Raw genomic sequence first — 133202 nt, forward strand, 5'->3', positions numbered from 1 at the left:
TTATCTGTGTGTGGCTTGCTTCTTATATAGCCGATTTAACCTAGTTTTCTTTCTTTCAGCATGTTACGGTTTTTCTTTCTTTCTTTTCTTTTGCTCAAGCCCATTTGTTTCTTCTTTTTGCACCTTCCATGTTGTGACATTATTTTCTTTCCTTGTGCCACATGTTCCTAAAATCGTGTCACGAAATAGCCATTGTGACACGTTTTAATCAATGTCGAATGAACCTCATCCTGTGCTCCAAATCGTGACACATTTTCAACAATCGTGACACGATTGTGCTTTCTTCAAAATCTTCTATTTTTCTTGCTTTTCTTGCTGCTAAAGCTTGCTTGTGAACTCAAAAATATCATAAAAAGACTCTAAAAATATAGAATGATAAACTGTCATCAGTGTTCCTTTAGAACTTGCCTCTCCCATAATTTCTTTGATGAGGGTGTTAATGAGTGGGTGGAGTGTAACATTGCTAGTGGGGTTCGAGCGGATGATCACATTCAGTGGACTTCTCTGTTTGGTTTCCTTACTGCTTTGCTGTGGCATGAGAGGAATCAAGTGGTGTTTAATGGTAAAAGGTTTGATGTTTCAAATGTTACGAGTAAATTTGTACAATAAAAGGTCCAATTAAAATAAGTAGTTAACGGTAGTCAACTTTATAATCCCCTTTATATATTATGGTATAGTTAATGTTAAATAATATTTGTTAAAAAGATGGGCCAACACCTTCTAAAACTTAAGATCTTCTCTACATAAGTGCGTGTGCGTTTGAACCATAGACAACACTTTTTAAATTTTCTGGAGTTATAAGGAGTTTGATAAAGGCATCTCCCCTTGCTTCTTTTTTTGTTAGTTTTATAAATAAATACAATTTCAATTATTTTTTGAAAATTATTTGTTTGAGTATTATTTAATATTGTATTTTTATTTTAAAAAAAAAAGGCATTATGATTGTGGTGTCCATAAAAAAACTAAAGTAAAATTAAATTATATTATATGGTCAAATAAGCTTTTGGTCTCTATAAGCATATCGAAGTTTGTTTTTATTCCCTCTACAATTTCAAACAATGATCCTTTAAATATTTTATATCATCATTTTTTCTCTCTATTTTTAAGTTAACTCATGTGCGACACTCATATTTGTCAACGAGACATATTTAGAATATTATAAAAATGTGTCCCACAAAATTTCAGAATTTTTTAATAAAAGATCAATAAAATATGATTTTTTTAGAGATTCATATTTAATTCATTTTTTTGTTAAAAATTTTAAAATTCTGCAAAGGTATTTCTGTAACAGGGGTTGTCTAATATGGACAGTAGTGGATCCTCTTATTTTTAGTTAATTTCAATAAAATATTATTTTCATTTTTTATTGTTATAATACTTATTTTTTTCCCTAAAAAAGTAAAGGTCTGCCTTTTGACCATTTTTTTAGAGATTCATGTTAGATTAACCCTTCTATAATGTATTAAACATGATTGTAAAAATTAATTTAAAATTTTGAAGAGTATACATGAGTTGACTCAAAAACACATGCCAAATATGCTAATAGAAAATATTTGAAGGACCATTGTATGAAGAATTTTTTTAGACAAATTAAAAACAAAATTCAATAAATTTATAGATACAAAAGATTAATTAAATCTATATTATAAAATATTATATTATATTATCATCACACACATAGATAAAAGTAAAAGTAAAGTGATAAAACTGAATGATCGTTGTATTGTATCATTTCCACCCCGATCGATGGACAAAATTTCTCCTCATTCGCTCTCAATGAAGAATGAATCTTCGTCTGTAGCTCCTCTTGGTGCTTCTACTCAATCAAGAACCACTGCCCAAACGATGACCTTCGTGGAACACCTTGTTACTGAACTCATCAATCCTAATCTCCGCGAAAATGCTCTTCGTGTGCTCTCCAAGGTCCGTACGAATCAATCTTCGATTATTACTTTTTTGTCTATTTTTAATGTCTTTCATTAAACTCGCAATTAATCTGAATCTTGGAAGAGTTGTCTCTAGCGCTAAATTTAATGTGCTCATGTCGAGTTGAATTTATTGCTGTTAGCCATTCTAAATAGTGGGATAGAAATTATGCGATCCATGTTGTGACGTCGACAAATCAGGAACTCAATATTTTAATTGTGTAATCATCTTCAATAATCGAGATCATTGTTTATTGACTACAATGATGCTGACGACATCAAACCAATTTCTGATAAAATTAGGATTATTATGTTTTGGCATTTTATATTACAATTTCATCGGTGTTTAGTAATGTTTCTCGAACTTTTACAATTAAGAGATAATCTTGTATTTCTATCTTTTATATTTCAGAGGAATGAGTTATCTCGAGAACTTGCACCTTTATTATGGAATTCTTTTGGTACTATTGCAGTACTTTTACAGGTATGATATATATGAATGAAATTATATATTTTGACAAGTTGGTTTTATTTGCTTAAGTATTTCAAGTACACTTTTTTTTTTATTGTAATATTTGTTTAGGTTATGAACTTATCTGTCTCTCTCTAATCTTTTCTACCATATAAATTTTTCCCGAATTATGTTTATGTGTTTTCAACTTTTGCTTTTCAACGCTAAAACAAAATTTTATTTTTACAATTAAATAAAAACAAGGCGTGATTATGAGGGAGAGTTAGAAGTAAATGACGATTGTATGATTTAATTTAGATTTTGTTTAAAATATTATACTCTAAATGTTTTTAAATTAACTTATTAATACTATTTGTTCCTTGATAGTTTTAATTTTTAAGCATTCATGTGTTTTAAGAAGTGTTTATTAGTTGCCTTCACCACACTAAGTAGTTTTTTTTTTTTCTTTAGGAAATAACTTCAATATATTGTACTCTTTCACCACCGACCCTTACTCTAGGACAATCAACTCGAGCGTGCAACGTTCTTGCACTACTTCAGGTGAGATAAGTTTGTTCTAACAAGTTTTAAATCTTGTGTTTAGTATATGAACACTTTTATTATACCCTCAAATATACCTAAAAATCTATCATGTTAATTAGAAATGAGTTAATCCACAAGAAAAATATGAAACTAATTCCTCTAACACTTTTCTCTCATGTTTTTACTATAGTGTGTGGCATCTCACTCTGAAACAAGGATGTTGTTCCTGAATGGTAACATCAAGTCTTTTATTCATCATAATTACTCTTAATTTATATTTACTCACTAGATGTTATATTTAGAATAATAGTTTTGAAATTTAAGTATATGGTGGAGGTGTATTATTGTTTTTTTTTTGTATACATCATTGCTTTTTTTGGGTACAAATCATTACTTCTTTTTTAAATACAAAATATAATCCAGGGGATTGCTTTTACATTATCTCATCCTTGATTTTGCTCATTAAAAGACAATATTTGAAGAAAAAAAATACATTCGTCTTTCCATTATTTACACTTACATTTTCTTGTTTGCAGCTAGCATACCTTTGTATTTGTATCCCTTCCTTAAAACAAAAGACAAGTCACCGCAGTTTGAGTATTTAAGGCTTGCAAGTCTCGGAGTCATTGGTGCCTTGGTGAAGGTATTACGTGAAAAGAAAGTAATTTTAATTACAAAAAATATTGTCACAAAAAACTTACAATGTTTTATAGCGCCTTGAATGTGTCATTTACATAACATAAAATTTGTACCAATAAATTATTGATCACATTCATACAAAAAACACTAATCACTAATTATTTTTAAAACTATAGAAAGTAGCTAGTTATGAGCCAAATAATTGGTTGACTTGCAGTTTTATCATGCTCTTGTTTTCAATTATATCTATTTAAGTTTCAAATTCAGTCTTTCAAAAAATTTCATATCTAGTATTTGAGAGTTACAAATATAACTTGTTAGGATGAACTTATATACATCGTTAATGAATTAAAAAAATTCTGCTATTTATTACATATTTACCATTTATAATAATTTCCTTTTGTTGATACTTGATATTCACAGGATAACACAAAAGAAGTTTTGGGTTACCTTATTTTAAGCGAGGTAATTCCATTGTGCTTGAGCAACATGGAGATCGGAAATGAAATATCACAAACTGTTAGTTTCTCTATTCTTATTTTTTTAAAGAGTATTTTGGTAAATGAACTACTATTTTTTTACTATTTCATTCTTTACTTTTCTGTGATCCATTTTTGTTGGGTATGTGATTAACACAATTTCATATGAAAGTTATCTTGTTCTAAATTTAAGTAGATATATTTTCTTGTTTATCTCTACAGGCTGCGACATTTATAATTCATAAAATTTTGTTCGATGATGATGGTTTGGCTTACGTTTGTGCTACAGCAGAGCGGTTTTTTGCAGTACGTCGAGTTTTGGACATGATGTTCGAAAGTCTTGACAAGCAACCCACACCTCGTCTTTTGAAGTTTATAATTCCTTGCTATGCTCGTTTGTCTGATGGTCGCCGGTTAGTTGAGCAATTCCATCATCTTAAATGCTCTTAAATATGCATTTTTTTTAATAATGTGTGCAACTTGTATGAATGCATGTGTATTTTTCTAATTTTCAATAAAACTTCTTTCGTATTAAAGCAGGGCTGGCATTGCATTAGCAAACTCTCTTCCTAGTGTGTTTAGAGACACCATTTTTCTTAATCACCTTCGTGTAAGTATTTCGTTTCACATAACTATATACAAATTTGATTCATAACTTGTTTGATATAGATAGGATATGATTTAATGTTACAAGACCTGTTTTTAACACCAACAACAATATCTTTTGAAAACAAATCAACAAAATAAATATATTACAAGACCTGCTAGCTTAAAATTTAATAAAATTTTAGTACTACATGGTGGTTGGTGCCATGTTGTTTTATATATCAAAATTTTACGAGTTTATATACCAAATTAAGTGTTTTCGCCTAATTTTATATGTCTCCCAATGTTATTATTAACTATATATATATATATGGTGATTCAACAATGTCCATACTAAATCAATGTTAAGGTTACAATGCATCTTATAACTCTAGGATAATAACTAGAAGAATTTAGTCTCTTGAAATACTCAATTTTGCCTTTAGAAAGAGTTTATTCTCATTTTTTTTAGTCTGTTTACATTATTTGATATTATTTTCAGGAAGACCCAGCAACATGGAAGTGGGTAAAGCACTTGCAGGAGAATGTTGAAAAGAACCAGGAACCTTTAGTAGAAGGTGGAGGAGAAAACAATGATATTATGGAGTCGTCAACATCTGGACAATGATATGTCGTATTGCATTTGTTGAGCTTGCTACACTAGTACTTTATGGACCACTTATCTTTCTACTTGAAAATTTGAGACAAGTCGATAATTGCCTATATTATTATATATTAAACTATAATAATTACTTTTAATTTAAATATATTGCTTGGTTGTGCTAATAAATGTGTATGAATACTCAATTATGTAGTTCTTTTCTCTTTTAATGAATGTTCAAGTTGATTGTAATATAATAAAACTTTTTTTTTCTTCAAAGTGAGAGTGGTTATTCTTACATATACTCTCAATGAGCTTAAATGGTAGATATATAAAGACATGACTTATATATTTAATATTTTAAGATTTTAGATGGCTCCGTCTTTTGTGGTTGCCGCTCTCCCAGATCTCCAACAAAAATAAATTGTAGTTTTTTTACTATTATATTAAAATTTATGTGTCATCTCTCGGAAAATGTTATTGGATAGACTTTCCACTAGGGTGGGTGAGGGAAAGAATTTCCCTCCATAGGAAAGCTGATTTTAACCATCAAATTTAATAAAGAACAATCTTTTACAATGTTCTCCACACACTAGGTTTTATTCTCTTTGTCTTCAACCTTACTAACATCAACTCCATCCCCATGAGACACTGGTAAACCTGTCACCAACACCGATTTTAATATTCACTTTAAAAACTACTCTCATATTTTTCTTATCTCTTTCAATAGTTTTTATTTCAATATACAATGTCAAATGAGTCATTATTTTTCTTGAACATTGGTTTTCATTTGTGTCCATGGATGAAACTCATAATTTACAATTTACAAGTTCTTCACCGACGAATCCAATTGTTTCAGCCCAACTGTTTTATTATTGAACGAATCTGAGGAAATAATTTTCATTTGTGTTAACTGTGAACAAATCCAAAATCAAAACCCCAATTGTTTTATTGAACGCTCTCGTCGAATTTAGGTCGGGATGACATGAATCTGGGTCAGGTCGGTCGAAATCTGACGTGGGTTTGCGTTGGAGAGTTGATTTATGGTGATGGAAAGAAGAAAGTGAGTATGACAAAGGTTGAGATGTGAAGATGTTGTGAATCTGAGACTGGATTTTGAGTCGGAATCATGTTTTTCGCCGCCGGGATGTCGCCGGTGAAGTTCTTGCCGCAGAGATTGAGATGGGTCAGTGTTTTGAGGTCGTTAAGATTTGGCCGGTGAAGTAGTTCTAGAAGAGATCGAGGCACCTGAGGTTGGTACAGCCACGTCGGACACTTGATGGTGATGGAAAATCTGGGTTGGTATTTAAAGACAAGCCATGATAAAATCAGTGCTCCACTTTAATCTAATGGTAAACAAACAACTTTCCTATGATGGGAAAATCTTTCCCTCACCCACCCTAAATGCCACCTTCCACTAGAGTCAATCTTTTTCTTATGAAGGTCATTGTTGAATCTTCAGTCACATCATGGGCCATGTGTGGGACACATGTGAATCAACTTTCCACTTGTTCTTCTTTCTGAAAATGGTTCCTTCAAAGAAAAATAACCATACATCATGTACCTATTATGGGTCAAACTATCCCTGAAAGCAAGGACCTGGTTCTTGCCAACCCCACCTAGGAGTGTTCACTTTACTTATTTTGAAAGTTTTCAAATTTCTTTTCAATTACGCTGCTTATCAGATGTGGACTACAAAACTACCCCTTAAGTATTGACTTTTTTGCAGTTTTGGCCTCCCAGGCCAATTTTGACAAAGTCAATGCACACATGGACGCCACGTGTGTATTTATTTTATTACTTTTTAATTAAAAAAATTATATATATTTTTATTTTTTAATAATTAAAAAATAAATAAATACATACGTGGCGTCCACGTCAGCTTTGACTTGGTCAAAATTGACATGGGGGCCAAAACTGCAAAAAAGTCAATACTTAGGGGGCGGTTTTGTAGTTTATTTAGTTAGGGGGCCAAAATCGCAACTTCTTGAAACATAGGGGGCCAAAAATCTTCACATGTTTTGTTCTTTGTGGGCTTATTATCTTCATTGTATGCAATTTATGCATGGCTAGGGATTGTGTTGGTTATATTGAATAACTTGTCTTTTATTTTCTCGATGCTTAGTGGAACAGGTGGATGACGTTGAATCAAGGATATCAATCATTTTACATCTTGTAGAAAGTCTTAGATGAGCACAACCCCAGATCAAAATGATTTGGGCACACTCACAAAACATAGAAAAATTTAAATGAAAATAAAATTAAATGATATTAATTGATGTGACTGATTTATTTTTGTTTTCATTTATATGAATGTGTCTAAATCTTTTTGATTTGAGACTATGACAATATTAGAGCAATTTGAAAACTCTGAAATGACTGACTGCATCTTTTTCTATAAAACTCCAAATAGTGTGGAGATGGTGAAGTATAGTAAGATGTAAATTTGTAAGTGATTTTGGACCAATCCAAGTCTCATCAGATGCCAATGCCTCTACTCTATAATTTGAAGAAAACTTAAAATTGGGAAACCAAAATGCTAAAATTTTATAATAAAGGCTTAAAACTTTATTATTATTATTTTCTTTAGATCAAATTTATATTTAAATAAAAAAATAGAAGTAGAATTGCAAATATGCACGGAGGAATTATGCTTCGTATATACAACAACCTGCGGGTGCGGCGTGTGTGCACGATCAATTTTGGACACACAAGTACAAGTACGAGGAGAAGTGAAAGTGTAACCAACAACAACAAGCCAAGAGTGAAAGACCCTGACATCCTTAAATGGAACAAAGCCATTTCTACTCATATGCGCAATGGCCACTGCGACTCTGCTCTCCATGTCTTCAACACCATGCCTCGCCGAAGCTCCGTTTCCTACAATGCCATGATATCTGGTTACTTGAGAAACTCCAAGTTCAATCTTGCAAGGAACCTGTTTGATCAAATGCCTGAAAGAGACTTGTTTTCTTGGAATGTAATGCTTACTGGCTATGTCAGGAACTGCAGGTTAGGCGACGCTCGTAGATTGTTTGATTTAATGCCTGAGAAAGATGTTGTTTCTTGGAATTCTTTGTTGTCAGGGTATGCCCAGAATGGCTATGTTGATGAGGCAAGGGAGGTTTTTGATAATATGCCTGAAAAGAATTCCATCTCTTGGAATGGCCTTCTTGCCGCCTATGTTCACAATGGGAGAATTGAAGAGGCTTGTCTCTTGTTTGAGTCTAAATCGGATTGGGACTTGATTTCATGGAACTGTTTGATGGGTGGGTTTGTAAGGAAAAAGAAGTTAGGTGATGCTAGGTGGCTTTTTGATAAAATGCCTGTTAGGGATGCAATCTCGTGGAACACTATGATTTCAGGTTATGCTCAGGGTGGAGGTTTGTCACAGGCGAGGAGATTGTTTGACGAGTCTCCAACACGGGACGTGTTCACATGGACAGCTATGGTGTCTGGATATGTGCAGAATGGAATGCTGGATGAAGCTAAAACTTTTTTTGACGAAATGCCTGAGAAAAATGAAGTTTCATACAATGCAATGATTGCGGGTTATGTGCAAACTAAGAAAATGGACATCGCAAGGGAGTTGTTTGAGTCTATGCCCTGTCGGAATATAAGTTCATGGAATACCATGATTACAGGCTATGGTCAGATTGGAGACATTGCTCAGGCTAGAAAATTCTTTGATATGATGCCACAGCGTGACTGTGTATCTTGGGCGGCTATTATTGCTGGTTATGCTCAGAGCGGTCACTATGAAGAAGCTCTGAACATGTTTGTAGAGATAAAACAAGACGGAGAAAGTTTAAATAGGGCTACTTTTGGTTGTGCTTTGAGCACATGTGCTGATATTGCTGCTTTGGAGTTGGGGAAACAAATTCATGGGCAGGCGGTGAAGATGGGATATGGGACTGGGTGTTTCGTGGGGAATGCGCTTCTTGCAATGTATTTTAAATGTGGCAGCATAGACGAAGCTAATGACACGTTTGAAGGAATAGAGGAGAAAGATGTCGTCTCTTGGAACACTATGTTAGCTGGCTATGCCAGGCATGGATTTGGCAGACAGGCTTTAACGGTATTTGAGTCTATGAAGACAGCAGGTGTTAAGCCTGATGAGATTACCATGGTATATGTTTTATACATTTCATATGCGGTTAGGTTTTTATTCAGAGCTTATATTTAGCATGACTTTCTACTCCTTTATCCAAGATGTGTGGAAGTGTGAATCACTGATACTTCATATTTTACAAAGTATATTTAATTTATACATATCCCCGGTCTACAAATTAATCCTTTGATCGAATTGTTCATGATCAATATGACCAAATCATCTCATACGGAGATACCTGGTTGCTGTTACGAACTTACGGTGCATTGGCACAATTTGGAGCCTCTGAACTCAGTCTGAATATAATTTATATGAACGTAATAAACCTTAAATGTTTCCTGTTATCTTAGTTATTTTCATCATGCTACTTTAATTTTTGTCTGACCCCTGTTTCTTTGACTGTCTTTCTTTGTCAATATCATCGAAATGGATAAGCAACTCCTATTTGAATTGAAACGCTACACGTGAAAAATGTAGACAAGAAATCTACTTCGTTGGTATCAATTATCTCACTAGTGTTTTAAAACCGCTTTGTTTTAGTTGAATTATATGTCGTCAAATAGTTGGTCCCTGCTCTGATAATAGTTTTACTTTGTTTCCCTCTTCTCTTTGTTTTCTTCATTTTTACAGTAGTTATATTATAAGCTTTAGTAAAGTTCTTTCAATGATTAAATTGAGCCAATAGTTGTTTAGAAGCTTTCCTCCTTGTCTTGTTTCGAAATCTGATAATAATGATCAAGCACTGATAAATGAACCAGAGGTGCAGTTAAGATTGTTTTACAAGCAATTGAGTAGCATGCATTTTGACCCTTTCATACATGTAATATTACACTATGCTTATTAATATTTTTATAATGTTTCAGGTTGGCGTTCTTTCTGCTTGTAGTCATACTGGCTTGCTAGACAGGGGAACTGAATACTTCTATTCAATGACTAAAGATTATGGTGTAATACCAACTTCAAAACATTATACTTGCATGATTGATCTTCTTGGCAGAGCTGGCCGATTGGAAGAAGCACAGGACTTAATAAGAAACATGCCTTTTCAGCCTGGTGCTGCTTCATGGGGAGCTCTACTTGGTGCAAGCCGGATTCATGGCAATACTGAACTGGGCGAGAAGGCTGCTGAGATGGTTTTTAAGATGGAACCTCAGAACTCGGGAATGTACGTCCTTCTTTCAAATCTATATGCAGCCTCGGGCAGATGGGTTGATGCTGATAAGATGAGATCAAAGATGAGGGATATTGGTGTACAGAAAGTACCTGGCTATAGTTGGGTTGAGGTACAAAACAAGATTCATACGTTCTCAGTTGGGGATTGTTCCCATCCAGAGAAAGAGAGAATATATGCCTACTTAGAAGAACTAGATCTCAAAATGAGGGAGGAGGGATATGTTTCTTTAACAAAATTAGTTCTGCATGACGTGGAAGAGGAAGAGAAGGAACATATGCTCAAGTATCACAGTGAAAAATTAGCTGTAGCTTTCGGAATTCTGACCATACCAGGTGGCAGACCAATCCGTGTCATGAAAAACTTGCGCGTGTGTGAAGACTGTCATAGTGCCATCAAGCACATATCCAAGATTGTTGGAAGGTTGATAATATTAAGGGATTCTCACCGTTTTCACCACTTCAACGAGGGCTTTTGTTCTTGTGGGGATTATTGGTAAAACGGGGAGATCAAGGATATGGTAAAAATTAAAACTTTATGGCCCTATTGTATTGCCATCAAAGAAGTGCTGACAGCAGTGAGAAGCCCAGTTATATCCCGACCGTTTGGTAATGAAATTATTGTTTATGCGAATGAGCTGAATGGAATATCTGAGCTACCAACTCAGACTACATCATACTGACCAAGAGGAGGTATCATTTGATGAATGTTTGAATTCGATATATCTTTGAATAATTATATCAGAGAACGCAAATCACTGTAATTTAAAAGATAGCTAGAAATGCATAGAGAGATGCTCTTCGTAAATTATTGGCAACTTATGAAAGCACTTGGTACAGAAGATAGGAAATAGGAAACTGGGTGCAACAGCAACTTCTGACAAACTTAGGATGCTGCTCACTAATTGCACACATCCCTTAAATATTATGAAATGTTTCATTTTTTTACTTTTTATGTATTAGGGTTCATTGTGATAATCCTGTTTTGTATATTACCCAAACAAAAAATACTCAGTCTGAAACAATACTCACCGATTGCACCCCTTACAATATTATGAAATGCTTAATTTTTTTTACCTTTTACCTTGTCATAAGATGCCCTATTCTAAGTAGCTCAATCCATGTCTCCCACCACAGTAATATTAGTATAGTGTGATGAATAAACAATTAAGTGTAGAGTGTATCATCAGGAAGACGTTCTGTTCTGACCAACGAGTAACTGTAGGGATCTTGTTGTAGTGTTACACATGGTTCTTATTAGTGATTTTGCCAATACGAAAAATGTACATGGTAGAAGGTGAATAACATCTGTTTTGTTTATTTATCAATTATCAATGAGAAGGAAATGTTGTCACAGTCCGTCCTTGTTTCGTAATATATCAGTAGTATACATTGCGTTTCGGCGCACACAAAAACACCTCCTAATTACAAAACCTACAGCAGTATTGCAAATTGACAATCTGTGACAAGGAGTCCACAAGTTAGCTTCTAGCACAAAAAACTGGAAGGATTTTTATCCAATGCTTGCAAATTATAATAAACCTAGAATTAAGCAGCAGCAATGTTATCTGTCAAGTCATCTACTACGTTGTCATTGACCTCCATAATTGGTTCATGCTAATACAAGAAGTAATACATTCAAGACAAACTAGACAGCAAGCATTTCATCGAGTAGAAATTTGAATGTACACACCGGAGATTATTTTAAGATAAATGTCTATTGTGCACAGTTACACAAATAAAAGAACCTGACAAGTTCAAAACAATATTAAAGCATCTTTCATATTTTAATAAAGTTATTATTTTTTTTGTATGATATAAAGTGCTAATTTTAAAGGTTCCATTGTCTGTATACACAAATTCTAGATAGCAAATGTGTAAGAGGGGTCTTATTGGACAGAACCTATGAAGCACTAATATTTGCATTGTCTTCACCTATTCTATTGTATGAAACAAATATTCTTATCTGTTAACTACCTGAGATGTTTAATTCTGGTATGGCTAGGACATTTAGTGATGCAATTTTAGATATTTCAATACAGCTTGGACCCTTTGATTTGAACAAGCAGCTCTTTAACTCCTCTGGCTCTGGCTCACGGCCAATATCAACAAAAAAAATTATATTTTCGATCCTAAGTCCATTTCAACACACAGTTCTCTTCTCTGCCTGAGGCTATTTCTACGCTACGCATTACTTATTTCATCTTCAGGTCGTTGCCTATTAGCTTAAAAATTTGCTGCATATTTTTCATCTTTCAGAAATATGATTGCTGCGTAATTGTAATTATATTTATTTTAGTTAGATTTTTACTCCAAAGTTCAAACACATAGCACCCAACCAAAAGTATTGGTTTCGGATAGCAATTTCTAAGTACATTCTTTATTTTAAGTTTATCGTATAGAATTGCAATTGTATATATGTTTTATAAATTTATAAATATCCTAGATGTATCCTATCTTATATTTTGAAAAATGATCATCATTATATTATATTCATATCCTATATAGGTTTCAGGTTGCAGTTCTTTCTGCTTGTAGTCATATATACCGGTTTGCTAGACACAGGAGCCGAATACTTCTATCCAATGAATGAAGAATACAGTGTAACACCAACTTCAAAACATTATACTTGCATGATTGATCTTCTTGGCAGAGTTGACCGCTTGGAAGAAGCGCAGGACTTAAGGAGAAACATGCCTTTTGAGCCAGGCGCTGCTTCGTAGGGAGCTCTGCTTGGTGCAAGCCGGATTCATGGCAATACTGAACTGGGCGAGAAGGCTGCTCAAATGTTTTTTAAGATGGGACCTCAGAACTCAGGAATGTATGTCCTCTTTTCAATCTATATGCAGCTTTGGGCAGACGGGTCTATGCTGATGAGATGAGATCAAAGATGAGGGATGTTGGTGTACAGAAAGTACCTGGATATAGTTGGTTTGAAGTACAAAACAAGATTCATACGTTCTCAGTTGGATTGTTCCTATCCAGAGAAAGAGAGAATATAGGCTTCTTAGAAGAACTAGATCTAAAAATGAGGGAGAGGGGTATGTTTCTTCAATAAAATTGGTTCTGCATGACGTGGAAGAGGAAGAGAAGGAACGAACGCTCAAGTATCTCAGTGAGAATTTAGCTGCAGCTTTAGGAATTCTGACCATACCAGTTGGCAGACCAAACCGCGTCATGAAAAAACGTGTGTATGTGTGTGAAGACTGTCGTAGTGCCATCAAGCACATGTCCAAGATTGTTGGAAGGCTGATAACTTTAAGGGATTCTCACCGCTTCAACGAGAGCATTTGTTCTTGTGGGGAATATTGGTAAAATGGAGAGATCAAAGAATGGTAAGTTAATACTCTCTAGGCATATTATATTGTCATTGAATAAGTGCTGATAGCAGTGAGAGAGGAGCGCAGTTATATCCTCCCGGTTGATTATGGGATTAGCGTATGTGAATGTGGTGATTGGAAAATCTGAGTTACTAATTCAGACTACTTTACACTACTAACCAAGAGGAGGTATCATCTGATGAAGGTTTGAATTCGATTTATTTCTTTGAATTATATCAGAGAATGCAAATCACCAAAAAGATAGCATGAATCGCGTGTACTGTATCAAGAGTAAGCTGAACTATCAGACAGATAGAGAGATGACCTTCATAAAGTATCGGCAACTTGTTGAAGTACTTGGTACACAAGATAGATAATACAGAAACTGGGTGCAATAGCTGCTACTCACTGGTTGCACCCCTTCATAAAGATTTTTTTTTTTTTTTTTGTATGTATTAGGGCTCATTGCGATAATCCTGTTTTGTATTTTGCCCAAACAAAAATTAAGTCTGAAAAATCTTTTACCGCTCTACCATTTGTGTGGTATGATGGATGAACAATAAAAAATCTTGAGTGAATCATCAGGAAGACGTTCATGTTCTGCCCTTCTAATTCTCTCACAGCTCACGTGGCATAAAAAAATTGATGGCTCAGATTTCACTTTAAAAAAATTACACTGTAGAGGATCATAAGGGGGTTTACACATGGTTCTTATTAGTGATTTTGCCAATACGAAAATTTACATGCTAGCAGGTGAATGGCTTCTGTTTTGTTTATTTATCATGAGAAGGAAATGTCGTAACCGAGACTGTTCTTCCTTGTTTCATAATAATATCAGTAGTATGCATTGTGTTTCGGTACACACAAAAATATCTCCTAATTACAAAACCTACAGTAGTATTACAAAATGATATTTTGAGACAAGGAGTCCTCAAGTAACAAGTTAGCTTCTAGCACAAACAACTGGAAGGATTTCAATGTAATGCTTCAAAAATAAATAAAACTAGAACTAAGCATGCATGGCAGCAATGTTATCTGTCAATTCATCTGCTGCGTCGTCATTGACCTCTATAACAGGCTCCTGCTAATACAAAAAGAATACCGTCAAAACAAACTGGACAGAAATGCATTTCATTTAGTTAAATATTTGAATGTACCGGAGACGATTTGAAGATAAATGTCGATTTTGCAGAGATTCACAATTAAAATCAGACTTATCATCATAACAATAATAAACTGCATCTTTCCTATTAAAAATTATTCAAAATAATAGTGTAAAGTATAAAGTGTTGATTTGTAAGGTTTGTCAGGTTCCACTGTTGCTATGTACACAAATTCTTGATAGCTAATATGTAAGACAATTGTAGAAAATCTCAATAAAATAAAAAGAATCTTATATGACAGAACCTATGAAGCACTGATATTACATTGTCTTCGTCTATTGTATTGCATCGAACATTTTTTATACCGATGCTTTTGGATACTTCACCGATACTTATTTCTGAAGTACACAAGTCAACTTTTTAAGAAGTATTTAATTCTGGAATGGCTAGGTCACTTAGAGATGCAATTTAAGATCACTTGGACCCTTACATTTGAACAAGCGGTTCTTCAATTTCTCGGGATCAAGGCCAATATCAACAAAACAATATTTTTTATCCAAAGTCCATTTCAACATACAATTTTGTTCTCTGCCTAAGACTATTTATATGCATGACTTTTCCATCTACAGGTCGTTAAATATTAGCTTTAAAAAAATTGCTGCATATTTTTCTTCTTTTGCAATTATGGCATAATTGTAAGTATCTTCAGTTTAGTGAGATTTTTATTCTAAAGTTCAAACATGCAGCATCCAACCGAAAGTATTGGTTTCATAGAGCAATGTCTAAAAAGCAAGTTCTTATTTTAAACTTATAGAACTGCAATTGTATATATTATGTTATATGGAATAATAATCATCGCTATATTGTATTTATATCCAGATACTCGAAACAAAATTGCAACCAATTTTTGGATATTATTATTATTATTTCACCACCTCAACTAAGATCTGCCCACTTGATAAGATAGAGTTAACTACCTCTGGATCTTTACTTCCTTTCACATCTATACACTTTGAAGCACTAATGCTGGCACTCTTCAACAAGCTACGTGGACTGTAGTTTGGCTTTGCGAGTCCATTTTGAGCGCCTGAGTTTTCAGCATCTGTCACATTAGAACCTGGAGGGCTCTGAAGATCTGATCCAGTTGGCATTTCAATATCGTTGTTTTCATTGTTTTCATTCTTGGAAGTATGAACCCGCTCTCTGCAAAAAGTGAAATTGCAGTATTCAACGCATATGACTTCACACAATACCAGAGAAAAATGATTCGCTTTTGCAGGAATGTTGGCAATCTTATTTGGAACCGGTGGGAGTAATAATAACACATTAAACACATAAATCCCCAAAAGAAGACAAGAAGGCTGTTCTTCAAAATGTAGGCGAGCCAATGCAGTATTCAAATGCCTAATTTGGACCACAGAAATTTCTAGTGCTAAGGCTAGAAACTGCTCAGAGAATAAAATATTGACAAACACTTACCGAGGTAAGGATGCATGCTGTCTCTGCAGTGGTGAGATTCGTTCGCCTTTTTTGCCATAATGTTCCTCAAGATGTGCAAACTGTCGCTTGAATCGATCAACCCCACTATACAACAACATAGAATTACTAACAAATAACCAAAACATGTAAATTTTGAAATTCAAAAGAGTCCACTTTAGAAGACATGCAAAACGCAGAAAATTAACCATCAATAATTTGATGAGTCAAAGGTTTACCTATTACAAGGAGGAGCATCAACAAAAGTTTTAGTGCTTTTAAAATCACAAACTTCCAAATTTAGTTCCTACATATATTTTATTTAATTTTACAAAAAATGGGTGCCATCGGTCCCTACGGGGGCTAAAAAAATAGCCACTATAGAATATAGATAGAAACAGAAATTGAATAAAATTCATGTAGAGACTAAAGACAGAAGGTTGTGATGATATAGGGACTAAAAACTAATTTAAGCATTTATAATTGTGTAGAAATTTGCAAAAAAATCAATACAATCAACATTATCTCAATGCAACAACATTAAACTCATACAAGAGCTCCCGACAATTTATAAAAAATAGATATTGTGAAAACCATACAGTATAAGTTGGCTTAATATCTTTTATCTTATTTCAGAAATGAAAGGCTATGCCCTGTGACGTATCAGACAGATATTGGACGCACATCTTCATTAATATATGTACACATCAAGCATTCAACAAACTACCAAGCATACAAGCACATTTACCTTGGATACATGAAGCTGGTTTGATCTCCACCACGAATATATTCCTCAAGCATCTGGGGATGATACTCCAAAATCTGTTTATTTAAACGTATAATTAACTATTACAATGTAAAGGAGAAAAAATAATTTGAAGCAGGAGTGAGTGAAATGCATGGCCTTACCTCTCGATAAATCAACTCTCTGACATCATCTTTAGTCACTTTCCTTCTCTCGAACTCAAACTCAAGTTTTGAAATGGGGTGAGTGGATGGTTCACGATCAATATTCGACAAACCATGGAAATAAGGATCAGACAATGCCTGATATCACAAGCATAACAAAACAAATTAAATTTCCTCTTTTTTATTTATCAATGAACTTTCTCCTTTGGTAGGTAATCATATACGGGTTATAGAGACCAACCTCTTCGGCTGATGGACGATTTTTAGGATCAAATGCAAGTAAGCGCTCCAGTATACGAAGAGCCAAAGGATCTATATTTGGAAATTTCTGGGAGAATGGAACAGGTTGTTTTTTTCGCATGCTGTTAAGATACCTTCTAGCTTTCTCATTTCGAATCTGTAATAAAATTAAGAATTTATATATATATATATATATACAAGAGGATAGACAGAGAAGAGGTACTGAGGTAATAAAATGAAGCTTCAATAGCATTTATTAAAATAAACCATAATTTGTTCCTTGAAAACATAATATAGGAAGAATTTGTTAGAAACACTAGAAATTCAGCATTAATCTCACTACACCATGACAGACAAGCATGACTGTTGATTTCAGAAAATTGCGGAGCAGATTTTAATAAACTAACCCTTGCAATGGACTCAGGAGGAGGAGTGCCAAGCAAATCAGTCATGATATCCAATTGATGCACCACATTTTTCCCAGGAAACAATGGCCTCCCAGTAAGCATTTCTGCAAATATGCATCCAATGCTCCAAATATCAATTCCAGGTGTATACTGCATAAGAAAGGGAATATAAATTACATACATATTTCAATACATCAAGTTCTTGTATCACACATACACAAACCAGGAAAGTATAGCGTAAAAAAATAAAAAATAAAACTTACTTTTGAGAAAAAAGAACCACATAGTTCAGGTGCACGGTACCACCTAGTTGCAACATAGTCCTTGGTAAAAGTAGGTAAATTAAGTCAGCAAGCGGTTTAGAGAGGTAGCTAGATTGCAATTTGTAGGTTCCAACTGAAAATCTTAAAAAGGAAAAACATAATTGATTGATGAAATGGATGAACATAGTTGCATAACAGAGTACTTACGGTCCAGAAAATAGTGGATGGAGCATCATTAAATGAAACTCGAGCAAGTCCAAAATCACAAATCTTGAGTTTGCAATCAGCATTAGCAAGAATATTTTTTGGTTTCAAATCGCGGTGAAAAACATTGGCTGCAATGAAAAAAATGATGAGTTAAATTATTGAATAGTGCTATGAATATCTGAAAAGGTTAGGATGGGGGGATACCTGTATGTATAAATTTAAGGCCTCGGAGAAGTTGATACAAGAAAAATTGGTGGTGCTGAGGAGTAAGATCATGATTTGCCTTAATTACTTGATGTAGATCAGATTCCATCAACTCAAAGACAACATAGATATCCCTAAACTCACGGCGTGAAGGAGGAAGCATAATATGCCTAATTTCAACAATATCAGGATGCCTGAGCAAGCGCAAGAGCTTGATTTCTCTTAGGATACGGGTGGCGTCAGATACATGCTCAAAAACATGGTTAATTTTCTTGATAGCAACTTTTTGGCCAGTATGAGTGTCAATTGCAGAACAGACAACACCATAACTTCCTTTTCCAATGATTTCTTGGACCTGGTATTGACTTGCCTCTCCATACTCAGTAAAAAACTCAGTTTCGGGTGGACCCTGTGTTAAAAGAAATGCGATGAAATTCATCCAATCCAATAAAAGTATGAATCAAAGAATAAAGAAAGAGAGAAGAAATTACCTTTTTGTTTGGATCCATTGAAGAAGGAAAGAAGACGGTGTTGGTAGGGACTTTGATATGATTCAAGTTGAAGAGAGATTGTTGATGATCGTGATCGTGATCGAGATCGTTAGTGGTTGGAATAACAGCCAACTGTGAACGCAAATCTCTCACCACCAAGTCAATATTAATATTATTATTATTATTATTATCATTGCTATGTTGATGTTGCTGCTGCTGTTGCTTACTAGTAGAAGTAGTCGAAGAGCGTCGTTGAAATAAGCGTCGAATCCCTTCCGAGATCGTTCCTCCACCACCCATCTATCTATTCTATTTTTTCTTGTTACATTTACCATCCACCTCACTTCTTCTTCTTCTTCTTGAGTTCACTATCTTCTTTTTTATTCATCAACTAGAGCTAGCTTCTTTATGTTTAAAATAATCGTGACTGAGTGAGTGAGAAAAAGAGAAAATTGCATTCAACTTTTCATTTAGTTTTAAGAGTTAGATAAACAGATCTTATCCTGTCTTTCATTTTACTTTCAACTGCTCAAACTCACGTGTTAGACAAACTTATTTTTTTACTTTTTTTAATACAAATGTTGTACTTATTCAATTTCTGCTTTATATCCTTAAAAAAATATTTTCTAACGTTTTCAGGGACCAAAAATACTAATACAGAATTTTACAAAGATTAAAAATGTTGATCAATTTTTATATTGAGACTTAAAGTGTTGATAGAAAATTTTACAAGAATTAAAATGTACAAAAAAAATTATAGAATTAAAAACAAAATTCTAAATATTTATAGGATAATTTACATAATTAACCCTTTTTTTAATAGGAAAAAATTTAGGTATGCTGGATTTCGTCGAATCATTCTAAAATAAACTTCGAAATTATCATTGACATTATTTAGATTATCTATTAATGAGATTTTCACACCAACCATCAAAAATGAATACACTCTTTTGGAGAATGAGTCAACTCTCCGAAGTTGTTAGATCATGTATAAATTTTTGTATGCAATTCTTTTTCAATGATTCCTTACTTGCTCATAAACAATGATTACACTAAAACTTCAAAATCATCATGTTAATACGTGTTCTAAGTACACTAGTTAAGAAATTAAAAAAAAAAACTTTGTATTAGAAATAATTTTTTTTACCAAAAATGAATTGATCCAAACAAATGGTCATGAGTTAGATCTCCTAGAACTTAGTAAACAAAAAAATTATACTACCAACAAATTAATTACATTGTATTTCAATACAATATTTTTTTGAGGAGATTAATTTTTATACATCAAGAATGTAAATCTTTTACACTTCAATCAAATCATGGCAATTTTCTATTTATTTATTGAATCAAAGAACAGATTTCCATAATAAAGTTATGCAGATATTTGCAAAAACTACTATCTTTTTTTTTGGTAGATATTATTATTTTTAAATGTAAAAAAGTTAAAAAGCAATTGACATTTAAATTTCTTTTTGACGATATTTATTATTTTCGATGATTTTGATCTTAAAAAAAAACATTTATTTTTAACAATATTTATTTGGCTTAATAGCAGATTTAGCCTCCTAACTTTCTCAAAGTTGCGATTTTGATCCCCTAAGAAAAAAAACTACAAAATCGTCCCCTAAGTTTTGCATCTGTGACAGTTTTGGCCCTCAAGGCTAATTTTGACTCGGTCTACACTGACGTGGCACCCTAAGTGAGGTGTCACATGTTATTTTTATTCTTTTTTACCAAAAATTGGCTTTGGGAGGCCAAAACTACTACAGTTGCAAAACTTATGGGGCAGTTTTGTAATTTTTTTAGAAGGCAAAAACTGCTATTAAACCCTATTTATTACTCCCTCCGATCCTTTATACAAAAAACAAAAGACATAAAACATCAACACCAAGAAAATAACATTGAAAATAGTCATCTTCATTTAATACACTTCTACATTTAAAAAAAATTCTATGAATATCTTTAAATTAATATTCTAATAAAAAAAGGAGCGGAGGGAGTATTTTCAATGATTTTGATCTTAAAAAAACATTTAGTTAAAAAAGTTCAAAGTAACATGGTCGACAGATGTGTATAGTTTAAAATATTTTTTGTTAGGCCGGAAAGAATACAAGTTTTATCACCGTCATCTATTATTGAGCAAATTTGTTGAACAACCAATCCAATTCGGAAACGTAACGCAACTGAGAAGAATATGTCCAATATTATTTATCCAGAAATTGTTGAAAGATCCATCACCAATAGTGCTGTTAAAAACGAAACAGGGGATCAAAATCCAAAAATTGTTAAAACAAAGAATCAAAACGGCAACCAAATTTATTAAACTCGTCCCGGCTGCGCTCCGTAGCTATGCTTTTGCCAATACCAAAATGTGCATTTTAGCAAGTTAGGGTTAATTAAGTTTTTGATTCTTAGTCAACACAAACAAAGGGGGAAAAGGAAAATGCCGTGACTGTTCATCCTTGTTTCATAATAATAATAATAATAATATCAATGCGTTTCGGTACGCTCAAAAATACCTCCTAATGCAGAACTACGGCACTAATACAAAATGACAGTTTGTGACAAGGAATTATAAGTTAGCTTTCTACCACAAACAAAACAACTGGAAAAATTTATCTGTCAATCTATTTGTTGTGTCGTCATTGGCCTCTATAATTGCCTCCTGCTATTACAAGAAGAATACAGTCAACACAAACTAGATAGAAATGTATTTAATTGAGTAGGAATTTGAATGTACATAGGAAAGATGATTTTAAGAAAAATGTATATTGTGTTACACAAATAAATAAATAAAAACAGACATATCAAAACAATTGTAAAATTCATCTTTCCTATTTTAAATCAATTCAAAAAAATAAGACAAGATATAAAGTGCTAATTTGTAGGGTTCCGCCATTGCGAATGAGTATCCTCTTCATTTCTCAAAATAAATAGACGATCTCTTTTAAAGAGATAGACACGAAAAATAGACAGTGTATCCCACCACCATCCATTGTTTTAACTATGTTGTTGCTATATAAACAAATTCTAGATAGTAGCAAATGTAAAAAATGAAACACAGATCTTATTTGATAGAACCTATTAAGCACTAATACTTGCATTATCTTTACCTATTGTATTGAATACTTGTTTGATACTGATACTAATTTGTTAAGTACCTGCATCAATTTCTTTTTTCTATCTAAAGTCCATTTCAACATACAAATCTGATCAATGCCTGAGGCGATTTGTACGCATGATATTTTTCATCTCCAGGTCGTTGCATATTAGCTTTAAAAATTTGCTGCATATTTTTCTTCTAATTGCTGCATAATTGTAATTATCTTTAGTTTAGTTAGATTTTTATTCCAAACGTTAAACATGCAACAGTAAATTGCAATTGTGTGTGTCCGCGCGCACGTGTTTACACACACTATGTTTTATGAATTTATAAATATTATGTATCCTATCTTATATTTGAAAAAAATAATCATCCCTAAATCATATTCATATCCAGATTCTGGTAACACATTTGTGCACAACACAATATTGCAACTAACTTCGGATATACTTAATATTTCATAACTTAAGCTAAGAACTACTCACTTGACACTGGATCTTTACTTCTTTTCACTTCTATACTCTTTGAAGCACATTAGCTGGCACTCTTCAATAAGCTGTGTGGAATGTAGTTTGGCTTCGAGAGTCCATTTAATTTGCACGCCTGACGTTTTAGCATCTGTCACATTATACCCTGGAGGTGTCTCTGAAGATTTGATCCAGTCAGCATTTCAATATCGTTATTTTCATTCTTGGAAATATGAACTCGGTAATTACATAAAGTGAAATTGCAATACTCAATGCATTTGACTCACAATATCAGAGAAAATGTTTCAAAGGCATGTTGCCAACCTCTTCTGTGAACCCATGGAAGTAATTACATATTAAACACATGAATCCCCAAAAAGAAGAAGACAGAAGTCTGTTCTTCAAAATGTAAGAGAGCAATCCAGTATTTAAACAGGCTCGCCTAGTTTGGTCCAAGAAAATTCTACTGCTAAGGGTAGAAACTGCTCAAAGGATCAAATATTGACAAACATTTACTTAGGTAAGGAGGCATGCTGTCTCTGCAATGGTGAACTTCGTCCGCCTTTGCCATAATGTTCCTCAAGATGTGCAAACTGTCGGTTGAATCGATCAACCCCACTACGCAACAACATAGAATTACCGACTAATAATCAATACATGTAAATTTTGAATTTCAAATGAACCCACTTTCCATATTATAATTCTTAGATGACATGCAAAACACAGAAAATTAGTAATTTGATACAAGGCAAAGTTATACCTATTACAAGGTTGAGCATGAACAAAAAAATTGTCGCTATAAAATGGCAAGCTTACAAATTCAGTCCCTACATTTTATAAAAAAAATAAATAAATAATAATAATACTCCCTCCGATCCTTGCAAATATAGACTAGATACATCACTTACACAATGAACCAAAAAAGTCAATTGTTTTTTATAATAAAGACCGAAGGGAGTAATAAATAGGTGCTTGTCAATCCCGATAAAAGCAAAATAGGGACTAAAATTGAATAAAATTTATTTAAGAACTAGACTTGAAAGTTCGCGATTTTACATGGACTAAAAAAATCATTTAATCCATTGTTAATTATGTGTATTTGCAAATCAACCAATATAAAAGATCAACAGAATGTCAAGGCAACAGTATTAAACTCATACTCCCTCAAAAAAATAATATTAAACTCATACAGGAACTCCTGATGATGTATATATTATTAAAACGATCCAGTATATGTTGGTTTAATATCTTAGATCGCATTTCAATAATGAATGATGAAAGGTTATGCCCTATGACACAACAGACCGATTGTTGATGCATTTCTGCTTTAATATATGTATGTATCAGGCCTTCAAAAAATCGCCAAGTATACGTACTAGCACATTTACCTTGGATACATGAACATGAACCTGGTTTGATCTCCACCACGAAGATATTCCTCAAGCATCTGGGGTTGATACTCCAAAATCTGATTTTTAAACGTAATATTAACTATTACAACGTAAAGGAGAAGATATGATTTGAAGTAGGAGGAATGAGCGAAATGCATGGCCATACCTCTCGATAAATCAACTCCCTGACATCATCTTTAGACAATTTTCTACTCTCGAATTCAAAAACTCAAATTTTGAAATGGGCTGAGTGGATGGTTCATGGTCGATGTTTGATAAATCATGGAAATAAGGATCAGACAATGCCTGATATCACAAGCATAACAAAACAAAACAAAAATTCCTCTTTGTTATTTATCAATTAAAATTCTCATTTTGTAGTTAATCATATACAGGTTATAGAGACCAACCTCTTCGGATGATGGACGATTTTTAGGATCAAATGCAAGTAAGCGCTCCAGTATACGAAGAGCCAAAGGATCTATATTTGGAAATTTCTTGGAGAATGGAACGGGTTGCTTTTTTCACATTTTACTAAGAAAATTTCTAGCTTTCTCATTTGAAATCTGTAAAATCAAGGGAGGGGTAGTAAAATCAAGCTTCATTTGGATTTATTTATTACAATAAACAGTAAGTTGTATCTTGAAAACATAATATTGAAATATTTTTTTAGAAGCAACAGAAATTCAGCATTATTCTAACTATAGCATTAAGCATGCCTATTGATTTCATAAAACTGCGGAATAGATTTTGATAAACTTACGTTGACCATGGACTCAGGAGGAGGAGTTCCAAGCAAATCAGTCATGATATCCAATTGGTTCTTCCTATTTGTCCGAGGAAACAATGGCCTCCCAGTAAGCACTTCTGCAAATATGCATCCAATGCTCCAAATATCAATTCCAGGGGTATACCGCATAAGACAAGGATTATAAATTACATGCATATATAATATATATTTCAATACATCAAGTGTAGTCACCTTGATCTTGTATCACACACATACACAACCCAAGAAAATATGATGTCAAACAAAAAACTTACTTTTGTGAAAAAAGAACCACATAGTTCAGGTGCACGGTAAAAGTAGGTAAATCAAGTAAGCATACGTTGATAGAGGTAATTACTGATTATAATTTGTACGTTCCATCTGAAAATCTTAAAAGGCAAAACATAATTGTTTAATGAAACAGATCAACATGGTTGTGTATTACTATTAGAGTACTACTTACAGTCCAGTATATAGTAGATGCAGTGTCGCTAAATGATGCTCGAGCCAGTCCAAAATGAAATAGATACATGAGTTTAATATCTAAAATAATAAAGGAAGTGAAGTGATTATAATTAATGATGGATACCTGAATGTATATATTTTATGCCTCGAAGAAGTTGGTACAAGAAAAACTTGTGATGATCAGGAGTAAGGTCATTATTTGCCTTGATGTAAATCAGAGTCCATCAACTCAAAAACAAGATAAATATCTTTGAACTCACGACGAGGAGAAGGAGGAAGCATAATATGCGTAATTTGTACTATATCCGTATGGCATCTCTGTTGTATGCTCAAAAACATTGTTGATTTTCTTGATAGCAACTTTTTTATTAGTAAGAGTGTCGATTGCAGAGCTGACAACACCATAACTTCCTTTTCCAATGATTTTTTTGAACTTGTATCGAGTTGCCTGTCCATAATCAGTAAAAAAAAACTCTCTTTCGGGTGTGGCCTGTTTCAAACACATACATTCTTGAAATATTATATTTTTTCATGGGAGAAGGAAATTAGATATCAGTGTTGGAATGGAGGAGGGGGGGGGTTCAAGACAGAGGTAGAAACAGCAGGGTGAAGTACGCCGTTTTAAGAAAAGGAATATCACTCTCTTCCAACTCAATTCTCTCTCGCGGGAATATCACTCTCTTCTTTCCTTCCTTTATTTGTAGTCTACTGTTTGGGCCTTGGACTCCTGATTACTAAGAAAAGGAATGCCATAAACACATTCTAACACACGTTTTTTTTTTTTGTTAAGAAACACACGCTTTTTTTATTGATTAAAATTAAAATTTACATTAATCCCACTAAATTATTTGGATCTCATATAAAATTGGTGGAATTGATGGGTCCTATTTGAATTTTGATCAATCAAAAAGAGTTTGTCGAAAAATGTGTTGAGTTACTAACAATCATCCGGTATTTTTCTGTCTAGACACATCACACCATATTTTTTATTTACTATAATTACAATCAATTATAATTAAGGGCTCGTATGTTACGGGCTATAGAGATTTTCTGAAAAATCTAAATCTATTTTTCGTTTGTTTACCTAATAAAAATCATTTTTTTAAAATAATTTAGTTTGTTTGGATACAACATAAAAACAATTTTTTATTACAAAATTAGTTCAATCTTTTGATCCATATTTTCTCTCTTCCATAAAAAAATCTATTTTTTGAGAGATTGCTCTTAACAGCGTCTTATTTGAAGCTTTTTTTAGATTATTTTTTTAGATTTTGATTTTTTTTTTAAAAAAAGTTGTAACAAACGGATATACAATACTCTTAAAATGATTATTTTTTCTTAAAAAAAACTATAACAAATAAGCTCTAATTCTAATTGAACATATTTGATATGATAGTAATTTATTTTTAGACTTAAATGCATTTTTTAATCCCCTTATTTATTTATTTTTATGAAGTTTTGTCTTTCAATATTTGTCATTTTTTAGTCTCACAAAACTAATATGATAGTTGAATCGACATCAAACGATTTATATTTTAACAAAGATTTTGATTTTTTTAATTTAAAATATAAATTGTTTGATCATGATTCAACTATTACAGTTGCCCCGAGGGTGCAAATACGTTAAAAACAACTTTCTTCAGCATATTAAATGGCTTGAAACATATTATTTTTTGGGTTATGTTAATAAGTGTCCTTGGACACCGATTAAGAAGTCAAATAATAGAAATAAATTATAAATTTGATGTAGAAAAAGTTCATTTTTAAAGTTTTAAGGTGTTAAATATACTATTCTCAAGATAAACTTTATTTTTTAAACTTTTTAACAAGTACCCTTAAGGCATTTATTAGCATTTCTCTTCTTTTTTACTCCCTCCGTCCCTATATCTAAACACACGTTTGATTTTATTTTTGTCTCTAAATGTAAACTCCTTTTTAAATTACTAGATGCATTTATTATTTTTTTTCTAAACATACCCCTAATCAATCTACTAACTTGTCTTCAAATTTGAAAAGTCAAATTTAATACACATATAAACAAAGGACAATTTGGTAATATTAACACATAAAACAAACATATTTATTACTATGACAACTTTTCTTAAGAAATGTAAATAGAATAGGGGCTTACATTAAGGGACGAAGGGAGTAACTAGGTTAATTAAGTTTTTAGTCCTAATAAATATTCACAGTTTTGTTTTTAGTCGCTACAAAATAAAAACACACTTTTTAGTCCCTATAAAATTTTCGATCAGCATTTTTAGTCCCTATAAAAATTTTCGCTTAGCATTTTTAGCCCCTATCAAAAATTTCCATCAACATTTTTGGTCCTTAAAATGCTTAAGAAAAATGTCGCTGAGACTAAAACGTGTGATTTTATTTTGTAGGAACTAAAAACAAAACTGTGAATATTTATAAGGATTAAAAACTTAATCAATCCTTTTAAATATAAGATTATCATTTGTGATAATAATTAATAATAATTTTACATTCTTCTTCCAAACAAATTTGTATGGACATATGTTGAAGAATTAAATAAATTTTATCTGAGTATAATATCTTAATTGGTGGTATAAATCACAATTAATTAAGTATGAATTAGAAAACTATCAAGGAAATGGTTCATCATTCATAATTGGGAAATGCTATCCAGTGCCGGGCACTGGTTAAGAAGTAATAAATAGATGAATCTCAATTAATTTGAGAAATAAGTCAACAATTTAATGGAAGAAATAAGTGTATTGAATACTCTTTAAAAGACAGCCATAAAAGACCCGCAATTATACACCGATTTATCTTCCTTCGCCCTCCGCTCTTAAAGTAATATCCATGCCACCACTTTTCTGCCGCTTAAGTTCTATGACACTTTTCCCACTTTTCTACGGTTACTACATTACAACTCCTATTTTATTTTTGTACTACTCTTTCTTTTATATTTTTGGGTTTGAATTGGGTCTTTCTTTTATATTCACGTAAAAAAAAATTAAAATTCACAGCAAAAAGAAAATTATTAAGAAATAAAGGCCCAAAATTCAAATCATGAGGAAAGGAAAGAAATGCACGCACGTGTGCTATATATAGCATGGTAAAGGAAAAGAAATTTGGAGTATTAAAGACAATTAGTTCTTGTTTTAATTAATTGACTTAGTTATTACTTTAATTAAGGTAAATTAAGTGAGAATAATTTATTTATTGTTTCTTAACCAGTGCCCCGGGGGCACCGGTTAGCAGCACCCTTCATAATAAATCTGTGTTTGTGTTACAAATAAAATACTCCCTCCATCTTTATATCCAAATACTCATTTGACTTTATTTTTGTCTCTAAATGTAAACTCATTTTCAAATTACTGGATGCATTTATTATTATTTTTTCTAAACATACCCTTAATCAATACTACTAACTTGTCTTAAAATTTGAAAAGTCAAAATGAATACACATACAAACAAAGGACAATTTGATAATATTAATACATAAAACAGACACATTTATTACAACGACAACTTTTCTTAAGAAATGTGAAAAATACAATAGGGACTTACATCAAGGGACGGAGGGAGTAAGTTAAACTGACACTTGTTTAGAAGTTACAAAAAGAAACTTTTTATTGGAAATTGTATATTCAACATATTAAAACTTTAAAAAGAAAATTATTTACATAAAATTTATAAATAATTTTATCTTTTGAATTCTTATCTAGTATCTTAAAGACACTTGTTAGCATAATCCGTCAAATGGTGAGTCTGAAAGGAAAAAAAAAATAAAATTAAAAAAAGAGTATTGTTTCTCTAAAAAGTAGTAATTGTAAGAGAGCGTGGCTGGCTTGGCTATAATCAAGTGGTGAGAAATATGTATAGTACCATCATGAATGACACAAGCACAATGTTGTGTTGAGACAAAGTTTGTGATTGTTTGACAGTTTGACCCCACTGAACTTGCTTCAGACTCACACAACACACAAGTCACAAGTGTAAGTGTAATGGTCCCCCTTATAGACAGATAGACACGCACTTTCGTTACTCTAATCTAGTAAGTAATTCCCAAAAATTGTCGAATCTACCGTCGCTTACTCACTCATCATCACCATGGACTTAACTTCCTTTGATCTCCCTCCACCACCTCCACCCACCACCGTTCCCAGCTTCACTCACCACGTGGCACCCCATCCTCCTTACGCTGAGATGATATACAAAGCAATTGAAGCACTGAAAGAGAAAGATGGATCAAGCAAAAGAGCAATAGGAAAGTACATAGAACATGTATACAAACAAGTTCTACCACCAGAACACAGTACCTTGTTGACACAACATCTCAACCACTTGAAATCTGCTGGTCTTCTAATCATGTTCAAAAAATCATACAAACTACCTTCCTCACTCCCTCCACCTCCAACTCTCAATAGATCTGACCACTCTGAAGCTCATCTTCCTTTCACTCCTTTAACCCAAAGAGGTCGTGGTCGTCCTCCTAAGCACAAGCCCATCCTCATACCAAATGCCCAGCCCGTTTTCGTTTCTCTAGACCCTCCTCCTCCTACAACTGCTGTGGAGCCTGTGCTGTCTGTTAAAAGAGGGCGTGGACGTCCGCCTGGGACTTTCAGATCTAAGTCGATAAAGAAGCCCAAATCTGTGTCCAATGGGCTCAAACGACGTCCTGGCCGTCCACCTAAAACCCAGTCGCACCCAACAACTGTCATACCCTTTGCTGCTGCTCCTGCTCCTTCTGTTGTTTCAGATGAAGCCAATGTATCTGTTAGATCTACTAGGCCCAGAGGCCGCCCCAAGAAGTATTCAGATACGGTGGTTCCAGGTGCTGGAGCGACAAGGCGGGGTCGTCCTAAGAAGCTTGCCGTGGTGGGCAGGCCCAAAAATCCCTCCGGAAGGCCAATTGGCCGCCCAAAGGTGATCCATCCTACTTTTTGCTTTTCAGTTTTTATTGTTTCATTTATTTATGTGTACTTGGCTTATTTTGGTTTAGGGTATTTAATTACTGTAAGGTACTTGATTATTTAACGTTAGTGTATTTAAGCTTATCCACGTTGACTTTTGCAACTATAATACTCCCTCCGTCCCAAATTGTATGTCGTTTTGGAAGAAAAAAAAATTGTTCTAAATTATATGTCGCTTTACAGTACCAATGAAATATTAATGTTACTTTTTCTATTATATCCTTAACTATTAATTACTCCCTCTTCTTTCAATTATTTCATTTATCTTTTCCATACCATTTATTAAGGATAATTTTGTAAAACAAATCATAATTTCTCTTCCCCACACAATATTAATTACATTTCTTAATACATGTGAAATGACCAAAACGTCATACAATTTGGGACGGAGGGAGTATATAAGTAGTACTCCATCCGTTTTATATGATGAGTGTCGCTTTAGCCAATTGCACACAGATTAAGGAATATAATGAAATAATCATTAGACATGACACTTTTACTAAACTGTCCTTGTTTTATAAGAAAAAGACAAACTTAAAGTTGCTTTGAAAATTGTGAGAGAAAAGTTAGAGAGGATAATGTTAAAAGAAAAAAATTAAAGTTGTATTGAAAATATAAAGTGACATTTATTTTGAAACAAATATTTTTGGCTAAAGTGAGACTTATTTTGAAACAGACGGAGTAGTTCTTTTGGAAACACATTTATCTTGAAAACAAAAGCATGTGTGTTTGTGTATTAAACAATAAAGCAGATGGATAAAATTGTTTAAAAAAAAATCTTTTTCATTTTGTACCACTAGTAACTAGTAATTAAGCAAGTAGAGAGGGTAAAGAAATAATTTGCATGTAGTATTATTTTGCATCAATGAATAAGCAAATAATAAAATCAATTTATTGGCGTTGGAACTTTAATGTTATATTTGGAAGTTGAGGCAGGACAAAAATGTAAACATTCTCGAGCTATGTGGATTGTGCGTTTTTGTTAAAGAGAGATATTTTAACATACTTTGCTTTCCTTATTTGCTTATTCCATTCTTTCATTTTCTATAAAATAGGGAGCAAAAGGTAAAAAGTTTGTCAATGAAGATCTAAGAAGGAAGCTTGAACACTTTGTAAGTTGAATTAATCTTTCATTTGATTGCTCGTTATCTTTCAAATTAAACAAATGATATATCTCATGCCTCTATTGTTTGCTCACTTTGCAGCAATCAAAGGTTAAGGAATCTCTTGACATCCTTAAGCCTCTCTTTGATCATCAAAGTCCAGCCACTGCAGTTGCAGCAATTCAAGAGTTAGAAATGCTGGCAACTTTGGACCTTAAAGCACCATTAAGAGATGAAACACTTCAGCCACAACAATTTCCGGAACCACAACCGCTGCAACAAGAGCTGCCATCTCAGCAACTGCATCCCCAGCCAGTGCCACAGGCGCTGCCATCTCAGCAACTCCATCCTCAACCAGTGCCACAGGCGCCACCATCTCAGCAACTGCATCCCCAGCAAGTGTCACAGGCACAGAATTATGAACAGCAATATCGCCAGATGCCATTGCAGCAACAGGTGCAGCAGCTGTTTCAACCACATAATTTAGCCCCAAGCTAGGAAGATTTACATGGGCCTCAATTTGGTAACCCACTTGTAAAAGATATGTAAAGCTAGTAGTAGGTAGGAAGTAGGGGAACTGATTTTCCGAGAATCTAATGACTGTGTTCCTTTGAATTTGTTTTATGCTACTTTAGATTAATTGACCCCTGTAATAATATTTAGAGACCAGTGTACTGCTGATTCTGTTGTTATTCTACTTGTATTAATTTAGAACAATGCTTTTATTGGCAATTTTATTCTTTAATCAACTAGTAGTTTTTTTAAACTTGTGTGTTTGATCCTTCATGTGCACCGTGGAAAAGTTATTTTAATGATGTATCCAATGTTATGGTTAGTAGTTTCATAATACAACAGGTAACTGCGTCACCGCACCCAATCTGTTTCAAAAATACAGTTTGGCACAATTTCTATGGCATTCGATTTCATATCAAGTGATATTCCTTACTTTTAAAAAAAGCATGGCAACATGAACATGGTATATAAGGGCAATGGAAATTTTAAAAATAAAAATGTAAAGTAATTACTAGTACGTCACAGACATTTATAATGGACCCATTTCCATTTGATCAATTGTGCATTACATCACCATATAAAAGATCTATTGTTTGTTCCCCTTAAAAAAAAAAATCTATTGTTCATACAACCTTGCATCACCACAGAAAATCAAACAGAAAGATTAAGGGCCCTATTTACTTCTCATTTTCATGTTACCATTTTCACTTCAATTAATCAATAAGAGGATACAGATTCAATATTTTTATCACCATTTTCTTTAATAATTTTTGAAAACATTGTTCCTAAAAATGCATTCTTCCTATCTTTTCTTTCATATTCTCTCTATCACAATTGTTTATTACACGAGTCTTCGATCTCATTTTTAGCAATTTAAAATCATATAGTTTGAAAATTTAAAATTTATAATGTTTCAAGGTAATCGGGACCTAAACAAGTAGCAAAACGATAAGCATATGCTTTCTAACTAAGTTGGAAAGAAAAGGGTAGCAATGTATTTGTTTTATGACTTAATATTTAATGGCCAATGTGTTAAGAAAATATAAAAGACTAATTTATACATTAAACTAAGATGAATGATCGTGAGATAATTTTTGCCTAAATTGTAAATCATAATATTTTTTTAAGAAGCAATTGTATATCATAACTAACATAGATTCTTTTGGTGAATTTAACCTCGCATGTTACACGAGTTATCAATACCATTAAAAGTGTAGAATATGGTGGCATGTATGATACACATCATAAGTCTTTCGACATTGTCATCTCAACCATTATTCTTGGGATGTATTAGTCAAGTGATCCATCACGTTGTATAGAAAATTGCTACTTCACTGAATCAATTTTTCTTGTATCTTTTAATCACCGGTTGACACACAACACAAACTGTTAGGGTTTGCTATTAGTTTTTCATTGTCGATGATAGGGTTTCACTTTTGAGTGCCATACATCAAAAATAACTTTTGGATGGAAAGGCATTTAAGTGTCGTTGAGAGTTTAAACAAAAGTTTCCAACTGTCGTTGACGGAGCTGCGATTAACTGCCATTGGAGGTATTTTCAAGGTGTTAGAGGCAATTTTAGTTGTGAAAAGAGTTGTTCTATATTGCTTCATCCCCGTGATACCATGCTACAACATTATTATCTTGTCCTGGACAACCTCTTCTTATTTTATGAAATTTACTTCAATCGCATGCTTCAGCCAACTAGCTCACCTCAAGGTTAATCGTTAAGGGTTCTCTACTCATTTGGTATGTCAGTATGTCACCATATATTTAAGTTGTATTCCCTCTGATCATTGTTATAAGCAAAAATTAACTTTCAAATTTATTGAATAATTGATCCATCTAATATATATTATAGATTAGATACATTAGTTATCACTACAAGAAATCCTTGCATTAGCAACAGGGATTTCCGGTGGCCTGTATTTCCGATGGCCTATATCGATGAAAATTCAGACACGTGCAACGCTTGTAGGACATTACTCCTTTTGAATTTGCATTGAATGAATTGAACTAGTCAATTGTATTTGGATCGTTAAGCACGAACAATTTGTATTCCATATCTGAATTGAACTAAGCAATAATTATTTTTTTAGTCAAGTAATCTAGTGGCTAGAACTCAAAATTTAATTGTGGAGTATTCGGGGTTCGAACCTCAGCCCCTGCATATAATATGCAATATCTCTATCAACCGAGTTAAGCTCACGAGAATCGAACTAAGCAATATTATTATTGGACCAAAGGAAAAGGTATAGTTAGCACCGTTTGAAAAGTCTAGCCAAAAAACTATGCTCCAAATTCTTATGTTTTAGTTTTCTTAACAAGTGTGATTTGATTTTTTTCTTATAATTTGGAAGAGAGGAAGTACTTATTTGTTTAAATATAAAGATTTTAAATTATTGAAGGGTCCTTTAGTAAATTTTTTGGAGATGTTGAGTTGAAAATATTGAATATTTACCACAGAATAACATCAAATAATTAAAATAAGTGAGGTCTATATGTTAAACATTTAAAATAGATGCTGTATTATGGATCTTCTAAGTTCTAAACAACCAAAATGTAAAGAGCACTCTTGTCATTGTGGATGACATCAACAAAAACCTTTTTTAATCTAAACAAAGCATTTATGACATCAATGAAAAGGTTGGAGTAAGGAGAAGCAGCGCCATCCGTTGCACAATGGAGTATTTAGTACTGGGTAACACTTGGGTGACATAGAGTTGGATGATATTGGTGACATTGATTAATCACAATGCCACAATGCTTATGAAAGAGAGAGAAACACAAACATTGTAACATTTTGATTGGTCAATGTCACCAATATCATCCAACTCTATGTCACCCAAGTATTTCCCCTTAATACTGGCCACTAACTCTTTGGCATCTTGACCTGACCTATTCCAATCCAAACCAGCAAATTCATTTATTATGCTATTTATTGCCTTTTTGTATTTAATATCGTATCATCATTTCTTCTTTGTTTTTTTTTTTTTCTTTTCTAAACTCGTTAACAATTGTTTTAAGAGTAGTATTGTTTAATGAACTAACAAAAAAATTTTCCCTCTAGAAAATATAAGTCAAATATATATAAAAGTCATAATTAAAATTTTAAATAACAGTCGTGCTTAAGGTTGGGTCGCGTATAGGATTTCATGATTTCGAATGTTACTAATGTTGGTTACAGATTGCGGTTGTCGTGGTGTGAGTTAATCACTACGTTGCACAACTCTTCAAAATAATAGCAAATATGTACTAAAAGTATGATTTTCACCTATCTCTATTGAAGAAAAAAAATATCTGAATTTTGTGTCCATTGTCATGAACGACATTTTTGGCGGCCGTAACGGTGTTTCGTCGCGACTGTAATGACGTTTCGTCGTGATTTTTGTTCACGGTGTAAAAATGATAATGTCGGCTACCTACCTTTTTGTCTTGGCATTTTCTTGGTAACATACCGTTTTTTTAAAACTTGATCATAACTACACAATTTTCAATATAAAGTTACTACTTTTAATGCTTAAACAATACTTCATCATTTTTAAAATGAGTGTTGTATAAGATTTTTATACACAAATTAAGAAATATAATAATGATGTCAAAAGACATGACAATTTTACGAAACTAATCTTATTTACTATTGATACAATAATTTAAAAGTAGTGTACACTCAATTAATTATAGGGTACAATTGAAAATAAAATAGTAATTATACATTAAAAAGTGCAAGTGATATTCATTTTAAAACAAACTTATTTAACTAAAGCGACATTCATTTTAAAACAGAGAGAATCTTAAGAACGTTTGTTAGCATTCTTTTTTTCTTTATTTCAAGTCGTAATTCAATTTTCATGTGAGCTTACACTTTTTTAAGAGTCATATACTCGCTTAGTTCTATATATAAGCGTTTTTTTTTTTTGGTTACAATATAAGCGTTCATTTAACTAAAATTTTATCCTTAAATATAAAATATTTTTAAAATTACTCAATACATTTGTTGTCTTTTACAAATTAACCACTAACTAATATTGCTAAGTAATTTCTTTAATAAAAAAAAATATTGCTAAGTGATTTGGAATAGGAAAAGTCAAAATTTAATTTACATATATGAGTACATATAAAGGGTATTTTAGGTATATTTATACATAAAATAGACACATTAATTATACTATCAATTTTTTCTTAATAAAAGTGAAAATAACAATAAATGATTATATTAAGGGACGGAGGAAGAAATAAATATTCCAGTTATATTACTCCATCTATTTCAAATTATATGTTCTTTAGTCAAATTGGTTTGTCTCAAATTATGCCTCATTACTCATTTTACAATAACAATCGATCAGTATTACTTATTTTTCTATTATGTCTTTTACCATCTATTAATTTATCTTTTTTCTAATTCTTTTAATTTATGTTTTCTATATGATCAGTGAAGGACATTTTTGCAAAATAACACATAATTACTCTTTTCTATACAATATCAAATATGTTTCTTAATTTACATGAAATTGGTAAAGTAACATGTAATTTAAGACGGATGATAAAATATTTTATCGTATTTCTTATATTAAAATATACATTATTTTTTCTTATGTTAAACCTAGAATGTGTATTTTAACATAAAAAAAAAGATAAAATATTCATTCTATGTTTGATTTACTCTAGGTCTAATTTTAACGTAAGTAAGATGTGTGTAATTCAAGCATCTTCTAGTATTAAGAGAGGAGAGTAAAATTTACTCTAGATTTTTAATGCTTGTCATTTTGTTTTCAAATGAGTTAAAATCTTCTCCGTTAATTACTCTAGTTTTGAGTATATTAAATTATTAAACCCACAAAATAGCATATCATTGTTTTTTTAAAAAAAAAAAAAATCAAATTATTGTATTTATATTTCCAAAACTTTTAGTATAACAGAAAAAATACACATGATTAAAATTATAGAGGATCTTGACTCGCGTATAACATACATTGGACATGGAACAGAGGGAGTAAATTTTAGTTTTGGTAACAATTATATGTATCCTAAGCAGGGCCGTCCCTGTGAAATTGGAGGCCTGGCTCTCTTATTATTAATAGGCCCCTAAAATATACAATTTTTTTAAAAGAAAAAAAGAACATAATGTTTTCTTTATTTTTAGAATAATTATAATGTTTGTTGTTAGAGCTTTGCAAAAGAAGTGAATTGAATTGGAAGGAGAAGAGAAAGTATTGATGAAATATAGACCTCAAATCCATTAAAATTATGCCCAAAAGAGATAAAAGAATAATACAATTAAAAAAAAATGACATTTGCCATATATGGGAGTTGAACCGCAGACAAAAAGCACTACACTACCACAGTTAACCACTAGGCCACAACATTTAGTTTGTAAAAATTCTATGCTATGCCTATATATTAAAATTTCAATGCGTTATATATTAAAAAAAAAATATTTTGGGCCCCAAAATTGGGGAGGCCCAGCTCTGTAGAGCTGTTTGCACCTCCCCAGAGCCGGCCCTGATCCTAAGCATAATACATTTCCATCAAATGTCTGTCAATTACGTGTAACTCTACGTAAACTAAAGGTTATGCCACATCATAAAGAGATAATTGAAAGTTACACCTTATAAATGAGATTTTTGACAAAAGTTGCAATTTTTAGAGTAAATTGAATATTCATTCTATAATTACTAATTTTCTAAAATGTGCATTATAGCATTTCCTTACTTAAATAATTTTAAGATGGCTTCACATGCAAAGTAGCTGTGGACAATAGAATCAATGGTCAACAAAAAAGCAGCAAAAAATGCTGAATTATTAGCTATGAGATGAGATCACATCTACTATCTTCAATGACCTTTTTCTTCTCTTTTCCCACTCAACTCAATTCATTTATTTCTCCTTAGAATAAAAAATAAAAGGATAAGTTAGTGCACTTTATACTTTATGTTGCCCTTTGCTGGCGGGTTTGTTGTTCTCTGAATCTTATCTCCATTCCCTTCTCCCCCTATTTTCCCTCACAAGTGTACTTTTTTCTTCCATAATAAATTGAAAATCACGCCATATACACACACATATTTTTAAGGCTCAAGTCCCTTAATTTATTTTAATTTTTTAGTTTGGTCCTTTAACTATTAAGTGTTTTAATTTAGTGTTATAAATCTTTTGCCGTTTACTATTTTGATCATCTCCATTAATTTTTAGCCTTAAATGTCTAAAGTAAAACAACATTAAAAGTAATCCACCATAAACCTTATTAATTTTATGAATTTTAACCATTTGATTTTTTTTTTTTAAAAGAGGACTGTTAGATCATTCAGATCTATATTGTATATTACAATGAACTATCAACACTTGATTTTGTTTCATTTTCTTCATCTTCTTCCATCATCTCTTCATCATCTTCGACAACAACAACTTCATTAACCTTCATAAAAAAAATCCAGAAATTCATCACCTTCAAACACAAATTCAGAAATTTAATAAATCAAAACACATAAAATCAAACCATCAAATTTTGCTTCCTGTTTCTGCTTCTTCTTCACAATACCCTTTGAAATAAAATTCACAAATTTTGTTCACACAACATCAACAACACACCAACAACAACAGTAAGAAGGAAAGAGGAGAATGAGGACCAGACTTGAGTGTTGAAACTGGACGGAGAAATCATGATGATGGTGGACGATGGCTGAAGGAGGAGGGACAAAATTCTCGGCAGTCACCAGCTCAGGTGAAAGGCGGAGGCATTCATTGCGGAGGCAGCAATCAATATGGTAACGGTGTACAGTCATCAATAGGGGGGAATAGCAAGGAGTTACAAAATCAGAAGAATATTTTTGCTGAGTTAATGCGAAATTCGTTACTATTATTGAAGGGGAGAATCAGAACAGAAAAGGCAGTTATTAAAGAGCAATCAAATGAGCCTAAAATCGTGGAGGAGGAATCCAACGATGAGGTTAGTATGGAATCAGAGAAGAAAAGAATGAGGGATGAGTGTAATAAAGAAGCTGCTATTTTGGGGGGCGAAATTAATGCACAGCTACAAAAAAAAAAAACCAAAAATTAGCAATCATAGCAGGTGGTTATCACACAGGCGCTACAACAACAACATCATGAATTAAAAAAAAATAAATAAAAAAAAAGGAAAGAGGAACATATTGTGAGAGAGAAAGAGGGGAACAGTCGCCGGAGAGAAGATTTAGTTGAAGGTAGAGGTTGCGAAGAGAGGTGCAAGAAGCGAGGTTAGAGGGGAGTCGTTGTTGTGGTTGATTTCCGGTTTGGAGAAGAAGAAGAGAAGGAAAAAAAAAAATCAGATACAAGTGGTTCACTGGAGTATACTATAAACTTTAAATCAAGCGGTTATAATTATATTAAAAATATTAAACATCAAAAAATTAACTGTGATGACCAAAATAGATAACGGCAGAAGATATAATGGACTAAATTGAGACACTTTATATTTAAGGGACCAAACTGAGAAATTAAAATAAGTTAAGGGACTGGGGATGTATTAAGTCTATTTTTAAATATATATTTTTGAATTCTTCTTTTTTTAAAAAGGATTTTTCTAACCTGTGCAAAATTGTACATGATAAAGGGTGATTAATGCACCACTTTAGTGGGTTTTTTCAAATCTCATTAATGAATCATTATTTTAAAAATTAATTTTTTTATTCTCTCATCAATTGACTATAACACAATTAATTAATCTAACTTTTCTCATAAACTGTTTCTCTCTCTCTCTCCTGTTTTTTTTTTCCTGCTTTTCTCATGAACACAATTCAGGTGCAGTGATGATCATTCTTGCTTTGTTTGCCATCTCTGCGTGTGCAATTAGCCAAGAATGTAAGAGGCTATAGTGTTTTTTTTTCCCTTCACGACATATGGAAGAAATTACTTAATACTTTTCAACAAAACCAGCACAAAGCTTCATCAAATTAGTCCTATTATAAATTGGAGAGAAATCTGAGAGAGATTGATAATGGTAATTCAATATACAAGGCCATTACAATGAATGATAATAAACAAATGATAAACAAATGGAGTCATCCCTTATCTACTTAATCTACATAAGAACTGGGTCTTCTCTCTACCTCACCCTGACAAAAAAATTAATCAATGACATATCCTATGATACTTGGTTATGGCATAGAAACGTGTCGAGTGGCATAAAAAACAGCTAAAAAATTTAGTAGAATAAATTGAAAAGAGACAGTCTTTCAATTTTTTTTGGAGAGAGAGACGGTTTATGAGAAAAGTTAGGCTAATTAAATGTGTTATAGTTATTAATTGAGGAAAGAAGAAAAAAAAAATCAATTTTCAAAATAAAGAGTCATTAATGAGATTTGAAAAAATCCACTAAAATGGTGCATTAATCACCCCTTATCCTGTGCAATCTTGCACACGTTAGAAAAACCCTTTTAAAAATATGAAAAGTAGGAAAAGGGATAATATAACGAGGAAAGGAGCAGTATTATTTTTTTTTTAAAACAAACTAAAAGGAGCAGTATTTTAAACACTGATTATCGACTTTTTAAATCTATCAATTCGTGCAACACCTGCACTGCACCCATCTTGAGAAAAGAAGAAAGAAGCAATTATGATACCGTTATCCGCGAGCAGCATCCAAGTCAACACATTAAAAAAAGTCTTCATGTATCATTGTTTCTTTTTATAACGATTTAAAAATGGGTTATATTAACCGATATTCTTAGGATAATGGTTAAAGAAACTAAAAAAAGAAAGTTTTAAGTTGAAAATATTAATTTTTAAACTTTTGAAAAGTTGAATGCACAAGTTTCAATGCGAGATTATTATATCTGCTTCCTTAACTATTGCCCTAAGGGTACTGGTTAGCATTTCCCTTTAAAAATAAAACAAGCAATACTCACTACCTTCTATAATAAGCGTGTCCTTTGTTCTAAAATAAAAAATGGGTATTGTTAACGAGTGCTCTCGAGACACTCTCTAAGGATCCCCAATTTAGTAATTACTATTCCTTTAAAAAGTCAACAATTGCAATTTTCAATGGATTGATTACCCAACTTTTCATAAAAAATTTACTATTTAATGTGTTTAAAGAGTGTCCTGGAGGCACTCGTTAACATTTCCCATAAAAAATTATTGTTCCAAAATAGTACTCATTGATCTTTTTTTTTACTCCATTTCACTTTTCAATACAATATTAATTACTTTTATTAAATTATAGCTCTAATTAATAGTAATTTCATCACTCTCAATTCAATATATTTCATTTTACATTTATGACAGTGAAGAATGCATCAATACTTAACAAAAACACTTAAAATCATTTTTTCTCTCATTCATTTATATATTTTGCTTAAGGTGTGTGAAATGTGCAAATGATTCACTTAATCTTAGACGGAGGGAGTAAGTTTTATGTAAAAAAGTTACTTTTTAAAGTTTCAATGCATTGAAATACGTATCATTTTTAAGACAAAGTTTATTTTTTAGACTTTTTAACAAGTGTCTTGAATGCATTTGCTAGCATTTCCCTTCTTTTTATTATTTTGTCAAAAGATAATTTTTTTATACAAATATTTGGGGAAATCTTAAAATTTTATCCTTTTAATACATACTTACTTTTTAATTAATTTTTTTAATTCTTTAACTTGGAGAGATATGTACGGTGAGCATTGAAGTAAGTAAGGAGTATTTGTGAAATGGAATTGAAAAGAAGAAGAAAAGCACATGAAATGAAAGTGAGTTGAGTAATTTTTATTGGGGGTGCACTTACTTTCAGTCTAAAGTCATTTGTCCTCTCTCTAGTTAGAATCACAAAAGGACAAAGATTGGGTTTTCTTGATATGGCAAAAGCTAAACCTTAAAGGGACCATTTTATTTTTTCCAACTTGTTCATTTTTCTAGTCTCTAGACCAATTCACCACAAACACTCCAACTCTCAAACTCATCTCATCTCATTCATTCCTCTCTACCAAGTTGCTCTTGTGGTTGGTTTCACTTTATTTTCATTATTATTAATAAATTAACTTTTTGGGAGTCTGAAAAATGAAATCTTGATATATATATATATATATATATGTTTTTCTGACTCAGTCTGGTGAAGCGGGTCCTACAATCCTCCCACTTGCACTTGCTGTCTTCCTCCTCTCCTCTCCTCTCCTCTCCTCTCCTCCTTATTATGTTGTCTGTCTCTCTCTCCTTAAACTCTCTTCTTGTCTCTCCCATTTTTGTCATTCTTTCTTCTCTTCTTTCCATTTAAAGATCCATTCTTTCTATATATAGCTATCTCCTAACTCATTCATTTTTATTCTATGGTCAACCATCCTTGTTCATTCCCAAACGTGTAAAGTTTGTTCCTTTAAAACCTTTTCTATTTGATTTCATTGCTTTGGTTTCTGGGTTTAGGGAAAGGAGTTTTCTACTGTACTGTTGATTCATGCTTGGTCTAACTACACTATGGAGAGGTTTACACTTCTTTAACATTCAGTACTGTAATAATAAGGTGAAAAGTTATGAAGAACATTCTTAAGAAGCTTCATATAATGTCTAATAATCAATCAGAAGATGCACAAGCTGAAAGGAGTAACAAGTCCAATGATGGTTCATCTTCATCTCCTACTACCAGAAACAAGCTTTCAAATTGGTTGCATTCAGTTTCTTCTAATAGGAAGCAGAGTCCTGGCAGTCCTCCATCAGGAGAAAGAGTGGAGGAGCTATCTGATTCACTCACCTTTGGTGGTGGTGGTGGTGGTTTGGATATGGTGGTTTCTGATTCAACCAAGCGTGATTCGGGGTCCAGCAGTTCAAGGGATCCTGAAGTGGAAGAAGAATATCAAATTCAGCTTGCTTTAGAGCTGAGTGCAAAGGAGGATCCCGAGGCTGTACAGATTGAAGCTGTTAAGCAAATCAGTTTGGGATCTTGTCACCCTGATAATACACCAGCTGAAGTTGTCGCATACCGATACTGGGTAAGTCAAAGTTAATTTATTAGTCTGTTGACTTACAAGGTTGAAATGTTGAATGAAGTCATATTGTTATGCTTGTGATGTGATGGTGGAACCACAACAAAAGGATTATTATTGTGCACACACTGTTACAAATAGTACAAGGCATACATTATTTTGAAAAGAACCATTACAGAGATGGTGCTTCATTTGCATAGTTTGAATCATGGAGTGGGGTGGATGAAATGTAGGGACTACTTTAGATGCAATTTGTGATAGAAAAGTATTACTCAAGCCTAAGGAAAAACATTACAGCACAACTATAGAATCTGCAATGTTGTACATGATTGTTAAGTGATATAGAGCTAATAAGAAATCAATGTCAATATTGCAAGATAAAAATGTTATGATGGATAAGTGGACACACAAAGCATGATATAATTAGGATTAAAAGCATTAGAGACAAAGTTGTGGTAGAACTTATTTGAAAAATATGGCGGGCTTTCGCCTTAGATGGTTTCTTGATCTGTGGTGAATCCTTGTAGAAGTGTTAGACCAAATGGAGCTGACTTACCTAGTATGAGAGGATTTTGTTATTATGTTTTAAATTTTATGTCTTTGTAAATCTCCTTAAATGTAGTTTTACATCAACGGTTTGTGTAAGATTTTCTGACTGCTTTGATAAAATGACTAGTATCATTTTTATTCTTCAGAAAATGAATCTCAGTTGTTCATCTTTGAATTAGTCAGAAAACATATTTAACTTCTGATCTTCAATTGTTTGGTCATACATATTGTTAGACTATGATGGGGCTAGCTATGCTTTGTTGGACTGGTTTCCTCAAATTCTATAGTTTTTATGATTATTACTTAAAATGGCCTTTTACCTTGAGATATTTGGTTATGAGACTGTCATCTTGGCTTTCCCCTTCATGTAAATACCACAACAACAATCAAAAACTTTTCTCACTAGATGATGCCGGCTACATAGATCAAACGATGTCATAATGTTTGTCATGAATCAACACATTTATAGGTGTGCTTAAAAGTTTCTAAGCAGAAGTGATGCTCTTATTGAAGAGTTTCGGAATAAAATGACTTGTTTATGTAACTTGGTCACTTAGTTCTAGATTGTCCCACTTTATATTATTTTTCTAACTAATCTCATATCATAGACTTATACATGCTTCACAGAATTACAATGCTCTTGGGTATGATGACAAGATCTCAGATGGTTTCTATGATCTGTATGGTGTCCTAACTGATTCAACCTCGACAAGAATGCCTTCTCTTATAGATCTGCAAGGAACACCAACTGCAAATGATGTGAAATGGGAAGCAGTCTTGGTCAACAGGGTAGCTGATTCCAATTTGTTGAAACTTGAGCAAAAGGCCATGGGGTTTGCAGTGAAATCAAGAGAAGATTTTGAAATAGTTGTAGATAGAAATTTGGTGCACAAGCTTGCAATACTTGTGGCTGAATATATGGGTGGATCAGTTGAAGATCCTGAAAGTATGTCAAGAGCATGGAGGAGTCTTAGTTACAGTCTAAAAGCAACCCTCGGTAGCATGGTTTTGCCACTTGGGTCACTGACCATTGGATTGGCTCGGCATCGTGCATTGTTATTTAAGGTACCTGTCCTGTCATTTTGTTTTCTATCGTGTAACTTTTATTTAGAATTATCCCATCCACTGGTTGATGTATATCAAGAGAATTGGCAATCAGGAGCATTTTTTTTTCTTTAGAAAAACTTCCATGATTCTTGTAATAACATTAAATTTCTCTGTATGTAGGTGTTAGCTGATAGTTTGGGCATCCCTTGTCGGTTGGTGAAAGGAATGCAATATACAGGTTCTGATGATGTGGCAATGAACTTTGTCAAGATTGACGAGGGAAGGTAAGTTTGTTAAATTTGTATTTTGGCGGTATAGGCATAACTATTTTATATACATTTACCGAAGCAAAAAATTTATGCACATATCAATAGCTTTACCTGTTATTATGTATATATCAGTTATGATTTATCTGAATTTCAGGGAGTACATTGTTGACCTCATGGCAGCTCCTGGAACTCTTATTCCATCTGATGCAGCTGGGTCACATATTGAGTATGATGATTCTTCTTTTGTAGCGAGTCCCTCATCAAGAGATCTTGATTCATCTCACATTACATCGTTCAGCAGCGGGGTTGGAAGTTCATCTGAAGAAACTTCAGACTTTAGGACTTTTGAAAAAGGAAACAGGTATAAACATTTTGCCGATGCAGGGAAGGAATCTGATGTAAGCAGCAGGCCCCCTACTTGCAAAGAAGAATTAAAAAAACCGTTAAATGAATTCAAAAATATCCCTAACGTAGAAAAGATTAAGGCGAGGGAATCTGTTAGCAGACCTAATAATTATCCATACATGCATGGAAGATCTCCTTCTTGGACAGAAGGGATCAGTTCCCCAGAAGCCCATAGAATGAAAGTCAAAGATGTTTCCCAATATATGATTGATGTTACCAAGGAGAACCCTAAGTTGGCTCAAAAGCTTCACAATGTCCTGCTCGAAAGTGGCGTTGTTGCTCCTCCAAACTTGTTTTCTGAAATTTATCATGAGCAGTTAGGTTCTCAAAATGAGGCCAATTCTCCAACTGAAGAAGATGAATATAAACACCGAAGTGCACAGAAAGAAGCTAAGGAGGATAGTGATAATCTAGCTCCTCGATTTTTGCCTCCGTTGCCTCCCCACATAATTCATCCCAAAGCAAGTCCTAGCAATCAGCTGGAACATTCCAAGCCTGTAGAAGGTTTGGGAATTGGTCTTTCTCTTGATTCTAGGGAAGCTGCTGTACAGCACACATATTCTGACGCAGAAGCGACACTGGTAAAATATGGGAAAAATGTACCCGTTGCTGCTGCAGCAGCTGCTGCGGCTGCGGTTGTTGCATCTTCTATGGTAGTTGCTGTGGCAAAGTCAAGCACCGACTCAAGTTTTGAGATTCCTGTAGCGGCAGCTGCTACTGCTACTGCTGCAGCTGTTGTAGCAACCACTGCTGCTGTCAGTAAACAGTATGAGCTGGGGAATCGAAGTGATGGAGATGCAGAGGGTTCTGGTAATGAACCAAAAGGCAGTGGTGATGGTGAGAATAATGCTTTAGGAGCAAACTCAGAAGGTGGGGAAAAATCTGATAGATCAGTCAGTAACGATAGTACAAAATCTGATTTGGCATTAGATGATGTTGCTGAGTATGACATTCCATGGGAAGAAATCACGATGGGCGAGCGAATCGGACTCGGTATGAACGTTGCATTTCTATACAAATTGTATACATTATATGTTAGATGGTGCTACTTTGTATATGACCACTTGTTTTATATTCAATTTATGTAGAAAAATTTATCGAAACTGTGTTGTATATTTTGTGTGCAGGATCATATGGAGAAGTGTATCGTGGTGAATGGCATGGAACTGTGAGTTTTTTTACTTCATAAACCTAATCAGTCGTGATATTTATCATCTTGCATATGATGTGCTTGTGTATCTTTCTTTTATTTATTTATTTAGTTTCTTTGTGAAATGTGGAAAGCCTTCACCACTGCAATTGCACCTATGTTCATGCAAGTATGCAAAATATTATAAAATGTACTTTCTATCCTGAATGTGTTCCAATTATTCTTACAATTGAAGCTCATTTTAGCCTGCACAAAATATTCATCAATTTTATTCTCATATTTACTGCCACTTTAGTTAACCACATCTCGTTTATTTCCCTTTTCGGCACTTTTATGCGTAATTTCATATTACGCTGTAAATAACGGATTTTAATATATATCTAAAGCATGTTTCGGCTCTTTGATTTCTAGGAAGTTGCTGTAAAGAGGTTTCTACTTCAAGATATCTCTGGTGAATCACTTGAAGAATTCAAAAGTGAGGTACAAGCCACCTCAACTTCCCCACAGTTTCTTCTTTTGCAATTTTTACTTGTGTTGATTCCATTGAGAACAAAAATTAGAGCCAGGTAAGATTATCAATGTAAGCTTTTACCTTTTTGTAAGATAGTAGTGCTTATTTAATTTATAATGTAAATTGCAATAGGTCCAAATAATGAGAAGACTGAGGCATCCAAATGTTGTTCTCTTCATGGGAGCTATAACTAGACCTCCAAATCTTTCAATTGTTACTGAATTTCTTCCTAGGTAATTTGCAATCCTTCATTTGCAGATTCTGGAAGTTTATATTTGCTAGCATGTGCTAAACGGTGATTTAATGAAATAGAAAAATTGTTATGAATTTCTTGCTATAAACTTATTGAAAATGAACCATTTACATGCTCTTGATTGTACCCCAACTGTTTACTGATGCTTACTTGATTAATAAAAAAAATCGGAGGTATTTACTACTCCCTCCATCCCTGTATGTAAGCACCCTTTGCATTTTTTACATTTCTTAAGAAATTTTTTAGTGCAATTAATGTGTCTATTTTGTATGTTAATATTACCAACTTGTCCTTTGTTTGTATGCGTATTAAATTTGACTTTTCATATTTCAAGACAAGTTAGTAGTATTAATTAGGGGTATGTTTAGGAAAATAATAATAAATGCATCTAGTAATTTATAAAGGGGTTTATATTTCAAGACAAATTTTTAGTCAAAAGGATGCTTAGATATAGGGATGGAGAGAGTATTTTACTTTATTGGTAAATTGGTGGAGAACATTTTGCATTATATCTGACTCTATGAATACTGAGATGTAGATAATCATGTTTTGCAGAGGGAGTTTATATAGATTAATTCACCGACCTAACAATCAATTAGACGAACGAAGGCGGTTGAGGATGGCCCTGGATGCTGTAGGAATTTTGTTGTCTTTAAATCACCAAATTATTGCTATAACAATAATAATAATAATAATAACAAAGGGAATTCTATTTTGACTATCCAGGCTCGAGGAATGAATTATTTGCATAACAGCACTCCAGTGATAGTGCATCGTGATTTAAAGTCCCCAAATCTTCTTGTTGACAAAAATTGGGTTGTAAAGGTGATCAGTCAATTGAATCTTGTGGTTAACTAATGTTCCTTGATAGCATATATGCATACTGATTATACTATTTGACTTTTCATGTATGTGGTATGACTTTTCAATGTTGAATAGGTATGCGATTTTGGCTTATCTCGAATGAAGTACAGTACGTTCCTTTCTTCTAGATCAACTGCAGGAACAGTAAGCTATCATAATTTTTATTTTCTTATTAATCAGTTCATTCTTTATATCCTCTTTAATGAATGTTCATGGTGTTACATATTAAACAACAATATATATACACAATCTTGACACTTGCCATAATATATTTTTCAGGCTGAGTGGATGGCTCCAGAAGTGTTGAGAAACGAACTTTCAGATGAAAAGTAAGATTGTTATTCTCGGTATTTATTATTATATTGCTATAAAATGAATGAATGATTAAAACATTATCGGATTCATTTTGTAGGTGTGATGTTTTTAGCTATGGGGTCATATTATGGGAGCTCTTTACTATGCGGCAACCCTGGGGAGGAATGAATCCAATGCAAGTTGTTGGTGCTGTTGGTTTCCAGCATCGCCGTCTGGACATTCCAGATGATGTGGACACTGCCATTGCAAATATTATTAGACAGTGTTGGCAGACGTAAGTGTGATCATTTTTCATCATTTTATTTTATTTCTCTTCCGTTTTGAACTAATTTATGATTCAAATAGGTGCAGAATATTTTAATATTTATATGGTGTATGTAATGTAATTACCATGTCCTGTGAAAGTATTTCTTTCTACAATAAAATGTGAGTATGTGACTCAATATGCTATTTTTTGCATTATAGCGATCCAAAGTTGAGACCTACTTTTGCTGAAATAATGGCGTTATTGAAGCCATTGCAGAAGCCAATTACTGGTTCTCAAGCGCATAGAGCAAGTGTTCATGCTCACTCATCACGATCTGCTGAAGATCCTGCTGCAGCATAGGAGACAATTATACAGCTAACAAAACTTTTTCATTTTTCTGCTTAAAAAGTGAGGGCAATTTGTAAATTATTTTCCATTACTGATTGGTTCAAGACCATATCAGCTAAGGTTCATTCTTATTCAAGGTTTTCGTGCCTGTTTTTTTCTCTTTTTTTTCCCTTTCTCTTTTGTAGTCTACAACGCAGCCATTCTTAGGGTGTTCCAATCTGTTGTACAAAATTCTTTGGCAAAAATGTTGTAATCAACATTTATATTTTCTTATCCATAAATAGTTATGAAAAGTTGCAGTTGTAACTTCAACAGAAGAAAGGATTAAATGTAAGTGAAAATTGCTTGCTGATGTATTTAGTGACCTTGTAAATTCAGTGTTCAATTTTCTGTGAAGGAAGAATATTCTTTCTTCATGTGTTTGGAAACTACCAAGTTTCTGCCGAGTTGGCCATTCTGTTGCGCTTTATTTATTTCGTTTAGTTTTTGTATTCATTTGTTTTATGACATATTATGTATGGGGAGAATGTAACACTGGTGATACATGAATGAATGATATCCAGTTTTTCCTTCTTTTTTCTAAAGTTTTGCGATATTTTATTTGCTTTTGATCAGCGGAGACGGTTTTGACAGTGTCTAATGTTAACAACCTAACCTTCCTGGTAGAGATATTAGATAGATTTCGTAATCTTTTGAACCTCTTATTATTCATATTTGTAGTTTGAAGAGAAATGTGTTCTACTTCCATTTAGATCTTCTCTTGCCTTCTGCCTCCATAGTAGAAAAATACAAGAGTGAGAGGACACTAAGCTAGTATTTGGATTCACGCTTTCCACATGGTTCTCACGTCCTGAGACACTTTGGACATGAAAATTCTCAAGCTGTAAATAGTAGCTTGTGGGTGGCCGCATATTTATGCAAAATTTGGCTGTGTTTCCAGACGGAGGCTAAGAATGAAGAAAGGATGAAATGATAGAGATTAAGAGGTGAATTTGGACAGACAATGATTGGAGAGGATCTGGGTCCATCCTACTTTCAACTAGAAAAACATGAAATCAACTTTGTAATTTATGTGTCCCGTAAGCGAGCCAAATGGTAAAAGACTGCAGCCTGCAGGGACATTTGATATGCTGAACCGTGGGCTTGAACCCGCGATACACTTTTTCTCTGCACACTGTGTGTGAGTTTCATCATTAACTTTGTAATCTATGTATAGTAAGTTAGTAACAGCTAATGTTGTTGAATTGGATCAACTTTGACATGTGCAACAAAAGGCTAAGATAGAAGTGGAGCCAATTAGTTGATGCCCTCAAAATAAGGATAAGGTGGGGACTGCAGCCAATAACTTGTAAGATATTTCCTTTTGCCCTTTTGTATCCAAATCAAACTTATTATCATTATTATCCTAAACATGGCCACTATCTTTGGTTCCTCATCAATTTTCTTACTCCCCAATACCAGAACCAGTCATCACATCACTTCTTCATCAGCAACTCCTCCACCACAACAACCGCAACCCTCAGGTCCATCATCTCCACAGTCAACAACAAATTTGAATGAAGATCAGTCAGTGCAAGTCTCTGCCAAAGCACAGCAACAGATTCCTATTAAACCAGTTGTTTCATCAACTAAGGTTGATTCCACAGACTGGATTGCCACTTCCTTGACCAGACGGTTTGGCCTTGGAGCTGGTCTTGCATGGGTTGGTTTTCTTGCATTTGGTGTTGTCTCGGAACAAATTAAAACTCGCCTTGAGGTTTCGCAGCAAGAGTCTAACACAAGGTTTCTCACTGTTACATTTTTTTTTTCTATGTCATGCTACATTTGTCAAAATCATATATGAATGGTTAAATATTAGTTAGCTCTTTTAGTGATGACTAATAATGATATTTTTGTATTCATAGGAATGTTGAGGAGGAGAAAGAGGTGATTCTGCCAAATGGCATAAGGTTAATTATTTCACACAGTATGATTAGAAGATTTGAAAATTACATACAAATATTGTGTGAATCATTTTTGTGATAATATGTACAGGTACTATGAATTGAAAATTGGTGGTGGTGATATGCCAAGGCGAGGTGATTTGGTTGTGATTGATATAATGGGAAAGGTAGAAAGCACAGGAGAAGTGTTTGTGAACACATTTGAAGGAGACAAGAAAGCATTGGCTCTAGTTATGGGGTCAAGGCCATATAGTAAGGGTGTGTGTGAAGGGATTGAATATGTAATAAAAAGTATGAAGGCAGGAGGGAAGAGGAAAGTTATTGTGCCTCCTGAATTGGGATTTAGAGAGAATGGTGCTGATTTAGGGTCTGGTGTGGAAATTCCTCCACTTGCAACACTTGAATACGTTGTACAGGTTGATAAAGTGTCCATTGCACCTGCTTGATGATTTTGATTAAATGTAAGCATGCACACTAGAGTGCTTTGGATTTATCATATAATAATAATAAAATACTCATTTCTTATTTATTTCATCATTTTGTATGGATTAAATATAGGATTTAAAGCATATCCAATTAAAATCAACAATTGTATACTGCTCATGTCTTAAAATCAACTAGTATTATTATATATTGCTCCTACATGACATGATTAGACAAGAAATCAACTTGTTGGTTCTTAAATACTTATCTCCTTGCCCATTCCTGGAAGGCTGCAGCTAATTTTACAAACAAGAAAAATAGCCCAGTGATTGAACAAATTTAAAAATCCTCAAATTCCATAATTACCGATGAACCTCTTCTTCAAAATATTGGGTTACTTATAGATAATATACCTTTCTTTCTATTGTGAAGTCACCAAAAATATTTAACCATTTATTCTATATACCATAATAAGAGGAATTGGTGTGGCAAAGCGGAAGATATCGACTTGTTGGGATCTCCAGTCACGACTGAGATTATTCGATTGTGCAAAATTGATTTTAAAATCAATGACGGAGATTGACTACAACATTAAACTGCGTGTTTTTTTACAATAAAGAATCCGGATCTGAATATTAATGGGTTTCTTGATGATATATTTTTCTTATTGCAACCAAAATATTCGATCAAAATAGTTCACGTTGCACCAAAACTTTTAATTGAAACTATGTCCCGATATTCGATATGTGTCATGTCTAATACCGATACTTGTAATTACATTAAATTATGTCATTTTTTTTTTTTTAAGATTTATCGGTATCGGTATCAATGTGTCCATGTTAGTGTTGTGTTCGACGTTTGTGTCTGTGTCCGTGTTCATAAATTCTTGCAAATGTGGAATGTGACTTGAAAGGACACATCAATGTTTAACGCCGCACATCTATCTGTTTAACGGTCAAATTTAATAGAGGAGTTAATTTGATATAGGTTAAACACATTGAGGAACTATTTTAGTGTTTCAGATTCTTTTGATCGGGAATAGGATTAAAGGGTACTTCAAATCCTTCCTTGTGGGTGACATTTCAATCCTACTTCAAGGCTACAACATCTATATGACAGATTCCGCCCGTTGAGTGAAAATACTTCAAATTATTTTGATCTGGAATATAAGATTAAAGGGCTGTCCCTACTTTTATGCGGGGATACATAATTAAGTGCTTGTTTGGTAAGTTGAAATCAATCAATGTCGTAATATCAAACATACATTAAACATCATTCTATTGCATTTTTTTTTTTTAGGTTTAATTGCACTTTTGGACCTCTATCTTTCCAAAAGTTGCGGTTATGGACCCCTAACTAATTTAAATACAAAACAGCCCCTTATGTTTTGATTCTTTGGCAGTTTTGGACCCCCAGTCCATTGTTGACTCGGTCAACGCTGACGTGGCACCCTAAGTGAGGTGCCACGTGTCAATATTTTTTTTTTTTTTTGCCTTGGGGGTCCAAAACTGCCAAAGAATCAAAACATAGGGGGCTGTTTTGTATTTAAATTAGTTAGGGGTCCATAACCGCAACTTTTAAAAAGATAGGGGTCCAAAAGTGCAATTAAGCCTTTTTTTTATAATGGTGGAGTGCATAATCAAGTAATCAAACGAGGCGAGCTACCCCATGAACAATTATCAGAAATAAACTAAGTAAATAAAAATGTTATGTATCAAGACTCCTTCAAAGGTTATAACGAGCATCCTTTATTAAACAACAACTCAGCATTTTAAGATATTAATTAGCTATAGAAGTTTTTCTATCTAAAAGATGGATAAGGTTGAAGGAAAATACTGGGAGTTGATTTTGGGCTTGTTATATCAACAATAATTTAGAGTTTATTTAAATACTACTTAACTTTAAAAAAAGCTCTAACCCATTTGAATTCCCAATGATGTTATTATTTTTGAGGTCGGAGAAGGCATCATGGCTAAAAAAAAAAGTATTTACATATTGTCCATCAACAAGATCCTATCCTTCCCTCAAAAAAAATAAAAAATCCCATCCTTGATCGTGGAAGTTGAAGCTACGCTCTTGCAGGGCATGGGTTAGATCATTATCATCTGGATCAACCTATGTTGGTTATTTTTTACTCTTTTTATAATGATTCCAAATGCTCTCTCGGACCGTAATTAAAAGACACTATAAAAATTTGTTTGGTTTTTTTTGGTGTTAACCCTCCTGTTTTTAAAGAAGAGAATCTTAGTAATGAGGAGTTTTATTGAGAGATAAGTGAAATTTAATAAAAAAAAAAAAAGTTTGTATGAAAATATAAGGTTCTATACAAATTTCTATATGCATTTATTATTCATTTTCCAAATATATCACTTACTAATACTACCAATCTATTTCGGTATATGAAAATTAATATTAAATATATTTATACAGAAAATAATTTAGTAATAATCATATATATATATATATATATATATATATATATATATATATATATATATATATATATTAAACAAGTTTATTACTCAAATATTTTTAATACTAGTGAATTTTGTTAAAAGTTTGTATTTGCATGTTAAATTAATTAATACTTCTAATTGGTTTGATAAACTGTGACAAATTCTCTTGTATATCCAATATTTTTGAATGTACCGGTAACCTTACTCTTTAAATTAATAGTTAAATAAGTTGTTTTTTTGAATTTTTTTTTTTTATCATTTATAATTATAATAACTAAATCTTATTCATCAAAAGTGTCAACGAAATCAAATTAATATTTTTTAAATTTTTATCATCCATAATTGAGAACATTGATGTTTTTTTCTTATGAAATGATGTTCTATAAAATAAAAATGTTGATAAATATTTATTTATTTCACAAAAAATAATCGTTAATTTATAAAATTATGAAACAATAGTATCGGTACACCTCACTTTGTAATAGTACAGTATAAGTTTTTTTTGGTTACAGAGAGGCTAACATAAGTAGAGAAACAGAAAACAGAAACAAAAGAAAAAAAACCAAAACAATCAGCTAACTCCTAATAAAGACAGTGCCTATAGCATCAGCTCTAAGCAGAGGGAGGAGGTCAGCTGGCGGTGATTGGTGGACGACAAGATGAACATCTGAATTAGCACCCAACTTGGCAAAGAAATCCGCACATTGGTTCCCCTCTCTTAATGTGTGATGGAGAGTGATATTTCGAACACTAAGCAAATCCTTTATGTTCTGAATGAGGACGGCGTAGGTGTGATATCTCGGAGTGTCATTCATAATAAGATTAACTGCAAGAAGTGAATCCGAGTAGCACATGACGTCATTCATATTCGAATCAATAACCATATGCAAACTTTGGTGAATTGCGGTTAGCTCGGCTTGCAATATGTCCGTCGAATTCGGGATGAAACCGGAAAAACCTGAGATGAACAAGCCTGCACTATTACGGAGAATACCACCGTAACCGGTGCGTGAGGGAGTGCCTAAGCAGCTGCCATCCACATTAAGAATATGGTCATGGTGATTTCTGTTGTTCCATTTCACGAAACGGTCAGAATGGTTCACATTTTCCTCGCTATCAAAGGCAGACTTGATATATGTAGCTGCTGAAACGATATTGTTGCACAACCGAAAAAGAGACATTGTTTCATTATTAAGGCACATTAAGTTACGGTGTCTCCAAGCCCACCAAAGACCACCGAAAAAGATATCTGGGAGGGAGCTGGACATACCGATCTTGAACCAATCATGAGCTGATGTAGCTGTGAAGAAATCATTACCTGTAAACCCGATTTTCTGCCATATGCTTCTAGAAAAATGACAGTCCCTGACACAGTGCAGGAAGGTTTCATCTTCTTCTCCGCATCGAGCACAGGTGGGAGATGGCGCTATGTTTCTACGGTGGAGCAAGGAAAGAGTTGGTACAACATTTTGACAAGCGAGCCAGATGAGAAACTTGTACTTTTCCGGAACCTGCAAATTCCAAATCCAAGACCAAGAGGGGTGAGGGATGATATCAGTTGCCGGGACTCTGAAGGTGAGAAGCCAATGGAAGCCGCTTTTTGTAGAATAAGTACCATTTTTGTTTTGAGACCAAATTAACGCATCCTCAATGTTGTCATTAAAGTGGATGTGAAAATTGTTGATGTGATTCTCTACCGCTAATGGGAGGTTGGTGTAGAACCTGAGTACGGCTACCAGAAGTGGAAAGAACATCTTTAACAGATAGATGGAGGTCATGAATATCAATAACTGGTACATAGTTACCAATAGGGCCGAGAGAGCTCCAATTGCTGAACCAAAAGGAAGAGGAACCCGAACCAATACGCCAAGTGTACCCATCCTTGAGAACATTTTTTGCGCGAATAGTACGGTAGAAGTTCCCTTATAATAAAAAAAAAAAAAAAAAAAAAAAAAGTAGGAGTGGTATAGATAGATATCGGTGCGAAAAGATTGAGTTGAATAATCGTGAGACAGACCCCGTTATTGAATATTGAATTGAATAGTAGAGAAGAGATCCTTGCAAAGTGCAAATGCTTATGATATTGAATATTGAATATTGAATAATAATCAGTCTGGTCGTATGGTGCTGCTTATCAATTCGTCTTCCAATCTCAACCGCATATACTTTTCTTCTTCAAAATTTCATTCTATTATTATATAACAGAAAGCTGCTGCAAACAATACAATTTGATAGTTAGATAGATAGATAGATATAAATTTTAATCATAAAGCTAGAATATGGGTACTGTGATTGACTCCCATTTTTTAGCCCTCACTGCCATAATCACCGTAAGTATTCTCAATTCTCAATTCCAATTCCATTTATATTTTATTTATTTACTTATCTATCTCATCAATATCAATATCAATATCAATTTGCAGTTTGCCTATCAACTTCTGTTTTTCATCATCACCGCTCTTCTCAAATTCGACAAGGTCACTGATTTTGCCGGAAGTACTAATTTCGTAATTATCGCTGTATTGACCTTTGTTATCAAAGGCTCATGGCATTTTCGACAGATAATCCTCACTCTATTTGTTGTACTATGGGGTCTTCGCCTCGCCTTCTTTCTCTTACTCAGGATTATACAATGGGGTGAGGATAGACGCTTTGATCAAATGCGCAACAATTTGGGTAAATTGGCCATCTTCTGGATATTTCAGGCTGTCTGGGTCTGGGCCGTCAGTTTACCTGTTACAGTCGTCAATGCAACCGATAGAAATCCTTTTCTACAGTCTGTCGATTTAATCGGATGGCTTATGTGGGCTGTGGGTTTTATGATTGAAGGTACAGCTGATCAACAAAAACTTAATTTCAAAAGGTCCCCTGAAAATAGAGGCAAGTGGTGCAATGCTGGACTTTGGAAATACACTCGACATCCTAACTATTTTGGTGAGGTTAGTTAGTTTCTACCCCTTGTTACTTTCAAATCAAACTATACTGGTGATTGACTAGTATTTGGTACAAGAGGTGTTTCAATCTTCTAATACAATTCTTATTTTATTAACAAATAGTGTAAAATGTTAATCAAACTTCATGAATGCTTTACTCAGATATTACTTTGGTGGGGAATTTTTGTGGCATCTACACCTATACTGGATAGGGCTGAATGGCTGGTAATCATCGGACCAATTTTTCTCACACTGTTGCTTCTTTTCATCAGTGGCATTCCACTGCTCGAGGTTTGCTTCTTACCTCTGATTTGGTCACAATTGTGATGCAATTTTGTCGCTTTTCTGATGATGAATTGCATAATGGAGGCAGGAATCAGCAGATAAGAAGTTTGGCAATGTGGATGGATATAGGGTATACAAACAAAGAACCAGGTAAGTCTACCTCCTCCATGTTATTCTATATTTCAGTGTATCAAACAACTAATCCAAATCTTTGTTTCAGCCCTTTGATCCCATTGCCACCAGCAGTCTATGGAAAGTTACCTACATGGTTTAAATCAGTTTTCCTCTTTGAATTTCCACTCTACAGTCGCAATTTTCCACCAGAAGAACAGATCTGGTGAGAAGCAGTTTTAATTTCACTTGTGTAACTTAACTTCTTTTTTCTTCAAAACTCTTGTATTCAGCCATTTTAGGTATCTTGTGTTAACAGCTTATCAAGTAACATTTATTGGAAAGAAAAGGAGTAACTCTTGTTATTTTCAATTTTGATTTGATTTGTGACTTCTCTGTATTAAAACAGTCATTAAGAACAGGATAACAATATTTTTAAACCTGTTGGTTATTCTATCCTAGTGTCTCAGACTGTGCAGATTGTGTAAAACCTGGGGGTTCATTTTTCCACAACTCACATCGATGGTGAGGGAGAGAACCTTACAATTATGCAGTATTCTTCTTCAACACAACAAGTCATATAGCCTTTACTCTTACTTTCTTAGTACTTTCCTACTTCCCGCTACAATGATAATAAGAAAAAGAAAAGGAAAATCTTCATAATAAGTCATCTAGCCTTTATGTCTGACTACCGCAATATAGAACTGTGGAAGCCTGGAAGGATCATATTTTATTGTCTGCAAATGCCAAATGATCTCTATGCTTTAAAATTCCCTTTTAAACTCTTATATGTAGGTCTGAATAAATAAATGGTATTAACTTATTTGCTGTTTGCTCAAGGTATAGAACAAGCAGTGGGAAAAGCGGCGATGCCATGAAAATTGGGTAACACGGTTCTCTTGCACCGCACTGAAGTTAGAGTTGCCATCATTGACTGCTGCTGTTAGGAATGTTCTTTGGGGTTTTTCCAAGGCCTTGTAATGTTGTTGCAACTTGCAACTTTTCTTGTTTTTATCCCTTTAATTTGGTTGTTCTCTTGTCTTTGATGTATACGTTGTGTAGGTAACTAAACTAATGGATTGTCATTTATGTCATTTTAATTCTTCTACTGCAATTATCATTTTGGACCTGCATCGGCAGATATGTAACACATGTTTTTTATGCGTGAATATCATCATCATTCTTTTGCAAAATTCAATTTTGAATATTAGGACCATTGCCAACATGCTCAAGTGAGACATGCGGTGCATGATGCACAAGTAAAATTAATATTTCGTTATCCACACACTCATATGATGAACTATCAACACATTATTTATTTAATTTTCCCCTTTCGACTATGATTATGTTTTTTTTTTTCTTCAATAAAAAACAATATTTTTTTTTTTCCTTTTTTTGAGAGTGGAGGGACGTTATGAATATGTGACTTTGTGTTTGGTGGAGTTTTGGTAATCGGCAAGGACCTAGAGGTAGGAGAGCGAAAATAAGAAGGAAAAAAAAATGTGCTGAGGATTTGTCATATGAGTGTGTTGTGTAGATAAACAAAATTCAAATGTTGAAATTACTCACACATGTGCATATTAGTAATAGCCATAATTAGATATAAATTGAGAAAACCTTCTGTCCATGAATTTTGTAAGATTAGGATTTGAGAGATGTTATTGTTAGAGGGGCTGGATAGTTCAATCGATTTGAGATGAGGAAAAAGAAGTCGGAGATCTGGTTCAAACCTGGATAAATAGAAGAAAAAAAAACTATACAAACTATCCAAACAATTGTTTTTACTTGAATTACTTTCACACTCATTAAGAAAATTAGTTAGTCCTTCGATAATCGGCATATAAATTAGTTTGTTAGACATATATATACAAACTATACAAACAAAATAATTTATAAAAACTAATGTTAGTTTGGATAGTTAGACATATAAAAACTAACTAGTTAGTTTGTGAAAACTAATCTAAAATAGTAATTTATAGGCTTAATTACACCACATGTCCTTTAAGTTTGACGTTTGTAATAGATAGGTCATTTAAGTTTGTTTTGTAACATATAGGTCCTTTAACTTTGTAACATTGTGCAACTAAGTTCTTCCATTAACAAAACATTTATTTTTTAAAACAAAACACTTAACACATTACATTAATGTTACACTCAACAATGTTTGATCGTTTAATATGATTGCACGCTTAAATTAAACTAAAAAAACAACATGTTACAAGGATTGTTCACTTTACTTGATTAAATATCAAATTTATTGTTGCAATAACACAAGTTAAAGCCAACAACATGCAAGTTACATGAGCAATCTTCAAAAATAATCATAACATTTTCCAATTAATAACATGTTTTTGCCTTTTGCATGCCACATCACAGACTTCACAGCCACGTCAGTGTTTTTTTGACGGTGAGTTAACGGAAGGACTTAGTCGTACACTGTTACAAAGTTAAAGGACCTATCTGTTACAAAACAAACTTAAAGGACCCATCTGTTACAAACGTCAAACATAAAGGACCCGTGGTGTAATTAAGCCTAATTTATATGTCGATTATTGAATGCAAATTTGTATATTGGATTCACTCTTTTTTGGATACGTTGATTGTTGAATGCAAGTTCGTATCTTGCTTTTACTTGTGTGTTTTGGCTTTGAAAGTACATTAAACCTCTCTCTCTCTTTCTCTCTTTCCTTCATGAGTAAGTCTTAAAATCTAGAGTAAACCTCAGATTGTGTGAAGCCCGGATACGAGATACGATACGGATACGATACTGCACTGATACGTCGATATAGAAAAATTTCAAAAATCAAGAGATACGGTTGGGATACGTTAATAAAAAAAATTATATAATTAAATGTACAATATAATTGTAACCATTTTTTTTAATATGCAAGTATATTAACAAACACAAGAAACCAGGCTCGTAACACATTAATATAAATATAAATAATATTGACGATTAAGAGAGTGGTCATTAGTCAATTACATACGCAATATATACCAAAAAGAGCACCATCATTGCTATACATCAATGCTACACTATATCCAAAAGGAACTTGTTAGTGTTATACTATATCGATCCAAAAAAGAATCATTATATCCAAAAAAAGAACACATCAGTACTAAGAGTTAACACTAACAAGTAACTAACGTTTACATCTCCTCTCCTCCATTCCCATCATCAAGATACAAATAAACTTCCAAATCCGGTTCATCCAAAGACAACTCTGCTAACTCAATTCCAACACCATCAAGCGGTTCATACGCATCTCCACTAATGTCCCACATTCTTGATTGTCCTTTCTTATATCCATCTTATTTCCTTGACAATAGTCGAAGATTAATATGCACATAAACCAAATCTTCTACCCTTTTTGAATCCATTTTGTTTCTTTTTCAAGAATGGATAAAAGAGAAAGTACTCAAATTTCTCTCACAACAGGAGGAAGAACAAGGTTGCACAAGAAGCTTTAAAGCAAGCTTTTGGATGGTTCGACGGTGGCCAAAGTGGACGGTGACCACTTTGGAAGAAAAAGTTGAAACCCTAATTTCTTAGTAAGGGAAAGATGCAATTGGTTGTGTGGTGTGGTGTGGGTCGTACTGGCACCAAAGAAAGATAAAGGAAATGTATATATATTATAGTAATATAATGTTTTTATTCTTATTTTTTACACAAAAAAAAAACAGAAATCAAAATAATATAAAAAATACAAGTATCCGTGCGTATCGGGATGTATCGGATAATTATTTTTTTAAAAAATAAAATTTAATATTTGGATACTCTCCGGATACGTATCGGAAAATATCGGACAGGTATCGGTGCAGGATACGCAGGGGATACAATATATCATCCATTTTAAAGTATCGGGGCTTCACAGCAGATTGATTAAAAGATTTTCAAAATAGTATATTGATCGAAGGTGAACAGCATCAAAATTTTCTTTTTAGTATATGATATTAATTAGAAAATAGCAATTTATTCGATTAAAATAATACCATTAGGCAGTCAAACAATAATGGTAACATGTATGGCACTACAGAAAAGTGTAAATGACTGAGGTACCACCTACAAGATCCAATTAGCATGAAAAATAAGTTCGATTGAGTGAGAATTAGATGTAGCTTTAAATCATCATATGTCTATCAAAAGTGTAAATGTGAAGAACTAAAATTATGGATGGAACTAAAGTTTACTTTCACAAGTCACAACAGATCTATTTATTATCTTTGGCAGTATGCACAACTGTCCTGAGCAAGCTGTACATTCTACGTTAACTCCTGGGTGCTCACCAGTTCACAGAACCTCAATGCTATTCTTCTTACAGAGTATATTGCTGTTTTATTTAGTAGAAAAGCATTGAAAATGAATCAAACCTGCTTCTCAACTTTCCATTGTGTGATTTATTTGGGTTGTTTTTACATTTTAAGAATTGTTTTGATGCTGGAATTCCAACCTGCTACTTGTTAAAAATATTGAACAAAGATAATGGTGGGCCTTTCTAGTTAGTCGAACTGCGAATCTTCCGCTCAATACTCACATATCTCTGGCAAAGTCCACAAGGCAATGCGCTGAATCTTCACAATCTCCAGGAATGATAAATCAAGTAATATGATAGAATGAAGACTGTAAATATTACTGGTAAAAAGAAATTGAGAATCCCAAGAACAAAGCAGTCACTGTTCCCTTATGACAGTTCTGCTTCTACCTGCGCTTTCCTTGACGATGGAAGTGAATTTCTCCAAAGAATACATGATCACACTGATTTAGCTCACAAGCATGAAACTTGCTCAGATTGAAGTGAGCCTACAAGTAAATAGCATACCACATGTATCATTACAAATCTAATTCTCAGGTTTTATTTTTTGTTAATGAAATACTGCCTCCGTCCCTTTTTATTGGAGTAGTCTACAAAAAAGTTTTGTCTCTAAATATAAGATCATATCCAAATTTTTAGATGCATTGATTCATCTTTTTCCAAATATACCCCTTATTAATATTACCAATTTGTCTTGGTATATGAAAAGTTAACATTAAATATATATTTAAGAGTTGTGCTAGCAACACTCTCTTTTCAACACTCTCCCAAACACTCTATTCTTTATTGGTTTAAATCAAGGTGGTCCTCACATTTTGGAAATGGGTTCCACTTAAAGTGGTGGGACACGCATTGATTTCATCCAATAAAAGAGCGAGTGTTAGAGAGTGTATAAAAGAGAGTGTCCCTAGCATTCCTCTATATTTAATTAAGGGTAATCTAGTAATAGTCACACACATTTTAGACAACCTTATTACCATAGTTTTAAAACCCGGCTCGGACCGGACGGTCCGACCGGTTGAACCGTGAACCGGTGGTGTATCTGGTTCGATCTACTTATTGGATCGGTTGTGCAGTTGAACCGGTGAGAACCGGCGTGACTCGCTTGAACTCGGTAAAACTCGGTGACTCAGCCGGTTTGGTGAACCGGACCGAGTCACAACACATCGTTATTTCAAAAGATAAAAAAACCAGAAAATGAGAAAAAGTGAGAAAGATTATCACGCAGCAGGGAGATCTCGCGATGGAAGGGGAAAAGATGTCGGAAAGCAAGAACAATGATGGAAGGGAGAAGATTATCACGCAGCAGGGAGTATTTGGATCTACTTTTGGTTTAGAGAGAATAGAAGATGAGAGTTGTGGAGGTGACGGCTGTGAAACACCAAAAGCAGGGTTATGTCTCCAAGTAATTGTTTTTCCTTTTTTAAGTAAAATGGTAAAGTCAACATGTGAAAGGCTAGAGATATTTTATACTGTTATTACTTTATTCATCATGCATAAGATATATTAAACAGAAATAGAAAAAAGATAGAAATATTTTAACTACGTGTGTTATTGTAAATTGGCTTATATTTGAAAAATGAATTTGTGAAATAAGTTAATTTGTGTAATGATTTTTTAATATTTCTATAGATTACCCGAGTATTTTAGAAGTTTTTACTGACCGAGTCATCCAATTTAATCTAGTTTAATATACATATAATTTTTTATAATGACCGAGTTATACGACCGAGTCATCCGGTTTAATCCGATTCAGTCATGCGGTTCAACCATTGACCCAATGGTTCGACCAATGACTCAGTGACCCAGTGACCTCACCGAGTCAATGACCGGTCCGGTTTTTAAAACTATGCTTATTACTCCAACAACTTTACTTAATACCCATGATTTTTGTAAACTACTCCTATAAAAAGGGACGGAGGGAGTATGTAAAAAACATGAGATGAGCGGCTCAGGATTCGTCAGCAATCAAATTTAGCATTTACTAGCTTAGAGGAAAGGGAAAATGCAGGATAGTAGAGCATAGGTCATGAGAATAATGTAAGCAAAGAAGTGTACCAGATTGAAAGCCAGAACTGGCAGGGAAGAATACATTGTGACTCTGGTTGAGGCTGTTGACTCCAATAAACCATTGACCATAGAAATCTGATATTTGGCATTGAAAAGTCTATATTCAGCTTACAAAACTATTTTGGCCTTCACAGTCGGTATTGCCCACACATGTAAATCTTGACTTGCACTGGTTGTCATATGAAAATAGAACATGAATGATAAGTTCAGCCATCACAGATTCCCTCCCTCTTCATACATCAACCTGTCAGGGTTTCTCATCGTTAAAAGGTTGTCATTAAGATGATAAAACCAAAGAAAACTCAACAATTTGGCAACAGTTCAGACTGAGAAAGGACCTAATAGCTAAGAGTTAATCCAAGAGCAAAAAAATAGATCCGCCTGCTTGTTAAAAATGCTTAGTAGTTATACATTGTGAAGGAAGAAGAGTAACAGTCTTAGCAATTTATAAAAGAAAAGTTCAATAAGAAGCAGCAGCAATGACTTTGAACATACATATATACATACCTATGCACAGAAACATTTATATATATATCCTATTATTTAATTTTAATTCAAGTTCTCAGAAACAAGGGAAACACACATTTCCTAAGCATTTATGTAGAGTGAAGACAATAGATTATGGAAGCATAATCCAAAATGGAACTAAAGTAACTGTCAAAAGTTAAATAAAAAATAAAATGGAACTAGAGTATCTGACCTTTTTTCAATATTTACTAGACCTCTGGCGATCATTTCTTCACGAAGTTTCTCTGCCTTATCAGTCTCATTTCTCTGTAGCAGTACACCAATAATTATTTCAAAAGTTATAGCATCAGGGGGGCGATCATTGTCCTCCATTTTTGAAAGTAAGAGCATAGCTTCACCAAAAGAGCCATCTTTACAAAGTGCATTGATAAGAATAGTATATGTTTGTACATTGGGAGAACAGCCATGCATCAAAAGATGTTTAAGAGCATCTTCTGCCATCTTCAATTTTTCACCTTTGCACAAATTGTCAACAATTGCATGGTTTGTGTAAAAATCAGGCCAAATCCCTTCAACAATCTGTCGGAATAATGAAATTGCCTTGTCAAAAGGTTGGGTTTTACAAAACGCATCTAACAATATATTGTAAGTGATTACATCTGGTGATTGACCACTATCACACATTTCATCAAGAAGCTCTTGCACATGTGGTATTCTTCCCAAATTGCATAAGCCATCAATAAGAGAATTGTAAGAAGCAATATCAGGTATTAAATTTTTATGACGCATCTCTTTAAAGAGAACAATGGCTTCATCAACCATTTCAGTCTTGCAATAACCATTAATCAAGACATTATAATTCAAGATATCAGGTTCCAAGCCACTTTTGACCATTCTATTGAATATGTCTTTTGCCACGTTAACATTATTTCTTAAACAATACCCATCCATCATAGCATTGTAGGTAACAATGTTAGGTTTCACGCCTTTTTTCATCATCATAACAAGCACACCTAGGGCTTCTAAGATCCTTCCTTCTTTACATAATGCATCAATCAATATATTATACGTGACTACATCAGGGGGTTGAGCACTACCATGCATTTCATCAAGAAGCTTCTTCACATGTGATATTCTTCCCGAATTGCATAAGCCATCGATAAGAGAATTGTAAGAAGCAATAGTAGGGACTAAATTTTTATTACATAGCTCTTTAAAGAGAACCATGGCTTCATCCACCATTTTAGTCTTGCAATAACCATCAATCAAGACATTATAATTCAAGACATCAGGTTCCAAGCCTCTTTTGACCATTCTATTGAATAGTTCTCTTGCCTCGTGGACATTTTCTCTTGAACAATACCCCTCCATCAGAGCATTGTAAGTAACAATGTCCGGTTTCTCGCCTCTTTTCGACATCATCGCAAGCACACCTTGTGCTTCTAAGATCCTCCCTTCTTTACATAATGCATCAATCAATATGTTAAAGGTATAGTCATCTGGGTCAACATTCTCCCGCACCATTTTTGTTAGTAATTGAGTAACCTCTTGCCATCGACCCACACTACAACAACCATCGATTAGAGAGTTGTAGGTAACAGCATCAAGTAAAATCCCCCTCTCACCAATTTGAGAACACAACCCAAGGGCATCCGAAACAAATCCATCTTTGCAGAGTCCATCAATGAGTGCACTATACATTACTAGATTGGGTTGAACGGAGCTTTTCTCCATCTCCTGTAGCAAATGAAGGGCAGCTTTTATTTGCCCATTTTTGGATAACCCATTAATCAAAGTCCCATAAGTAAATTGATCAAAAAGATACCCTTGGGCTAGTAGGTTTTGGCAAAAGTCTAAAGCTTTGAAGATCATACCATTGATACAAAAACCATTGATAATTGTATTAAAAGTGACCAAATTGGGTTGATAACCACTCTTAAGAATGGTAGCCAATAATGAAAAAGCAAAAGCCGTGTGAGATTGATGAAAGTAACAATTAATCAAGATGGTGAAAGTAGCAATGGAAGGGGAAATTCCCTTTGATTGAAGTTGCGTAAAGAGTGAAATGGCAGTGGGATAATGACCCATTCTGACAATAGCACCCAAAAGCTTGTCAAATACAGAAGTGGGCGGAGGAGGAAAAACACGAACCATGCGATTGAAACAAGTAACAGCATCATCTACATTACGAAATCTACAATTTTTGTGGGGATTTTGGGGTTGGAAATGACCAAAGAAACGAGAAGAAATAGAGAATTTGGGAATGGCATACCTTATTGGATTGAGCATCCTCAAATTTCAAAATCAAGATGCGAGAATGGATCGTCTGTTTCTCTCTTTGAATTACAATCCATTCACAACCTGCCTAGGGTTTAAGCCTCCATTGTGCTTCTGCTTTATGCCATTTTCTTTACTTTTCAACTTGTATTTTTATCTTCTCTTTTTATGGTCAAGTTGTATTTTTATCTTTAAAAATAAAATATACATATTATTAAAGGTAAGTATGTTTTACATTTGGGTGAGATATACTCCATAACGATGATAATGCAATAATGTCAAAAGTTGTAATTATATTTTTATGTGCATTTTTAAAAATAAATATGAACGATGTAGCCGATAATTGATGGATGAAGACTAATAACTTATAGGTGATAGTTAAAAGATATGATGGCGATAGTAAGAAAAAAATGTTTGCTGCAGAAGTGCAGAGGTAGGAATGAGATTGAGAAGTGGAACCGTGGAAGATAGGAGAGAAACAAATCTAGTGTATATTAAAATCTATACACTTTAGTGATCCAATGGTTCATAATTATTATTTAAATTGGTCCATTGATGAACCACTTAAATGATGGTTCACTCTAGAATTCACCGTATTTATTACTTCCTAAAAAATTAAATTAAACATAATAATGAACATTTTTTTAGTAGAAATAATAATTAACACTTATCATTATCAGAATGTATTTCTATGAAATATACCAAATATCTAATTTTGAAATTATTTTTTTTACGTATGTATAGTATTATTAACCAAGGACAGTTATACTATACATCCTTAAAAATGAAGCAAGGTGACAGTGGTAGTGACACAAGTCAAGTGATGGAGGGTACTATGTGACGAACATGAGGATGTTGGGGGGGAAATGAGTTTTGATTTCATCCAGTTTCTTGACTTTTCACCGAGGCATCACCCACCGCACGAATAAAAGTTGAACAAAATCCAAGAAACAGTTAAACTTAGATGATGTTACTTGTGCAAAAAGTCAGCAAGATTCGAATGCATTGTAGAAAATCAGATATGAATGATTATTAATTATTAATTGTATATATACCAAAAATGAATTATTTTTTCTTCACATATTCAAAAGAAAACAATCACGAAATTGCACGCAGTATCTTTGATTATTATTAATTAATGCCAAGGTCAAAACAGTGCACTCAACTCTGTCCTGTCCCTCCAAGCTACTGACTAGAGGCTCATTCTGTGGTTGCATCTGTTGCTAACTTGCTACGCTGTACATACCCATGAATCCCTTATCATCATTTCAAACTCACATCACACCTTCAATGAAAATATAGCAGGACATTCCTCTATGATGGAGTACCTGTTCTCGAGTTAAGTTCCACAAAGTCAGATTGAATTCATTGAGATAAGAAGGGACAAAATCCTGTATTTTCCTTCATCATTATTATATATTTCTGGTTATGGTTAAGTTCTTTGCAACATCTCTACATGTCCACTATGCGTGCTTGATGTACACCGGAGTAAGAAATAATATCCAATGCACTAAAGGCAACTTAAAAGCCAAGGAAAATGATAAGCCATAACACACCACAACACAATCATACTCCAGTGTTATTTATGTTCTCCAATGAGATCACGGCACCAGATCTACCCTCATCCGATGGGCTAGAATGTGACATCAGAATATAAATCACCCACAAATGAAGGCAAACAAGGTAAATCAAAGCCCACAATTTTGCCGTTGAGTTCCTTTTCAGAAAAACTGCACCAGCCACAAAAATATAATCTATTTGTTGAAGCAATGACCCCAGCTGTTTCTTGCCAGAGTGAATTCTGGCTTTTAGCATAGGCTTAAATTTTGAATTAGAGAGCTCCCACAATCCAGATTCTAAGTCACTTGATGATGAGGCAGGATTCATAGCAGTTGAACCTGAGACTGACATGTTCTCGTCCAGCAACCTCGACACTGCCTGCTGAGTCAATCGTGAAAATTATAAATAAAAAAAATCAAGTATATCATGATTTCAAGAATAAGTATCATTGCCTTGGTAAAAAGCATACCTCAATTCGAAATATAAGGCTTGCCTTCTCAGATGAGAGTGATTCAACCTGTTGACACGAATAAACTTTTTTAACATAAAGGAGCCTGAAGCAAGTCCCAATTATGTGTTTGGGTGAATTTGTTTCAAAAACAATTATTTGCATTTTAACCTGCTTGATTCTGAAAACCATATCAGACTAATATGTTGATCAATCTTGTTTTATATCCCAAGAAAGTTTTTTACAAACTGTTAATGTGTTCAGTTGCTTCGTAAGACTGACCAGTGGCTGGTCAAGCCTGAATTAAAACAGTGATTCTTGAGCATTTGCAAAAATATTACATCTAACTGGATGTATGAAAGACTCACCTTAGCTTGTTTCTGTATTAAATGATCAGTCATCTGATGGAGCCTACGCTTGAGCTCAACTTCAACTTCCGTTGGCTCTTCTATCTCCTTCCTTGTCATTTCAATATCAGCTTCCAGTTTCCTTGCCTGTGATGTGCAGCTGTATTAAATAACTTCATATCCAAGAGAAATCATATTGACTTTGACAAGTTGAATGCAAAACTTAATGAAGTTGGATATGTAACACAGCAAGTACTAGCAATCCATAAAGAAAAGTTTCAACATTTTTTAGATACGATATCCAGACATTAGATTCAGAGTCTGAATGAAAAGTGACCTAAAAATCATAATTAAAAAGGTCCCTTAAAGGTTGAAACTAATTACAAGTAGCAAGCCTTTATAATTGATTTTAACATGACGATTCTTTCACATTCAGTTAAGGTCAAGCGGTTAAGTCTATAGAGTGAGGTACCATGATAGGTGCCTCACTCTTGAAGTACTTGAGTAAATGTGTTTTGCATTTGGTTGAAATTTTGTACATTTGTATACAGCTCCGCGGACGTCAATCCTCTGCATTTCAAATAACGCAAACAAGTTGTATGCTTTCACCAGCTGAATTTCTAGGCTGTTTTGACGAGTTTTCTTCCCGTTTTTTGCCAAACATTCCTGATTAAAGCACCCTAGCAAGCTTCAATTTCCCTTTGCTGGAGACAGTTCACTCTTGGCAACTATTACAACTGACAGTATGACCTGCAGTTCACGCTCAAGCAAATCATCACCTCTACCAACGTGTCCCCTCCATTCTTAGTCAAAACACGATTTGAAATCAGTAAGCTATTTGACAAGTCAGGCAGCTTCCTTTGACTATTCAAATTTGGGGCATCTACAAAGTTGGGTATTGATAATCATTAAGTGTGGTGCATTGCAATCTTTGTTCATGAAAATTGAAGCTTCGCAAGTTGACCAAACTATCTTTGTTCACAAAGCTTCAAGAGTGAGGTTCATGCATCACCTTAGAAGTAAGAACCTCAAAACTCAAATGTTTCCGATATTGCGGATCTTTTCCTCAGATTTGGCAAGAATCTCTTTCAACCCGGGCGATGGCATCCTTGACTGTGCATTGTTTACCTCTGGTACCGTCAGATGGAGGCAGACTTGGGGTTTGCACAACCTCTCTTTCTGTCTTTTATAAACTATCAGAGGGATCGACGTATTTGTAAATATTTACATTCAAGTTGCCTTTAATATATCACAACCGTTAAATATTTTACTTTCAAATCTAATGGACAATGGTTCTTCACTGGTGAGTCACTTTTATCATGTGTTACCTTGGACAAGCCATGGCTAAGGAAAACATTTCTGTTTTACATGAAGTCAAAAGTGAACACAAAAAGGGGATAGCTAACAAAAGATATAGTTCGGTAAATTTTATAAGCATGGAAAAATATGCAGAACATGCAACAATTCTAAGAATTGGAATTTGGCATGAAACTAGAATATACAAAATTAACTAATTAAAGAGAAGACTCATTCAATTTCTAAAATATAATAAAAAAATATAGTAAAAAAAAGTACTACAGCAAAAGAAACAGAGGCACCAATTTTATACTTCTAGAAAAACTGACAATTTACCAAAAATAATGAAATACGTTGCATCCGAAATATCATAGCTCTTCATGGAAAATGAATGAACATAGCGGACACAAGAATATAAAAGCTTACCTTTTCCTGTAATTGTGCAACTTTATCATTAATAAATGAGTGTTCTGCCTCAAGAATTTCTCGTTCAAACTCAACTCCTTTTGAAGCTAGCTACAGCATCAGCATAGATAAACAGATGTCAAGGACATCATACTAAAAGAAAGAGAGCGTAAGTTTAAGAAAGGGTCCTTCACAAAAAAAGTTTAAAAAAGGGAATATGTGGCCAAACAAAAAGAAAATGCCACAGACTTCCTCTTAAAATCTCAGCTCGGGAAAGAGTAAACAAAAGAAGTCAACTGTTAATATACCAGTTTCAGCAAAGAATAGAGTAACTTACTTGATTTCGTGAAGCTCCAGTTTGATTAGGATTCCTCAAGCTCCTTCTGAGCTCTACAAAAGTTAAAGAATCAGCTATTAACAGACCCTCATCACAACATAATCTCAACAACTCCAGTACCCTAAATAACTAATTTGCAAAGATACATCTTAAAATTTGGGTTGGCCCCAACTCAATCATTACAAAACCGATTTGAATGATGAGATATGCAAATCACTTATAAGAAATACTTGGCAAATCTCTACGCAATATGGGATAAAACCCACCCCCTCACACCCAACACAACGAAGGTGCTAACTGCAATTAAGGCTACAATGAAGGCCAGCTCACATGCCGCAGTTAGGGGCTAACCGCAATTAAGGCGGAATTTCCAACAACAAAAAAAATTAACAATCAGACCCTATGGGCCTGAAGTGTGGACAACGCGGGAACCCCCCCACACACACACACACACCCACGCACACACACACACCCAGCATAACGGAGGTGTTGGAGGCTGCAATTAAGGCAGTCCAAATGCCGCAATTAAGGCGAAATTTCCAACACTACATAATAATTAAATCTTTGGTGATGAATAATTAATAAGCAAAACTACCATGGTTCAGGATCTACAGAAGAAAAGACATTTCCAAAACCTTGCCAAGTCAAGGATATTCTCAAACAGAGAAAGGGAAATCCTAGTTGATGTGTGTTCTTAGGATATCCTCACCTCTTGGGCTGGCTTATGGGGTTGAGTTAGCCTAGCTCAAGTTACAATATCAAAGCCTGTTCTGGATTTGTTATTGGGTTCACCAGCATCTGTTCGTGCTCATTAAGGGGCGTGTTGAGATCCCAAAGGTCAAAGTAGTCCATGTAAAACTCAAGCAATCCTCACCATACAAGCTAGCTTTTGGGGTGAGTTGGACCTAACCCAAATTCGAATAATGTGGCTCCTGAAAAATCCATAGAAGCCTAACACAAGTTTGCTTCAAACCTAAATGGCCTGTCCTTTAATTGCATACTAACCGCGTATTTTGTTCAAACAGTTTATCATTGTTCTCTTCGGTAACTAAATGTACCTAAAGTAATTGTTGTGCATATGCTCATTATGCTATTCCAACCTTTTTTGTTATTAAGAGCTCGTAGACTAATACTTAAGGTTTGAAATATGATCAAGTTAAAATGAAACAAGTATATAAACCATGGCAGCTGATGAGTCCTATCAAAAGACACAATTAATGGTTCAAATAAAATATACTGGCCTGTTTACTTCGAGAGAAAAAAAATGTTTTCCTTTTATGTATTCACTTTTAATTACACAACGGCCACCTTTTCAATTTGTTTCCTGCTTTCAAAGATTTAATACAGAAACGCTGAAAATAACATTTTTGTTTTCTACATATCATCGAAAACAGCAAAAAGAATGAAAACAATATGGTACTCTTGTAATTAAAAAGTAAAAATAAGAAAAACAAAAACATTTTCTCAAAGATAACACGCCCTAATGTTTCAGAGAACAAATCAATGACTTTGCAAAGCGGCAGTACCTTCATGAACAGACTCTTTTGATGCCATTTTTTGTCTGAGTTCTGCAACTTGTTTGACCTGATCCAAAAACATATCATAAGCAACACATAGTCATTTGCTACTCTTACCTAGATATGAGGATGGCACAAGGGTTTGGTTAATTTGATTCCAATATAAGATTCTCATTCTAATTCTATAATAAGCTACATTTGCAATCACAAAATCTTTAGGGAGTTGATATGTCAATTCAATTCAACTTTTAAACTTTCAGTTCCAGCAGTATTTAGGACATTTTTCCAGAGAGTGTCGGAGTTGACGAGGGAGATAAGTTCTTCAGTTAATTGGATGTTATCGACTTTAATTGTGATGCCAGTTTGATCATATTATGTCGCTATTTTTAAGAAGTCATTAATCTTCGCACAATTAGGAATATAGTCCAAATCTTTGTGATAAGTACCAAGTAGTAACAAGTCTATTTTTATGCAATAATTTATGAATTTCATCAATACTACAGCCAAAAAATCTAGTATTCTATGAATCGTGAGAAGTGGATGGAAGAAATCTTAGAATCTAAAAATACCTCTACTTCAAGGTTCCACTGTACAGCTGTGAGGGATCTTGCAAGATCAGCATTAGCAGTCTACAACCAATCCATACATTTATCAGTGACAAGCTTATCTAGATATTTGCAAAACTAGAATATCATGAAAAAAGTATTTGCCATGTGTGCTTTAAGCTATACATTACAAACAAATGCCTTAAAAACGTTGAATCAACATACCTCCAGTTTAGCTAAACGTGTAAGAATTTCCATTCTGGTATTATTATGTTTTTGCTTTTCCAACTCAACAGCTTCCATTGTTTCCATCATAGTGCTCTGAAGCTGCGAAGCCTGAGGGACAGGGAAAAACAGGATTAAATATGTGACCAACACGTCAAAAAGATCAGGTGTCACCCAAAACAGTGATCTAGATCGTGATTAATTTCAAAGTAAAGTCATCCTATTAGGAGAAGTTCTCAAACAGTGAAAACTTGATAAGGGTTATTGTTTTTTTAACCAAATCACTGAGAACATTAAGCAGGAAAATACATTCCACAAATATCTACAAGATTATCCATATCCCACACTAAACATCCTGCTGAGCATAACCAGTATAAAACAAAAATTAAAAGAGAAAACAAAAATATAAGTTAAAAGTTACCTCTTGTGCTTGTTGTTTAGCTCGCTCCTCAAGTATTTTCTCTAGACTTTCTTTCTCTCCCTCTAATTTGGCCACCATATTCTCCTTTTCCTTGATAACATTGATTGCTTTTGCCGCTGCTCTCTCAGCTAGGATCCTTTCTCTCTTCTTTCTCCTTTCTACCCTCTCATGTTCACTTTCAGAATCAGATGTTGAACCGGAGTCTGTATCTGAATCAGAACTTCCATCAATTGGCATAGAAGAAACAGTTTTCAAATCATTAGATGTTGAATTGCCAGACATTGAATTAAGCTCACGCCTCCCTTTTATAACAGTTTTCAGTTGACAGCCAACATCTACAGGGAACTTGGCTTCACGGACTTTATCAACCCCCGTTACTGGTATTGCCTCTGCAACGAAATTTATGTCCTCTTCCAGAAGTAATGGTGGTGAAGAAAAATCTATGTTATTTAATGGGTGCACATGATCTTCCTTGGTCTCAGCCAAAGGCTTATCAGAAGTGTTATTACTAACAGATAAATGTCCTCTGGTAGATTTAGCGTCAGTTTCAGATTCTTCTAAATTTGACTGCCTATCAGTGGAAGCGGAAGAGGTAGATTCCTTGCCATCATCACTAGATTTGGCAATAAAATTATCTCCTTTAAGAGAGTCTAACCTCTGCAAAGATGTTGAAGAAGTTTTGTGATTCCTCTTGATATCAGAAACGGATAAACTATTGAGTTTCTTACTATTTTGCCTTAAAATACGAGGTGCAGGCAAAGAGTTAGAAGCAGAAGGTGAACTAAGAAGTTGAGTCCAATCACCATCTGAAATGGTAGGAGGAGGGTTAGATGATTTGGGTAGTGCAGTAGTAGTTTTAGTTTTAAGGGGATCACTGTGCAGTTTTCCATTATTGTTATTCTTCTTCTTCTTCTTGAATTGATCCTTGAGAGGGACACCTGGTTTGGGAGGAGCATCAATACTACTGGATTGTTCCTCTAATTGAAGCCTCTCGTTGTTCTTACGAAGCGAATCTGCCGCTTGTTGATCGATCTGAACCGTTAAAATAAAATTAGAAATTAAATAAGAAAATAGGAAAATGATTGATGGAAAATGGACGGACTTGCCTGATGGAGAATGTTCTCGGCGGCTTTAAGTTTGGAAGAGATCCAATTCGCCATGGTTTTGTTTGATTTGATAATAGAAGGAAACGCTGATTTTTTTCTTTCTGTTAGTTAGGAAGAAGAAGATGATGATGAAGAGTGACACGTGTTTTTTACTCTTTTAATTATGGGCCCCACTTAGTCTCACCCCAACACCAACTAATTAACGGGTCTTTGGATTAGGTTTGCTTTGCTGGGTGTTCTGTTCTGTTCTGACCAAATTCGATCTATAGATAGACCCCCCTTCAATTGTTTATACGTCCCTCAAAATTCTTAAAAATGCTCTTCAATGCTGTCATTCATCCAACCCAACAACAACTTCTTTGCGTCATACAAACATTGACTTTTCTTCGACATAATTTTTCGTTCAACTTAAGCAATACTTTTTTATCACATAAAATACATGAGACTCTTCTCCATCTCAACCACCAGACCTGGCCCTTGACATGTGCAAGGTGAGCTACGGTACCGGGCCTCGCAATCTTAGGAGCCTCAAAAAAGAAAATTAATATAGCACTAAAAAATGTTAGGTATATAAAAAATCAATAGATATCTTGGAATAGATTAGTAGTAAAATATAATGCACTTGAGTCATCGGTCTTGAGGTTCAACCTGAGCATTTATGTGAATTTGAACCAAATATAAAAGTCTCAGTTACATACACAACTACTAGGCCGTTACAATTTAAAATGCATTTCAGAGTTATTTATGAATGTAGAAAACTACTATATATTTTGAATTTTTTATCATCTATTTCCATTAACAAGCAGGTCTTTAGTAAAAATAATTGCTAATTTTAATTTTGGTGGCTAATAACCATTATACGAGTGTTTTTTTAGTAGGGGCCTATTTTTATTACGAGAGCCGAGCCTCCAGTTTTATAGGGACGGACCTGTCAACCACTTATCTTGAATGCGATGATTTGTACATCTACTTTTGTACATCGTCGGTAAGAGTTTAGGATTGACCCTTAATGCAATCCTATTGTTATATAAAAATCGTCAAAAGCCCCATCATGCGTCCTCACACTAGTCGAAATTCCCTCATACATATACTTGATCGTTATAATGTAAGCATTTATAACCTTTTTCTTCTCCAAGGCTTTCTACAAAATCTCTCTATAGCATGTGATGTGATAATAAAAAATTCATGTATGATATAAAAAATAAGTGTAATCATCACTTATATCAAAGAGAATAGGACAAAATCATCATGGTGACCGTTTCATCACGAACAACAAGGAGCCTGTTTAGTTGCGGTAACTTCATCAGCTATATGAATCTCTTTCCCATTGGAAAGATGATTAATTGGTGTCTCATCCATTTTGGCATCCAAACTTCTCTGGTTTGTTATGTCAAAAATAGTTGTGATCATTTGTAAGAACACTTGCTCAACGTTCAGATTCTTCAGAGCAGAGGTTTCCATAAAACACAACCCTTCTGCCTCTGCAAACCTTTTTGCTTCTTCTTCCTCAACTTCTCTTGATTCACCAAGATCACATTTGTTTCCAACTAGAATAACTACCATCTCTTCGCCGCCAAACTCCCGTAGCTCCACTAACCATCTGCCTACACTCTCATAACTTGATCGCCTCGTTATGTCATACACTAGCAGTGCTCCCAAGGCTCCTCTATAATACGAACTTGTGATAGCTCTAAACCTGCCACACAATTAATTAATTAATCAATATATTTGTTAGAGCAATGGTTTGATGGGCTGAGTATATTGGTTATGGCTAGAACTCGACCGACATGAGTCTAACAAATATTTCATGACGACACATAAAGGACTAAGTATGAGGTCTAATAAATATTTTATACTACTATAGGATTTTGCTCTGAAAATTGAAAATGTAGTTTATAAGAGAGACAATAATAATTCACACCTCTAATAACTCCATGGAATAAACTATGTTTTATATGATTAGATTAGAAATATGTAATTGTTGGCTACCAAAACCTTCACCACCTCACATCCATTTCATGGACCCGCGTTGCCCAATAGTTACGCTATTCATTTAAGATTGCATTACATTACATGATGGAAAAATTAAAAGAGAAAACTTGATTTATACACTTATGCTACCAAGAGTGAATCCTACTCATTTAACATATTCATTAGTCAACTCAGCTGAGAATCATCTGCTTTTCTCATGATGAAAGTGCAAGGAAAAGAAAACTAAAAGATAAAGGAAATTGTACACAAACGCAAAAATAGTGCAATTATTTTTATGGATTGCAAAGAAAAAGCTTTTTTTTTAATAAAAAAATAATAATTTTGAAACATTAACATTCTCCAATTTATTTATTTATAAAAAGAAAGCTTAAAAGTAGTAAGTTGGGAAAAAGGTACAAGAAGCACCCACATCAAAGGAGGAAATTAAGGTGAGGTTCCACTTTCCAATAAAGAGATTAAGCAATTCAGCCTTAAGTTTTTGAAAGAAATAAGCAGTGTTCCAGCACGTAATTCAATTCAATTGGCATTCACTCTTATAAATATAATTGTCAAATTATCATCACGGATTAACTGTGCAGTGCAGTTATAAAAATGCTAAAATATTCTTCTTCCCACCACCCTATCTATCTAATTAACTTAACAAGAAAAAGATGAATATTCATTCTTCCAGGTTACGCAAACCCCACTTTGAAATTCAAACACCATTTGGAAAACAAAACAAAACAAAAGAACAGTATTGATTCCCTCAACAACAACAAACTTAATTATAATTTTATTCAGAAATTATGGATTTCGTTCATCATTGGAACAACCAAGATATTATATATGATCAAAACAACATTAAAAGAACAAATTAAGAGAGAGAGAGACACCTTTCTTGGCCGGCAGTGTCCCATATTTGAGCTTTGATGAGTTTATCTCTGACCTTGATGTTTCTGTAAGCAAATTCAACTCCTATGGTTGGTTTTGAATCCAACCTGAATTCATCTTTTGCAAACCTTGAAAGCAGATTTGATTTCCCAACTCCAGAGTCACCAATCAGCACTGCCTTGAACAAGTAATCACACTCTTCATCAAATATTGCATCCTGATCCATTAATAATATATATATATATATATATATATCTTTCTTTTGAAGATACTCAAATACAATAAGTTCCAAAGACAGTGAGCGAAGAAAGTGAAAATAGGGTGCAAAGGTGATGGTCTTATTTATTTATATAACTAAAAGGAATATGGGGCACTACACATATATAAACAACTAACTCTTTGATAATGATTTTTCGAGGGCATTGAGTGTTTTAATTTACATCGATAAAGACATACATAAATGAATAGAGCCAACCTTCAATTGGAAAAATTGGCATTTTCATGCTTATGTGGCATTCTAGGATTGGCTGTCTTTTCCCTACTATTTATGTGCACACATCAATGAACATAATTGGTTATCAAATTACACTGTTTAGAATCTTAGATTATAGGCGTCTCAAGGTTGATAAAAAAATTAGAAAGGGGTGATGATTCCAAATTATCTTTTCTTTGGAATTAGAATAGACTAATTACATGTGATCATTTATGTTTGTGGTTGGTTGCCAACGTAATGATACAATTAGCAATAAAGATCTAGTTTGTATAAGAGGTGATTATCGGATATGATGATTTGGTCACTGTAGGGTAACAGGAAAAGCAAGTAATTACTTAACAAAAGATATTTCTTTAAAGAAAATTTTGTTTTTTCTCTTTTACTCATTTTTATCATTCATAACCTTTATCCTCTTCTTTTACTCATTTCTTATGTATCATAATATAAATGTGTTTTGATCTATGCCAAGACCCATCCAAACTCAAATTCCATTCTGAATGTCCAATGAAACACGAAGAACGTCCCGCAAAGGGTCATCGACCTCATGATAAATATCATGCGTTGATTTTCTTTTCATGAAGAGATTCACGCGTTTAGCAAGACGTCTTTAATTGACTTTCTCACAATTTCTCCTCAATGGCTCGACTATATAAAAACTTCATTCTCCGAGAACCAAAGTACACATCATATTTACTACCCCTCGGAATCTTGTTGACTCGACTGTTTGAATTCTTATCATTACACCACCCGTTGTCAAAAAGGTCAAACCACCGTACTCGCATGTGCTTTATAAATTATGGTTATTGTTCTAGATCCACACCGGATCATTGACACCGTATGTAGGAACAAAAATCATACTTGAGGGATGGTATGCTCTATAACTCCTTAACCTCGACATTAGATGATATACTTGTACACCAAGAAGTTTACCATTGATTGAAAATCGAGGTTAAAGGTAGTTTATAAACCCTCACTCTTCTCAATCTACCCAAGCACTTGTTAATTAAGGATAAAACGATGAATGCTTACAACAGATGTAAAATGAATAATACCTTGGAAAAGCAACAGATTTAAGATTAGACAATTAGAAGTAGTTTCTATGATCGGGAGAGGGCGTTAAAAGTTACACTCCCATGATCATCATAAGGCCTGGGAGGGAAGAACCCCCCTATTATCAGTGAGCCTCGCCAAAAGGAAGCCTCCAAAAACTAAAGAAAAACTTAAAACATCAATTAAAATAGGGGGAATAAAGGAAGTCATGAAATACCTTAAATGAATAGAGAAGACAACAAAAGATAAGAAAATACAATTGCTTTTTTATTACTTTGAAAAATAAATTAAATCAATAGGAAAATAAATAACCAAACCATATTGGAAGGAAATTAAAAGGTAGGAATGGCATAAACCCTTCGGGGCTACTATCTTTTTTACTTTGTTAAGCAAAGATAAAGAGCTTAAGGGTGTGTTTGATAAAAATAAGTTATAAGCTAACTGATAGCTGAAAAGCTAGCTGATAGCTAATGGCGGATAGTTAGGCATGGCAATGGGGCGGGGTGGGGACGGGTTTTACCTTCCCCGTCCCCATATCCGATTCTCATGTACTTACCCGTTACCCTACTCATATCCAACGGGAATGAGATATTGAATCACATCCCCGTCCCCGACGGGTTTGGATATCCCCACCACATCCCCGTATCGAATAATTTTTTTTAATAAAAAATAGAAGTTTTTTTGCATCCCCAAGAGCAATGTTGTAATACATTATCCAACAATATGTTCACTTTAACATTTGTTAGACGGAATGATTTAGTTGATCCTTTAAATATCAATGGTAGTTTTTATTAACATGATAATTATCAAACAAAATAACATAACATATCAACATAAATTAATTTTTTACATTTGGGACGGGTATGGATATGGGTTCGGGGTGGGTACCTATATACCCATTACCCGTCCCATACCCGTGTTTTGAAATCAGGGAAAACTCATACCCATACTCAAACTCAGTCAAAACGGGGAAAACCCGTCAAATTGGTTTTGGCTCAGACAGGTAACTGCGGGTTTGGGTTTTGTTGCCATGCCTACGGATAGTTGATAACTTATAGCTAAAAAGTTAGCTTATTTAAATTAAAATGTTTGGTAAAATTAGCTGTTGAAGTGATTGATAAATATAAAATGACATAAAAGGACGTTTTTTTTTCTCATAAATTATACATATAATATTTTTTACTTAATGTATTTATTTTTCATTATTTTCATCGACAAAATAATAAATTTACTTTATGACTTCAATTTGACATTTTTTTTTGATGAATTTTGTTTAATTAAAATTGCTTTACTATTTATTGTAAACTAAAATAAAGTGAACAGCAAAAGTATAACGGGTGAGATGACATTAAAAAATAGGTGACAACTAGGATACCCATAAAAGAATGGTGGATAATTTACCCCAACCAATACACATTAGCCACATAAGCACATTTTTAAGTGGTATCCATGAACTATCTTGACCCCACCAATAAATTGCTCATTTTCATTGGTTAGTGGGTAAATTACCCACCATTCTTCAAAGGTAATCTAGAAAAAACCTAAAAAATTTCCCCTAAAAAAAGTGATATAAAGCGTTCACTAAAAGAAAGTGAAATCACCAAAAAAAAAAAAATTGAATTCAAACGTGGTAGACGTGGGTAGTTTTGTTTATTAAAAAAAAAATTAATTTAATAAGGTTAAAATTGGAAGAAAGTATAAAAAGTTATAATCTCAAAAGCTACTTGAAATAGCTTTTCAAAAAACGTTATAAGCTAATGAGAAAAGCTTTTTACCAAACATGTCTCATTCTATCAAAACAAACCTATAAGCTAGTACAAAAAGTTATAAGCTAGCTTTTTTGTGTTATCAAACACAACCTAATTGTTAGAAGAATCAAATAACACCAAATAATTTCTACAGTTTTTTCTTTTAAATAATTACAAAAAAGGCTTAGGGTGTGTTTGGTAAAAATAAGCTATAAGCTAGCTGATAGCTGAAAAACTAGCTTATAGCTGATGGCTGATAACTGGTAGCTTATAGCTGAAAAGCTAACTTATTAAAATTAAAAGTGTTTGGTAAAATTAGCTGTTGAAGTGACTGATAAATATTAAATGACATAAAAGGACATGTTTGTTTAATTTTTGTATAACTCATATATAATTTTTATTATTTAATGTATTTCTTTTTAAATATTTAAATTTATTTAATCTCTAAAATGATAAACATATTTATGAATTTAATTGACATTTTTTATTTAACAAATTTATTTTATAAATTTATTTTAACTAAACTTGCTTCACTATTTATGGTAAATTTTATATAAAATTATTTATTATATGAATTAAGAGTAAGGTAAAAAAAAATTAAACAAGAAAAATTAAAAACTCATATATACTATTGCTGAATGCTAAAACGTGAGCAATTATTTTTGTTTTTTTTATTAAGACGAACATGAGCGGTTACATTAGAAAGTGGTTAGTTTTTTTAATTAAAAACAATAAAATAAAATGAACAAAAGGTTAAAATTGGAAGAAAATATAAAAAGCTAAAAGTTAAAAGCTCAAAAGCTACTTGAAATAGCTTTTCAAAAAACGCTATAAGCTAATGAAAAAAGCTTTTTACCAAACACATCTCATTCTATCAAGACAAGCTTATAAGCTTGTTCAACAAGCTATAAGCTAGCTTTTTTGTGTTACCAAACACAGCCTTAAAAGAAGTTATTATGAATAGCTTCTCATAAAAATCATTTATGAGATATTTGTTTTTAAAAAATTTATTGTTTTAATTTACAATGAATGAATTTGAAATAACTTTTACTATTTTTGAGTAATTTTTTCAGAACAAATGAGCCCAAGAGCAGGGACGACATTAATGCTTCATGATTTCGTCTCTCCGACTTTTTTCAAATCGTTGCACAACCTCTGAAAGTCATCGCTATTGCGGATTCATTTCCGCCCAAATTCAGATACCTCCTACAAATACATGATGATATGAATCAATTGTATAAGGGAGGGATGCAATACAAACCCCTAATGTGACTATCGGTTGCATCGTTTACTCATACTCACATTTATATTTAATGCCTGTTATCAATTATTCTCCTTTCTCACAATAACAAAGTATTCTCACTTGAGTCGAGATTTATTTATAACATTGTTGCTTCTCTGACTATCCCCAATTTATTAGTTTGCTTGTCAATGGGAGATAAATATGTCTCGGTGAAACTTGCCTCATGTAATTATGAAATTTTTATCAATTAGAACATGTGTCGTATTTAAATATATTCAGAGCATATGATCGTGGATCTAGTCTATATTATTGAACTTTATGGATGATAAACTAAATCACTACATTCAAAAGAGAAATGATATTTGTACGACCAATTTGCAACAACTTTTTGATAATTTTCTATCTCATACTCACATCATATTTTTATTCTCTTCCTATTATTTTTTACCAATAAAAATAGAGGAAATGGAAGTTGTCTTGAGAAGAGGAGAGATGGAGGTCAAGCAACAAGACTAGATCACCCATGAAAGACGAAGAGAGGATGAGGTAAACAGGGGAAACACTCTCCTCTCGTAGGAGGACAAACAAACCTAGCCGGAGGCTGAGCGGCACTAGGGAGAGGCTAACCCTAGCAAAGCTAAGTTAGGAAGGGGCGAATGGAAATTCTAGAGAGAAGGGAGAGAACCTCTCTCTAGATGTAGAACCCACCCTACACCGCATGATTATTCTCACCAACTGCAACTAAATTTGTCTTCACGTTTCAGCAAGTACTACTCATGAACATTCTTTAATCTTCTACCAAAGGTCCAAATGAAATTCATTTTTGTTCATCCATTACAATCTTAAATACTATTTTTTATACTCAATGAACAACAATTTTCTCTAACAGGTTTGTGTAATTAAGTTTTTGTTCTCCATTGTAAAAACAAACCTATTTTTATGTGTGTTATTTTTTGAAGTGAAAACAACAATTTTCATTATATGACCATGCTCGTTAACAGTAATTGGACCTAATTATACACCCCAATACCCACGTTCTAATGAAGAGAACATAACCCTAGTTAACTTTTTCCTTTCGTCCAAAAAAAAAGAATAGGTTTTTTAGTAGTGACAATAATTGGACCTAATTAAAAACCCCAATACCCACATCTTAATGAAGAGAAACTAGAACGCCGACCCGTGCGCCGCACGGGTCTTATGAGCCGGAATAAATTGATACACAATAAAATAAAGAGTTAATAAGTTTTTAGTCCCTATAAATATATCAAATTTCATTTTTAGTCATAAATATTTTTGACAGATTTTGGTCTCTGTTAAATTAAAATTTGTTTAATTATGCTTAAAATTTTAAAATTTTTAATGTTTTTTTATATACTTGTTTAAAACATTATAAAATGTTCCTCCACAATAATTTCAAATAAAATTTTATTTTTAGATCCAAATTTTCGTTAGAATTAAATGTAATTTTTGGCGTTTAAAAAAAATATATTTAATTCATTACATGATAAAAAATTCTAATTTTTTGTAAAAGAAATTATTATAATGTTCTTAACATGTCTATTAAAAATCATTTTAAAATATAAAAGTTTAAGTATAATTATACAAATTTTAATTTAACAGGGACCAACATACTTTTAGTCCTTGTAAAATTAAAATTTGTTTAATTGTACTTAAACTTTTAAATTTTTACATACTTGTTTAGAACATTATACAAAGTTCCTCCGCAAAAAAGTAGGTCAAAATTTCATCATTAGATACAAACTTTCATTAATATAATCTTGAAAATTTGACTTTTAAAAAAATTTATATTTAATTCATTACATGTTAAAAAATCCATCTTTTTAACTGAAATCACACTACATTTTTTGAAATAATACAATGTTCATGTTATTGTTTTATACACTTCCATCAAAAACAAAGCAATTTGTCGCATGCTTCTCCAATCCCCTGATAACAATAGCTTGGAAAAACTAATATAAAATGATAACATAATTATAAGGAATTATTTAAAATAATGTATTGATATCATTTGAGATCATGTTCTTTCTTTTTGAATAGCAGTTGCAAGTATATTTTGTCATTGATTGAATAAAAACTATGATATCTGTAGGTGCACATAAATATATTTTTTTCCCCAAAAAGCATAGATGCCAATGAGTACTCAATTAAAGACATCACAACTAATTATACAAAGACAACAAAGGTTTAAAAGATGAATTTGACAGAGGCAAGGATTATCACTCATTTACAACATCTTATTATAAACATCTTCTCATCAATTTTCTTTTGGAAATCATACATAAAACATACACCTTTTGACGTTACATTAGTATCATCATCATCTTGATTGGTACCAATGTTTTCAAACCTATCACACTTTTAAAAAATAACTTAATGCAGTTACAATATTGTAAACAAAATCATCCTAACATGCACCTCAAGGACATTTAGAATCTTATCAAAGCTTCCATTTAATTTGCAATGTAAAATCCTTGCATTGTAAAATCCAGATGAATTGTATAAAAGATTGAACATAGTCCCGCATTTTACATGCTACTATCAACTAAAACATTAGGTATCGTCTCAAATTTTAGCCATATCTTCATCTCACAATCTTCCAAACCTGCATGAGGTAAGATTGAACATGAAACCACAATTCAACAAACAAAAAGCAAGGCTGCTTATTAGAATAGAATCAAAATAACAGAAAAGGATTGTAAAACAAAGATGAAGATGATAGGGAGCTAGTGAGACTAAACAAAGAAATATTAGGATGCTTGTGAACATAAAAATACTAATGCTACGGGAAAAACATATATATGGCAGCAAAATGACATTGGTGTTGCTCTCTGATGCATTTTCATAGTCCAAAGATGCAAAAGAATTGAGTCATTAATAGATTTTTTGTATAAGTGACTTAATAATGAATGCTAAAAATGTGAATCAATTAATATTGACCAATCATTTTCCATGTCAATGTGTTTTTATAAAATTATTTTAGGGTGATACTATGACAGTGACTCCTCCCTCCCTCCAACAAAGATTTTCTGAATAAGATTGTAGACCACAACAAAGCTATAAATAGAATATATAAGCTTACTCAGATGCAAAGTAAAATAACAAAATATGTTTCTTACACTATACATCAAACTTCCTAGAACACCCTTTTAGAGAGAAATTTTTTTGAGGTGGCTTGAAAAAATGAATTCGCAAAGTAAATATAGATTTCTAACACACCAGAAAAGTCTTCAATCAATTTCACATGTGTCAACATAGAATAAACTTATCGAAATAAAGACCAATGACATTGAAAAATTTTAGCGGCTAAAAAAGGCCTAAAGGAGTATGGTCAATGACATTCAAAAGTTTCAAATGATTGCTTTAGTCTAAAAAAGACTCCTTAAATTCTAATGCAAGTTGAAAGGAAAATTACTTCATGAATGAATTTTCATATACTTTAATTTGTTTTAATCTTATAGCTAATTAGATATACATTAAACTGTAAAGAACAATGAAAAATATTTCACTCCTAATCACCAAAACAGAAACTATGTCTATAATATACAAACATGCATGCATATGCATAAGAAAAAGCAAAACAATCATGCAATACATTTCAACTCAAATCCATGTCCTCTGAACTCTCACATTGTGCCAAAATACTTTGATGGTTACTCTGATATTACTGCATTCATGCATTAGATTCTCTCCTTACAACAAATACCCTCCTTATAACCAAGTTTTTTCAATGGCATCAAAATCAGACATTGATAATTTATGACCATGTTGCTGAGTTCAAATTAACCAAAAGCTAATCAATATCGAACTATTGGAAAGGTGAAACCTGCAAAGATGACCAAAAACATGATCACCTAGTCCAGTCCCGCATGCCGCAAAACATCTTGAAATTGCGACATTTACGGATCGCCTCAAGATTTTTGTTTGTAAAAAATTATAATTATTCAAAGATAAGCAAATCCAACACGGTCAAGTACTATAATTAAATAAGAGAAACATAGTGATAGATATATAAACCAGGGAAAGTAAACAATGCAATCTTTTGACTAAAAACGATTCATTATAGTAACACATAAACTCTTGTACATCCAACTTCACGTACCTAGCTCCTCTGTCCAAAGTGACCAATGTCAATAGTTTTGCACTAAACATCTCATACCCACATACTCATACACTTCCTTGTTTGTTTTCAAACCTGCAAATAGGCAGTATTATTCATTATAATGTCATGCTATTTGGTTGTGATGAGTAAAAGAAACAAAGTTAATGCAGTACAACTGAAGATCTTAAAAATTCATTTAGTCAGTTACAAATGACTACTGACGTCACCACTAAATAACGATCAGTATTTCGAAAAAAGAAGAAAAAAAAATTCTAAATTGCGGCATTCTTGAATCTCGACCATAATTAGTCCTTTATTTCATAACAGTATGATTAATGAGAACTCTATTCAACTACATTATTGCTATCAAACAACAAACAATAAACAGGAAAAAACAAACAATACACAGGAAAAAAACTCTCACAGGCAGCAATGTTTATATATGAAGCAACCTATTATTTGTCCTTCGATTCAGATTTGAACAACATACATTGAAGATACCAAAACAAATCCAAACAAAGTTCTTGAATCACAATTAAAAAAGATGTCAAATAAAAATTCTTACATGGATATCCGTTAAGGAACCAATGAACCTTGCATCCCTAATCCTTTGCACCACATTCCATCAGCATCATCGATCCATCCGATAATATGATGACTACATCAGAAGAATGCAATTTAATTAGGAATCAAACCTTTAAAAAATAAATGACTTGTAAGAACAAACAAATATAAATAGAAAAACATTAAGGAATAAATAATGTCATCCCTTAAAGTCATATCATTATTTGTTGCTGCCTACCACCAGGATGTATACAATCAATGTTAGGAAAATAAACTTCATATACTGCTCGCAAATAATTGATGCTTAATTTAGGTGTTTGTGTCACAAATAATTGATTCACAAACCTAAAGTTATAGAGGATAACCTGATAAGCTCCAAACCATAGTGAAGAAGTTATGCAAATCATTCTCCAGTATAAGCTCCATGATTTTGGTTTGAAGCAAACAAACCAAAATCATGGATTCCATTTGGCATGCTCAATGAAAACTGAAATTTACATAACAACAAATCAGTACCTTCTATTTTAACATAGTAACAATAACAATATCTCAAACCAAGACATAATCAATGTCAACAAATCAGTAGCTAAATATCCTGTTGTGACTTTTGAAGAGACGGACATTAAGCAAACAAAAATTGTAAGTCATAGTCTAGATTGGTGCTTATTTTGAACAACATAAACAATATTTCTATCAATCTATCCATCAAATTCCACAATTTGACTCAATGTCTCAATCACACCTAAAAAGAACCTAAAATAAGGGAGGTAAAGATAAAAAGGAACCACATAATTGGAAGCAAAACAGAATAAAAATATGAAAAAGAAAAGAAAACTATAAGCAGCAATATTGGAGAATGATTTGTGAAATATTTACAGCATTAGAGAGAAAAACGGAAGTACCTGATTGGAAGCAAAGTTGAAATCAAATCAAAATTGAAATTGAATCTCCAAAACCGTGAATTAACTTCAAAACCACAAAGTCATATCACGCTCATCGATCTGGCACACGGAGAAGAACAAATGAAGCTTCTGGCGCAGAAGGTGCCGGTAGATTCGATGACGGCGAGGGTGAAGACGTAACGGAGGGAATAGGTGAAGGGGAGTGATGAGATGGGAAAGTCGATGGTGACATTTTGGGGTAAATGAGAGGAAGGAGGAGATAGAAAAGGGTTCGGTGTTCTTTTTTTTTCTGAGGGTTCGGTGTTCTCTTACATGGGAAAGTTCTTGAAGTGAGTGAGAAAGAGATAGCATGGTTCACTGCCATATATGTGTTGGAAACTTGGAATAACAAAAGAGATTTTGGAAATAACAAATAGCAATAATGACCGGAGTTGCAAGTGCCATAAATAATAATCAACAGCTGAGATGTGTTTTTGATTGAAATCAATGGCCAAAATTAATTGGAGGGAAAATATTAGGTTAAGAATTAGGGTTACTAATAGCTTGACCAGACAAACTTTAGTAAGAAAGATAACCTAGTTACATTTTTCCTTTCGTCCATAAATAATGAATTCAATAAGTTTCTTAGTAGTGAAAGTGTTCAAAAACAAGGTCACCCAACAACAACAAAAGTCAGATCTAAATCCAAACTGACTCGTTGCAGCATCGGTGTTTTTTTGCATTCTCTAATTACTTACTTTATTTTGGGTTTTGTTTTTTGTTCTGTTGGTTTGTTTTATTGTTTTGTTGTTAAGTTCGGAGAAAACACTAAAATCTTGGCCATTAAACTTCGCTCCAAGTGACTATATCCATACAAGATCAGCATCCACAAATTTTCACGATTTTTTTGAAGTAAATGTTAACTTGTGTCCCTAAAGACACATGTTAATGAACTCATTATAGAAATATACGTATTAAAAGTCGTGCATTCAACTTTTTAATAATTAACTTTTTTTTTCTAATGTAAAGTTGTTCTTTTTGGGTTGCTTAAACTTTTTAATAATTAACTTTTTTTTTTTCTAATGTAAAGTTGTTCTTTTTGGGTTGCTTAACATGCGCCCTTAAGATACAAATTAGCAAGAACTTTCTTTTAAAAGTATCAAGAAAACATAGTTAGAGATTTGGGTAAATAGGAAGGAATTTATGAGTTTTTTTTACTAGGTTGTTGTGGGTGCTAGTGTTTATTGTGAATGAGGAGCGGGACCAACTTATAGATGTTGAACAACATATAAGTGATATAACTCATATATTAATGACTTAAGGTTTAAGGTGAAGATGTGGTGTCAAACTCACTTGTGTGGTTTCTTTTAATCTAACGTGATGATCAAACTCAATATAGGATCCCCCAAAACTCACAACATTAAGAAAGGAGCATAAACATCTTGCAATGAAACCATCACAAACGAACTTTTTTAAACATATTACATCTTCCTTTGATCTTATTTAACTATATCACATAATTATGGATACAAAGAGTTGCAAATCTGAATAAGAGGAATAAATGTGTCAAGTGTGAGTTAAAAATTTATATTGGATCGAAGGGTAGGTTTTGGACAACATATAAGCGAGATGAAAGGATATCAATTTCACTTGTGTATCGTCTCTTAGTCTAATGTGGCGATAAAGCTCAAGGTAGGATCCCCTAGAAGTCCCGAAATTTAGATGAATTGTTTTGTTAGCTTTTAGATCTCATTTATTTAATTTTTGTATTTTTAATTTTAGTTATTGGAAATCATTCGTTTTCATGCTATTATTTTATTCAACCTCCCTTATTTTAAATTCCTTTACTTTTGGTCTTTGGTAGAACTTTACAGTGGAAAAATGCACATGTGTTTTGTTAAGTTGACAAAATACATGCTTATTTAAAATTTTAAATTGGTGTTGCAATTTTTTAATTGAGTCTAATTTGTGGTATATTAATTATTCCAAATTCTTCAACAAACTCACAAAATTACCTGCAACGAACAATATTTCATATACTCTCACGGTCAAAGCACCCACTCTTTAGTTTTTTCCTAACCATTTCTCTCAAGTTAAAATATCTTTTTCATCTTATTTTTTTTTCTGGTTTAATTTCTTTATACTCATGAATGAGAGGAATAGAAACATCACTTCATAAAATCACTCTCGAGGTATCTTTTTTTATCATGTTGTGACTCAATATGACTTTATTTGGTTATGTTACCAGATTACAGATGTAGGGAGTCTCACATTTAAGAGAGAAGTTAATTTGTCATATATGAGTGAGTAGGTGGTAAGAAAAATATAAGTGAGATGACTCATATACATAATGCTTTAAGGTTTTAAATGAACATGTGGTGTTTTTTTTTTTTTGACAAAAAATGAACATGTGGTGTTCTTTTCTCTTTTATGGGTTCTCTTAACGTAATGTGATTGTTCAACTCAGTTTATACTCCCCTGAAAGTAACAACATTATGATAAACTATTTTGTTAATTTTAGTCTTTTAGATATCCTTTGTTTAATATTTTTATATAAAATTTTTGTTTTTGGATGACATTCAGTTTTATGCTATTTTTTAGTCAATCTTTATTATTTTATAGATTATAAAATTGTAGACGCGTTATGCTGAGTTGAAAAAATAAATGTTGAATGCTAGTAACACTCACTTTTGCACACACTCTCTTTAGCACTCACTATTTTATTGGATAAAATCAATGTATGTCTCACCACTTTATGCGAGTTCTATTTCCAAAGTGTAGATCTGCAATGATTTAAATCAATAAGAGAGGGGGTATAGGAGAGAGTATTCAAAAGAGAGTGTTGATAGCACTATTCTATTAGACATTTTAAGTGCATATGTGGGGTCAGTCTCACTTGTGTGATTGCTATTAACATAATATAATATTTCGACCAATTGTAGGCTTCCTTTGTAGATCCAACATTTTGATGAACTATTTTGTCAGTGTTTGGATGTCATTTGCTATTTTTTGTAGAGTTAATTAACTAAAATGTCTCTATAAATATCAAGAATTTCATTTTTAATTCCTACCAAAATAAATCGCACATTTTGGTCCTTGTAAAATTTTTCCGTCAGCATTTTTAGTCACTATAAAATTTTCCGTCAACAATTTTGGTCCATAAAAAGTTCAAAGTAAAATGTTACAACGATTAAAAATGTGATTTATTTCTACGGACTAAAAAAAATCATATTTATATGGAATATTTATTTAATTAACCTTTTTTTTCTGTAAAACTTTGTTGTTGGATGTCATTACCTTTCATTATATTTTTGTATTCGGCCTCTACTATTTCTAATTCCTTTACGTCTAGTCTTTCGGGGTGTGACAATGGAAAATACAAATGAGTTATGATGACTTTACAAAATACATGTTTATTAGATATTTTAAAATGATGTGATGTTTTTTTTAACGAAGTCATACTTTTTGGTAATAATAATCCAAAAATATTCAACTTCTTCAACAAAACCATATAATTATCGATAACTCAGACTATTATATACTCTCACCGATAAAACATAGTACATATTTTCCTCTTATTGTTTCTCTTATGTTCAAATTATTTTTTATCTTCTTTCCTTTTCTAATTTATTTTATAACTTCTCATGAACTAAAAGAAAATAAACCTCCATCCATTAAATCACCATCAACCAACCTTTTTTACTATGAAATGAATTCATCTGATTTTATTTGGCTATGTTACTAAATCACTAACGCGGAGAGTCTGACACGTAAATTAATAGATGTTAATATGTGTTATATCAGTTAAAGTTCTAGATTTGATGCAATATTAGAGAGTGGAAAATATATAAGTGAGGCGACCTTTATATCAAATGCCTTTAGAATTTTGATGAAGTTGTGATGTTAATCTCACTTGTCTAGTTTCTCTTAGTCTAATATGGTTATTTGGCTATGTTGTGCTTCCTTCTGGCCTTATTTGGCTATGTCTCTATATCATAGCCGCAGAGAGTCTCACACTTAAGGGAGAGATTTTAATATGTCAAGTGTGAGTTAAAGTTCTACGTTGAATGCAAAAGTATGTGTTGAACAAAATATAAATGAGATGACTCATATATCTGATGACTTAAGGTTTTGGTTCAACATGTAGTGTCATTTTTTCAATTCCTTAAAAAAAATCATAAAGTTACCAGCAACTTTTTGAAAATAAGTTTTACGGAGTGATGCCAATCAGCAAGAATAATTAAACCATTAAATTTTTTTAAGTAAAAAATCTAGATGAAAGATGTTTTAGGTAAAAGGGATATTTCGTTTTCCATGATTAATTTGAAATAAAAATCCATTTTTTGGTTCATTGCAATTTTTCAACTCTAAGGATTTAGTCTAGTAGTAAAAGAACAAACCTTGAATATAGAGATTCTGAGTTTCAAGCTCTGCTAGTATCTTAAAGATATGCAAATATAAATATATTTGTGAGAGCTCTTTTATCTCTAAGGTCTTCCCCACATTGCGCAAAATCATCACTCTTTTATCTCTAGAATATTTTTCAAAGAATAAGTGGAATGTCTAGAGTACATTATGCAATATCTCTAACAACTCAAGACAATATAATAATCATTTACTAAATGGTTTTAAATTTTTGAAAATAGGTGCATCTAATGTCTTATTAAGTAATCATTCATTATTTATTTTTTTTAAAGAAGTAGTCATTCATTATTGTTTTATGGTTTTAAAGAACCATATTCAATTACCTACCTGAATTTAAGGAATCAAGCAAGGATCACTCTTAACAATCCATTATAATATTGTTTTATGGTTTTTAAAGATTTCTTTGAAAAAAAAATCATTTAGAATACGACGAACAAACTTTAATTTTTCATAAAAAGATTGAGGTTTTTCAACGACTACTATCGGAATCTACAATTTATAATTTAAACAAAATTGTGTTTTTTTTATTATAAAATATTTTGGTGAGTTAGACTCTGGAGAACACATCAAGGTCAGGACATGTCATATGACTCAATGAACACTTACCTAGAGATTATCACGCTAGTAGCGGGGATTGAATCCACGCCCATAAGATTAAGTCAACTCATTATTAGTTGAGTCAACCTTGATTAGGAATGCTATTATTAGTACTAATAGCAAAAATAGTGAATCAAAAGATGTTACCATATAATGATCTCATTTAAATAATATTTCTTTTCATCTAACCCAATAAATGAGACATTTAATAGAATTATTTTAATTTAAATGACCACATTAATTTAAAATGAAAAAAATCACAAAAAAAGAAAATATTAAATATGTTAAATTATTCAAATTAAAGTATGTGAAATAGATATTTGTTTTTTTTTTTGAAAATTTAACGATAATTGTTTCAAATACATGAAATATTCCCAATAAACAATTTTTTTTTTGTTTATTTAAAAAAAATTAAAATATTCAATAATTTTTTCTAAGTAATCTCAATTATTTGAATTTCGATAGCACATCATTCTTTCTTTGCAACACAATTTAATTTTTTATTTCGTTTAATTAATGGCTACAATTAAGGATGTTATTTAAAGAACATTTTCATTTTTTGGTTGACCTCTTTAAAAAAAATGTTTGGCCTATTAAACAACACAGTTTAATATTTATAGGATCAACTCAATTAAAATGACGCATAAAATATAATTATTATAAATAATAAAAATATAATATTTCAAAATTAAAGACAAATTTTTTTGTTTGTAAATTAAATAGTACCTCAAAAGAAATGAAGGTAAAACATTAATAAAAAAAAAAGTTAAAAGATTCAAATAATTTAGTTTTTTTACACGGATAGAAAATTTGAACTTTTTGAATGTTAAATATCTTGCATTTATTTGATATAATATACTTCAATATTTGTTTGTTTTCATCTTTTTTTGGTTTAGTTGTTTCCTTTAATTAAGGGTTATAATTAATGCTATTATTTAATTTGTTTTCTTTTTCCTTCTCATCCATCAAATGAGGTCTTTTCATTCTAAGTAATTAAATGAGACATTTTAACCTTTATGAAATCGTTATAATTTAAATTAAATGACATATTAATTACTCTTAAATTGATTTATCATTATTATCCTTAATAAAATAAAAGGAAAAAAAGAATATTTATGAACTATATAAAATTATTAAGTATACAGATATATGAAACTTTCGTGTTAATATAATTCATTTTGGCTTGTTAATAATATCAAATACGTGAAACTTAGAAAGAAAAAAGGAAAACAAAAAGAAAAAAGACACGACATTGAGACAAAAGATTGAAAAGAATACAATTTTTTATTGAAATTGTGCGTGGAATTGCTTGCAAATGGATGTTATTTATAATACAGTGTAGATAGCAAAATTAACAATATTTTTAGTAGTCCCTGAAAAAATTATTTAATAGTAACTATCTAATTGACAAATCAAAGGAGAAAAAAAGTCATATATTGATTGTCAAATAAATGAGATGAAATGACACTTAAAGGATTATGTCCTATATTGTCAAAAAAATAAAAAAAATAAACCATGATTATTGATCAATGGTAGATTGAAGCTTTTGATACATTATATTGAAGAAACTATGTTAAGTGAAAATCCGTCATAGTAAAACATGATGAAGTTAAGATGTCTTCTTATAAGAACAGGTTTGTCCAAATTAGATTTTTTTTTGTCCAAATTAGATGATGTGAAGCAATTGTATGCAACCTTTAGAATGATGTTTAACATGTCCGAAGATGTGTTTAAAAGCATCAATTAGGATTTATCAAATAAGAGCTCATGTGTGATATATCATTTGTGCAAGACAAAAGTTCATAAAATAAATATAGATAAAGACTAAATCAATTTATTGAGATTGGTTTTTCGACATATCAATTCATTAAAAATATTCAATCAACCTAAGGTATCTAAACTCTAACATCTTGATTCTATATCAAATACAAAACGTTGTCTTGACTAAAAATTATATTGTTGATGTTGAACGTCTTGAAGTCGTAGAATGTAGACACATGCTCTCCAGTTTCCAATGAGAAAGTAGCATCAACAATTAACAATTAGATACAACTAAAAAAGAAAATCAACCCTATAATCTACAACCAAATGATTAAACTTCTATGCTTTGAAAACACATAAAATACTTGTTATTACAAAAAAAAAATTATGGGGGAGAGACACATGAAAATAATGAAAAACAAATTGTCTATATATAGGAAAAAAATCAAGGCATGATCAATTTTGATTGGTTGATGAAAACTAAATGAGTCATGGTTCATCTTGATCGGCTAATAAAAAAATGAATGAGTCATAATTCAATTTGATTGGATGATAAGAAAGCATTAAATGAGATGAAGATTGTGAAGATACCACATATACTCTTCAAAAAATATTAAGGCAAATGTTTATAATAGAGATAGGTCCCACTACTAAGTATCCCAGTTTAAAGTACTTAAAATATTAGTACTTCTTTTGCAAGTGAGACCAACTAGTACATGTTTTATTACTTCTTTTAAACGTGGGACCCGTTAGTTGCAGGAGAGAGGGTCCTTATATAGTTGTACATTGCTTAAGAGGGACTCATTTTTTTCTTCCTCCAATGCAAAGTCCTTAACGGGGAGTGTACCTTGTTAAGTAAGAACCTTCCATTTGAGATACTCTTAGAGCATCCACATCCATGCTGCCCATATGAGTGGTATAAGCGGGTCCCATTGACTAAATTATGTTATTTCACATTTTTCTATTATTTAAACCACTTAAATACATTTTTTAAATATCCATACTACTCTCTAAAACTCTAAAATCGGTCCCATAAAACCCCATAATATACATCACAATTGTATTTTATATAAATATACAACACCCTTTCACATCATAATTTTATTTTATAATAGTTTTTAAATTCAACAATGTATAAACCACAGTAGCATTGCATTGGAACGGTTGCCATGCCAAATTGTGAAATATCCTCACTTGTCTAACAAAGTGGCATATGGAAAAGCAAAAACACTCAAAATTTCAACGGATAATGGTGCTCTTAGTTGTTCACAAGAGAGAGTCTTTATATAATTATTTGTTGTCTAATATGAATTCATTTTTTCTTCTTTTAATAGAGGTCATTAACATGAAAAGGTCTTTGTTAAGTAAACAAACTGGTACTTTTACTCGGCATAACTACTTACCCTTTCAAAGATTTACAATTTGAGAATTGTTGTTGACACATATGCATTGACTGTGTCACACTAGTAATTTATCAAAATGTTCATCGGCAGTTAACTGCCGAATTATGGAACCGGCTGCAGACCTGAAGTTAACTCCCGAGGAAAACTTCGGCAGTAAACTACCGAGGAAAATTGAAAATAATAATAATAGAATTTAAATCTTGACCAAAAAAATAAAGAGCATTTAAGTCTTCAAAAAACATTTCAATAAGTGTAAAAATTAAGCATTTGAATATTGTTTTGCAAATTACTTAAATAAAAAAAATCTTTGTGCACAATTATTTTAATGTAGAAAATATAACAACGTATTATACCTTAAAAAAATCGTTGTGCACAATTATTTTAACGATTTTTTTATTATTATTTGTATTTAAGTAACGTGCAAAACAATATTCAAATGCTTAATTTTTACACTGATTTAAATGTTATTCTTATTAAGTTATATACGCATAAGTATAATACTGCAATTGTTTGAAACGTACCAAAATAATTATTGAAAAATTCAAAATCAATAAATATTATTAACGACAATTTATGGTTTTTGTAAAAAAAAAAAAAAAAAACAGGTTTGAGGTTACCTCGGCAGTTAACTGCCGAAGTTTCAGTTTTCCTCGATAATTTACTGCCGAAGTTTTTTTCGATAGTTAACTGCAACCGATTCTATAATTCGATAATTAACTACCGAAAAGTATTTCGATAAATTACTGTAACACAGCCTTATGCAATATGTCAACAACAAATTTCTTTCAATTTATAGGTTCTTGATTACCGTACTGCTTTAGAGAATCCTATTCCGTTAAAGTATGGTTCCTCGAAATGTAGGAGTAGTGACCACTGACTAGTGACGTAGGATATTTTGTCTCTAGTTGTATTGTTTATATGAAAACGTGTCAATTGGTCCTTTGAGGTAAATATACATGAGTTAGAATAGTATTGGAATTGGAAAGCTCTAATTAGAAAGACAAACACAATTTTTTAGTTAAAAAACTCCTTAATAACTTAATTCTGTAAAATATATCAATAATTGGGACCGCTGAAAATCATAATTCTTGTTTAGTAGTCTTCCTTCTTCTTTTATTACGTCAAAAAAACTTCTTTTACTCTCCCTTTTAAGGAGAATGTAAGTAAAAAAGTCAAATAGAAACAAAATTAACGAATAAAATATATAAGATACTTTTTGTTTTTACTTTTTAGATTTTCTTTTTCATTTTCTTCATGAAAAAATGATTTAGAGTAATTTCTTTATCTAAAATCATTATTCTACATTTTTTTTTATATTTTAATCTAAACGTGTGATTTTCACCTAAGTCTAAGTTTTTTTTTTTTGATTTCGTTGTTGCAACATATTTTGTTGTGCGAATTTGGTGAAATTCTCGTCTTGATGTGGTGTTTTTTTAGTTGAGATTGACAAATCAACTTTAATCAATTGCATATTTAGTTGAAGAGATATGTTATTCGAACAACCACTTTTTGTATAATTTATGGGACAATCAAGAATACAGAAAGAAATGTATGTCGACACGAAAACCAAAGTGATATATATATATATATATATATATATATATATATATAGAGAGAGAGAGAGAGAGAGAGAGAGAGAGAGAGAAAGCAAGGGCATAATGACTCTATGAGATAAAGGGTTGTCCCAAAAGTTGTAAGAAAATGGTTGTACAAATATCATTTATCTTAATTAAATTGGATAACCCAAAGTGTAAGTATTCTTCAATGGTTCAAATCCTAAATTGGATAACCTAATACTCCCTCTGTCCCTTAATAGATGATCTAGTTGACTCCGACGACACGTACCAATGCATATGTTTTATTTTTGATATCTTCAATTCTCTACAAAAAAAATTATGAAAATTTAATATTTTAAAAATATTCATCGAGACGAATCCAACATCTTACATGATATTATTTTTCTTTGTGAATTAGTAGAAAAATATGGTCAAAGTATGTCAAGTCAATAATGTATATTGTCAACTAGGTCATCTATTGAGAAACGGTGAGAGTAGTAACATTTTGGGATTCATATTCATATTGAATACAATCGTACCGCATTTAAAAAAAATCTCAACCACTCTCACAATTGAAACTCTTTACTGTTCTTCGACGAATCCTTGTGAAGTTATCTAATATGGATATCGGTATAAGCTTTACTGAGATGGGAGAAATTAAGCTTTGCAGCTACCTATGATAAGCTTTTTTCAATCACAATAATATAATTTGTCTCCTTCCCTCATCTCCAGAACAGCAGTAACACAACTAAATTGTTTAACTAATATAAATTGTTTAACTAAATTATTAGCTAATCGTCTGCGTGTGGTTATTGGTTCCGTTATTTCGGATGCTCAATCAGCGTTTGTTAAAAATAGACAAATTCTTGATGGTATTCTTATAGCAAATGAGGCTGTGGATGAGGCTAGGAAGTTGAAGAAAGACCTTCTGTTGTTTAAGGTGGATTTTGAAAAGGCTTATGACTCTGTCGACTGGGGTTATTTGGATTCTGTTTTGGGCCGTATGTCTTTTCCGGTTCTGCGGAGAAAGTGGATTAAAGAGTGTGTTACTACAGCAACAGCTTCGGTGCTTGTGAATGGAAGTCCGACATACGAGTTTCTGTTACAAAGGGGTTTGCGTCAAGGTGACCCTCTGTCCCCGTTTCTCCTTTTGTTGGCTGCTGAGGGCCTTAATGTCTTGATGAAATCTTTGATTCAGGCTCAATTGTTCACTGGGTATAGTTTTGGGGTGGTTAATCCGGTTGTGGTATCTCATCTTCAATTTGCTGATGACACATTGTTGTTGGGAACTAAAAATTGGGCTAACGTCCGTGCTCTAAGGGATGCACTTATTATCTTTGAGGTCATGTCAGGTTTTAAGGTGAATTTTCATAAGAGTAGCTTGGTTGGTGTGAATATCGCTTCTTCTTGGTTAAGTGAGGCGGCGTCTGTTTTAAGTTGCAAAGTGGGCAAGGTGTCGTTTTTGTACTTGGGTATGCCTATCGGGGGAAATTCTCGGCGTTTGAGCTTTTGGGAACCTATCTTGAATCGTATTAAAGCAAGGTTATCTGGTTGGAATAGTCGTTTCTTATCTTTTGGCGGCCGTCTGGTTCTTTTAAAGTCTGTTCTGACCTCGCTGTCTGTCTATGCGCTTTCATTCTTCAAAGCTCCATCAGGTATAATCTCTTCCATTAGTTCTTTATTTATTAAATTTTTTTTTTTTTTGGGGGAGGGAGGATTGAGGACCATAGAAATTTTTTTTCTTGTGCCTTCACAGGGAGTTTGGAGGTTTGGGGGTGAGACGGTTGGAAGAATTTAATTTGGCTTTGTTAGGTAAGTGATGTTGGAGGTTGTTAGTTGATAGGAGTGGCTTTTGCCATCGAGTCTTAGTCGCCCATTATGGCGAAGTAGGTGGGAGGTTGGGGGTTGGAGTTGTTCTTCTTGGTGGAGAGAGGTAGGGCGGATTAGAGATGGGGGAGGAGTTATTGGTGGAGGCTGGTTGTGTGGAGTGTGTGTTTAAGAAGGTGGGGGATGGTTCCGATACTTTGTTTTGGTATGATAAGTGGTTAGGATCAGTTTCGTTTCGTGAGAGGTTCCCTAGGTTGTTTGATCTTTCTGAGAATAAATCCATTTCGGTGGCAGGTTTGTTCTCTCTTGGTGTTGAGCAGAGGGGGGAGGCGTGGAAGTGGAGGAGGAGGTTATGGGCTTGGGAGGAGGAGGAGTTAGAGGAGTTAGGGTTTTGTTGGCTGATGTTTCTTTGCAAGATTTTGTTTCAGACAGGTGGGTGTGGTTGCCAGACCCTATTGAGGGCTATACTGTTCGCGGTTCTTATCACTTGCTGACTACAAAGGACGTTCCTCCTAGGGATTCCGCAGCTTCGTTGATTTGGCATCACCAGGTGCCGTTGAAGGTCTCTCTTTTTGCTTGGAGGTTGCTTCGTGATAGATTGCCTACTAAAGATAATTTGGTCCGAAGAAGGGTGATCGACTCAGAAGCTTCTTTGTGTGTTTCAGATTGTGGCATGAGTGAAACGGCGCAACATTTGTTTTTATCTTGTGATGCATTTTCACCTTTATGGTCTCTGGTGCGTCAGTGGTTGGGTATTATAGGCGTTGATACCAATGTTCTTCTCGATCATTTTCTTCAGTTTGTGAACTTGACAGGTGGCGGTAAAACTACTAGAGATTTTTTTCAGCTTATTTGGCTCTTGTGTGTTTGGGTTTTATGGAACGAACACAATGACAGGTTGTTCAATAATGTGGTAACTTCTATTCCCAGGTTGTTAGATAAAATTAAATATATGTCTTTAGCCTGGTTGAAAGCCAAAAATGTTGTTTTTAGGTTTGGTACAGATATGTGGTGCTCAAGTCCTTTCAATGTTTGGGCATCGCTTAATGGTTTGTTTTGGTTGTTTGTATGACTCTGTTTGTGAAGTAGTTCTTTTGGCACACCTTGTGCTAGAGGAGTTGTTTTTGGTGGTTAATATATATTTCATTTTCTATTGTTAAAAAAAAAAACTAATATATACTACTTTGTCTACAAATTAAAGTTGGCATAATTTTTCACTTTAGATCAAAATGATATTTTTTTTTAAAATAATTTGATTACGTAAATTAAATTCTTCGTGAAAAAAAAAAATTAAAAATTCAAAGTCAATTTTATTTTGTTTCGTTTTTCCCAAAAGGATTTTCTCTTCCTTTTTCCCCAATCTTTTTGAAAGATTACCACGCGTCGTATCTTTTATTTCCTCTTTCAATTACCACTCCTTTCTTTTTTCAGGTCATGTTGTTAACAAGAAGAGGAAATAAAAGTAATTAAAAATAAATAAATAAACTATGTTAAACGTGTACTGTAAGGAAGAATGAGAATCTCTGTGTCTTGGCTGAGAAAGTTGAAATGTTTCTGGCGCAAAGACAAACACACACTTTCTATCCAAAGCAAAAAACTATGGCGTGTTCAATCCAAAACAATTCACGGTGTAGAAAATAAAAGTTGCACATGGTCTATGAGAATGAGAATAATTTCAGCCTTAACTTTAGATATTTTATTTAATAAACTCCCAAAAACATTCTCTATATAACCTCTTTTAATGTACCTAATATCAGGGATTTATTTATTTATTACTCCCAGATATGCTAGAATTCATTCTTGAAAAAATGTGTTTGTTTCAATCTATTAACGCCGCAGAGAACGACTCAACACAAAATAAGAATTAGAATCTGAAACGGCGATTATATATTATTTATATGATGATGTGGAAACGAAACAAGAACCAGAGAGAATCGAAAATGCTATTAGGCATATGACAGGAGCAGATCTGTTAGTACTAAATTCAGAAATGGAAAATGCCTAATTGCTATTGGCCTGATTATTGTTCATCATCTTCTTAAACTCTTCAAAGTTAACGTTACCGTCACCATCAGAATCGACGGATTTGATCATGGTGTGGCATTCTTCAACGGAGCACTTCATTCCGAGGGTGTTCAGCACTTGACAGAGTTCTGTTGCAGAGATGAGGCCGTTCTTGTCCTTGTCGTACAGATCAAAGGCTTCGCGAAGCTCTGAAACATCACCGTCGGCGGAGCCGGAGCGGCAGAAGGCGGCGAACTCAGCGAGGTTGATGAAACCGTCGCGGTCGGTGTCAAGGTCTTCCATGACACGCTGAAGCTCGTCCTTAGGGACGGTGGATCCGAGGGAGCGGAGGATGTTGTCCAACTCGGTGACGGAGATCTTGCCGTCGCCGTTGGTGTCAAAGCGGGTGAAGACTGTCTTCAATTCGTCCATGTCACCAAGGTAAACAGAGGATTTGGTGGTGGTGGTAGTTTCAGTGTTTGGATTGGTTGCCATTGTTATTAGCGTTTGAGAGAGAGAGAAAGAAGAGGAATTGAATGAATAACAGAAAACGAAAAGCGTGTTGTATGGTGTTCAATGAAGAAACGGTGGTCTTTGGGGCTATAAATACTTGTTCGGTTTCGATAAGTGTACGCGTGGCCGCTGTGGATTTGCCCTACATTTTTATTTTTTTTTCCTCTTCAGATAGTCTAGCGGTTATAATTCAACTTATAAAGTGAATAAATGAGGTGTCTGGGTTCGAACCCTGAACCTTGCATATAACAATGCATTATCCTACCAACTGAGTTATGTTCACATGACTTTTCTTTTTGGAATCTCCTGTTCATTTGATTATTACTACTTTTTTTTAGGGTATTTGATTATTATTACAGTAATTGGTTTTTTTTTTTTTTTTTTTGGCAGTGACTGTAATTGGGTTTTAAATTTTTAATACACTGTACCACGTTAATGAGTTCACAAAAAACAAAAACAAATATACTACTACATTAATAAAATAGAGATTTTTTGGTTGAATGTGCGTAAAAAAGTGAATCCTTAGCTCTTGCATTGCATTACTATGAGTATGATTTTAGAGTTCTTTCTGTGGCATTTATCTAAGACTTTGCACCGTTTGGGTGTTCGTTTAGAAACCTCAAACGTGAGTTTGAAAAGGTATAATATAAAATAGTTTTTTTTAGATTACTTTTGAAGAATGGTCGGTAATTTACCCACCAACCAATGTAAATGAGCAATTTGTTGGAGGGGTCAAGATAGTTCATGGATACCATTTAAAAATGTGTTTATGTAACTAATGTGTATTGGTTGGGGTAAATTACCCACCATTCTTCCATGGTACTCTAGTTATCACCTATAAAATAATACACAGTGATAAGTAACATTTGGAATATAATTTGGAAACAAAAGACATTGTGACATTAATAATATATTCATCCCTCAAAAAAATTAATAATATATTCAAAAATTCCATATTAGTCGGTGAAACTCAATTATATGTATAATCTGGACAATGATAAGCTGATAAAGGCCATTATTTTGTAAAATAAGAAATTGTAAAAAGAAATTTTTGTTGCATCATGTACAGAACAGCAAGATGAAATATATTAAAAGAATCGAGAAAAACTTACAATTCATTTAACATTCATAAAACAATGTTTAGGAGCTGCAAGAAAGATGTAAGAATAAAGACAACTGCAAAATCATGTGTTTCCTTATTCCTAGAGATGGAAAAATAGTCTTTCTAAGTCAAAATTGAATCGCAAAAACTTGTATATGCATAATGATGATGTTGTTGATGTTTGTTGTTAAAGAGTTTCTAAGATTTTTATGAAGGTTTGTGAATATCATTTTGTTGAAGATGATGAAGATGTTCAAGATCATATTCTTTCAGTTTAATATCTAATACCACGTTACACCATCCTTGTCAGTTGAAGAAAATGTCAGCTAGCTCAGAAACTTAACAGTCAAATTTAACGTCAGAACTAAAGTGGCTAATGAGTTTTGGATTCAAAGACTGTTTTTTTTTATTTTTTTATTATGACAGCGAGCTGCACATTTAATGACTAAAATGGTTGTTTGTCCTAAGGGCACAAATTGAGCATAAATTAAGAAAATAAAATTAGAAATAAAGTTTTGAAAATTGTGTATTCTTAATTTTGAAAACTTTAAATTGTATCTTTTAAACTTGTGCATTTATTGATTAATTCCTTTTTTAGCATCTTAACTTGTGCCATTAGATTGCTCAAAAAAAAAAAAAAACTTGTGCCCTTAGAGCACAAGTTAGCATAACCCTAGTTTAAATAGTTAGTAACGCATATTAAACATGAGGTTAATGAATAATTATTTAATAGAGATAATAATCACGATTTTGAATATCATTAATTATAATTTTCAACCGTTCAAATAAAATACATTTGTTTTGTAATTGTAGCTCATTAGAGACATTATTCGCAAGGATCGAGGGTATGAACTACAGATTTTCACCATTTTCACATTTAAAGTATGTAAATCTTTTTTTTTTGTTACGTGTGTATGAATCTAATAATTAAACTTTTTTTTTTTTTTTAAGGAATCTAATAATTAAACATGATATATGTTAAAATAGAATTTGAGTGCACTAAGGGTTCGTGTTAATTTGTCAAAAAGAAAAAAGAATGACAAATGTTAAAGAACTTAAAATAGTAATATAAACATAAAAGTTGTGTATTTAATGTATCAAAAGTTAGAAAACATTTATATCAATGCAAAAAATTTCCTTTTAAAATCTTCACGATGGGTCATTAGGACAAAAGTTAGCGAGATTCATTTTTATTAAACATTCACTAATGTAATTAATTACATATTTAAATTATGTTAATCGTTCCAATTATTGTTGAAATTTGTTACTACCTCTGTTCCTAATTATAAGACCCTTTTGAGAATTTTTTTTGTCCATTTTTATAAGATCTATTTGCTATTTTCAACTACATTAATTATTTATTTCCATACATGACCTTATTTATTATACAGCTCTTTCTTCAATCGGCAATAAATAACATGTTGAAAACATAAACCAACTTTATCTCTTAAAGGATAAAATTGTAAAAACAATAACAATTACAAACATATTTAATACAAATATCCACTATCTTAATTCCCGTTATTTTTCAAAAGAGTCATATAATTAGGGACGGAGGTAGTATCATTTATTCACATGATATCACCTGTTATAATCCTACTATCCTAGTAACATTTCTTTAAAGTTGAAAAAAATAAAATAAATTAATTTAATTTTTTTGTTTTTTTGTGGTGTTACAAAGTAACGAGATAAAAGAAGAAAAAAGAAAAAGACGAAATTCAGTTCTAAGTTTATTTCTCGGAATGAGAGATCATATGCCAGGTGGGGGCAGTTTCAATGAGCATAGCACATTGCACATGATTCCTCCTTAACTATAAAATATGCACGCATATTTTGCTCCATAAGAACATGCATCAATATAGTGTTGTCATTTCCGTGTAAAACATCTCTAATATGAAGAATGTTTGGTAGCATAAGTGTGCAATGTATGTTCACGACCATGAATAATCAGCTTAAATGATTCCAAGCAATTACTCTCACAAATAATGTTGTCATGACCTTTTTTTTTTACAAAAATCAAGACCCATCTAGATAGCATGCAAATCAGCTAATAACGCATCACCTCCAACTTCATAGTGAGAAAAATCAGTTATCCAATCTTCATCGTGGTTGCGAACAACACCACCAACACACAAAGTCTACAAGAAAGCAACCATCAACATTAAGTTTCAGTTTACCTTTTGTAGGGGGACCCAATGAGCCAACATACACGATGAGTGCGGGTCCAGTTCAAGACTGGGATAGGTTAAGTTTAGGTTGAGTTAAGGAGTTGATGTCACATCAATTGATGATATTATCTTAGTGTAAATTTGAAGAGAAATATCAAATTACAAAAGATGTAAACACATGAGGCTAAAATAAGTTTTTTAAAAAATTGGAAAGTTCAAATAGCAAAATCATTTTTTTTTCATGTAGTTTAGTGGTTGAAGCTCACATGTTTTAAATGTGAAGAAGTGAAGTGTCTCAGGTTCGAACTCCAACCTCTGTATATATTATGCAATATCCCTACCAATTGAGTTATGCTCACTTAGATGCAAAATCATAATATTTAGATGGTCAAAAGTGAAATTTAAATATCTACGATGGATATTTAATTTGTTTTAAATTTTGTATACATAGCCATCCACTTAATTTAAGATGATTCAAAGCTTGGACATGGGATACGATGGAAGCCTGTTCATTATGCTTCTATCTATCTATCTGCAAAATGCACAAATGTAGTGTTGTGGTTGTAGGTTCTCTCCTGTGTGCGCGTTTGATTTGGTGTTATTTCTTCTGTATACATACATATTTTTAGTTTTTTTGTTGTGTTAATGTTATTTTGATTTTTTTATAATATATAGGTGTGTGTTATGAATTTCAATTATAATATTTTAGTTGGTATTTTCTCAACAAAAAAAATAGTTGGTATTTGCCGCTTCCCCTAACATTTTGAGTAAGATCCGCCACCGTTGAAATTGTAAATAGGTTAAGTTTTGCATCATGTGTTAAAATAATCAGTAGACCATTGACCCGTGTTAACGTACATGTCATATCGATTGTAATATTTGTCGGTAATAGGTAACAAAATAGTTTAGCTGAAGGTCAAAATATTAAGAAGCATATTTGTTGATATTGTACTTTAACATAATATTTTCATGACATCGTCCTTGGTACTGTAACATAACATAATATTTTAGAAAGTAAATGTTTGACATTAAATGCAAAAGTGTGGAGGGAAATTAGGCGAGAAAATTATGTTAAAATTAGGTTAGTTTTTACGAGACGGGTTAAGATTTATAAGTAAGAGAAAGAATAGGACTTAATTTTCGCATGAAATTAGAAACATAATTTGACTGTAGTAAACATTAAATGCAAAAGTGTGGAGGGAAATTAGGCGAGAGAATTAGGTTAAAATTAGGTTTAATTTTGCGAGACGGGTTAAGATTTATAAGTAAGAGAAAATTGTCAGTAGCTTAGTGGTGAAATTGTTGAGAAGAAGCCATTAAGACTCGGGTTAGAATCGTTGCAAAGATTTTTTAGATTAACTGCGTGGAGAAAGGAGAAAAATTTTGAGATTAAAATTAAAATTTAATTGGAGTTAAGGATAACCTGACGAATTAATATTTATAAATAAGAGATGCGTCTCAAAATCATAGCACAAATTGGATAAGTTTATTAAAAAAGTTATGACATTATTATAAAAACAAAAATGATTCCATGATATCCTATAAAGTTTTTCCCTAATAAAAAAATAATAATTTTGTCCTGGGATTTTTCAATATCGGCGCTAAAATTAGATTCTTTCGGTCTTCTTGTAAAAGACTTTCCATGGCGGCGGCAGGCAAGAAATCATGTGAATCTCAATCACAACGGTGGTTTTCTAGTTAAAAAAGTTGCATTTTAATATGAATGAATATTAGGTGTGTACTTTAATTATATTACATTTTTCTTTGGAGGTGGGCAGGTGGCTTCACAGAGGCAAAGCCGTATATAGGGCTCGATAGGTAAGTCGTGTAAGAGGACTTGTAATAATTTTGATAGCAAACGTTTTCTAATAATAATAATCCGTTTCTTTCTGGTGATGTGTGCATCATCTATCAGTAATCTACTTTTGTGTGACTTTTTGGGACGGAAGGACGCGGTTGCTGCACACGCGGCCAAGTACACGGTCTCAACGCGGTTACTGATGGAAATCAAACCTTTTTCTTCCATTCGTTCATGTTTAAAGGCAACTTTTACGTTTGATGTTGAAATTAATTTAATTAGGAAAGTATCTATTCAAACTTCATGGGACTATGAATTCGAATTCATCATCAACATGAACTATAAATCTTTTGAGAGATTTTACCACCTAATAATATGTAACAAATTGATGAATCACAAGTAGTATATATTTCTATTAATATAATGACATGTTATGTTACTTATTCTTAATATATTTTTGTTTAGTTTTGATTCGAGATAGAAGAGTTTTGGAGCAATTTTCCATAATATTTTAAAATATTTTCATTTCGAGTCATGTAGTTCTATTTTTTTTTTTGAAAGATAACAATTTTAGGGCATTCTGATGTAATTCAAGAATAAATCATGTAAATCGGTAAAACAAGACATTTTGAACGATTTTGGAAGACAATAAATGAATATTCAAGAGGCATATGAAGACATTACGAGAAAGAGAAATTTTCCAAATCCCAAGACAATTTATTTATATGGAAGAAAACACGTAAGGGTTCGTTTGGTTCAAGGGAAGGGAGGTGAGAGATTTTAATGGAGGGGAGCAAATATATTTTAATTGAAAATGTGTTTGGTTCACAAGGGAATGAGAGAAATTTTAAAATTAATTTACTGTTTTATTCTTAAACTTAATTGAATAGACATTAATGCTTGTTTTTATAATTTCATAGACGAACGAAATAATAACGATATAATCGATAATAATAAATTAAAAAAAGTTGTTACAATCTTTCAACAAAAATTGTTATAAGGATAATATATCTAATATTAATAAAAGTTGTTATAAGGATAATTTTTTTTTTTTTTGGAATAATGTTGTTACAAGGATAGTATAACATTATAACCTAATAATAATAATAATAATAATAATAATAAAAGTTGTTATAAAGTTAATATTGAGATTTTAAATTAATTTAAGGATAATTATAAGAATGCAATAAAATTTTAAATAGATTTTCTCCCCTACCCTACCTTTCCACAAATTGAACCAAACACATAAAATTTAAAATATTTCCTCCCCTCCACGGGGAGGGAATATTAACACTCAAGAAAATGTACTGACGTGCCCCCCGGGGATGAAAATTTACACTCAAGCGCCCCCCGAGTGTATTTCATGCGCCCTGGGCATGCCAAATTTACACCTATGCGCCTCATGCGTGTAACAGATGCGCATCGGGCATGTTGACGGCAGGAAAAAAACCAATTTTGAAGCCCAAACCCAGGTGAAAACCTTGCATATAAATACAACTCATCTCATTCATTATTTTTCATTCAGAACTAAGCGGTCCAAGAGGAAGACAAACATTGGGGAGGAGTCTCTCTCCTGACTATAAATCTCTAGGATATGTTCTATTTTTTTTTTTGTAATTTGTCTTTAGTTGTCATGAGTAGTTAAACCCTATTAAGGTAGAGTTATAAGACGAACCTCTATTTTATTTGTTGAACTATTTTATTTTTATTTTTTTTGTCTTAGAGGAAGTGGTAATCCACTGAAATTAAACTCACACAAAACTGTGAGGTCCCGGGTTCGAACCCGAGTCACGACGTTCGACCTGCAATTTCGGCATTTGCCAGTTGAGTTAGGACTTCTAGACATTTGTTAAACTATTTAATTTAAGTTCTTTATTCAATTACTTTATGAATCATATTTAATTTAATTATATGAATTCTTTATTTCATTTGAAGTGAACCAACTATGAGATAACGGTACTTAAGAAAGTGACATACCTAATATTGGTGAAAACCTACCTTAATCAGAAAGTAACTAAGATAACGAATAACAATAATTAGGGAAATAGTAATAACCATAGAGAATTGAATTACCACAGTAACTTTATTCTTCTTTCATCCTTGGTAAAGTAGACGAGATATGATTGGCCGTTTGTAGAACCACCAAGAGGAGAGTATATTGACGAACTTCTAATATTCTTAAACGATGGAACCGTTAAGACCTTTGGAAATTTAGGAACACCAATTAAATCTTTGTTTCATTTACCTCTAAGATAGTAACAACCACACATACATCTATGCACAAAGGTGCATTCCAAGATTGACGTCCCTGAGCATTGACTCGCATAAAAACTCCAATGTAAGTTTGCAACTCGACAACTGAAGGGGAATAAACCCAAACCTCTGATAGAGTAAGTTCACACACTTACAAACATGTGTGATCAATAATTCGGCTAACTCTTAACCAAATTAAAAAATTGTAGTCTTCAGAAACTCGAACGAAATAAATAACAACCTAACTTATGAGGATATTTTTTTAAATCTGCTACTTGTTAACTGACCCAACAAACAACTATGTTTTTTTCCCCCGCATATATGCAGAGTATACAGCTACACACCATAAAATTTTAAACAAATGATGTTTTTGACACATGAACAAATGACTAACTTTTTTTTGTTTTTAATAAAATGACTACCTTGTCTTATCACTTCATATTTACGCACAAATTGTGTAGAAAATTAAACAATGGGTGTGAAGCCAATTTTGAGACCCTGAGTGGTGCGAATGCATAGTCTTAACTTTTATTCGATTATTATCATTAGTTTTTTTGACGTAAAAATAGATGCATCAATTTAATATGGCGTGATTATGCCATACCATTTTACTGGCAAAAATAGGATTGTGTTGGAATACCCTGCATTAATAAAACTGCGTTGAACTCGGTTATATCCAATTTAAGATTGATCATCTTAACTAAATCACCTTTAAACAATCTTTATTGTTGATTTAAATTAGGAGAAATAAGATCAATAAAAGTGTGATGCTTTTTAATAGTTGAATCTGATAAAAGTTTTAGTATTTAGCCATGGATCATTAGATACAAATTACAGCATATCAAAAACAAAGAAGGAATAAGAGATTGTGTACCTTTGAACTTGGTTTGATGAAAGATAACTGTCAGAAGGATGACTACCTCATTCCGTTTAGCGCAGAAGAATGTTCAAAATAGTTTAACCGTCTGATGGAATGACGTTTAAATAGCTAAACGACTGAGGGCAGTGATCTCTCATTGGGCTTAACCCATCACGATCCATTTAGAAAGAATAGCCCAATCACCCATATTTATCAACTAATTAGTGCTTAATACAATATACTATAATTTATATTATGACATTAACTTATAATAATTTATTATTGTCAATCCATAATTGATTAAATAATTAATCCAACAATCTTCCACTTGGATGACAATACTCAATTACTAAAAGAATAAAAAAAATCACTTGTCATAAAGAATTTAAATTTTAAAATTATATATATGGTCAAAGCACTAATCATTCAAAAGAGAGGTAAGCTTTAATGCTGCAGAAATTGAATTCGATGGGAAAAACAAATCATCTAGATCATAGACTCACTTTTCTAACAAATGATGAATTTATAGGGACACATTTGAATTAAAAGAATGTGTCATTAAAGAATGGCCCATGCATTTTAAAAATGCTATAATAAACTCCCACTAACCCAAAATATCATAGACTTAATCAAATCGTTATGAGTTACAATACTCATTTATATAAGTATGTGGTTAGTGGTTCTGCCAATGAGTTTTCAATTCCATAAAAGTCAGATATCCACATAGGTATAAGAATAGAATTACTTATAGGGATAACATGTAATGAGAGAGTAATTGCATTTAGTCAAAATCAATAAATGGTCTTTGACATTCAATTATTCCATGTTTTAGCAAAACATGTGACTATGAAAATCCATAAGAAAATAGAAAATTCAAGAATCTCCGAAATGGATCAACATAGATACTTAGTTTAAAGAAAATAAAATGTGGATTAATGTGGCCACTAGAATGTCAATAATGAACGAACATTTATGATTATCTCAGTTTATAAGTACTTTAAGAACACAATATCATACTCGATAAGAGTATTGATGTTATACATTGTACTTATTATCTATGACCTTATAAAATTTGGAATGTTGGTAAAAGAGAAGCACAATATATATTTGCATGCTAAGAGTTTATTATGCATATTCCAACAAAATTGAGTTAAACATTCACATTTACGTAAAAATTTAATTCAAAATCTAATAATATTGGATTGCAAAATTTATACAATTTGCCACATGTCTTTTAATAGAGTAAATCACTTATTGCAATCCCATTCAAGGATCTTAAGGATAATAAGTAAGAACTATATCATCACAATGTACAATTCTTATGTCTCCAAAAATTTAAATGTTGATAGGGTACTCTAATTATATTTGACATAAGTATAAAAAATTAAGGTACATTGAATAATAGCAATTATATTAATAACAACACACCGATAGGGTATGACTGTCACCAATATAATGCTAATCTATTTAACAAAATTCGCATAATTGTACCCACGATAGGTGAGATTACAATTATACAAATCAATAATGTTTATGCTTAAGAGAATATGAAACAGTATTGTACTTAATTTACTTAACTTCGATCATATTCAAATAATAGAAAAATGTGCTTAACAATATCTTAAATTAGCACATCATAAATATGATAACAAAAGTTATTATTAGGAATACAAGTGTGTCAATTAGTTTTTTTTTTATTTTTAATTTATCCAGAATAGAACCCTTAGAATAAAATTTTAAATACTTCCACTATAAACTAGAATTAGAATATAAATACAAAATAGAGTATTATAATAAGAAAATAATATAAGAATTATAGAGTTCTATTTATAATATTATGGAAAAAGGATTTCACCTCTATATAGGATATCATAATTACACAACAAAAGAGAAGATAAATAAATGTTTTCATATGTGCAATAGTATACGATAAGTCACAAGATGATAAAAAATAATTAAATCACGACTTACCTCGCAGTGTGTGACATTCATCCTTATACTTAGAGTCAAAGATTTTTGATGACTTAACGAGAATATCTTATAATATAGTCATCTCAAAATAATCATGAATGGAGAATAAGTCATTATAACTAAACATATATGAAACTCTAATTATAAATCAATATGATTTATATAAGTGTTCAGTTGTAAGGATTATTTAAAAATGTCTGAATTCTTAATATGTTGTTTTGATAATATTTAACAGATAAACAACAAAAAGGTGAGCAAATTTTAATTCATAATTAGAATTTTAGCATAAAAAATGCAACAATGCATTATTTACTATATATAATTTAATATTATTGTAATCCAAACATTTAATTGCGACATAATTAGATAGTTAATGATGTTTGTCACAAAATTTAGAGTAATAAATTACGGATCTAGATTAGAGAGTATAGAAGAAAGTATAATGTATATTAAACAGAAATATGCCAATTTTAAATTCAATTAATATAAATGACATATATAATTTTTTTTTTGAAAGATAAATGACATATATAATATACAACTTACTATACTCATATTGAAAACAAAATATTATTAGGACCCTTTAAATATTATTGTGACAAAAATCAGAGATAAGTGTCTAAGTTTAAAAATGTCGCCAAAAAATGATCAATTAGTAAACTTTGGATCTTTATGCTAAGACAATATGAATTATAGAATATATTATATTAGAATATTTATAATGGCAAGAATATTTAAAATCGTAGAATTTAAATTAATTATTTTTGGCATTAAAATTAATAAAACCGAGCCTTCCATAATTTTTTTTTTTTGATAAGCAAGGAGAGAGGACAGGCATCAAGAGGCAACATCGACTTACCAACCAGGTTGGCACCCCGAGAAACCTCCTTCCTATGCCGCCAAACTCTAGAGATTTTATTAAAAAAAAGGGGGAAAATAATTACAAAGGAGGGGGACTAGGCCAAAACCCTCAAAAGAAAACATAAAGGAAATAAAAAGCAAAAAACAAAACAACCAAAAAACAGATTAAGAAAATCTATAGTTAGGTAAACCACATCTATCCCGAAAGAAATTTATGAGACAGTCTTTAAAGCAATCTGAGTATCAGAATTACCTATACCTCTAACATTCCAATAGAGAAAATTCATGAAGCAGTTGGATGATTACCACCCCGAGAACGGGTTTTAGTAGGATGCTTTGCTAAGACATGTTGTACTTTAATTTTCTGTTTCTGTTTCCTTGTTAGGACCGGTGTGAAGTCTTCAGCAGCTGATTGTTCATCATATTCACAAACTCTGTGCCACAAATCTAGAACGTGCTGAATATTCTTGCTGGGATGTACTTCTTGTTGTTGTAACTCGGCAACCACTTGCTCCTCTTGAACTGTCGTCGGCATGCTAGCACTTACAGCAAGGGACCGCTCTACAATCACAGGCGACACCAAGGAGTGGCCTGACCCATAATGGACGTCAACGTGCTCAACACTATGTTTCTCGGGAGAAGTAATAGTAATTGTGTGGCCTGGTGTAGTGATGTCTTGGGATTCATCCGTCGAAGCATTCATAATTGGATCAATTACCGGCAAAGGAGGCCGCATGTCTTGACTAGGCATATGAACTGCTGCAAAATCAGGAGGAATGGAATCATTAGCATCATTGGACACCGAGATTGGGCTCTCTTCTCTATTTTGAGACACATTATCATCCACATCATCATGCACGTCAACGTGCTCAATAGGAGGAACAGAAACTGTCGGAACCGAATGAACTTTCTCATTACTAGTTACCGTGAGAGTTGTTGCTTCTAATGATTTTTGCACGTCATCGTGCACTACGGTTGCTGCCAATTCCAAAATAGGTATGTCGGGCCGAGGTAAAGTACCTTGAGGAATTGCATCTGAAACATCTTGCAAGATATGGCGGAAAGAACCTGTTGTAACATCTATGTGGGGAACAGACTGTGTCACATTCTCATTAGTGGTGGCGGCTGTTGGGGCAACAAATTGAGTCACATTTTCATCAGTAGTGGCAGCTGCTGGTGGGGGAACATCAGCTTGTGTCGTAGTAGCATCAATGGTGGCAGCTATTGGTGGCGTAACAACAGGGACGTAACATAATGTACCAGAGGAAGAAGCTCCTTTTACAACATGGGGTTGAATGTTTGTTTCAGGAACTTGTTTTTTCCCACGACCATTAACCTTGGCCGCCTCAAGATTCAACCACTTGCAATTCGTGACATTATGTCCAATGACATAACAATGATGACAAAATAATGGACGCCGTTCATATTGCACTTCCACCTTAAAGGCAAACCCCTCCCGTTCAACAAGAATTTCGTCATAGACCCGCTTTGATAAGTCGATGTCCATAAGAATGCGTGCATAGTGTCCGAATGCTCTATTTCCTGTCGGCCCATCAATAGAAATTGGAGTACCCACGACACTTGCTATTTCTTTCAAAGTTCTCTCACACCAATATTCCTGAGGCAACTCAACAAGTCTGATCCATAGTGATGCATGTGTCTGTGCCTGAGAGTTATGATTAAAATCCTTCGTCCATTGAGAAAGACGAAGGAGACCCGGTTGTAGTGATACAGTACCAGCCGTCCAAATGCGACTAAGATCATCCGAATGTTCGAATAAAAAATCGTAGTAACCCTTACCAAGGGGAACCATCTTCCATTGATTAATCATCTTCCAAACCTTGCTTAATTTAGAAGCTAAACCGCGAGCGGTGTATGGTTTGTTGCCTTTAGACAAGATTAGCCGTCCCCGTAGCGCAAATTGACATTCTGTCAAGCCCTTAACATACTCGTCCTGGCCTATTCGGATGGCAAGGGAATCGCCCTTGATGCAAGATACCGGGTAAGGAGCCTCCTCCACCGGAGAGGAACGAAAACCTCCTACTTCTGCCGCAAAAGATTTGGGAGGGGCAGTGATCAGCTGTGCGGCTGTGACAGATGTTGAAGCATGTGACTTATGTACTGGAATTAACGATAAAGGGGCCGGAGCTGCCAATTCCACCTGCCAATCGAAGGGCATGGCAGAAAGACTTGAAGCAACAGTGTGAGAACAATTATAAAGTCCCAATTGGTTAGCTGTGAACCCAATCCAAAGAACCGTAAAACCACTTGGAGTAAACAATTGCTTGGTATGTTCCAAATCAATTGTTTTGTGTGTTCTTAATAGAAATAAAAAACCTAAGAGAATTGGAATTGGAATTTAAAGGATAAATTAATGGAAAGCAATCTACCTATATGTTGGTGAGCGGTGGTGTGAATGAATGATCTGAATCACGATCATGATAGTTGATGAAAAACGGCGGCGAGAATTCATTCATTCTCCCCTCAACATTTTCAAATAATTTAGTGGATGGAACTATATCAATTAAGGATAATCAGTGTGACTAATATAAGATATGATTTTCAAAACAGTTTAGGCTCAAATAATGAGAATATATGATTTGAAATAAATTATTCTCAATTTAATTGATATATGACCTTTTCAATATTTGACAAAATTTTAAAACCCATAAATCAAGAATATATATAGAATAATAGTCAAGTTAGGACAAATAATTTTGAGGGTATCAACAAATCTCAAAATATTAATATAGAATATTTGATGCAAGAATATAAGTTGAGTTTGAGAATTTTCAACATTATAACACTTTAAAAAATAATTCACATAAGTGTTATTACTATAAAGGAATATTTTCTCATATGATATTTTAAACTCAAATCTTAAGAATATATAATTTAAAAGAATATATGATTCATATTAATTTTCATCAAATATTTAGATATTTCACAAATTAATTTAAATACCAAATTATAGGTTATGAATGTGTTTAATATTTATGCTCAAAAGGGTATGATAAGCTTATATCATGCATAAATATATCTTGATAAAATTAGGCCAAGTCAGCAACAAGAATAAGGCCACGCCCATTTAAAACAAAAACAGAAAAGATTGGATCCGGTAGATAATTAAGGGAATCCGACCCAGCACCTATTTTCCCCTTTGAATTCGCACCCATGTTGTCATGAGCTAGATGCGTGAGTGGGGTAGTTTTGTTTTTTTTAAGCGGTTTCTTCTTCGCCCGATTGCAGAGAAAACGGGTCATTATTAACCCGCGGCGCAACCCGATTATTCATGGCGAATTACACAGTGAAACGCGATGATTTTGGTAGGGATCTTATCGATATTGAGAGAAAAAAAATAATTCATATATTAATTTTTAGGATTATCGATCCAAACAGAAATTGAAAAATCAGGGTGGAAAACTGAGTTGCCCGATTCTCATGATCGATATAATAAAATCCATGGTTTTTGTAGTATAGAAATCGATATGCTAAAATCATGGTTGGGATATGCAGAAATACATTTGATGAAATTAATACAAAACAACATCAGTTTCCAGCAATTAACTTTTGTTCGATAAACCCTTTATTCCAAATTTAAAACTAACCTTCTAATTCATTATAAAATTGATCCAATAAGAATGTGGTTTATTGAATTCGAAGAGTAGCCACATGCATAGGATAAAAAACAAACATACGGCATAGAGAGATTAAGCGGAAATCATATAGTTCATCGCTGCGTGATTCATTCATTCATAAATATCATACGATAGAATGATAGCCATAAATTGTATCCATTTGGCTCTAATACCAATTGATAAAAATTTTGGTGTTTAGCCATGGATCATTAGATACAAAATTATAGCATATTAAGAACAAAAAAGGAATAAGAGATTGTGTACCTTTGAATTTGGGACATCTTATTGGACTTAACTAAATTTAGAAAGAATAGTCCAATTACACATATTCATCAACTAATTAGTGTTTAACACGATAGACCATAGTTTATCACGTTAACTTATAATAATTAATTAATTATTAAATAATTAATCCAACAGAATCAAAATACTAATGAGAATCTACCACAAATCTAGTGGAATGGAAAAATTAAAAACCAAATTAAACTAAAACAACATAATATAATGATAAGAGTTGCTACATAACATTAAAGAGACTTCTATCTAGGCTAGTACCAAACACAGAATAATATCCATGACATCACATAAATATTTATTTAACGAAGATAGATGATCAACGACGGTGACGAGGGCAGAAAGTGATCATGTAACTAGCATTGGTGCAAGTAGCAATACTGGTAGGGTCATCATAAGCATAAGAGTAAGCCTTTGGGCAAGCAGTTTTGAAGATTCTTGAATAAGCAGTGGGCTTGCAGGTCTGTGGGGTACCAAAGTTACCAGTACAGCAATACCTAGGAGAGTTGAAAGCAGCACAAGCACTTCTACAACCCACCACGTGCTTCTTGTCACGTGACCTCACCTGCAACCCTACTGGGCACATCAAGTTTAGATCACTCACACAACCAGCGTAGCTACATTTTCCAGATCCCTTAAAAGGTGTAATGGAAATCGGTAAGTTGTAACCGTCGACCAGGCTGACGTCATAGAAATCTAGATCTTTCCCAAATGTGAACTCGGCGAGTGTGGCTGGTGGGGTTCCGCCTATGCCGTTGCAGAAGAGAGATCCGCCGCAGTCTCCAGTGGCGCAATGGCCGTGGCCTGATGCGTCAAAGGTGCAGCCGTGACGGCCCCAGAAACGGCCTGACCATTGTGGTGGGACTTGGAGGGAATAAGCTTTGTTTGGTGGGAGGTTGAAGCCGCCGCGGGCCAGAATGGGTTTTCCGGCACCGGGTTGAATTGCTGGCCACACTGGGTGGGGACACTTGTTGTAAAATACTACTGATGCTGCTGATACCTTCACTACTGTTAAAATCAAACAAGAAACAACAAACAAAGTAAGTAAAGTAACGGTGTAAAAAAATGTACTATATATCCCTCCCAAACCGCTTTCTGTGAGAGAGAGAGAGAGAGAGGGAGGAAAATAATGAATACCTGGAGTGTATGCGATAAGGAAAGCAGTGAAGAAGAGAGTGGTGAAGAGGGAAGCAGCCATGGTGTGATATTGGGAATGAAACCTCTTTTGTGGTTATGTAGACTGTATTTTGTATGACGACAAAAGGCAAAAGTTAAAGGGAATATGAAATGGGGTTTCTCTGGCTTGATTTGTGCAAGATGATGCTACTCCTATGTACACCGTACTAATTGTAATAAAGTGGGTTCAAATATTGATAAAACAAAAAAAACAAAAAAATCGATTCAAATGCGGCCAACGGTCATTTGTTAACTTTCAAGATTAAAGTTAAATGGCAAAGGCAACGGTAGGATACCTCTTTGGATCTCCTCCTACCGTAGGAGATTTGATTTTTTTTTTTTTTTTTTTGTAAAATGGATGACAATCATTAGATTATGAAGGTCCATCTTAACTATCATTGATGTTTTACACCATATTTTTTTCAAATTTGTTGTTGAGTTCACCCCTTTGTTTTTCTCTCTCTACGTTTTCTTTATCTCTCTCTACCGTGGTACCACCGCATTGTAAGAGTGTTTCATCACGGTAACAAACATCACTAGATTTGGATGCTTATTATCCAAAATAATTTCTAAAGACAACAAAAACAAACACATGCTTATTCTCTAATGGAATATCTTCCTACAATTCAAGAGGGTGAATTTGAGAAGGAAGAACATTATGGTAATAAGGTGATGAAAGAACTCATAGTTCTTTAAATCTTAGAATGAATATTGGTTATATTGTTCAGTTCATCCCTTTGTTCCTCTCAACGATTTTAAACTCTCAACAATTATAATGACGGAGAAAGAGAAGAATGTGAAGGCTTTGCAGAAAACATATCTAACAATTGATTATTTTTTTTTTTCATTAGCGTGTTTGACAGAGAAAGGATGAGTTAAAAAACCATGAAAGGCTGCTGTTGGTGGTGGTGGTGGGCGGGTAATCAGAAACATGGAGGGGGGAGAGAATGATGATGGAATGTAAAAAGAATGTAGTGTTGAGAGAGTATGATAATACCATGGTCTTCAAAAAATTTCAAGTACATCCAATGGTTGACATCAATTTTGCAAAAAAAAAACACAAGAAGAAGTTAAGTCTCCTACGGTAGGAGACCTATTCACATCTCCTACCGTAAACCCCGCCAAGTTAAATATATGTATATATTTATAAATGATCCTTCTTTAAAGTAGAAGGTGTGCCTAAAAGGGATTAAAAAGTGTCAACATTACTAAGGATGATTAAGAATATGGGAGAGGATTCTCTCCAGTGTAAAGTGTGTCCAGTGAAATTAACATCACACAATTTTTTTTGCACCAATTAGTTATATTAAAAAAGAAAACAATTAATGGTTTAGATTTTCACAGGATAGCCTCCAGTAATTTTTTCACAGGAGAGGATCTGTGCCCCAAGAATATCATAATGCTAAAATACAAATTACATAATCACCAAGAACACACAAAATAATGAATTATACTACAAAGAATGAAAACCTATGATATAATTTGGTTTTTGGGTCTTCGACTATCACAAAGAGTGAAGTTTGATACGATCAAGTAGTTGCCCTAAAATAAGCTCTTTCTTACAAAATATTCTAGTGTTTCGCTCTTTCAAAATACTCCAAATACAAGCCAACTAGATTACCTAAAAATAAGAGTGGATAATCATCTTGAACACATGCACACCTCCAAATTGCAAAGCATGATCACTAATGTCGGTTGGGTTGACATAGAGAATTATCAACCACCGCAAAATAAAAATTTCAGACACTACCGATATAATCACAAACAATGAATAAGTGTGTGTTTGGTTCAACTTTGGATAGAATTGATTCTGATAGAATTGATTCTGACAGAATTGATTTTGAGAGAATTGATTTATGTTTGGATACAACAATGCAAAATTGATTAAACAAACTGAATGTTATTTGGATAGTTTTTATCAAAATTGCTTTTGAATGTATAATTACTAAAATGGACATAGCTAAATTCAAGTAAATGTGCGTAGTCGAATGTATATGTAGATCAATACTAAATGTAGATATATAATTTAATTTAAATAAATAAATTTTCTGTATATTAATTTAAAACATAATAAACACGATCTTTAAACTAATTTTTTTTACAAAATATTTGTTCATATATTTTATATTTTTTGATAAAATATATTTAAGTTAAATAATACTAGAGTTAGTTGCCAAAAATGATAAAGTATAGCGTAAAAGAAATGTAAAAGAAAAAATACTGTAAATCTGAATGGGGACACCGTAAAGAAAAATTCAAAATTCGGTAAGTCATGACCTAAACATTTTTTGGGCGCTAATTTGGTTCGTTAAGTTTTCTAATTAAATTTGGTTCATCAAATTAAATTACAAAGCAAAAAGTAGGAGAATTGATAAAGGGCAACAAAGGAAAATAATAGGTTGTAATAATCAAAATAGAAAATTTAATGTAGAATTGATTCTAGAAAAGCTAGAAGCTAGGATTTGTAGCTTTAAGGATAATTGCTTTTGGAGGATATAATCAATTTTTAAAAGTCAAACAAAACACCATTAAAAATTCAGTTTTTCACTTTTGAAGGTTGTTGAATCACTTCTTGCTGCTGAAAAGCCAAACCAAACAGGCTCTAAATGATTAATTGTTTGGCTTAATTATCTTTTTGGTCCTCTAACTATTTAGTTGGTATCGGATTGGTCCTCTAACTAAAAATTGATTTATTTCGGTCCTCTAAGTTTCTCATCGTTACTACATTTAGTCATTTATATTAGTTTTATTCAAATAAATGTTAGGGTTTGTGTTATGTGGGTACTGACCTCCTGTTCCACACATACATATGAACCATAATAGTTACCAATAATATCAGTCACTATTTAATCATAATACTTTAACAAGGAATATGACCAAAATGATACTAATAAATAAAGTTAGAGGACCCACATAACACAATCCCTAACGTTTATTTGAATAAAACTAACAGAAAAGACTAAATGTAGTAACGGTGAGAAACTTAGAGGACCGAAATAAATAAATTTTTAGTTAGAGGACTAATCCGATACCAATTAAATAGTTAGAGGACCAAAAAGATAATTTAGCCTTAATTGTTTCCTCTTTTTCACATCTTTCCATACAGAGCAACAAATCATATGGTACCACACCATGATGAATTAAATTATCCTCTATTGGGGGTTCTTCTATTAAAAATTCTTGAGGCAAATAACAACACTTTCGAAGGCACTATTTTGTTCCATATTATATGAGAATGAATATGATTATTGGGCTGCTCAGTTCGAGTAAGCACGTGATAAGCACATTTGATCGAGTATCATCAACAAAGCTCTAAGACCAAACACATTATCAACAACATTTTCTTGCAAAAAAATAATATCTAACAAATCCTCCTCCCACATAAAAAGATGTCTTCTCTACCGCCATCGTAGTCCATCAATCCCCCATCCTTGTTTTCGCATCTCTCCTACTATCACACTACTATCAACACACAAATAAAAAATACGAATAAACCTAATCCTCAAGCACTCATCATCCAAGCAAGGATCACTCAAGAAAGAAATGTTCTCTATATTACTGGTGATGCGCCTCATCCCTTCCTTAAACCAAGTTTTGTGTTACATAGTTTTAACAGTTGTTTTAATCACTACAAAAAGATTCTTCACAAATTTTTAAATATTGTTAAAACCAAATTTTCTAACTATCCTTAATCTATTTTTGAAAGTGTTGGGAAACATGTTTAGAATGTTAGGAAAAGTTTCTCTGCACAAAATAAATCTTAAATTTCTAAGTTCAGATTTTATTACTTTTAAGTGTAATTTTTGGTGTTTAAAAAATCACATTTAATTCGTCTCATGTTAAAAGAATCTAACTTTTAGTATATAATCCTTTTATGATGTTCTAAACATATTTGCAAAAAATCGTTAAAAAAATTAAGAGTTTAATGATAACTTAAAAAACTACAAATTTTTTTAGAAGGTATTAGTTTTGTAGAAATCAAATTCATTTAGTCTCTCACAATTTGTTGGTGATACAATTAAGTTTATGAATGAAATACTCCCTCGTTTCAAAATACATGTCCATTTTAGAGAAATTTTTTGTTTCAAAATACATGTCCATTTCATAGTTTAAGGATACATTTTGTCTATTTTACCCTTGTCTACCAATTAATTGGATTCTAGATTTTCTCCACAATAATTATTTTCCACTAATAAATGTTGACCCAATTTTAAGTAGATTTACTCATGCACTCTCCCAAGAAATTATTTTCCCATGACTACTGCACTCTAATCCATCGTAACTAACTACTCCTAATTAATTGGACTCTCTAATTTGTTTATAAAAATTGAGTTTTTATAATTAAAACTACCGAAAAAAAATGGAAAACAAATTTTAATTTAACTTTGGTGGGAAACATTTTAAGATTAGAGTATAAATTTTGGAGGGAAGTTTTTCAATTGAGTTTAAAAAAAAATTGATAACCGAAGCATGATAAGAGAAGTTGAAAAAAAATTATATTGGCATGCTATTTTCAATACATAACCGCAGTAAAAACAATGTGATTTACTAGATGAACCATATGTATTGGTATTGCCAATATGTATTGGTATTGAAGGATGATTGAATTTAATTAATTTTGGTATTGGTATTGGGAGTAATTATGAGATGGGGTAAATAAATGTAAAATGGAGGAAATCAAAGACAAGGGTATAATAGGAACTTTTGTGTCAAATTAGCTTGTCCTTGGTTACTGCAATTTCTCCAAAATGGACATGTATTTTGAAACGGAGGGAGTAATATTTAAATTAAACTCTGACATTTTTAATCGGAAAAAAGTTAGTTCATAACTCGTTAGTTTGAGTTTGTTAGAAACTGAATTGGTCTGCGCGCAAATTGACCAAGCAATTGAAATTTAGTGGTTAATGGACTTTACTAAGGACAAATTGTTCGGGAGAATCCGAGTTCAATTCCTAGCTGAAACAATTCTCTGCTAAACTATCCTTACCTCTCGGTTAAACTCTGGATTATCAGGACCCTCTTCCCTTAAAAAAACAGAAGGTTAACACAATTTTTCTTGAGTTTTTAGTCTTAAATTAAAGTAGCACAATATTATTTGTATAGTGAGAGGCAGCCTACTTGAAGTATAAAAAACGGCTTCCTCACTCTGGTTTCATAGCTTTTCTATTACTTTATTTCATAAAGAAAAAATAATTGTGATTTTGCAACAAAAAGAAAAATTATTATCCACTATTGTACTTTAATTATCATAAATACATACTAAGCAGTAATGAATTTAGAGTAATTCACATAATATTAAAACTATCGATTTTTTTATAACAAAAATATTAAAACTATATATGATAGTTAGACCCTTGCAGAGACAATGAGCCCGTTTAACAAGACCCGTATTTAGATTTAGGTTGAGTTGAGAAGGAAGTGAGGTGAATTATATGGTCAGCTCAGGTCCCAAAGGGTAAAGAGTGTCAGAGAGCGTGTGAGTGAGTGGGGAAAGAAAGGACTGTCGCATTATACACAAGAAAAAAGAAAAGAAATCAAATAGGTACAATACAATACAAATTTCACATGAGCGGAGAATCTCTCTTGGCTGATTGATTGCACCACTTGTAAGTTGAGAATGAAATCTTGATTTTTATTTTTTTTTTATTTTTTTATTTTTTTTTTATGATGTAGTTTAGTGACCAGATGTCACACATATATGGCTTAATTGATTCATTTGTCTTTTAAATAATTTCAAATTTTCATTTTAGTCATACAATTAATAAAACGTACGTTTTGGTCCCTCAAGTTTTTTTTCGTTTGGCAAATAAATCCCGACGGTTAACTTTAACTCTAAATGTATATGGTGGACCAGTCTTAAAAGTGGTCTATCGTAGACCTTAATAATTTTGTTAATTTTAACCATTCGATCTATTTATGATAAAAGGGATCGTTAGATCTTCATAAAATAATACTAAAGATGTGAAATACCTAAAATATCCCTAGTCAAATTAAAAATCACAACTTCTTTTCTCCTATTCTTCTCCAGCGATCACCAACACAACATCTTCTACAAACTCAAATAAAAAACCCAAACAAGATAAGAAGATAAACAACGACAACAACAACAAGAGCAGTGAAATTGGCGATTCAAATTCTATATTAAATTTTTAAATTTCTGTGAAGATCCGGCAGTAGTGTCAAAACAAATTTCATCTTCCAGACCCAACTATATTCCATCTTCTTCATCTCAAACTTTTCCAGAATCAAAAAGGGATTTTTTTTCTTGTTCTAATTTCTTTTTCTGGAAAGTGGGACAAACAAAACCCAAAAGCAAAATGGAACACAAACATCATCATCAAAGGCATCGTTGTTCCTGTTCTCGTCTACAAAGGCATCGTCAGAGAATTTCATATGCAAGATGAAGATAATGGTCGAACATGCAGGAAGTTCAAGCCATAAGTATGGAAGATGTTTTGTAATAATCAGGGTTATGAAAATTAGACCTTAATGAGGCTAGAGCATGTGATTTTTCTTAACTCACCAAGGGTCGTTTGGTTCTATCAAAACAAAAACAAAATAAGCAATTGAAAAGAAAGGGTGGGATTGGTTTTAATTTATTTAACTACATCACTTCTTCTACAAGATCTAGATCCAAATCCGTCAATGGCCATCAACAACAACGAAGTCAGCAACCTCTCTACCGACAATATTATCGAACACCACACTCTCGTTTACTGTTTCTCTTCAATTTATTATAACCGTTATTGTAGGAATCGTCGGTTCCGGGTATTGAAGAATGGATTGCAGAAAAAATTATGGAGATCCTTTTCTATGTTACGAATCACGGAGGTGAAAAGAGAAAGGATTCGAGGTCGTTACGAATCTATTTTCCCCCGTAATCCGAATTTGGTTATGTTTTTTAGATGGCTGTGTTTATAAATAATAAATTGGGTTGTGTTTTTTAATGATTTGCTGGATTTTCTGGGTTGAGTGTGAATATTGATGAGGTTGTATGAAAAAGATGATGAAGGTTAAAGGGATGAAGATGATGAAATGGGAAAACAGTTAAGTGTTGTTGACTCATGGAAGATACAGTAGACATGCATGATCTAACGTTCATCTTTTAATAAAAAAGATCAAACGGTTTAAATTAAAAATATTAATAGGATTTATGGTAGACCACTCTTAAGGTTGGTCCACCGTAGACATCATTTGGATTAAAGTTAACTGTTGGGATTTATTTGGCAAATGGAGGAAAATCTGAAGGATCAAAACATATTTTTATTAATTGTTGGACCAAAATGAAAACTTGAAATTATTTGAGGGACTATTGGATCAAATAAGCCCACATATAAATGTGGAGAAGTGGTGTCCGGGGTTCGAACCCCAACCCCTGCATATACTAGCTCCGTTCCCTTTTAATTGTCACATTTTAACATTTTACACAAACCAAGATAATCAACAATTGATACTACTTTTGATGCAATAAACTATACTTTTACTATAATCACCTTATTCATTTAATATCCATTTCATATATTTCCCTCTCCACAATAAATAACTAAGGATAATATTGGCAAAACAACATTTAATGTTGCATTGAACTTTGAAAGTGACAGTTAAATAGGAAGAAATTTTTTTCTCCAAAAGTGACACTTAAAAAAGAATGGAGGGAGTAATATGCAATATCCCTAACAAAAATTGTGAATGAAATCTATCATCTCTAATTTTTATGGTGGCGTCTAAGGTGAACCATCGATCAAATGGTTCATTGCGGACCACTTTTATACACCATTAGATCTATTACAAGATTAAGATAATTAAAGGTTAAAACGAGTTAGAAATATAGTGAAAGATCACATTTTATCATGTAAGTATCTTTTTTGTTGGGACTTGAATTCTAAATCTTTAATAGATGAGTTTTAGCATGGGGCAATTACCAAATTTCCCTATCTTAAGTCAATTTTAATGATGAGTTTTTTGCCCTTTGATCAAATCAAAACACACTTATATAATACACCATGAACACTTGATAGAATAAAGAACAAACTTTAATCATACACCCTCAACACTGTATTTTTTTGTTAGTTTTTCTTCACAATGTTGCAAGCTGCTGGACCAGATATGAACTTGTTCGTGTGAATGACCTAGATTTGTTTTAGGGTTCTTGTGCAAATCCATTTTCATGTCTTTGAGCTCAATATGGCAGTGGAAAGAAGATTGGATTGAGAAGAAAAATTATACTACTTGTGCATTCCACCCTTAACGATACCGATTATATACAACAATTTATGTTGGATAATAATTCTTTTTTTTATAAATATTGGATAGAGTTTAATTAGAATACTCTGACAGTGTAAAGTCTTACACTGTAAATTTATTAAAACCATTCAATTAGTCATCATATGGGTTAAAAATAGAGAAAATTAAATCAAATCTTTTCTAATAAATGACTTATTTTCACGTTCTAAATAAGATTTTGACGGCATCGATCCGTTCTCATTCTTCTTCATCTTTTCCTCTTTCAATTTGTCTCTCTTTTTATGATTAAATGCTAACACTATTTAGCATGCTAGAAACAAAAGATATTGCTAAATAAAGTTAAAATTTAACTACTGATATTCAACATCCTATAAAATGTATTTATTTACCTACCATTGTTTGTTAAAATCTAGGCCACAAATATTTTTTTTTTTTTAAGGAAAAATCTAGGCCAAACTTGTTATTTACTTTAGGAATGTTTCAACCACGTACAAAATGAATGCACATTATTTGACAAACAATTCTTCATAGCCGCCATTGCATGAATTGGAGCCATATAAAAAATAACGCAAAAAGGAAATCAATTTTCCATATACAATTGGAGGCATTTCATAAATCTACTGATTTTTTTTTATTTCTTTTTATTTTTTTTTTATTTTTTTTATGTATTAGAGCATCCACGATAGAGACTTTTAATTACTCTAATGCAACATCTTTGACGAACGTTCTAAATATATCCCACCAATAAACAAAGCATGTCAAACAACCATTGTAAAATGATTAATTTAATGAAAAGTACTGTAGGATCCATTTAAAAATGAGATGTTTAAATGAGAGAAACCCTTCGTCTTATAAGAACCCAAAAAAATTCTTTCAGTGAAGTACCTGTTATAGATCGAATGTTAAATGGTTAAGACCTCATTTACAAAAATGATATTATCTTATTCACATATTTTTTTATTTTCTTCACGGATAACTCTTGATTAGAAACTAGCCTTGGAGACATGGATGTAATGGAAGAGGTGGTGTGGGAAAGAGATGAAAAGTGAATTTGAAAGGATGAAAGCAGACAATAATGCAGCGAAAAAAACAGATACATATAATAGGAAACGTGGGAGGAAGTTACTCCCTCCGTCCTTATATCTAAGCATTTATTTGACTTTATTTTTGTCCTTAAATGTAAATTCTTTTTCAAATTATTAGATACGTTTATTAATTTTTCCTAAACATATCCCTAATTAATGTTACTAACTTGCTTGAAATATGAATAGTCAAATTTAATACCCATACAAACAAATGATAATTTAGTACTACCTTCGTCCTTAATTATGGGCTCTTTTGAAAAATAACGGGAATTAAGACAATGAATATTTATATCAAATATGTTTGTAATTATTATTGTTTTTACAATTTTATCCTTTAAGAGAGAGAATTGGTTTATATTTTCAACATGTTATTTATTGCTGATTGAAGAAAAAAATGTATAATAAATAGGGACATGTATGTAAAAAGATAATTAATGTAGTTGGAAATAACAAAGATGTCTTATAAAAAGGAACAATTTTTTTTTATCCAAAAGGGTCTTATAATTAGGGACGGAGGTAGTAATATTAACACATAAAACAGACACATTAATTACATTGATAATTTTTCTTAAGAAATTTGAAAAAACAAAAGGGGCTTACATATAGGGACGGAGGAAGTATTAAAAAAGATTTTATTTGATTTTATTTTTCTATTTTTAAAATAAATGCTAATGTGTCCGATATTGGTAATTTTGATTGGTTGACAATGTAAAGTGGTTTTACACTATTAGAGTATTTTAAATAAAGTCATTGAATAATAATTTACATTGTTAACATTAAATGGAGTTGTTAATACTGTTAAATGGTTGACAATGTAAAGTGGTTTTACACTGTTAGAGTATTTTAATTAAACTTTTTTTTTTTTTTGTAGTGGTACAAAGCAACGAGGGAAAAAGAAAAGAAAAAGAAAAAGAAAAAAAAAAGGAGAGTCAAGATTAAGCTTGGAATTAAAGTCATTTTATTAAAATATTAAACTAATAATACTCTAACAGTTGAATAATAATTATTGTTAAGCAATTCTTTTCTTTTGTTTATAAATCCAAAATGTTCAATGATGAAAAGAAGCCCGTATATTAGGGAATGAAGAGAAGTTTTAATACTAGTATAAAGGTTAACAATTTTTAGATCTTAAAACTCCCTTTGAAATTATTTGAGGTAACAAGAACAACATCATTTTTCCAATAACAAACAACATCATTTTTCCATTAACAAAGAGAGGATAAAAATTGTCATCTTGGGTGTGTTTGTTTCAAGTTATATTTTATAGGAAAAACCCTTTTAGTTTTAGCAAAAGCAACTACGGGGGAGTCGGGTGTGTCATTTCTCTCTCTCTCTCTCTCTATCCGGTTCTGATTTCCTGGAATTGTTTGTTGGTGTTCGAGCATCTAGGGACTAGGGTGAGAAACTTGTTTAAGGAAGCAAGGAAGTGTGCTCCTAGTATAGTATTTATTGATGAAATTAATGCAAGGGGTGGTAGAGGTGGTGGTCGTGCAAATGATGAGGGTGAAAGTACTTTAAATCAATTGTTGCTGGAGTTGTTGTGCTGGCAGGTACCAATAGACCTGATGTATTAGACAAAGCCCTACTTAGGCCGGGGCGTTTTGACCTCCAAATAACAAGATTTACTTGAAAAGGATTAAACTTGACCAGGAGCCTTCATATTATTCACATAAGCTTGCATCCCTTACTCCATGATTTGCTGGATCAGACATTGCTAATGTTTGCAATGAAGCTGCTCTGATTGCTGCAAGTACTGAAGAAACACATGCCACAAAGGATCATTTTGAGGCAGCTATTGATAGGATCATCGGTGGTTTGGAGAAGAAGAACAAGGTAATAAGCAAGCAGCACAGGCGAACCGTTGCTTACCATGAAGCAGGTCATGCTGTTGCAGGTTGGTTCTTGGAACATACTAATCCATTTTTGAAAGTAACTATTGTTCCTCGAGGAACAGCAGCTCTTGGGTTTGCGCAGTATGTTCCAAACGAGAACCATCTCATGACAAGAGCAGCTTTTTGATAGGACTTGTATGACCCTTGGTGGTTGGGCTGCCGAGCAGGTTCTCATTGGGACAATCTCTACAGGAGCACAAGATGACTTGGAGAAAGTCACCAAGATGATATATGCTCAAGTAGCTGTCTATGGTTTCAGCGAAAAAGTTGGCCTCCTCTCTTTCCCTCCAAGTGAGGACTCTTTTGAGACGTCCAAACCATACAGCAGCAAAACTAGTGCAATCATTGATAATGAAGTGCGAGATAGGGTGAACAAAGCATACAAACATACCATACAGCTTATAGAGGAATACAAGGGGAAATTGGCTGAAATTGCAAAGCTGTTGCTCGAAAAAGAAGTACTTCACCAAGATGACTTGCTCCAAGTCTTGGGTGCGTGACTACCCTTCAAGAGTGCTGAACTCAGTAATTACGATCAGTTTAAGCTAGGGCTTCAAGACGAGGCGGAAGATGTAGAAATAATTGTCGATGGAGCAGAGGAGGGTGATGTTTTTCACTCCAGAACCCGAGGTCGTTACCACATATATAGTTGATTAAGTTTATTGGGGGTATGATCTTAGTTGATGCATTTTTTTAGTGTAATCACTGATTTAGTAACATTCTTATCTATAGATATGAATTCTATATTTGGCTTATTTATATTATAATCCATTATTTTTCCATTTTTTATACTGTTCATGAAGGTCATATAACCTGGTCCTGTTAATGTTGGTAACCAATATTTTTTCTCTATCCAAGATATAACTTTATGGATTTTGTCTCTTTAATTGTATGGTTAAGGAGCCTGATGATTTTCCTGCTGAGAAAGTGGAGAAGATAATGTCATTTGGTAGAATCTCTCAAAAGACAAAACTCTCCTACATATGGATACAGTCAGATTCAGTCTTTCTGAACAATTGTTGGTGATCTTCCAATTGCACCATGTAGACCAAGCAATCCAAATTCTGCTCTATTAAAGCCTGTTGAATCCATTCCATGGCTTTATATAGGTGCTAAATCAAAGTAAATTTCAGATCAATCATAGTTTTCAGTATATTTTTATTGGTCTATTGGCTAGTTCTCTCTCATTATCATTTTATAACTTGTGCAGTGCCAAGACTATAATGGATCTAACATAGTTCTATTGGGATCTAATTATGATTTAAAATATTTCATGTAATTAGTTTTTCAAATTTTTGGATTCACTTTTCTAAAAAAAAATAAACAATAAAAGAAGAGGCTACCGACTTGAATATATTTTTAGAGAAATGTTATTTAAACACCCATACCACAAGCGCGCATATGTGGGTTTCGGATCAGGGATGTGATAAATGGGCTGCTAAGTGGAAGAGATCAAGAAGAAATTAGTATGATGTCGGTGCTGTGTAATGAAGGGAGGACAGCCATGCGTGGAAGTTCAATACAAAAGGTGTGTACATGGTCAAGTTGGCATACCGGTATGCTATGGAAGCACTTATTGAGAATATGGAGTATAGAGTTGAGGGTGATTGGTGTAAATTGTGGAATCTACAAATTCTTAAAGAATCAAAATCTTCCTATGGAGAAGAGTAGTAAGGGGATGCCTCGCAACAAGGGATAGACTCCAAAATAAGGGTGTGCAATTAAAGTACTGATGCTTGCCCCCATTGTGAAACAAACTACGAGAACGATTGGCATTTGTTTATGCTTTTATGGGATGTGATAAGGCGAAACAAGTATGGGAGACAGCGGGCTGTGGGAGAATTTGCATGTTTCAATACAAAATGTAACAGATTTTGCAAATTTTTTTTAATGTTATCACTAACATGCAGCACCATAAGGTTATTGACTTTGCTATGATGATGTGGTGTATATAGAAGCGCCATAATGAGAAGATTTGGGAAGACAGGGAGAATAATGTCCCAAGTATCAATTCAGATTGCACGGGACTGTCGCACAATGGAAGGAGATGAGGAAGCAGGCTGTAGCGTCAAAAGGAATAGCAGTATAGCAGCAGAAGCGCAAAACAGTAGCAGTTAAGCAGCATTGCAAAACAGTTGTACAGCAGATGCAGCGAAAAACAGTATAGCGGTTCAGCAGCACTGTGGTTGCCACTACCGGTGGGTGAATTTAAATGTAACATTGACGCAGCACTGTTTCAAGAAGAGCAATGCTATGGAATTGGTATATCCGGAACTCTAGAGGACATTTTAAAGGAAAATATTATTATTCTAAAACATGGAAAATGTGTTATACTTGGTATCCTTCCTTAATATGATAGCAATTTCAATCCACATGGTCTTATTCTTATAAGGTGTGAGGAGCTAGAAGCTATCTATAATCTTCCACATGACTAGATGTCACATGAATGAGTATGTTCAATAACAACAAATAATTCAATTTGCCAAAACACTTTCTACTGGGCTAATAATGGACAAAGTAAACTCTCTTTTGAAATATTGAATAACCAAATGCATGGATAAAGAGAACTCATAACTTCCATGAACAATTCATAAGTTCATGCGAACCCTTCTGTGAAAAAGTATCAACCCACAAAGGTTTTTCAACTTCTTCTTCCAAAGAAAATAAGCTTACGAAATTCTTTCACCACTTTTGAAGAGTTCTCCTAATCATTTATCCATTTCTTCCTGTTGTGGATTGATTCTTGCATTGCTTGGTTACTCGGCGGAGGAGTAGAGATTTGAATCTCTGAGACTTTAGGTGAGGTAACATTACTTTCTTCTATTTCCTGATTCACCTTAGAATTCACAGCAGTATATATTGATGGTTTGTTAGGTAATGCAGCTGTAGAAGTTGTGATCATGTTTAGTATTATTTCGAAGTTGGTTATTATCACCACGAAGTGAAGTTGTCATTGAAATATTATACAAAATATACATGCCAAAATACAATTTCCAAAAGATTAGAATATGAGTGAAAATGCAAACTTCATATTCATAAAAAAATAATAGAACATTTACATGAGATTGGAGCATTTTCTTTTGACATTGTTTTCAACCTTCTTGTTTTCTTAACTTGAAGAACATTTTTTCTAAGAAGTCTAGCCTTTGCTGCTTTATTTTTTCTCACCCTATCTTCAAAAATCAAGTGTTTCTTTGACTTCTGATGATCTATCTTCAACCGAACTTTGTCAAGAATTTTGATTCCAAAATCTTTCCCAAGCCATTTTAATATCTGCAAAGATACCATAACCACAACCACTCATTGTTGAGCAACAATTGACTATAATTAATGAAAAAGCAAGCAACAACAATATAGTGACACCTAAATTTTGATTGAAATTACTTATAGTTGAACAAATAGGACTCCAAGGAAAGCAAGAAATCGGATATGATGCACAAAAATCAAACGAAAAAGCAAGTCCCTGTTGTGATAATTGATAACTAATTATTTATGTTAATACTTGCCTTGGTTATTCTTGAACCCGTCACAAATTCCTTGTGTAGGTAGAAGTTACATTCAACTAAACATTATTCATTCTAATTGTGTCATCATAAATCAAAGACAAAATCACTTCTCATATTGTTCAGTAGCATATATGAGCATCTTTGAAATGCATGTACATGCGCAACCAATTAAAAGTGTTCAAATTATCCAATTCAATGTAAAAGGACTAATGAGGTTATATTTTAAATGGTTATGAACTTCAAAATAAATCCCACATAGGGACTGTTTCGGAGTTTAAGAGTGCATTTGGGGAGTGTTTTTTCCTCAAAAGGACTAATGAGGTTATATTTTGTCGAAGGAAGATGTGACTTTGGGAGGGCAGTGCTTTGGAGAGTGTTTTTTCTCAAAAGGGAAAGAGTATTGATCAAAGTATACAGTTATAGATGCTATTGCCTAGCAACACCCCAAATAAAAGTCCCGACAACCGGATGCTTCAAGTTAATAAGCAACTTCGAACCCGACCAATTGTTGCAGAAATTAGGCTTACCATTATCTGCACAATAAAGACCAAATAATTAACACAAATAAAATATAATGGCCAAAATGTGAAGATGTTCAATAGAGACATCTTCCATTTCGAGGAGAAGCTGTATCCCGGTAAAGCCTCTTGATAGAATGAAAAGTCTTCTGATCCCATCAATAGTTGTAAATGTGTTTAATCTAATATGTCTGTGTAACGCCCTCTTTGAATTATTGATTTTATTTAATTATTTAATTGAGTCTAGGATTTATTAAGAAGAGTTTAGAATATATTTATATGATTATGTGATTTATTAAGTGGCTTATTATATTATTTAATAGAATAAGATTTTAAAATAAAATAATATTGAGTTTAGGGGTTGTTATGAGATTTTAGAGAATTTTGGGGGAGAAAGAGTAATAAGATAAAATAGAAAAAGGATTATAAATAGGGAAACCTAGTTTAGAAAAAACATAACGTACAATCAATTTTGGAGAAAAGGGAGAAAAAGCCAAGAGAAGAGCAAAAGACCTAGGAAGCTGCGATTTT

The 133202-nt window shown here is 32.8% G+C and overlaps 15 protein-coding genes, 1 long non-coding RNA gene and 2 pseudogenes across 22 annotated transcripts; 8 read left to right on the plus strand and 10 right to left on the minus strand.

The window, feature by feature from the left end:
* The first annotated feature begins 1746 nt into the window (after positions 1-1746).
* Positions 1747-4233, plus strand: LOC11407593 (CCR4-NOT transcription complex subunit 9). The gene is made up of 7 exons (XM_039829206.1): positions 1747-1923; positions 2338-2409; positions 2848-2937; positions 3110-3152; positions 3456-3562; positions 3982-4116; positions 4210-4233. Exons 1-7 carry the CDS (start codon positions 1747-1749, stop codon positions 4231-4233), a joined length of 648 nt encoding a protein of 215 aa, XP_039685140.1.
* Positions 4234-4252: 19 nt separating this feature from the next.
* Positions 4253-5337, plus strand: LOC120577732 (CCR4-NOT transcription complex subunit 9-like). Its single transcript, XM_039829581.1, has 3 exons — positions 4253-4450; positions 4575-4647; positions 5125-5337. The coding sequence occupies exons 1-3, from the start codon at positions 4362-4364 to the stop codon at positions 5248-5250; spliced, it is 288 nt and encodes a 95-aa protein (XP_039685515.1). The 5' UTR covers positions 4253-4361; the 3' UTR covers positions 5251-5337.
* A 2173-nt stretch (positions 5338-7510) lies between these two features.
* Positions 7511-11622, plus strand: LOC11406572 (pentatricopeptide repeat-containing protein At4g02750). Its single transcript, XM_003631036.4, has 2 exons — positions 7511-9352; positions 10198-11622. The coding sequence occupies exons 1-2, from the start codon at positions 7859-7861 to the stop codon at positions 11002-11004; spliced, it is 2301 nt and encodes a 766-aa protein (XP_003631084.2). The 5' UTR covers positions 7511-7858; the 3' UTR covers positions 11005-11622.
* A 2946-nt stretch (positions 11623-14568) lies between these two features.
* LOC11406573 (mitogen-activated protein kinase 9) lies at positions 14569-19591 on the minus strand. 2 transcript variants are annotated; one of them, XM_024772423.2, is made up of 11 exons: positions 19125-19591; positions 18634-19042; positions 18430-18557; positions 18223-18282; positions 17960-18109; positions 17554-17709; positions 17313-17450; positions 17152-17225; positions 16407-16511; positions 15905-16130; positions 14569-14908 (listed from the first exon to the last, which is right to left on the minus strand). In XM_024772423.2, exons 1-11 carry the CDS (start codon positions 19422-19424, stop codon positions 14834-14836), a joined length of 1821 nt encoding a protein of 606 aa, XP_024628191.2. In that variant the 5' UTR covers positions 19425-19591; the 3' UTR covers positions 14569-14833. The 2 variants fall into 2 exon arrangements, with proteins under 2 accessions (XP_024628191.2, XP_003631085.3); XM_003631037.4 differs by having other exon boundaries at positions 14569-14905; positions 19125-19589.
* A 3532-nt stretch (positions 19592-23123) lies between these two features.
* LOC11406038 (mitogen-activated protein kinase 9-like) lies at positions 23124-25878 on the minus strand (annotated as a pseudogene).
* Positions 25879-29160: 3282 nt separating this feature from the next.
* LOC11409630 (bromodomain-containing protein 4) lies at positions 29161-32113 on the plus strand. Its single transcript, XM_003631039.4, has 3 exons — positions 29161-30218; positions 31321-31377; positions 31471-32113. The coding sequence occupies exons 1-3, from the start codon at positions 29403-29405 to the stop codon at positions 31864-31866; spliced, it is 1269 nt and encodes a 422-aa protein (XP_003631087.1). The 5' UTR covers positions 29161-29402; the 3' UTR covers positions 31867-32113.
* A 9657-nt stretch (positions 32114-41770) lies between these two features.
* LOC11408119 (probable serine/threonine-protein kinase SIS8) lies at positions 41771-49204 on the plus strand. Of its 3 annotated transcripts, none has more exons than XM_003631041.4 (13): positions 41779-42821; positions 43992-44429; positions 44592-44695; positions 44835-46078; positions 46213-46253; positions 46647-46715; positions 46879-46979; positions 47555-47633; positions 47726-47824; positions 47939-48007; positions 48143-48192; positions 48276-48452; positions 48644-49204. In XM_003631041.4, the coding sequence occupies exons 1-13, from the start codon at positions 42366-42368 to the stop codon at positions 48783-48785; spliced, it is 3069 nt and encodes a 1022-aa protein (XP_003631089.3). In that variant the 5' UTR covers positions 41779-42365; the 3' UTR covers positions 48786-49204. The 3 variants fall into 3 exon arrangements, 2 of the variants coding, with proteins under 2 accessions (XP_003631089.3, XP_024629004.1); XM_024773236.2 differs by having other exon boundaries at positions 42682-42821; positions 43973-44429; XR_003007949.2 differs by lacking the exons at positions 47555-47633; positions 48143-48192; positions 48276-48452; positions 48644-49204 and having other exon boundaries at positions 41771-42821.
* A 930-nt stretch (positions 49205-50134) lies between these two features.
* Positions 50135-51245, plus strand: LOC11413701 (peptidyl-prolyl cis-trans isomerase FKBP17-2, chloroplastic). Its single transcript, XM_003631042.4, has 3 exons — positions 50135-50555; positions 50678-50722; positions 50808-51245. Exons 1-3 carry the CDS (start codon positions 50185-50187, stop codon positions 51160-51162), a joined length of 771 nt encoding a protein of 256 aa, XP_003631090.1. The 5' UTR covers positions 50135-50184; the 3' UTR covers positions 51163-51245.
* Positions 51246-54170: 2925 nt separating this feature from the next.
* LOC112417459 (uncharacterized) lies at positions 54171-55475 on the minus strand. The gene has a single exon (XM_024773168.1). It carries the CDS (start codon positions 55473-55475, stop codon positions 54171-54173), a length of 1305 nt encoding a protein of 434 aa, XP_024628936.1.
* A 126-nt stretch (positions 55476-55601) lies between these two features.
* LOC11415765 (uncharacterized) lies at positions 55602-58072 on the plus strand. 2 transcript variants are annotated; one of them, XM_003631043.4, is made up of 6 exons: positions 55602-55925; positions 56019-56534; positions 56691-56819; positions 56902-56963; positions 57034-57150; positions 57765-58072. In XM_003631043.4, exons 1-6 carry the CDS (start codon positions 55875-55877, stop codon positions 57811-57813), a joined length of 924 nt encoding a protein of 307 aa, XP_003631091.1. In that variant the 5' UTR covers positions 55602-55874; the 3' UTR covers positions 57814-58072. The 2 variants fall into 2 exon arrangements, with proteins under 2 accessions (XP_003631091.1, XP_024629007.1); XM_024773239.2 differs by having other exon boundaries at positions 57771-58072.
* Positions 58073-61017: 2945 nt separating this feature from the next.
* On the minus strand, positions 61018-66206 carry LOC11417028 (pentatricopeptide repeat-containing protein At1g62930, chloroplastic). Of its 2 annotated transcripts, XM_024773237.2 has the most exons (4): positions 66048-66202; positions 64008-65512; positions 63296-63551; positions 61018-61725 (listed from the first exon to the last, which is right to left on the minus strand). In XM_024773237.2, the coding sequence occupies exons 2-3, from the start codon at positions 65507-65509 to the stop codon at positions 63521-63523; spliced, it is 1533 nt and encodes a 510-aa protein (XP_024629005.1). In that variant the 5' UTR covers positions 65510-65512; positions 66048-66202; the 3' UTR covers positions 61018-61725; positions 63296-63520. The 2 variants fall into 2 exon arrangements, with proteins under 2 accessions (XP_024629005.1, XP_013447397.1); XM_013591943.3 differs by having other exon boundaries at positions 64008-66206.
* An 854-nt stretch (positions 66207-67060) lies between these two features.
* LOC11417029 (golgin candidate 2) lies at positions 67061-74499 on the minus strand. Of its 2 annotated transcripts, none has more exons than XM_024773238.2 (10): positions 74260-74499; positions 73154-74185; positions 72733-72843; positions 72532-72591; positions 71972-72029; positions 70446-70498; positions 70130-70219; positions 68429-68554; positions 68082-68129; positions 67061-67993 (listed from the first exon to the last, which is right to left on the minus strand). In XM_024773238.2, the coding sequence occupies exons 1-10, from the start codon at positions 74311-74313 to the stop codon at positions 67619-67621; spliced, it is 2007 nt and encodes a 668-aa protein (XP_024629006.1). In that variant the 5' UTR covers positions 74314-74499; the 3' UTR covers positions 67061-67618. The 2 variants fall into 2 exon arrangements, with proteins under 2 accessions (XP_024629006.1, XP_003631094.1); XM_003631046.4 differs by having other exon boundaries at positions 67392-67990; positions 74260-74495.
* Positions 74500-75353: 854 nt separating this feature from the next.
* Positions 75354-77445, minus strand: LOC11412398 (ras-related protein RABA6b). Its single transcript, XM_024773240.2, has 2 exons — positions 77124-77445; positions 75354-75955 (listed from the first exon to the last, which is right to left on the minus strand). Exons 1-2 carry the CDS (start codon positions 77345-77347, stop codon positions 75523-75525), a joined length of 657 nt encoding a protein of 218 aa, XP_024629008.1. The 5' UTR covers positions 77348-77445; the 3' UTR covers positions 75354-75522.
* A 6414-nt stretch (positions 77446-83859) lies between these two features.
* LOC112417471 (uncharacterized) lies at positions 83860-87653 on the minus strand. Its single transcript, XR_003007950.2, has 5 exons — positions 87242-87653; positions 86705-86826; positions 86341-86433; positions 85776-85868; positions 83860-84278 (listed from the first exon to the last, which is right to left on the minus strand). It is a non-coding gene; the product is annotated as an uncharacterized lncRNA (long non-coding RNA).
* A 12794-nt stretch (positions 87654-100447) lies between these two features.
* LOC11408121 (probable calcium-binding protein CML27) lies at positions 100448-101381 on the minus strand. The gene is made up of 2 exons (XM_003631050.4): positions 100682-101381; positions 100448-100591 (listed from the first exon to the last, which is right to left on the minus strand). The coding sequence occupies exon 1, from the start codon at positions 101286-101288 to the stop codon at positions 100791-100793; it is 498 nt and encodes a 165-aa protein (XP_003631098.1). The 5' UTR covers positions 101289-101381; the 3' UTR covers positions 100448-100591; positions 100682-100790.
* An 11220-nt stretch (positions 101382-112601) lies between these two features.
* On the minus strand, positions 112602-114497 carry LOC112417461 (uncharacterized). The gene has a single exon (XM_024773170.1). The coding sequence runs from the start codon at positions 114495-114497 to the stop codon at positions 112602-112604; it is 1896 nt and encodes a 631-aa protein (XP_024628938.1).
* Positions 114498-116425: 1928 nt separating this feature from the next.
* Positions 116426-117590, minus strand: LOC11406575 (thaumatin-like protein). The gene is made up of 2 exons (XM_003631053.4): positions 117388-117590; positions 116426-117258 (listed from the first exon to the last, which is right to left on the minus strand). The coding sequence occupies exons 1-2, from the start codon at positions 117446-117448 to the stop codon at positions 116570-116572; spliced, it is 750 nt and encodes a 249-aa protein (XP_003631101.1). The 5' UTR covers positions 117449-117590; the 3' UTR covers positions 116426-116569.
* A 6481-nt stretch (positions 117591-124071) lies between these two features.
* On the plus strand, positions 124072-129454 carry LOC11406576 (ATP-dependent zinc metalloprotease FTSH 3, mitochondrial-like; annotated as a pseudogene).
* The last annotated feature ends 3748 nt before the right edge of the window (positions 129455-133202 follow it).

Source organism: Medicago truncatula, chromosome 8, assembly GCF_003473485.1.
Source record: "Medicago truncatula cultivar Jemalong A17 chromosome 8, MtrunA17r5.0-ANR, whole genome shotgun sequence".
NCBI classification, from domain to species: domain Eukaryota; kingdom Viridiplantae; phylum Streptophyta; class Magnoliopsida; order Fabales; family Fabaceae; genus Medicago; species Medicago truncatula.

What these genes read in the sequence shown, in the direction of transcription:
- LOC11406575 (XM_003631053.4), bottom strand. Translation starts at nt 117,448, where the DNA reads ATGGCTGCTTCCCTCTTCACCACTCTCTTCTTCACTGCTTTCCTTATC. An exon ending in CCTTATCGCATACACTCCAG is followed by an intron (nt 117,259 to 117,387) that starts GTATTCATTATT and finishes TGATTTTAACAG; the next exon opens with TAGTGAAGGTATCAGCAGCA.
- LOC11415765 (XM_003631043.4), top strand. Translation starts at nt 55,875, where the DNA reads ATGGGTACTGTGATTGACTCCCATTTTTTAGCCCTCACTGCCATAATC. An exon ending in GTGGCATTCCACTGCTCGAG is followed by an intron (nt 56,820 to 56,901) that starts GTTTGCTTCTTA and finishes TAATGGAGGCAG; the next exon opens with GAATCAGCAGATAAGAAGTT. An exon ending in CCACCAGAAGAACAGATCTG is followed by an intron (nt 57,151 to 57,764) that starts GTGAGAAGCAGT and finishes TGTTTGCTCAAG; the next exon opens with GTATAGAACAAGCAGTGGGA.
- LOC11417028 (XM_013591943.3), bottom strand. Translation starts at nt 66,064, where the DNA reads ATGCTCAATCCAATAAGGTATGCCATTCCCAAATTCTCTATTTCTTCT. An exon ending in CTAGTAAATATTGAAAAAAG is followed by an intron (nt 63,552 to 64,007) that starts GTCAGATACTCT and finishes AAACCCTGACAG; the next exon opens with GTTGATGTATGAAGAGGGAG.
- LOC11408119 (XM_003631041.4), top strand. Translation starts at nt 42,366, where the DNA reads ATGAAGAACATTCTTAAGAAGCTTCATATAATGTCTAATAATCAATCA. An exon ending in TGAGGATGGCCCTGGATGCT is followed by an intron (nt 47,634 to 47,725) that starts GTAGGAATTTTG and finishes TTGACTATCCAG; the next exon opens with GCTCGAGGAATGAATTATTT. An exon ending in CTAGATCAACTGCAGGAACA is followed by an intron (nt 48,008 to 48,142) that starts GTAAGCTATCAT and finishes TATATTTTTCAG; the next exon opens with GCTGAGTGGATGGCTCCAGA.
- LOC11408121 (XM_003631050.4), bottom strand. Translation starts at nt 101,288, where the DNA reads ATGGCAACCAATCCAAACACTGAAACTACCACCACCACCAAATCCTCT.
- LOC120577732 (XM_039829581.1), top strand. Translation starts at nt 4,362, where the DNA reads ATGATGTTCGAAAGTCTTGACAAGCAACCCACACCTCGTCTTTTGAAG. An exon ending in CGTTTGTCTGATGGTCGCCG is followed by an intron (nt 4,451 to 4,574) that starts GTTAGTTGAGCA and finishes TTCGTATTAAAG; the next exon opens with CAGGGCTGGCATTGCATTAG. An exon ending in TTTTTCTTAATCACCTTCGT is followed by an intron (nt 4,648 to 5,124) that starts GTAAGTATTTCG and finishes TATTATTTTCAG; the next exon opens with GAAGACCCAGCAACATGGAA.
- LOC112417459 (XM_024773168.1), bottom strand. Translation starts at nt 55,475, where the DNA reads ATGGGTACACTTGGCGTATTGGTTCGGGTTCCTCTTCCTTTTGGTTCA.
- LOC112417461 (XM_024773170.1), bottom strand. Translation starts at nt 114,497, where the DNA reads ATGCCCTTCGATTGGCAGGTGGAATTGGCAGCTCCGGCCCCTTTATCG.
- LOC11413701 (XM_003631042.4), top strand. Translation starts at nt 50,185, where the DNA reads ATGGCCACTATCTTTGGTTCCTCATCAATTTTCTTACTCCCCAATACC. An exon ending in CAGCAAGAGTCTAACACAAG is followed by an intron (nt 50,556 to 50,677) that starts GTTTCTCACTGT and finishes TTGTATTCATAG; the next exon opens with GAATGTTGAGGAGGAGAAAG. An exon ending in ATTCTGCCAAATGGCATAAG is followed by an intron (nt 50,723 to 50,807) that starts GTTAATTATTTC and finishes TAATATGTACAG; the next exon opens with GTACTATGAATTGAAAATTG.
- LOC11417029 (XM_024773238.2), bottom strand. Translation starts at nt 74,313, where the DNA reads ATGGCGAATTGGATCTCTTCCAAACTTAAAGCCGCCGAGAACATTCTC. An exon ending in CCGAGAACATTCTCCATCAG is followed by an intron (nt 74,186 to 74,259) that starts GCAAGTCCGTCC and finishes TTAACGGTTCAG; the next exon opens with ATCGATCAACAAGCGGCAGA. An exon ending in TAATACAGAAACAAGCTAAG is followed by an intron (nt 68,130 to 68,428) that starts GTGAGTCTTTCA and finishes TCGTGTCAACAG; the next exon opens with GTTGAATCACTCTCATCTGA.
- LOC11409630 (XM_003631039.4), top strand. Translation starts at nt 29,403, where the DNA reads ATGGACTTAACTTCCTTTGATCTCCCTCCACCACCTCCACCCACCACC. An exon ending in GGCCAATTGGCCGCCCAAAG is followed by an intron (nt 30,219 to 31,320) that starts GTGATCCATCCT and finishes TCTATAAAATAG; the next exon opens with GGAGCAAAAGGTAAAAAGTT. An exon ending in GAAGGAAGCTTGAACACTTT is followed by an intron (nt 31,378 to 31,470) that starts GTAAGTTGAATT and finishes CTCACTTTGCAG; the next exon opens with CAATCAAAGGTTAAGGAATC.
- LOC11407593 (XM_039829206.1), top strand. Translation starts at nt 1,747, where the DNA reads ATGGACAAAATTTCTCCTCATTCGCTCTCAATGAAGAATGAATCTTCG. An exon ending in CTATTGCAGTACTTTTACAG is followed by an intron (nt 2,410 to 2,847) that starts GTATGATATATA and finishes TTTTTTCTTTAG; the next exon opens with GAAATAACTTCAATATATTG. An exon ending in TTTTTTTAAAGAGTATTTTG is followed by an intron (nt 4,117 to 4,209) that starts GTAAATGAACTA and finishes TTCATATGAAAG; the next exon opens with TTATCTTGTTCTAAATTTAA.
- LOC11412398 (XM_024773240.2), bottom strand. Translation starts at nt 77,347, where the DNA reads ATGGATCAGGATGCAATATTTGATGAAGAGTGTGATTACTTGTTCAAG. An exon ending in GACACTGCCGGCCAAGAAAG is followed by an intron (nt 75,956 to 77,123) that starts GTGTCTCTCTCT and finishes ATTGTGTGGCAG; the next exon opens with GTTTAGAGCTATCACAAGTT.
- LOC11406572 (XM_003631036.4), top strand. Translation starts at nt 7,859, where the DNA reads ATGCACGGAGGAATTATGCTTCGTATATACAACAACCTGCGGGTGCGG. An exon ending in AGCCTGATGAGATTACCATG is followed by an intron (nt 9,353 to 10,197) that starts GTATATGTTTTA and finishes ATAATGTTTCAG; the next exon opens with GTTGGCGTTCTTTCTGCTTG.
- LOC11406573 (XM_024772423.2), bottom strand. Translation starts at nt 19,424, where the DNA reads ATGGGTGGTGGAGGAACGATCTCGGAAGGGATTCGACGCTTATTTCAA. An exon ending in CTCCTGAGTCCATTGCAAGG is followed by an intron (nt 17,710 to 17,959) that starts GTTAGTTTATTA and finishes ATTTTATTACAG; the next exon opens with ATTCGAAATGAGAAAGCTAG. An exon ending in CAGCATGCATCCTTACCTCG is followed by an intron (nt 16,131 to 16,406) that starts GTAAGTGTTTGT and finishes CACTTTTTGCAG; the next exon opens with AGAGCGGGTTCATACTTCCA.